This window comes from Lagopus muta, chromosome 5 (genome assembly GCF_023343835.1).
Source record: "Lagopus muta isolate bLagMut1 chromosome 5, bLagMut1 primary, whole genome shotgun sequence".
NCBI classification, from domain to species: domain Eukaryota; kingdom Metazoa; phylum Chordata; class Aves; order Galliformes; family Phasianidae; genus Lagopus; species Lagopus muta.
The window spans coordinates 15372696-15492319 of record NC_064437.1 but is presented as its reverse complement, the minus strand read 5'-3'; the positions used below and the strand labels follow the sequence as shown (position 1 = coordinate 15492319).

General features: G+C 38.6%; 2 protein-coding genes and 1 long non-coding RNA gene across 13 annotated transcripts; 2 read left to right on the top strand and 1 right to left on the bottom strand.

Annotated features, from left to right (window-relative positions):
- Positions 1–41994: 41994 nt before the first annotated feature.
- On the bottom strand, positions 41995–58937 carry CDC7 (cell division cycle 7). 3 transcript variants are annotated; one of them, XM_048946591.1, is made up of 12 exons: positions 58837–58937; positions 56616–56716; positions 54256–54342; positions 52418–52553; positions 51706–51799; positions 51481–51623; positions 50254–50509; positions 49610–49705; positions 48660–48826; positions 47055–47137; positions 44074–44223; positions 41995–43113 (listed from the first exon to the last, which is right to left on the bottom strand). In XM_048946591.1, the coding sequence occupies exons 2-12, from the start codon at positions 56707–56709 to the stop codon at positions 42740–42742; spliced, it is 1680 nt and encodes a 559-aa protein (XP_048802548.1). In that variant the 5' UTR covers positions 56710–56716; positions 58837–58937; the 3' UTR covers positions 41995–42739. The 3 variants fall into 3 exon arrangements, with proteins under 3 accessions (XP_048802548.1, XP_048802550.1, XP_048802549.1); XM_048946593.1 differs by having other exon boundaries at positions 54256–54339; XM_048946592.1 differs by having other exon boundaries at positions 58841–58898.
- LOC125693997 (uncharacterized) lies at positions 42987–51464 on the top strand. Its single transcript, XR_007377361.1, has 4 exons — positions 42987–43064; positions 45611–45730; positions 49671–50180; positions 50811–51464. It is a non-coding gene; the product is annotated as an uncharacterized LOC125693997 (long non-coding RNA).
- Positions 58938–59022: 85 nt separating the features above from the next.
- On the top strand, positions 59023–117562 carry HFM1 (helicase for meiosis 1). 9 transcript variants are annotated; one of them, XM_048945718.1, is made up of 39 exons: positions 59023–59310; positions 61122–61279; positions 65566–65811; positions 83875–83972; positions 84331–84452; positions 87862–87909; positions 90109–90179; positions 90899–91031; positions 91613–91764; positions 92340–92498; positions 92910–93110; positions 93195–93283; positions 94139–94182; positions 94274–94375; positions 96087–96232; positions 96721–96815; positions 97572–97705; positions 98650–98697; positions 99184–99264; positions 99874–99965; positions 100676–100782; positions 100874–100921; positions 101128–101225; positions 101314–101445; positions 103626–103711; positions 104657–104740; positions 106781–106938; positions 107580–107683; positions 109202–109354; positions 109785–109880; positions 110268–110386; positions 110952–111034; positions 111184–111293; positions 113130–113228; positions 113961–114021; positions 114301–114406; positions 114651–114808; positions 115034–115113; positions 115241–117562. In XM_048945718.1, the coding sequence occupies exons 4-38, from the start codon at positions 83902–83904 to the stop codon at positions 115098–115100; spliced, it is 3657 nt and encodes a 1218-aa protein (XP_048801675.1). In that variant the 5' UTR covers positions 59023–59310; positions 61122–61279; positions 65566–65811; positions 83875–83901; the 3' UTR covers positions 115101–115113; positions 115241–117562. The 9 variants fall into 9 exon arrangements, with proteins under 9 accessions (XP_048801675.1, XP_048801674.1, XP_048801683.1 ...); XM_048945717.1 differs by lacking the exon at positions 65566–65811 and having other exon boundaries at positions 91613–91836; XM_048945724.1 differs by lacking the exons at positions 59023–59310; positions 61122–61279; positions 65566–65811; positions 84331–84452; positions 87862–87909 and adding an exon at positions 90385–90458 and having other exon boundaries at positions 83917–83972; positions 88499–90179; positions 91613–91836.
- The last annotated feature ends 2062 nt before the right edge of the window (positions 117563–119624 follow it).

The following is a 119624-nucleotide window of genomic DNA, read 5'->3' as shown; positions in this document are numbered from 1 at the left end:
ATTAATTAGAAGCAATCATAAGTCATAGGCAACCTGTAAGCTTAACTCCCAAAGGTGCAGTAGATTTATTGCTTCTTAGCAGCCATATATCAGTTTCTGAATTAAGACTTTTTTTTTCTCTTTGGAACTGAGTTATCTGGAGCTGACAGCGTAAAGATACTGGAGTTGTTCTTCACCTTCATCTTTAAGATTTACATTTTGACTGAAATGTGGTGCAAATATATGATCAATCTCTTATGTGGGGATTTAATTTTAACATGTAATACCCAACAAATTATGATACGATATTGAGCTTCTATACATGAGCTTCTGTACATTAAGAATCAAGTCTTACCATATTATAAAGTATTGGTGTTGTTGGAATTTGTTTCTGACAGACCTTTGTGAGTGAAACAAACATCTGGGAATGTCAAAAAAATACCAAGTGCCAATTTCATGAAAAACACAGTCCAGATCCTTTCTATTTTAAACAGAATTAAATTTATCACAGCATTCCTTCCAACACAAAATAAAAGGAAAAGGAGCCAATATTTTTGATACCTTTTCATAGTTGTCACTTTGTAGTTGTAAAACAGATATTTATGGGGCTGAAAGTCTGTTTGCAGCTTAGATTTCATACTGCAATCCTGGTCCTTCAGCCCAAGAGCAGACCTCGTGAACCTATGTGCATTTACAGTTGGAATTCTTTGTATAAGAAAGATCAAATTACATCACTTCACCTACCCAAAGGAGGTAGCAGTTGAAATTACATTTCTGTAGATTCTCACTCACTGGGAGCCATAAGGGACTCACTGCTATGTGTACGGAAGGCACTGCATACTGGGGTGCCATCAGGCCCACCGTGCCCCAAGGCCTGCTTGTCTGGTGTTTGGTCCTGCACAGTGCTGAGTTCTACGTTGTTTGGGAACAGCACGAAGAGGAGATGGTTTGCAGAGCTGAAAAAGAAAAGCAGCACGAAACTGTTACTCTTGCACTTTTTTAAAATGACAGCTCTTTTTCCATCCAATTATTTTGGCATGGATATAAGAAAAATTGGTTAAAAAATGTTTGGGTGGAGTCTCCTTTTGCTCAGCTGTTACTTATTGCTGCTTGTAAACTGCCTAAGTCAGTTCTAGTAAGGAACATACTGTACTTGCAAAAACTGGTATTTTGAAGATCGTAACTGAGTGTTAAGCTGAGAAAGCTGATGGTATTTATAAGTACCTCAGCAAACTTGATCTACATTTTGTCAGTCTTGTGAGTTTTTAATGGTGTTCCAGTTAAAGTCAAAATGCAGTTTCTGTAAGGGACTGTTGCGTTCCCAGTTCACAGAGCATTTACCTTCCTGATTTTCTTTGTGAATGGAGTGAAAGGGTCAGCAAGTTTTTGTTCTGTCCTTCAGCACAAATAGGTACATACCTTTCAGTAACAAGAATTAGGGATGCTGGAAAATCTTTGTTCTGAACTGTATTATTAGTGATCTCTGATCCCCAAAGTGATTAGTAAATTACCTGTTAAGCATGGAAAACAAATAGGAAGATTGCAAGGATCATATGTGCAGAGTGTTTCCATCAGGTATATTTAAGATTTCACAGGATATTTGAGTGGCAAAGCACATAATGGAAAGTTTAAATCACTGGCAGGGAGCGATAAAATATCCTGAAGGAAGCAGTTGGAAAGCATCTGGAAACACAGCACTGAAGGCTGGTGCGGCGCAGCAGGCTGACGGGGGCTGCTGGCCCTTCCATGGTCACAGGCAGAGCATGGTGAGAGCCCTGGCCTGCAGGCCATGCTGCTATTGCCAGAAATTCACTTCTACAGATGACTGGGCATCAGCAATCCAAGTAGGGTTATTACTGATAGGCCTTGTGATGTTAACTTTGGGGTACATCTGGGCTTGCAATAAGCTCTTTATTAACAGATGCTTGCTTTTTCAGACATCCTTTTTTTTTTACGTAAGCCAAGCAGCTCTGAATGCCTGTCTTTGCTTCAGGAAACAGGACTGTAAGATATAAATAAAGCCCACTAGGAATCACTAACTCAAATGACAAACTGAGGTGCTGGCATGCTGGCTGGATGGTGAATGTTCGCATTGTGAGGAGGCGGACAGATGAAGCTCTACTCCTGCTTTCTGGGTAAGTTCTCAACTGCTGAAAACTGTGCTTGGGAATCCAAAATACCAACCTCTGTCATGCATGAAAGTGAACTTGTCCCTGTCTGTGTCACTCCTGCTGAAGGAAGATGGGCGGCCCTCAGGGCATGCAGTGAGCAGGGTTCCTCCGGCTGGACCATCAGAGTCTGTCAGGCAGTCCAAAATGGTGGCACAGGGCCCAGCACCGCCCCAGAGGACTTTGTGGTGGCGCCCGGACAAAGCAAGAGGGCAGATGGCTGCCAGCAGAGGCAGCTGGGGTATGCAGCATCGCTTGGAGATGGCTCCTCAGAGGAAGAAGGTCTTGGAAAGAGTCTTATAAGAGTGCAAACATGGCAAACTGGGAAAATGGAATGGGAGAGCATGAGGTGGAGCTGTTGTGAATGGTTTTTGACTAATTGTTGCTGCTGCTGAGTTGTGTGGGGATTGATCTGGGTCCCCACTCCTTCTCTCTGTACATCTCTGCGGTGCAAAAGGCACCAGCGTGGTCTGGGGCTCTGTTCAAAAACCAGACTTTCCCTCACTCTTCTGCTTCAAGTGGGAGAAAACCCAACAGTGGGTCCTGATTAAAGACTTCAGACCCACTCCCAGTCCCTCACAAGAGGTTATTGGTCAGCTCCAAAAGGAACAGGACCAGATACAGGACAACACAAACATATATCTGAAGAGAAAGGTGAAGATAAAGGCACCAGCTAAGCTGGTGATGCCTTAAGTGTGATGGTGTGAGAAGGGATGTCATTAATTGAGGACAGAAATAGGAGAAGATCTGCAATGAGGTTATTGTTTGAGAGGGAAAGTTGAATCAATGTGTTGATTATGAGATTAATGGAGAATGCTGGTTCTGTCTGGACAGCGTGTCATACTCTGTATGACACTCTTTATCCCATTACAAAGCTATTGTAAGTACACCCATGTTTTTGCTGGCACTACTCACTTAATTTTTCTGTATTTTCCCTGAAATGTGTGTCCCTGAAGTGAGACGTGTTTTCTAGATGTTAGACAACAAGGGTCTGTCATGAACTGAGAGGTTCTTGCTGGCCACTGGCCTCTCCCCTGTCCCTGGGGCTGCCTGCCGAGGAGGTCACAGGTAATCTCCAGCCTAGCTCTGGCATGGCATTGTGTGCAATTGATTTTGTCTAATGGTAGGAGAAAGGTTATGCCAAGCTAATGATTGCTCTGTTGCATTCTTTTGTAAACTTTCGCTTATGGCATTACTGTTCCATTCAAAGGAAAAGGCAAAAGAGCTTAAATTAAAAATTATATAATAGGCTGAGAATACCCGTGTTGGAAGTCAGATCTCATACTTCTAGTCAACAGCTGGTTAAACAGTTCTAAACCAATGACAAGTTTGTTATTTTCTCTTTTAGAAGTTGCAAGAAAGCTTAATTACTGTGTTGGTGGCGTTTCTTTTAGAGTAATGATAAATAACACGGTTCTGTGGGACCCAGCTTCAATTTTATAGTATTTCTATGCTTTTATTGACCAAGAACAAAACTGATATCAAAAAGCTATCCATTCATACAGCTCTGTTCTCAAATATTTGTGTCTGTGAGTATATAAGCCTGTATTATTCCATCTAGTAATGGGAGAACTCAAAATGGAAAATACCAACATGTATCATAGAGAGTAAATGCATGTGGATATGAATAGTCCTGAAAGCATCTGGAGTATGCAGGCCAGTGCTCCTGCTAACAAGTTTTCTACATCTGGAAGTTATGATTCCTTGCTTTTCAAATCTCAAAGCGATGGGCTGTCCTGGCTTAGAGCAAGAAGGTGGGGAGCCACCAGCCTGTACTTCCTCCTCTACTATGTGCTCTCCTGGAGCCCTGCACCTTCCCTGTCTCCCTGGTGGGCACAGGAGAGGTCCTACAGCAGTTCTGAGATCAGCTGGGATCACCGGATGACCTTGAAGTCCTATAGCTGAATGGAAATGAATTGGAACGATGGATTCTCAGAGGCTGCATGTGTCGGTGGAGCTGGTGTAAAAACAACAGTAATGTAAATTTCTTATGACTCAGCAAAGGTAATAGTTACATGGAAGAGGTTGGAGGAGGTCAGGGCACTGCCACACAGGTGTGCAGCCTCTGTCTGTAGCTGGGATAATGACATGTTGCATAGAGCTTTCAAAGTTGGATGAGGATTTTTGACAGCATTGAAAGAAAGCTGGAGGCACATGCCAGTACCCAGCATCAATGCCACCTCTGCAGAAAAACAGTTTGCTGTTACTCAGAGACAGTTTGTCATTTTTAGAGCAAACTAAAGGCCATGTTGTCAGCTGGTATAAACCAGCTCCCTCCTTTAACTTAAGTCAAATTGTGTCTGTTTACAACAGCAGAGAATCTCTCAAGTGCATAAGCTTCTCTGTAGCACCAAATAGCAGCAGTATGAGGTGGCAAACAGCCAGTTTGAACAGCTGCCAATGCAATTCAGATCCAAAAATGATTCCTTGAACCCCAGCATTCCCCTCCCCCCTCAGACTTCTATTGAAAGCAGGACTTACTCTCTGGTCTCTGTAGCCATACTTCCCCAAACCCCAGTTTATACCCCACCCACTTCTGCAGCCATCTGAGTTTTGTTCTGCAGCAGTAACACCTTTTTTCACAGCTCCAATCAGCAACGCAAGCTCTTATTTCAAAATGAAGTTGTGAGTATTAACGCATCAGAGCTATTCAGGCCTCAGTGAATTGTACAGGTTTTACTGAAAAGCCCCCCAGAGAAGATTGAAGCAGGTGTTCTGGGCAGTGTGCATTCAAGCAGATGAATAATATGTTAATTATTTCTGGAGGTATCCACAGCAAAGCCACAGGCTCTGTCTGACACTGCCGGTCTTTGGTCGCTCTGGGCCTAATTGCAACACAGAGACCAACACCCACAATCTCTTCTTTTGCTGTGGAACGCAGAGCTTTCCCATCCAAATGCACAGTGATGTACGTGACAAGTTGTTGTCCTGGGGCGAGCTGTGCAAGTCCCTGTCACGTGGAGAATTGCTTCCAGCAGCGCTGCTGCCTTTGTGTGTCCTCAAGGCAGCGTTGGGTCTTGGCCTCTAAGGGAAGTGCTGGTGTTAGTCACACGTGAGTCATCTGTGACTGTCCCACCCGCTGTGAACTCTATTCACAGAGCCTGTTTCCAGATGTTTGTAACTAGAAATTGCTTTAAAGCGTGTCCACACGCTATAGCTGCTTAACCACCCCTTGTACCCATGAAGCGTAAAAGCCGTTTCAGTGACCCATCTTTCCAGGAAGGTTCCTTTCTCTTTTTCCCTTCCAGCTTCTTGCCCCCCTCCTGCACCAAACATGGTCTGTCCACACCTCTGAGCATGCGTTTTGGACAAGCAAGCATATCCCTAGTTTGACACTATTGTCTGGAAGTAAAGTGAGTTTGAAAAGTGGATAATCTCATGGGAGAAGTAGCACGTGGTGAAGTCAACTAATACATGGCATTGAGCTCTTTGGTGTGAAAGAGATACTTCCAGAAAACGGTCTGCAGACAACGGATTGGCCACAGCTTGTGTTCAGGACTCACCAAATGCCTCAGAACAGCAACCACGGCAGTAAAACCACACACTGCTCTCAGGCAAGGGGGGAACGGGAGGAAGGGGAAGAAAGGCTGTACAGGCAGCATACATTGGTTAGTTGAACTCTTTGGGTAAGATTTTAAGTCTGTGGAGAGAAATTACTGCCCAGATCTGTAAATACAGACATATGAAGCTGTTCCACAGTGCCAAAAAACATTTCTAAAGGAAAGAAAATAATTCTTTTATCAGTCATAAAATTCAAGGGAATTGTACACCCTCCATATATCACAGGCTGCACTTTCAGGACACAGTGATTCACTGTCCATTACAGCAGGATGTTCCTCAGCAGCTGACACACATGCACTGGCACAGATGCTGGCAGAGGTCAGCACCATGTGGGCTCCCAATGGGGACCTGACAAAGTCTTTCAGCAGGAATCTCACATCTTCCCTGGATCTTGGCTTTATTTTCCTAAAGACCTCTAGAGCTAAAACAAAGCCCATTTTGATGATCTATTGAATTGCAACACACCCTGTTATGCCTCTCCTGTGGACTCAGACATGTACACAGCAATAAAAACTTTCAACTGGTGGTAATTAAGAAGAAAATTTCTCTATGGCAGTGTTTTTTCTCCAACGTTCCCCTCAGGTGAGAATGAGCAGGTAACGCATTCAAATAAACAAGAGAAATTAAGAAGGAAAAAGCTATGGCCAGAAGTTATCTTCTCTGTGTGGAACTTATCCAGGATGACTTCCTGGAAAGGAAGTGAGATGAGACAGTAGAGAAAGGGTGAGGGGCAACTAAACTGGGTTGGGGATTTCTCAGAGAATAGCATTAAGCACAGATTGCTTTTGAGAAATCCATTTTGTGCAATGTGGGCAGTGCGCTGTGCTGGGAGCAGTGTGGCTGTCTCACCTGATGCTGTGGGTGCCGCAGGGTGAAGGAGTGAGAGCAGCAGACAGCATGGCACAGCAGTGCTGGGCTTCCTGCAGCAAATTCTCTGAGGAATTCCCATTATAACTTTTTAGAGAAATCTTCTCATCCATTTCTCAGCCTGACGATGACTTCACTTGCAAAGGAAGACATTTTCCTATTTGTGCAGCCAGCTGGAAGTAAGGGTTACAAAAGAGACGAGTAAACACCAAAGGAAGGAGGCGTGGAGGGTAAAAGAACAGTGAATTAAAATCTGACTATCTAATACACTGCAATAAATGGATGGTTGAGGTTATGTAAATACTTTCCTACAGTGCAGTCATCTAGGCATTATCCTAACAGAAAGCCATTTAGTCAGTTTAATCAATAGGCCCAGCAGCATGTTTCACGGCTTTTTTCTGTCCTAGTTAGCCACTCTGACATTCATGTTTTTACTACAGAATTGGTTTACATAGAACATTACACTAAGAAGTCTTCAATTTTTGCCCATGACCATAAGAATTTATTGCCCACAAAAATCTGCTGGGTGCAGCGAGTGGGAGGAGACCACATTTCTTCACATGAACAGTGATTTTGGTGAAATAGGATTGCATGCAGTGGTTCCAATGCTTCCCCATCAGGTTGGTGTGCTGAATTGTTTTGAGCTTTTGGTGCCCAAAGCAGTGTTTAGTTTTAAATTACTCAACCTGGATTTTTCCTATGTGCCTGGTGCTACTCTTTCAGCTATTAGAACCCAGTGCAGTCTGTTTTTCAGCTGAACAGCATGGCCAGACTGATGGGCTGCACCTGTGATCTGACCACCAGCAATGCCCCACAGGTGTGCTGCAGGCAGATAGAGAGCCACTGGCCTTGGTGTGAGAGCTGGATTGGGGCTTGGTGCAAAGGTAAGGCAGTCTGAAATGTTAATGTTTTACTTTTCTCAAGTTTTACTTCTGAAACAAGGCTGTTGAATCTGAGGTTACTGAGGTACTGTGGATGATTTTGTATGTTAGAGGAAAGTTGTACTGCAATGGTTGGAGAAGAGCTCTGGAGCTGTGTTTATTCTTTTGTCAGCCTTAATGTATTAATGCTAATTTGAGAGACTGCAAGTGCGAGTGGTGCAGATGCTGAAATGGAGAGAATGCTTTAGCTAGCACATGGAAAGTATTTACAGTCTGTACACAATGGTGATATATAGGAGTAAACAGACCGTCAGATAAGCACTGAATTTCTTTATTTGCACTTAAAATATATGCCTCTTGGCTCATAGGAAGCGAGGATAGCTGGATGACTGCGGGCAGGCCGTCTAGGGAAAAACAAGCTTGCTAAGCAGAGAGGAACATCGATGTGAAAATAATAAATTCACAATTTGAGGTGATATCTAAAGTTTACAAAAGCTGTTCTGTATTGGAGTAAGAGCTTGGCCTATGGCTTAATTTTCTGCTTGCTTCTCTTTTACTTTCACTGAAAACGAACACCATGCCGACTTTCATCCTGTGTGCATCGCCTGCCCTGTGTGACCCGGGTGCAAGCATAGGGCTGCATGTCCCTGGGGCAGGCTGGGAGGGCAGGCAAGTCCCTGGAATGAGGTGATAGTCCTGCTGTCCCAGCACCAGAGCTGGCTTGGAGACTGAGTGTCTGCAAGCTGACCCCAGCTGCCTGTACTTAGGGCTGCTTCCATTTTCCTGAGCTTTTATACTTCAGCAGTACATTAATATGTAAATCTGTATCTTCCTGATTCTGAGCTCTGAGGAATTCCCCAGGACCGCTGCAGAGGAATAGCACTGTGCACTGATGCCTGAGCTGGGTCGGGGGGAAAAATGCTGATGTACGCCGCCAGGTGGGACAGGACACAGCGTAGCTGGTGCTGACTGCCCTCTGTGCTCCACCAAGTCAATTTCAGAGGCCTGCAGGCTGCCCAGAGTCCTGCTGTCAGCTTACCAGCACCCATCAGGAGCCTGTGCAAATGGTTTCTCATCCACTTCAAGTGGATGAACGTGAGATAACTTTATTTTAAAACGTAACGGAGTGCCAGCTTTCTAACAGAGATGATGGTGCTAACATACAGGAAATGAAATACATTGTGTTTTGCATTTTTTCCTCGTTGAGTTGGCAGCTTCAAAAAAGTGCGTTATTAATGCTGAAATCTAAGAAATGTTGGCTTGCTTAAAATACTGCTGGTTTGAAACAATGTTGTTTAAATGTTGCTGACCTAAGGATTTTCTTTGACGGTTACTCTTATTTCTTTTGGATATGCTTTGCTATTTATCTAAGCAACTCTGGTTGTTGAATGAGGTTTCAAGAGACAAGGTAAATAGAGGAAAGAAATCAATACAAGCAAGCACAAATAGGTTTTTCTATCACATCCATGCTTCCTTCACATTACAGCACTGAAACTATGAGAATGTATTGATTCAGTAAACTTTCCCATTTTTCTGAAATGCACAGGATCAAGAACACTGGTCCATACTAAAAGCCTTAGGAAGAGCATAAGATTTGTTGGCTTTGGCACAGGCACGCAGAGGCAGTCTGATATCATCAGGTTTGAAAAAGGAGGACAGCAACAGAGAGTGACTCAAGTACAATATAAACTCAGTTAATTTACAGCACGATCTTGGTTTTAATAAAAAGCAGGGGAATTGGTACACAGTGCTGGCAGAAAGCCTGACACAAAATCAGATTTAGCTCTAGCTATCAATAAGGAAGCACAGCCAGATATTGCCATTACTAAGTATATTTATTATTGCTTAATTTTTTAAAGATGACTATATCTGTATATTGGATATTTTTAATTTTATTTTTATTTAAGGCCAAACTGTAACTGTCTGAGGTGCTTTCTATATGGCTGTGGTGTCCTGTCAGCTCTGAGTAGAAGACTCACACGCACCAGATCACTTGCTGCTCAGTGCTTACTCACATCAGTGCTGGGTCCAAAAAGAACCAGCTGTGGATGCATCTGAGCTGTCTCTGATACAGCTCCAAGTCTGGAAAAGTGAATTCCTCCCTCTTTATGCAGACAGTGTTGTGCAATGGTCTGACCTCACTAGACACTTTCGCTGTACAATGGAAAGTAACCTGGGTACAACATCTGCTTTAATTAGCACTGGCTTGTTTAGCCAACGAACAATTTTTTTCTATGCCCTATCCCTTCCTGCTAGTTTTTAGTATTGATGGGATTACAAGAGACTGACTGGTACAACCGTGTTTTGTGGCAGATCTCCAGGAATTAGACTGGTTGTGTCACTGCCCTACATGGAAAATCAGTGTTATGCAACTTTCTCTGTTTACAAAATGATCTGAGGAAATGTTTTAGAAGACAGATTTCCTAAAAATGTTAAATGGCACCATCAACCAAGGTGATTAATTATTAAACCATATGGAAAATTGAATGATAAGGCAAGGAAAACCATCCAGGCACTTTGGTATGAGATACTGTTTCCTGAAAGTGGTGGGACTGGATAGCAAGATTTCTGTCCTCATCCCTTTCCTGTTCTACGCCCTGTATCCCTTGGCTGTGTGCTGCACTTGCAGGTGGTGTTTATTGCAAAGTGCATCTAACCCCTAAGGAACCTTGACTACTTCTTCCCAACACAGAATAGACTATTTGTGCCAACTGATCTCTCCTTCTGCTTTTAGAATTACAGCTTTGCGTTAGTTTTACTTCAAGAGGATTTTACCACCTGCCTTAATTATTTCAGTATTTACAGCTCTACAACTGCTTACAGCATCTTCAGCATTGTTTGTTCTCTGTCCTTGTGTAAGTAGTGTGATGTCATATGGAACTCCATCTCACCACTTCCCTTTCCTATTTTAGGACTCCAGCAAACACTGTAGCATTACAGAGCTATTTATTTCTTGAATCCCTACTCCATCATCAGTGACAAGAGTCCAGAATGAGAATTGACATAAGGAAATAATTAATGCATTCAGGTAGCATAGTGTTAATATTTGTGTTTTGACTTCATAAAATACTGTTGCTCAGACAAGAAAATGGCCACAGTGCTGTGCTTACAGCTTCCAATGCAGGTTGACTGCAAGCTGATCTATGTATGTGAGAAAACTGCTCTTATCTATCCTAGTTGGGAGTTGTGCCTTTACCTGTGAGGCCTCAATTATAGCCCAGAGGAATATTTCCACAACACTACTTCCCTTTGGCATCTCCTTGGAGCCCTAACTCCAAACTCTGACTGATTAGTATATAGTAATGCCCAGCTTATAGCCCAGGCATTTTCCAGGAGTGAAGTTTTTGTGCAGCTGAGCTATTCTCCTGTCCGCCTCTTTGCAATCTGGCTCTACTTGCAGCTCTGGGCTCTGTCTCTCTCCTAAACCTTAACCAAGCCCTGCTTCTGAGCAAGAGCTGAGCGTCATCCCACAACCTACAGAAATGATCAAGATAAACAAGTTTGTTAGTGGTTGCATCTTTCAAGAGTCCATCCCTCATTCTGGTAGCCCCTACGTAGCCCAACTCTGTCTGGAGCTCTTGGCTGTTTCTCTGTCCTAACTCTTTCTTTGATGGACTGTGCAGCCACAGTCTGCCTGGAGCTCTGTGTTTTGTCTCTCTTCTAACTCTTGGTATGGGCTGAGCCTTTAAGAAGGGCCACCAAGCAAGGTCTGGAGGCTGTGGCTGAAATCCTTGTGCAGCCCACTAGTTCCTTTAGCAGCATTATTTTAACCCCACAGCAACAGACTTTGCTTTCCTTCCTAGTTGTAAGCTTGAATTTGCTGCAAAATTATAGTAGAAGCAAAATCCCTTGAGCTCCAAATGAGGTTGTACTGTGAAAGGAAAGGCTTGGCCTTATCTTGACAAGTTTTTCCAGTGGGCAGACTGAGTCTTGGTCAGGGAGGGTTAGGGTTACTGCAAGGCATAGGCTTCACATGCAGTTTATAGTTAGGGTTAGTGGAGAGCCAACAATGAGCTACATTTCAGATGTAGCTAATTGAGGAAAACAGTACTGTTTGTAAAACTAAACATTCCTCCTTAAAACTGACATCAATCGCTTTCACTTTTCTGAGCAGTGTTCCTAATCTTTTGCATGCTCCCCACGTTGATGGCGGGTACTGTTTGTCCCTGTGCTTTAAGCAAGGATCTGCACTCTTTTGGCATGGCAGACTTTGCAAATTCCTCTCATTTGCTCTAATTTAAACTGAGTTCAGATGTACTGGAATATCTTGTGAAGTCCTATTCTGTCAAGGTAATGAGCAGATCAGTGGAGATTTTCCAACCTTGATTAAATAATGTATCTAAGAACAAGTACATTAGGAAAAAAAAAAAAAAGCAACAACAAAAACCCCTAAGATAAGAAGAAATGCCTCTTCTCTGGGCCCTTTCCACTTGGTAGCCAGCCAGCTTCTATGTTGGTCTGCACTTAGATTTGTAACTGATTTGCTTGACAGGGCCTCTGCCAAAGCTTCTCAGTCATGGCCACGGTTCTTGTCATTCTCAGACACAATTCAAATGGCCTCCCTGGTAGAACAGGGTAGTATCTCTTTTCTTCAGGCCCACGTTTTCAGAAGGTTGGATGCTTGTAATTCTTGAGCACTGTGATGTTGTCCTCAGTAACTCTGTTTTATATATACCCTTGCATAAATGATTGCTGACTTTAAGCTGTTCATCCAGGGACAGAATTACTGTCAAGCGCATGAAAATAGACTAATGAACGTAATGCTGACAAAATGTTCAGCACATCATAACACATTTTTTTTAGAACAACCACAAGGTAAAATACTCATTCTTTGGCAAGGAAGATCTCAATTAGGAGGTGCTGAAGGAATTCACAAGGCTTTGGAAAGCTCTATGTATTCTTTCCTCTGGGGAAAACAGGAAACACGAACGTTATTTCCTTGAATGTTTACAGCTGAAACTGAAAGCTGGAAATCCAGCAGAGATGCAAGAATTTCAATACAGTTTTGTTGCAACAGTTGGGAATGATGATTCCAAAGTCATTCCACTTATTCTCAGGAGTCTGTTTTATAATTAATTTTGAGGGCTTTGCATTTTGTAATCTAATAGGAATTTTCAGGATTCTTTTGCATGATGATTTATAAAAATCAAGGCTATATCCTGAGCTTTTTAGGTCTCTACCATACTAACATGGATAAGATAAGCATGTACTCTACAGTCTGGTCACTGCTAAGCCAAGGTCTAGCAGAACATACTACCTGACCTTGGACAAGGCAGCTCAGATCAGTTAAGATACAGAAGGTCATTAACAGGAACTCTCTGAGATAACTGCTAGAAACAAATGCTGTTGTGAAAGAGAACGTTTTGTTCAGCAATTTCCTTCTAGCTCCAGGCTTATCACAGTGTTAGCATTGCTTCTGTTTTTATCTCTTTGTCTGGTGGTGTGTTGGCTGTAAGGACAGGTGCGGTATGGAGTGGTGGTACCTAAAGCAGCTGTGTAAACTTCCAGCCATCCCTACTGGTGATGAAATTTGGAAAGTAAAGTAGATAGCCGCTCAAGGAGTATCAAGTGAGTTGTACAGCACTTTGCTCATCCTTTGCTGCAGGCATTTTTGTGTATTAGAAGCTGCCATAGTATACTTGCCAACCTGCTCCTCTCCCCTTCATGTTTGGATGGATGCAGAAAGAACATTTTTTAATCAGAAGAGAGATTCTGAAAGTTTGTGGAGGTTCAAAAGGTATTCTCTGCCTTGGCTCTAGGGAACAGTTGTCATACTCTGTGTTGGTGAATTAGTCAAAACCAGCACCAAGAACACTTTGTTTCTGAGTTGTGATGGAAATGACTTAGCTGAGATAACTGGGGAAGAAAAGTCCTTTTGCTTGAATTTGCTGTCAGACTTTTTCATATCATTATTAGGATGTTTGTTTGTCCCTAGCTGCTTCCCTAAGCTTTTCCTGCTCTTAATTAGGTTTATTTCCTCTCTTTCCAGATGTATGTTCTGTCCACTAGGCACTCCTCCTGCTTTCTTCTCTTAAGCCACGTTCAGTAAGCCATGTGGTTAGCAGTATGCATCAGGCTTTCCCATCATGCTGATGGAAATCTTGTCTTTGCATTGGAGATTGTGCTCTTAAGGTTGTGAAGTGCTGTGGTGCAGGGGTTTGAAAGTATATGTCTGCATAGTGGTATCTTTTCAGCACAGATGTGCTCAACAGGAAGCTGAGTGAATAAACTACTTCAGGCAGCTTCTGCAGTAGGTTTGAAGCTTGTCCCAAAGTGTATGCTATGAAAAGAGGTTATTCTTATCCATGCTAACTGGCTTAAAGATTAGATGGATTTCTCTCTTATTGGCAAAGCAGTTACTATAGAATTAACTAAAGTTTCTCTGCAATGACAACAAACCAATAAACTGAAGTGGTTTTTTTTGGTTTTTTTGTTTTGTTTTGTTTTGTTTTTAAATCTGAGGATTTTATGAAATATATCTCTAGGGCAAAGTCAAAGAGTGGTGAATCACTATCTTCCCGGCCTTTTACCTAGCAGAAAGTAAAGCCAGGTGCCATTTCTGCCCAGATGATTTTCAATCTTTCAGACTGGTTTCCAAAGAGATCTTCCCTTCTGCTCTGCCAAAACCGCTCCTGGATGCAGGAACAGCCCATGACATTTCATTTCCAAATCACACCTTCAGGACAGCACACAGCTAAAATCAGTGAACTTGTTTTCTGTTTATTTGCTTTTCTACTCATACTGAAATGAATAATGTCCTGCACACAAGCTGCCTGGCAGGCTGCTGTCTGTGTGCCCTCACAGGATGTTGAGCCTAGTGCGTGGTGGGATGCAGGACTGGTGTTCTGTCATGTTGTATGATGGTACAGGCCTGCTGGCATGGCTATGATCAGAGATCTGTAGGGCCAGCCGTGAAGAAAACCTTGCCTGTTTAAGGGCTAGCATAGAGAGAAGGAAGATAGCTGTCATGCCTCCAGAGACCATTTTTGTGCAAGAGAAACAGCCTGATGTTTTGCTAGTTAGGGTGGAAAGAGTTTTTGGTTTATGTCTCATATAAATAATAAAAACACAAATACCTCAGCACTAGCAAAGTGGTCAGGAACAAATTAAAGAGAAAACGAATAGCTGACCAGAGCACATTAAAAATTCAGACTGAAATCTGACTTCAGTCTGCAATAAAAAACTGCTTTCCCTCTGTGCTTGATGTGCTCAGCTGATTAAGCACACGTTCTGGCAAAGAGAGACCCGATGAGGATAACTGTGTTTGCAAACGGCTGGGGAGGAGATGGAGGTGCCAGGACTGCAGCGTGTTTGCTCTTTTTGGAGCCCAGGGGCCGCACAGTGCCTGCTGTCCAAGACGCTGGCAGGAGTGTGTGTTCCCTTGGCAGGAAAACAGCTTGCTCAATTCACCCCCCTATATCCCCCAGAAATGTACACAATGTCCTTCTTCCTCCTGTGCTGGAAATGAGCTGGAGGCAGCTTCCTTGCCCAGCCATCCAGGCCTCGCACTTTCTACTGGCACTGGGCAGCTGCAGCCCCTTCCCCACATGGGCTCTCATGGCCAAGGCCCTGGGCACCTGCTTGTGCTCTGCCTGCAGGCTGCTGGAACCAAATACATTCAAGCAGCCCAAACTTTGCAACGCACCGGCCTGTGTCTTGGGCAGTGGCTGCTGCTGTCTGTTCCTTCTCAGTGCATCGTCTCTTCATGTGTGCTGCCATGAAGGATTTCATTAGCAATGGGCAGCTCTGTGGGTGTTTGCAAACAGCAATTCATTTTTCTGCGGTGTGGATTTCTTGGTTGTTTTTTTGTTTAGTTTCTGTTTGTTTGTTTTTAAAATGTGCTCAGTCTTGAAATGTTTTTCCTGTCTGTGCATAGTTCACAAAGATCTGTCTTGTTCAGCACAGAGAAAAACACTGTGGTCACCTCCTGCCCCAGTCTGGCCCATTCCAACACCTCTGATCCACCACTGCCAGAGATGGGAACTTCTGCTTTGGAGGAGGGCTGATGCCTTTCATGGGTTGGGGTCTCTGTTGATATGAGTTACGTTTAGCAGAAGACTTTTGAAATCCACGAGCAGAAAATGGGAGTTCCTAAGTACCTAGGAAAGATTAGAATGTTTATTGTACATATTTTAGATATTACTACATTTCTGACCTTTACTTGATGATTACTTCATGCGAACAAAGTCACAGACAGTGCTGCACAATGTGGCAGTAGTGGTTGTTCTGGACGTTTCCTGGCTGACCCAAGGGGCAGGGGGGCAAAGAGGGGGACACTGGAGCTGTCTGTTTGCACCAAAATGAAATATTCCAATATTAGAATCCTGTCATTTATACATATTTGCTTCTGCAAAATAACTTATCGGGGTTATTTCAGGGAAGGAGAAAGTTATTGTGCACAAAAAGAAGCAAGCAGTTTTCACTGCCCTTGGACTGGTGCTTTGCATCAGCTGGATGATGCTGCAGGGTGCCCTGCTGGCTGCTGGTGCTCATGCAGTGAAAGCTGAGACCAAGCAGACTTGCAGGGTTTTGTCTGAAGATGTTTTTTCCAGATACCAGCGATTGAAATCTTTCCTGGCTTCCTTGGAACTCTGAGTGCTAAAATAAGTGTTGTAGATGGAAAAACTGGAGGAGAGCACACAGACAGACAGCAGACTGAGTGGAGCAAAGGCACTAATATTTGAATGTCACGATTGCTTCTGAGCTTATGGGATGAGCTTAATGAGGATATAGATGATGGTACATTAGGAAAAGGATTTAAAATTTGGTATATTTTATATTGAAGATGTACGTATCTTCATGAAAGAGGGCGTCACTTTCAAAGTTGGGGAAGCAACAGTCTGTGATTTGGAAGACTTCAGTTTTATAGCCTGTGACTATTTTAGAAACCTAGAACAGGTTTATTTAACCCTTCTGTGACTTTTCTGTGAAAAATAATGACCAACAACGTGTTAGGAATGCTATCAGGCAGTAGTCATGCTTCTTACATGGTCTGAGGTGTGCATGCACATAGGTTAATGTCACTGGCAGAGAACAAAATATTTTTTATATCAAGATTTAGCAAAGAAATGTCCTGCATAAGGACAAGGTGTAGTTTAGGAGTGAGGGAAGGAAGTCTTAATTAACTCTTTGAGATGAGAAGAGCCTGCTATTGCTAGTTGTAGTCTTGAGTGTCTTCCAATAAAGATGCGTCCTTCTACTGGAATCAAAATACCTTGAAAACTGAGAGAGGCAGAAACCAGATGTAAATATATGGACCCTGCTGAGATTAACAAATAAAACACAGCTGACAGGATGTTTTTTTCTAGCCAGGCTCCCAGAGACAGACATGTTGCTGCCACTTGCAGTGCCACAGGTGGGAAGCAGGCCTGTTGAGCAGGCACAGATCATGGAGCAGCACTGTCAACCTGCACAGGGACAGCAAATTATTGCCTCTTGGCTTCTGTTCCTACCACGTCAGCTGTCAGTGAGAGGAGGATGTTGCTATCCCTTAGTGCTGATGGGTAATTAAACTTTAGAGAACAGCTGAGATCTGGGGGAAGGAGAGGTCCTGGTGCTGCTGAATGGATCAGGTGGGCAGGAAGCAAGTAGAAGGGTCAGTGAGCTTGCTGAGACCTGCGTACGGGTTGTGCCATCTCTGTATTGCAAATATTACAGCTCGAGGCTGGACTTTCTGCATGCGAAAGCAATGTGCTAAGGCCTCCATGTGCTTGCTCTGCTCCCAGAAAAGAGGTGCTACTGACAGGAGCACCCCTCCTCTCTGCGAGCCTGCCTCCTGTGGCCCCGCTCAGGTGAGGCTGAAGCAGGCAGGGCTGCGGCTGTGGGCAGTCTGTGGCTGTGGGCAGTCTGTGCCTGTGGGCAGTCTGCTTGGGGACACGATCTCTCGCCACCTGCCCCTGGACCTCCTGTGCTCTTCACGCACAGCTGTCTTGTTATCCACTTGTAGCCTGCTTTGGGAGCATGCAGCCCCAAGGGTCTGCTGGCTGCGTGGCTCCCAGGAGCACTGTGGGTGCCATTTGTCCCATCAGTGTGGCCATGCAGAGGGCTGCACTCTTGCAGTAGTGCTGATTTTTGGGCTGTTGGTGCTCCAGGCCCTGCGCAGGCACCTCTGCTTCTATTCCAGAATTTTGAAAAATGAATAAAAACATAAAATAACTGATCAGTGGTACCTCAAAACTTGCAAATGTCTCACAAGAGTCTTTTTTAGAAAAAATGTTCTAGCTGAGGCTTGGGAATTCATGAACTATGGAGTCACCTTCCACCCTGACATTCTTTAGCTTGTCCCACAGCATGTTTCCCTCCTGTGTGCAGGCACTCTGTCAGCGTTTTGCTGTAATTAACTTCCTTGTGCTGGGAATGCCTCGTTATGAGGCGGCTCGGTGCTGCCCTCCTCTCAGGAGTACAACTGACAGCAAGGAATTGTGCTTAATGGATACAAAGATGTGGAATTTGCAGGAAAGAATGAATTCTGTGTAAATAACCAAGTGGGTCTGAGGCATGTGTTCTGGGTAATGATTCATGCTGGAAGTTTAATTTGACACGAACAGGAAAAGAGAGAATTATCGATGGCTTGAAACTGATAGTTGCTGAATGCCCTCAGTTCCCGGTGGAAGTTGCTTGGACCTTAAAAATGAGGTTCCTGTTGCATGTTGCTGTTCCTGTCATTACTCAGCATTGTCCTGTGAGGCTTTATTGTATCTTTGTTTATAGGCCTGTTTTTTGTCTGGGATTATAATTGAAACCATATTTATAAACAAGACATGCCTTGCATGCTGAGTACGAAGGCTGAGTGCTCTGTGTTGGCTGCAGTGACTCTTCAGTGCAACAGACGAGGCTGCTGCCACCACCTCTGGCTGTAGGGCACTGTGGGGCAGTGAATGCTATTTGCTTGTGCATGCAGGACAGCTTGCTTGGGGAATCTGATGTTTGTCACGTGATTTCTTGGGAATCAGAGAGTCAGATAACATGAAACCAGCAGGCTGTATCTAGAAAAATTAGAAAGTATAAGGGGTACTTTCCCCTTTGTTTAAAGAGAAACAGATTCAAGCTCTGAGCCCCAAGGGTCTGGGTATGCTCTTCTTCATTCAGCTCTACTGTGTTCTCTGGGACGCTAAGAGGTTCATAATTTCAAGTTGCTAATGAGAACTGACAGATTGCAGCATTTCTCTTCATTGAAAGCCTCTTTTACAGCCTTGTGCAAAGCTCTATGAGGCTGATGGAAATGTTCCCGTTGACCCCAGTGGGCACTGAATCAGGTAATACATCATATCGGTCCTATTTACCTGTGGGGTACATAAATAACAGCTGTAGAAGTTGCTAAAACCATGCACTGCAGTTCTTGACTTTTGTAGAATCTATAAAAATCTTCCTTCTAAGTATCAGAGTGTGAAAATGGGAGCCCTGAAACAGTCCAAAGGCATTTTGTGACACTGAAAGAAAACGTTTTCTGTTGTAAGAAAGTTTACTCAAGGACCCTGTTGATTGCCATATTGTGAAAGAACAGGTATGTTGGCAGTTGGATCCCAATCTTTTTATAAACTTCATCTCTTTAGTGTTCTGAAGCTGAAGTCATCTCTCTTGATATTAAAACATCCTCCTAGTACAGATAGCTAACTCTGTCAGTGCTGGAGAGTGAATCCTATTATGTGTTGGCAAAACATTTAACTATTCTTGACTAGCTCTCATGTTATGAGCGTTTTGCCAGGAAACTTAAAATTATTAAGAAGTTTTTGCTTCTCCAGCAGCGATGCAAAGCACCACAAAATGTATTAGCTTTACTTGAGTGTTTTAATGCATAGGTTTAATTATGTATATGCATACATTTCTGTATGCATATGCATTTATGTAAAAATATAATTCATTTAGAAATCTGGGACAAGTACCAGGAAAGCACTTTTGTGCAGATTGTTTATATGTAGCTGAAGATGAATGAAGAATCAGAAACTTTCTGAAATGCATGCTATTTTTATCACAGTGCAGTACAAAATAGGATGTACTTCTTATTTTGTGGCCAAGGAAGGTAAAAAGGGACTGCTCTGGTGCTTTATTTCATTTTTTAAAGCGTGGTGCTTCATTCTGCTTTTTTTTTTTTTTTTTTCTTTCTTTCCTATTTTCTAACTGTTTTTGAAATTATTTTGGACCTGTTTTGCAGAGTTCCATTTTCACAAGGTGCTTGTAATCAGCAGCTTATGAAATCCTTATTAGAATGATGTCACCAGCCATCATTAGAGATGTCTTTTGAACCTTGTGAGGTTACTTTAATGACTCTGGCAGATAAGAAGATGCAGAAAATAGAGGAAAAACAGCAACACTGTTCTTCCATCGGGTCCTGAACAACTTTTCTGTTTATTAGCTGTGAAATCCACAGCCTTTCACATGCTGTTGATCTTTTAAGATGTGTCTCACCAGTGCTAGATGCCCACTGACAACTTGCTCTCTTTAAAATAGTCTCTTTTCATGCTGTTTCTGTGCTGGAGTGGAAAGTTTCACTAAACTCATGATGAATTCATTTTCAGAAATAAGCATGTTTCTTTTCAAGTCTGTACTGGGGAATGTAGGAAGTTCCTATTTTCTTCAACACTTGAATTTTAGTCTTCTTACATTGATAGATTGATTTGTTTGTCAGAAATTTGCACATTTAGAGCTCTGAGAATATGCCCAAATATTTACAGATGGCAGTAATGTTGTGATAAATAGCCATCTTCACTGCAATTAGTGGGGTATTCCAGAAAGATCTGGACCTACAAAAGGATTTGCGCCTTGGTTCCTAAGGGCAGCTTTCTAGGGCTTCTCACTTTACTTCCATGGGAATGAAATTGTGTTGTATCCTAACAGGAGCCTGGCTGCTGCAATCTGAATGAGTCCTGAGAACACAGTACCTCTTCCTGAAAGCTGTAATGGGCAGCAGCAAAACAGCCTTCCCAAAATCACGTAGTTTAATTCATCAGGAGGATGAAAGTGATTGGGATGTGGGTCTGACTCGTTACTGAAATCGGCATACATTGCATAGCAAGTATTTTGTTGCGCATTAGATATAATTTCATAGACTTCCTAATGGGTCGTGAGTCACTCTGCTGCTTCTACCTCTTTCCATGTTCTCCTGTTCCTTTTCCTTTTCCTTTGAGAAAGTCCATTTCAAGTTAGCCTAATCCTTTTGACCTCCAATGTACACGTATCATAAGTTGAGATTGTCTCTTATCAGCACTTGGTTGTTCACTGAGAAGACTTCACTGTGCCCTACTCTCATCTATTTGTACACTAAACGTACCAGTAACTATGTAAACATGAAGTATTCATAAATGATTGCAGAGCAGCTACAATCCATCACAACAGGATCTTGAGAAGGCTGAGGCTTGTCTGCATGAACTGTGTTGTAGCTGAATTTCTTGACAATACTGCATTTATAGCAGGAATCACCCATTACTTCAGCATCATGAAATTATTTTGTAACATGGTGGCCAGTGTACACCCTGGGGAAAAAAGAAAGCAAAACATTTATCTTGCTAGCAGGAAACACATCTCATCTGGGTGGACTGGTTTAGGCTCGTGTTACAGTTCAGTGCTCTCTGACCAAGTTCTTTTGGGTGACCTGTATATGGAGAGCTTTATGCTTACTGCCATTCTGACTTACTTGATGCTATCATCATTACATGGAATTTTGGTATGGCAGTGTCTTACCACAATATATGTAATTTGTATTTGTGTTGTGACTTTCAAGAGCCAAACTGTAGTAGAAATGGGATTGCCACTGCCTGTCCTTGTACCATAGCTCACCATCACAAAGCAGGCACCACAAGTCACCAGGAAGGAATACATGGGCTGAAAATAGCTCACATGTATTGCTCTCTTCAAAAGCCACTATCTGGTTCAGGTACCCCATACTGAGCTAAGAATTTCATAGCTGCCCCTAGACCCCATAGATCTAGATGATGTAGGAAGATATTTGCACCCCAGACAAATTAAGGGACGATGCTCCATCCATTCACCTGATGTTAATCACTTGTCTAGAGCAAAGCCACACTCCAGTCCCTTTCACTAAGATAACTTCACCTTTCTTTGCAGCAGATGTGGTCAGCCATTCCAGATGCTGCTCCCAAAGCTTCAGGAGCACAGCCTGTGCCTGTCTCCTCAGAGGCATTACAGCTCTCATACAGTCATTGCCAAAAATGAGCTTATACTGTCCAAAAGCTTAGCTGGAAAAATCAGCCTCTCCCAAAAATCAATTCTAAAGCTAACCGTGTATCTCTCCTACATCCAGTATTTCCACTGAAACTAGTATCTTTGTGTGTGCAAGGAATGAGTAATTGAGTTTCCATTCTTATCAGAGAGAAGCACTTTATAGAAATCAATAAGAATTCCTTCAGAAAAGTCAAAGTCAAGAGCGTTACAGTAATGTGTAATATCAGAGAGCAAAGTGGTGCTGTGGGATAGAGGCCAGGACTGATCTGTAAGTATTGCACGTGGCTGCTGATACCTGAGGAGTACAGTGTACCCAGGTGCTGCTGGCTGGTAAATTCCAGAAGCCAACGCACTGTGACTGCAGCATGCATGATGGTGCTGTGCTGCCTCATACATTTGCAGGACAAGTGCCAAGCTCTCCTGTGACTTCGATAGGAACGGAAATTTGTGGCACTGTGTTAGGTAGTGTGCCATGAGGATGAGGAGCTTTGGAATGCCAATGCAGAGAATCACAACTTGCAGAATTCTTCCAGAGATCAAAAAAGGTGTCCAGAAGAGTCCTTAAAATCAGGTTTGATGTGGGAATAAAAATTGCATCTAGTCATGGAACAAAGGGTGATCGCACTCCTTTCCACATTCTACATGGTGTTGAATTGCTGGGAGTGATTTCAGATTTAAGATGTCTGTAGAAAAGTTTGTCAGAGATACTTGGCCATTTATCTCAGTAATTCTAGTCTTAACCAAGCAATCCAAAAGTATTCCTTACCCAAAAGGTATCAAAAATTATTTGCGTAGTTGAACTGAAATGATGGAAGATTAACTTATGACAAATAACTATGTTAAATGAGGGTCAGGTTGCTCTCTTAATCAAATAACTTTGCCAAATATTTACTAAAATAGGACAGACTCTTGTAAAAGTATAAATAGTTTGTTACTTATTTAAATAAAAGATCCTTACAAGCCTTATTTGGTATGATTCTTTGATAGTGTTTATGAAAGGGGTTTAATAGCAGGATTTCCATTGTGATTTTCACTAGCAAAAAAAACCTTAACTTTATTTTCTGGCTAAGCAGATTTTTTCCTATAAAATTTTGATAGAGAATATACTACTTAATAAATTACGAGATACATTATAAACACTCCATACGTGAACTTTACTACTAAATAAATATTTGATTAAGAAGGATGGGGCTGTTTCTAGGGTTTGACTAGATAATCCGATTCTGTGCAGCAACTTGCAATTGGCAAGTTCTGACTCCCTGATAAGGAAGTGCTTGAAAACCCAGGGAGGAGTGGGGGCCTTCTGGAAGAGAAGACTTGCAGCCTTTTATCCAGATGTGTTTTCTGTGTGTGTAGAACAGAATATATCCAGAACAGAAAATATGTCATCAAAAAAGGCAGTATTAGATAAAGCAATGTGAATATTGAGAGTAAATTGTCAAGGAAATGTGCTTATTTTCAACCTCTCTGGTCTGGCAGAAGTGGGAGTTCCTGTATTCATGGCTTGCTTTGTCACCTTGTGTACAATATCACACATATGTTGAATCTGTTAAGAATGTTTTACCAGAAACATGTTCTGTATCTCAAATCTTGAGTTCTGGCAGAATTTGGGAGTGGAATTGAAACAGCCAGCCTGGCCATAAGAAATATATCATTATTATTGCAGTCAAGAAAGGTGCTAAAGCATTGAGGACTTTTAAACAATGCTGAAGCAGTCCTGGACTTGTCTACCAGGTCAGTACTACCATTACTATTGTACCAGGAAAACTCATTCAAATGTTAAAATACTGATTTCTTAAAAGCAACATGACAGTGACTTTGCAAAACCAATTCCAGAGTGTCTTTTGTAAAGGCATGATTTCTCAACTCTCTTTAATAATATTAAAGTGGTAAAAGGAGTTAGAAAATAAAAGTATTTACTCTCTTTCTGCATAAGCCCTTCTACATAAACACTTGTAAATTGTAAAGTATAGTTACAGCTTAGACACTACTTAGTATGGGGGAGAAATGCAGAAATGTTAGATCTCAGTGCAGTGGTTGTAAATGCTATATATCTAGCTTAATTAGAAATGGGATAGGGAAGTGGTAGACATTACTAATAGTAGCAGGTAGTGTTCAGAAAGCATCCCTAATGAACGTGTTAGGCAGTAATTGTTCACAAGAAGGGTGATCTGAATCTTCTGCGTGGTAATCTGCCTATCATTTCTCAAAATCTAGGAACTGTAATGAAAGGTGAGATTTCCAATCAAAATTAACATTAAAAGTGTTGGTTTGTTACAGAGAGGTTAAAAATGTAGGCTCAGCAGTGTTTTCAGACAGTCTGTGTATGAAAAGCAGTTTGGCCTGAAAACTTGAAGGCTGAACTGTCTGGCTGAAGACTTGAAAATAGTATTGTGTGTGCGTAACTTTTGCTCCTAATTTTAGGATTCTGATTGTCTAATCTGCAATTATGATGGTGAGCATTTATACGGGTCACTTCTTCTGCTCTAGTAGGAATGCTTATGGGAATAAGAATATACCAACACTATTTACGTCTCCTGTCTAGTTTTATTTATATATATATAATTTTTTTTTAAACTTCAGTAGGAAGTAGGTGCATATTGTACTGAGACATTGATTGCAAATACACACCCATTCATTTCACTCTTGGTGAAAAAATGTCCTACTTTGAAAGGATTTGGGCACAGGACCCTATAGTGAGCACTGAAACTAGAAGTGATTCGGGCCAAGAAAGTATCTAGGTTTGTGTTCTCCAGGCAAGATTGGAAAACCAACCTGTCAGCTGCTAGCCACCAGAAGCTAGAGCTGTGAGCTAAGTTTTGTTTTATTATACTCTGTTCCTAATGTTCTGCCTGTCTGCACATGACAGGATATAGAACTGTGTTCAGCTGAAGTCCAGAAATATAATTAGTGCAACCAGAAGAGCATGCTGAGTTCCTCAAAATTCTTGCAGTCACCCATTAGGAAAATGAGCCTAGCTAAGAGTTACACTGCCACCTAACTAAGCGTAATTTCACATAATATTGTTCTAAAAGTCTGGAATAACTCCAGCTATGAGATCAGATTACCCGAGTCCAAACGGTACCTAAGTAAGTAATGCAATGAAGAGATTAACTACAGATGAAGCAACTTAAAACATGTCAAACAACTGAAATAAGACCTGTACAAATGGAAACAAACGTAAGGGGTACAAAAACATAGCAACAATCACTGTTGAGGGCTGCAGTAAGCTTGTATTAACTGGAAATCTAACTAAGTAATGTAAGCGGTTGGAGGAGAAAAAATAAAGGCACTTTCAGAATTTTCTGTTGTAAACCATGCCTTTTATGGAGGAGCACAGCAGAAAGTAGAGCAGTTCAAAAGAACAACAGACAAAGATGGAATAGATAACTCGGTGAATGAAACGCATTCCATGTTTAAAATGAGACTCTGCCTGGACTCTTCTTTGAGAGAAAATTCAAACCATTAGAAGTTTGTGCTTAACACAGAAAATAGTGCCAATGCAAGCAGTTTGCACAGCAGAGACCTTGCCTGAAGTTTGCAGAACAATGAATAATGGTTAAATGGCAGCCTCTAACCAGTGACGCTGTTTACGTGAAAGGCAACACCAGAGCTAAGGCAGCATGAAATACAATGGAAGAATGAATCTCTTTTTAGTAGGAGAAAGAGGAGACAAGCAATAGCAGCAAACTACAAGTATTTGAAAAATTAGGAGGAAAAAAAAAATGAAAACAGACAACAGGAAAGAAAGTGAACAGCCAAATTGTGCAACTCTGCTAATGTGCGTCAAGGGCTTGGGAGTATGCCAGCAGCATGGCTCTACTTTAGCAGATTTTAAGGCATGAACGTGCTTTATACCTGTCAGTATTTCAGAGTTTGTATTATGCATGTAGGAACCTAGCTGGACACAGGATGTCACACCAAAGCTTCTGGCTTTCTGCTCTGTTTTCATGCACTCTTGGGTGGATCCCTGCTGACTTGTACTACAGTTGCATACGTGTTCCAGGTGGTCCCTCATGGGATGCAAATTTAGATGTCTCTTAAGACTTCTAGCAGATATGGTAGAAATGGTCAAAAGTGATTTTGCGTGTGGGGATAAACTAGTGACAGATGTATGGACAGCCTAAACACCAGAGCCTCCTCCCTGTAGGAGACTAGAATAGAAAGCAAGGCCTCCTAACTAACACAGGGAGAAATGTATCATTGTTTAACTGAAGGGTGTGTTGAGTGAAAGAACATGTTGGATGGGGGAATGAGCGGCTGGGATTCATTTGATTGTAACACTCAAAATGCCAGACTGTAGTGTCAGGAATTCTGCAAAGCCGAGAAATTCTCAAGAGAATGTTCTTATCTGCTGACTTGAATGAAATAGTGAGAAGGATAGATCAACCAAATGACTTTAATCTGGTTTACTTTAACAAATGCTATTCAGTGAGGCAAATTCCGGAATATTCTCTATGAATAAACTATTTGGGTAATATAGATTCCTGTCTTCTATTAGTGCTCTGCATCCTGAGTTCCACAGGACAGAAATGCAAATATTTCATAGGCATGTATTTTGACAAAAAATTACTGAAACCCACCAAAGCAGCATAGGAAAACTCTGCATTGCCTATTTGTGATGGAAGCTATGCAAACTTCTTTTAAAAAGTTGATATAAATCAACAAGTGCCAAGATGGAAAAGACTGATACGAAAACAATTAGAGCAACTGCAGGTATGTCAGCATCCTACAGTGGCAGAGATGCTCCATATGTATTTACATATGGAAGAAGAATTCCTTACTCTGTAGTCTAATTAAAACTGCTTTGCTGTCTTTTTGAAGGCAAGGATGGCTGAGAAAGCGAGCTGCTGTCAAACTACCTCAACTATGTTGTTATGTTCTCCAAAAGCTGAACATTTTCTCCAAAGTCTCTGGTTTTATTTTCAGGATCAACACTGAGAGTTGTCATATCCAGTCTATATTTTAAAAATGATAAACAGGGCTCTAGATGTATGTTCTCTAGAACTTTGATTGTATCTGGATGTGCCCTTTTCAATGACTGTGCATTTCCCATTGTTTTGTATTAAATGAACAGCTTGCTACTTCTGGTTTTCTAGCAAATTGGAAAGAAAATCTGGCTCTCCCATACTCTGTGGGTGTCGAACTTTTTGGCTTTCTGGGGCCTCATTGAGCAAAGAGGAATTGTATTGGGCTGCATATGAAATATATAATATAGTAAGTGTATATAAGTTACAAAAAATGTTAATGCATTTTTTTATTAAAACATAAAAAAGAGCAATGTAAATATAAAACTAGTGAGCTATTTGCCCTTGTTTTTGTGAAACTAATGCATCAGCATCTAGTTTTATTGAAGTGGTTGCAATTCTAAATGAATTCTCACAGGGCTCATCAGAGATTTTCCATCTAATTTTACTCTTCTTGAGCTTCATCTTTGAACATAGTTACTGTCAAATGTATTGACATCCAAAAAGTGAAAGAGGCATGATTAATGCCATGAGTAAGACATGATATGCTTTGCAGTGAGGGATCTTTTTCTGTGATAAGAGAGGTTTTATAAAAGTCTAGTGAACAGGCATGATCAAATTTTTCATCTGAATGTGTGATTGCAAATCTGTGCATTCCATTTGATAATTGTCAGGTAATATATTTATGCCAACTGAAAATGAAGTTGCGAATATAGAAAAAAATCGATGGTTTTTCTCAGACATCTTGAAACCTATTCTCAAACTCCTTTATCAAAATGGAAATATAAGCCTTGCATTTTTCACTGCTCACCGTGGAATTTTACTTAGCCAACATATCAAAATGCATAAAATTATTTACCATAACTTTACCTTGCCACAAGTTTCATTCCAAATGTCGTGTTCATAGTTGCTAAAAACGTACAATCTTTGGGTCTACGTTACTAGCTATCTAGGGCTGCATGCAGCCTGCAGGCCATGGATTGAACACCTCTGGTGCAGTCCTTTCAGTCCATTTCTGCTCTCCTTGTAGTTCTCCATCACTTTGGCATGGTCTTCCAATTGTTGGTGCAGCTGGATGCTGATCTGCCTCACTGTAGACGTAGACCAGAGTTTCTCAAACAGTGTGGCATTAAGGAGGATGCTTTGTTCCAGTGGTTCGCTTTGTAGCTGGGCATTGCATCTCACACGTTTGAAGTCTGTAGATGGTAAACATACTGAAATTATAGTTGTTCATACTATATATTATTTTTTTGAAGTGACTGTACAGCTGATTTGAGGAAACTCACTAAAAGCCGTGTGCTGTACTCCGGCCATAAAAGTCTAAGACATTTCTCCCAAGGACAAAGAGATTATCCTTCATTTCCTACTTTATTTAACATTTAACTTGAAACTGAACTGCAGTCAGGGGAACACAAATAGCTCACTCAACTCTCTTCTGTGAGGAGTCTTAGGGCAAAGAAATTAGCAGATTAGTCACGCCAGCTTGCCAGGAGGCTGTTGGCTTGGATATAATGTACCAGTTCCAAAGGGGAACTTCTGAGTTATGAAACTGTATGTGGTTATAGGGATATATTAATAGCAGCAACAGCAGAAAGCACAAATGGGTCAGTTTTGGAGTTGTGCTGCCCCACAAAGCCAGGAACTGATAGCTGAAAGACCGCATTGTTGTTTGTACTTCTGATTGAAAATGTCCTGTCAGGCAATGCTTCATGATGGCTGGATGGCTAAGTGTGCTGAGATGTACAAATCCTGAACATCTTATTCAAAGAGAGATCTCTATTTGGAAAATCTTTGCTGTTTATTGAATCACAGAGTTACCAAGGTTGGAAAAGACCTCCAAGTCCATCCAATACAACAACCCCCTGCCACCAATATTTCCCTATTGAACCATGTCCCTTAGTGTAAAATCTATGACTCTTCTTTATTGTCTAAGAGGATAAAGAAATGGCTTGCAAACGCAGGACTGTATATAGTTTGAACTTGGCATGTACTGAAGGTTCGGTGAGCTAAGTAAGCTTGGAGATGAGTGCACTGTGGGGTTTGGACAGCAGTCCTGGCTGTGTATGCTTCCGAGGTCTCTCTACTTGCATGTGGTACCACTGGAGAGATGGGGCTGCTGTGAGAAAGGTGCATTTATTATGCACAGAGGTGGTGTGAAGTAGCATTGTCACTGCAGGGAATGGAGAAATTGAGACCTGTTTGCATGATGGCTGCTAGATTATAGAAGTGGGCAAAATGGGTTCTCTGTTGCATGCTGCCTTCTTAGTTGGTGTAGATCAAAACTGTTTTACTTCAAGAGAGTGTAGGAAGTGGTTAATCTGTGGATCTTCTGCTTTAGTAAGAATGTTTTTACATGTTTCTTCTTGGATTATTATTTTTCTTAAGCATAGTCAAATACACTAACTTTTACAAAACTAACTGTAAATGGTTAATAAATTTAAACTAGGAAGAAGAGTTGACTGTGGTTGCCTTGATTCCCAGTGAAGTAAATATACTCAAAATCTTGCAAGCTCAGATCCTAGTCTTTAATATCTAAATTATTATTATTTATTTTAGATTAATAAACAACAGAGTATTGAAATAAGTTTTTTTTCTTTTTTTCCTTTTCTTTACACATAACACCCATAATTCACTCTGTGGTTCAGACAATCAGGCCAATAATCATCAGGATCAAAAAAAAGTACTTCCCTCTGTATCCACCCAGTCTGCAAGTCACTAGATGCTTCTGATTCAGTCTGTAGATGGAGGAGAGGGAGGGTGTTTTATTTTTCCTTTTTTATTTGGTATGGTAAAGAACCAAGCCCAGAAAATGTATTTGACTCCAACTCTGGAATGAATATATCTATAAAGGTTAAAATCTACTTTGATTTTCTATGTAAGGCAGTAGTTATAAATTCCTTTAGAATTTCAATGTTTTGAATGCTGATGATTAGAAAAAATAACAAAATAAAAGTATGTACCGGGACCTTTTAAATTCATTAAGTAAAATTTCAGAGTGCATATGACTTTGGACTCAAGGGATACTTTCTAACGTTGAAATGTCAAAACTGAGCGTGTCTGAGTTGGTACTGTCTTGGGAAAGAACCTGTTTGTGGTTGTTGCTTTTTGACCAGGAAATTTTTCAAAAACAGATCTTCCCTATGAGAAAGTTTGTACTTTTTTTGTACTTTTGACAAAAACGTCAGGCTTTTTTGAAAATGAAGATTTCTGCAGAAACATTTTCAAAACATTACTTTTCACAGGTTTTAGACTAAAGACCTGAGTGATCCCTAATATTATCAAATACTTGTGTGACAGAATGCATACTCAAATAAATGCTATCAAATGAAATTAATGTAACTGAAGTAGCCCCCCAAAAGTAAAAATAACACCCCTTGATTAAGCAGTGTATAATCAATGCCGAGGAAGAGGCTTTTGAGTTCTTCAGGCAGCTATTTGCTGAGAGTACTAGTATGGTACAAGCAGATTTGGGTTTAAAGCCAGACACAGAACAGCTGTGTTGCTGGAAATTTGGGAGATCTCATTCTAAATATTTTAAGCCAGAAGAAATGTTTAAAACAATCTGCTATGCTTCAAAATGGTCTCCTATGAGTAATCCCATTATCTTCAGGAGAATGAGGACTATTTAACTGTTGCTAGATCTTGTCCGTAACTAGTGTGTATTTAGATTCCTAATTGAGTAAAAAATAAAGAAAATCCATGTGGTGGCTTCTATCCTGGGAGCAGGCAGCAGCAGAGGGGCAGATGTGAGCTGCAGGGGAGCATGACACCTTTTGCTTCTAGGAAATGGGCAGCTCCTTTAAGAATTGAAGGAATGTAAAGCTGCTAACTGCTAATCATCTGCTCAGTGTCAGCGCTGAGCAGAGCTGCTGTGTGCCAGCAACCTGCTGGGTTCCAAGGAGAGACAAAACCCTGGGACCAGGAGGAGGTGATGGCACCTCAATCCTGCTGCTCAGTTTTCCATCATGGAGATCTATTTGGGCTCCAGCTCAAAGGGAAAGCAACCAGAGGTGAAAAATTCTGGCTTGGTTCTCTTTGAGAGAAAAACCGTCACAAAGTCAGAATGATAAAAATTATTCAATGCAAAAAAGACTCATTTAAAAAAAAATGATGTATCAAAAGAAGTTAGCAAATAATGTAATGAAAGGAGTGAGGCAATTCTACTACGGTCAGGTTATGCTTAGATAAAGCCAAGACCATTCAGAAAACTGTAAAAGCTCGTATCTTGAATGAAATATATCGCTGCAGTGACTGTGCAAGTTAGGGCTGCTCCTGCTCTTTAGCTCTCCTGTTGCTGATGAAAATGGTGCCTTTATTTAAGGAAATGTCCAAAAGGGACACAAGTGATGTGACAGGCGTGTAGCTCTGCTTCACTCTGATCCATGCCAGATTTTGGTCCCTTCTGGGCCATGTTGTGTCAGTCATACTTTGGCTGTTCTGCTGCAGCCAAGGGACTCACAAATGAACTGACCACAATGACCACTTGCTTGTATTCATGGCATGGCATGCTGACCTACTTTAAAATACTTGATCCCAGCAGTGTCGCTCTGCAGACCCAGCAGTAGGCTTGCTTCGATGCCTGCTTTATTTTCCTTTCCCAACTAAACTCTTTAATGGGGTATTTGCTGTACAAACTCCAAAGCTCAGTGAGCTGCTCCGCATTCCAGTTTCACAGGAAGCACAATCTGAGCTTGCCAAGTACACCGCTCGGCATCCCAAATTCCTGTGCTGGGCAGCAGGAGGTTATGTAACGGGAGCACACCGGGCCCGTGGCTGTCAGAGGGAAAAACAGACATGAGTGAGTGTGATGTGGCAGGAAGCGGCTTGTGGGGCACAGGCAAGTGGAATCTGAAAGGTGGCAGCAATGTGTGTTCAATACAAAGTTAAAACAACAAAATACTCGCTTGGACAGCAAAGCTGAGGTCCCTCAGGCTGCTTTTAGAAGGTATAAATGGAGCAAACCTCAAAAATTTCACGGTGAATTTATTTGACAGCTTAAATTAACCTAGCAGCTGGATAAGGAACTGTTCTGAGAGTGACAGAAGTTTTGTGGCAGCTGTCTTTCTTTTTGAAGGCACAGTGATAAAAGCAATGGGGTTACAGTAGTTTTAAAGTCTACTGAGGACATGGGGCACCGGGGGATGAAAGTGTTGCATCCAGACCCAAGCGCCACCCAGGTCCCTGCCACAGCCCAGGCCTGCGGTTTGGCTCAGGCTCCGTTCCTGCAAGGAGCAGGGCAGCTGGCAGGCAGTGGTGTTGTGCACTGCAGCTAGCCGCTGAAGCTGATGGCAGTCACCTCATCTGAGTGGACAACACTGCTTGTGCTCCTAGGGGCAACAGTGCTTGTTGAGGTCTGGCTGTGCTTGCGCTCAAGCTAAGCTGCTTACCAGCATGTTTCCTAACCTGTCTGTCAGGGTGTCCTTTTTGCCATGTGCAGGGGCACTGATTGCTTCATGGGATGAGATCAGGCTTTGAAATAAACAGATTTCCTGCTGCAAGGACCAGAACAGGAGCAATATTCAATTCCTTCTGTGTTACGTTACTAGGCTTTGGGCCTCCTGCTGCAAGTGTGAACCTTGGTGCTGGCTGCTGAGAAGTCATGGTCTGTAGTGATAGCTGGAGCTCCTGTGGGCTCAGTAGCTGTATATATATATGCAGATATGGCCCAAACTCCCAAATCCCATGCTCACCTGCCAGGGCTGTGCTGCTGCACCACACAGGCTGCCCATACCTGTGCAAGGCTTCCTCTGGTGAGGAAGAGACCCATTTCCATCTAGGTTTGAAAGGAATAGTAGTAAAACATGGCTCCCACAGATATGAAGTATTGCAGCATGGCCCTTCCTAAGGATTAGTTGGAAACAGAAGCAAGAAGGAGCAGCCAGCCTGTTTTGTAACATACAAAAAGATGGGGGAAAGTGGACTGTAATTAATTTACCAGGATTCTACAGCTCTCATTTCACTAAGTAATAGCTGAACGGAAATCCAGATTGTCTGAGCAGATGAAGAAATAAGCAGATCCTGTGCATTTCATAGAATAATGAATTTTATGTTTCTGTGGTTCTGTTGTTCCTTGATTTACTTAGAGACTGTCATTATCAGAATACTACGTTCCTTAAAGGTGAATTAAACCTGTTTGTGTTTTGAGATAGCATACTTGTATCATCATCAATACCGTAAGCAAGCTGCTTCGTAAACTTTTTGTGTCACAGTTTTATAACAACAAGAAGGCTAAAGTTCATGTACATGGAATCACAAAGGTCTTGAGGCACAGCCCACAGATGTCAGGTGAGCTCTCTGCTCCTGAGGCTGCTAACCAGATTGGGAGAGAGCTGGTACCTCCATTGCTGCCTATCTGAGAGATCACTTATGCAGCGTGGCTCTCCAGGGAGGAGAAGTATCTAACTTCTAGCACTGTTTGTTACTGTGAGACCTAATGGAAAAGTCAGTTTGGAAAAGACATTATACAGACTGTGTGCTATTAGAGCTGCCTCCAGCATTTTCATAGGGAATCTGAATCCTTCTGCTAGAGATCTCCTTTTCATTCCTTTGCATTTGCTGCAAGTTCTCATTATACAAAAGCTGTAGAATTTTTGTAAGCTTTCAAGCTGCACATTGGTCCTTCACTCTGGCAAGAGCAAGGTGGGCCTCGGCTGTGAGTGGCACCTCATGGGGTCAGACCAGCAGGCCTGGGCACAGTCCTGCCCCCTGGCATCATGGCCCCCTCACCCAGCTTGTCCTACTGCCTGACCTGCAGGGCTGGGAGGGTTAGTCCCTGGCCAAACCTTTTGTTTAGCTTTGTAATTTTATGAGAAATGTTTGCTTTTATTTTGCTGTTTGTTTGTTTTGTTCTCTGTAATCACTGTTGCATGGAGTTCCACAGGATACTTTTTTGGTGTTAGGAAGGGAAAGGCAAGAGAATATTTCCTAAAGGAGATAGAATTAAAGTTCATGCTCTGTGAACTACACAGATTGCTTATACTTATGAGTGTGCATGCATCTGTGATGGATGATCTCAGTTTTTGGGGACCAGTGTGTTTCAGCAAACTCAGCCAGTTTGGGAAGGAAACTTCCAGGAAAGGAAGGCACTGCAGCTTTGACGCACAAAAGGAGCAAACTCATGTAACCTTTTAAGAGAAATGCTTAGGCTTTCTTTCCTAGGTTCTATGCTTGAGATAATAGGAAGGAATAAAAAATACTTATATGCGGCTAGGCTTGTACATGTTATGAACCTCTTACTTCTTCCTCCCAAAGGATTTGTGTATCTGCAACTTCTCAAAAAAGAAAACTGTAAGAAAGAGGTCTTTACAGCGTAACTTGAATAGCAAGTTGGTTACTGTGCATGTGAGGCACCAGCTAAGGGTCTCATACGTTTTATCTACACAACCACTTTTTGCATGGATATGCTCATTTCTTCACTGCATGTTTGTGTACCTATGACATAGACATTTTTTATTTGCATGAAAACAAAGCAAAATCAGCAGATCTTTCCACCTCTTTCACAGCCACCCTTGTCTCCTATATGTGTTCTTGCCAACTGTAAAAAATGGACAGTTTTTTACAGACAATGCATGACACATACTCTATATATGTCCTAATTCTGGCAAAGTTGCCTACCCAGGCCTCAGTCTGAACTGTATTTCTGTATGAAATGTGTGTGTGCTGAGCAGGCTGCTGAGACAACTGTTGGAAACTTATCTTTAAAACTTTATTGCAAGCCAGAATATTCTAAAACTTGGCATGCTGCTTTCAGAGAGGGTGCAGTTCATTTAGTTAAATCTGGGTCTGTCTCCTGCTCTCATTCAGGTTCCCTAGGGTAGACAGAAGTACCTAATTGCAAGGCTGTTTGCCAAGTACTTGGCAATGGGAGCTTCCCCCGTGATGCAGTTTGTCTCTAAAGCAGATAAAGTCCGTTTGGAATAGTCTGCTGCTTTAGGGTAGCAAAGGGCAAAGAGTTTTCAAGAACAGTTTAGAATTTAAATTCAAGCATTTATAACACATGTATTCATTTCTAAACACTATCAATAAGGTGCCTTCTTAGCATGTCAGTAGTTGAGAAGTATTTTGTAACTATCTTCATTCTACTTTCACCTCCCCTTGCGTTTTCTTTCTTGCTCACAGTTGGTTTAATGCAAAGTTTTGGTTTTATTGAGTCAATAATCATGTTATGAAAACATTTTGCGCTTAGGCAGCACACAAATACATGTAGATATTTCATACCAAGAAATGCAAATGCCTTATTCAAGCCTAATATGCTGCTGGAGATTGAAAAGTACTTCTATGGCTTTCTGTATGTTAAGAAATCTGTCATGTGAGGCAGAGGGTGCGTACCAAGGAGCGTGTATCAGCAGGGCAGAGGTACCAGCAGCGTTAGGGGACAGCGCTGCTGCTGGCTGCTCTTGCAAATCTGCAGTACTGCAGAGTCAGCACAGGCCCTACTCGGTCAAAAACCTAAACATCTGTTTAACTTAAGGCATGTGCTTACACTTCCTTGGCATGGGCTTCTAACGGAGGGGGATGTTTTTGTTTTTCTGAGTGTTTTACTTCACGAGGTTATGCTTAGGAAGCACTTTTCAACCAAGATAGAGATTCTTTTCCCTAGCCTGCCTTCCCATAAAGGGGTAAGATGTAGACATGCAGTCCCGAAACTCGTGCTCTGTTTCTGTCCTTCCATACACTTTTTCAGAGGAGGGAACCTTGGGTGTCCCAGCCTCAAAGAGACCTTCAGCTTGTTCATGTGGGTCCCTGGTCTGGGCAGCCAGGGCTGGGGCCTCAGGACTGTTAGGTGCACGTCAGCCCCTCGTAGGCAAATAGCAGACAGCATCACTGCTGTTAGTTCACTTTCAAGTGATTTAGTGCATTCAGTAATGCATGGGTGCATAAGCTGATCAGTATTTCTTCAATTACCTGGGGGATTCTGCCTATGAAAACCTGCAGTGGACTTGTTCCTTCCTCGTACTCTAAGCTATGGAAGCAAATAACTCTTCCTCTTGTACTGAAATCAATTTCATTTAGTTGCTGCTTTCATCTACTTTCTGCTTGTTGCCTACTTAGATTCTTCCCGTACTCATACTGATTGTTAGCTGGAATAGTTCATGTATGCATATTTTATATATTATTCTGTAACAAATATCTGACTTAAAAACTCACTTGACCTAGCTCTGGTGATACTGGGGGCAAAGTGAAACTTTCAGTTCTCTTTGAGAATGAGACGCACCTGAAAATTTGTGGAGGAAATTGCATTCTTGCCCTGACACTCATAGGAAATCTGAGAGCTACTGGCAAACCACCACTGGTCTGTTAGAGTCTTTCTATTGAGCTCTGTTATCTCCAGCAATGAGAATTGTTGCAATGCTTCAGACAAGAAAAGTGAAGAATCAAGGAGCTTTGCCTGGAGACCTACACTAATTCTCTGATAACCACAGCAAGTTTGGGAAGAGTTGCTGAAGATCTTGAGTTGTTAAAGATTTTACTTAAAGATCCTGTGTTTCGGTTTGGGGTATTTAATTGCATATTAAATTCGATAAATGCATTTTCAGGGAGGAGCATGTAGAAGTCAAAGGAGAGGGGAAGGAAAAAGCAACCATTCTTATTGCTGTTATAAAGACTTCCACATGAAGAACTAGAAATAAGTCCTGGATCACACTGTCTTCTTTGTCATTTATCAGCAGGATTTACCTTCTGTTGGCTACGTGGTGTGGTTCAAGGCAGCAGTCACCCTAGTGTGGGAGCACAGGGCAGCAGGAAGATCTCACTCCCTCAGAGCTGGGGATGTTACTGGCTGCTGAGGTTTATTTGATGGGAATTTGAATTTATTGCAGTATCTGGTAGCATCCATCTTTCACTTCTTCGGCTGTTTTGATAAGGAAAAAATCCTGTGCTGTTGCAGCCAGCTCTGCTGCTCCTGATAAATAAGCTGCATATCTTTAAGAGCTATTTATTACTCTCTGTTTGTCAGTTTTGTAAACTGGAAATGATTAGTGGGATGAGAAGGGGGGGCTGCTGCTCCACACAGGCTACTCCCTGGGCCAGGGGGATGGAGCGGGATGTAGCGGAGGTCCCAGCATTTCCCTGCACTCCCCCCCAGCAGCCCTGCATGGCCACAGGCAGAGCCAGACTGGAAGCACCCCTCTGTGATTCATATGTGGTATAACTACTTCTTTAGAATAATTAATACATTATAGAATCAAGCATTACCATTTCACAAACCACATTTATGGACAGTCAATATTTGAAGAGTACTTGTTTTGGTAGAGTGTTTGTTGTTTTTTTTTTTTTACCCTATGTTTTATAGGCAGGCCACAGGCAGAGTGCAGCATGTCAAGAGCCAGAACAGAATCCTAGAGGCAATATGATCACAGAAGGTATGTGGTTCAGGAGCAGTTAGCTTAAGAGGGAAGTGATGTCCTTCCTACCAAATTCATTAGGATCTACATTGCCTAGAAGCAGTAAGTGTTATGTGCTCTATGAAATGAATCTTCATAGGAATGTTTTATTTTATATGCCCTGAAGGAAGGCCAGAGAATGCAGTTCTGGAGCCGTGTTAGTCCAGTATAATTTCATCCATCCCCAAAATAATTTTCAAAGCATTTTGCAGCTCTCATTCTTCTGGCTGTTCGGAGATTAACCAGATCAAAGTTACAATGCATCAGATTAATCAAATCATTGATTTTAACAAAGGAAGTCATAGCAATCAGCAGGTATCTTGATCCTCTCCTCTCTCAGAATGGGCTGTTAGTGAATATTCAGTACATGGTGATTTTTTTTATTTTTTTATTTTTTACAAGGACAACTGGGGGAAATACCTATAAATTTGAACTACGTGTTACTTTATTCATAGTAAATGTGGCTCAAGTTACAGAGCCAATTGCAAGCAGACCAGCAGTGGAAAACATAAGCCAAAAGGCACACACGAGGAATCCCAGCAGGTGAAAACTGCTTGGTTGTAAGCTGCATGCAGGACTAATCTGTGCTGCATGAACTATCCATGATCAATTATCTCACCAAAATCCATCACAGCAAAAAGTGGTAGAGGAACAAGGCCACCTCCCGTCCGAGTCCTGCAGTGAGATATATTTTTGGAAAGTGAAGAGAGCCCTGTGAGGAGCGAAGGCAGCCCATGGGAATGGGCTGGATATCACAGGGCAGAATAGATTTTTGGAGAGTTTAGAAAGCAAGTTTGAGATAACTTTCATAGCTAGATATGGATGTGTTGGAGGAAAATGAAGTGGTTGATTTGTTACAAATTCAGCATTACTGTCTCATTTTATCACTTTCTTTCAGAGTAAGGCAAACAAGTGTGTAGGTATCTGGTAGAAGCTTCAACAGAAGATAGATTTTCTCCCATGTTTAAAACTGATATTCAAGATCAGATGTAATAAGAATACAGAGTAGAAAAATGCAATAGTAGTGAGAATTCTAGAATATCTTACCTGTACAAGTCAAGTGTTTTGATGAGGAAGACTGAAATCTCCAAAACAAGCCGAAGGGTAGTAGAACAGAGGCAGGATTTGAAAGAAGGCCCACAGGATGACTGGAAATGGAAGTGATTGTGTGCTTGCATTTAATGCACAGCAACATACAAAATCATGAAAGAATCACAGAAGACCAACACTTCTCAGCAACACAGTGCAGGGAATCCAATCTTCTAGTAGGATTTTTTTGAGAGAGCTGGTGAAAAGAAAGACAAGAGATCTTATCAATAAGCTGCCTCCTTCTGGGCATTAATTAGATCAACTTATACAAACTCTAATCACAGAAAAAGGTAATATTTTTCAAGTATTACAATTGCTAGGCTTCATCCTTAGCTCTTCACATTAAGAAGTAAAACCACCTATGCACTAACTGTTATAAATTGTATGATTATGCCATATAAAGGGAAATGCTCATGAAAGTACTTCTTAAGCACTAGTATTTTTGTGACAAACACATAATGAAGGCTTAGATTAGAATCTGACTTCTCTGAAAACCATGGCAGTTTATGCAAGAAAGCAAATGACATGTAACAAAAGCACCATCTTCCCTGCCTTAGTCCCACAGGAGAACTTCAGTCTTTCCAGAAATGGAATGAACTGGGGGTAGCAGGAATGCTCTCAGTGGTTAGTTTTGAACATGATACAATGGTGTATTGTATAGAGGCAACATTCTTGCAGAGTCAGAAGAGCATGAAAGTAGAACTGGCTGAGTCATGGCGAGGCAGAACTAAGTACCTGACCAAAGGTTTTTGAATGTTCAGTCATGCTGTGCCCTGTTTCAAAACATCCATTCACCAGGAATGCTCAGAGTAACAAAGCTGTATGCACCCGCCTTCACGAGCATCTGATCAAAGGGCCCATCCAGTTTCCACCCACTGTGTGCAGGCAGCCAACTTCAATATTTACCACCCTTTGAACTGGTCAACCAGGAATGCAGCAGTAGAAAGGAGTGTGAACCTCCTTTATGCTGCCACTGATCTGGAACATGTACTGTGTTCTGGAAAAGGGACAAGATGAAGTGAACACGCAGTGGCTGCGTGAGTAGTAAAATTAATTTTAGGCCATATAGTTTGAATAGAAAATAAATAATTTAAAAAGGGACCCATTGCAACTATTTACATAAAAATTGAGTAATGTCTTGGGAAACGGTCTTTGCTATGAGCCTACCGACTGAGAATGATATTGTTTGGTTATAGAATAAGAATCTACAAAGCCATAGAAAATATTAATTTCGTTTTAAACGCTGTTGTTCTCTTAAGTGCTTTGGGTGCTTAGTGATTTTTTTTCCCTTCAGGAAAAGCGTCTTTGAAGTAAGATGATAAAGAAAAAGGAGAAAGCTGACATGGCTGAATCCCACTGTGCTATATGGTCTGTTCCGAGCACACAAGAAAATTTCAGGTGTGCTGTATTAAATACAAACACATTTTTGAAAACATGCCATCTAGTTGAGAAGAAAGTGCCTCTTCATCACTGATGGAAGATTTGAGATTTTTCCTTTGTATTTTGCTAACCAGCAGGACTAGTAAGAAATCTGCTAAGAAAATAAATCATCTTGGTAAAGGAAATGCTTTTTGTTTGGCAGTTGTAATTAAAGCAGGAAGTTGCACAGTAGCCTGACCAGATTACAAAGCCTACATTGACTTTGATGTGAATTTTTTTAAATTCTTGCACAATCACAATGCCTTGATTACCAGATTGGCCATGTCAGGGGCTCACTGGAATGAAAATTTCTTTATGTTCTATCTTGAAGTGCAGTTTAGCTCTTCAGCTTAGGAACTTGGCTAGATATTGGACAGTTATGGAAACATTTTCATCAGACCCAGTGGCCTCCAAAGGCCACTCAAGATCATCAAAATTCTTTTGCACCTGCACATGAAGCTTTGGCTGCATATTGGTCCTAAATTGCTTTTACTATTTGAATAGCAAATACTGTGTAAACTCTAGGTATGGCAAATGCATAAAATAAGGAGGATACTGAATATTCTGATAGAATATTGATGCATGATTTATTTATTTATCCACATAACAATTTGCTTTATGTAAGCCTTTTAACACTTAAGTCCTATCTCAAAAGCCATTGAGTCTGATCTCAAAAAGGAGAGCACTACAATCTCAGTAGGATTTGGAAATTCATTTCTACTTTGTTGTCAGTATTATCCAGAAAAACTTGTTGCTGGTTTGCAGGTGCTTCTTCAACCGCGTCTAGTAAGGTGACTTCCCCTTCCCTAATTGTCGTTTACAACAAGGAAATGTACTGTAAGCTTAAAATGTGCCACCATTTCCTCACTTAGACTTACGTAGGACCAGGAATAAGCTTGTCTTCCCTACACTAGATACACAAATGTATTTAGATTTGCTCCCAACGTTTTGTTCTCAGGATTATTCCTATCAATTTTTCTTTATCCAACGAAGACTATGCTTATTTTTGCTGCCTTATTTGGTTTCTTTCTAATGTATTAACATCCTTGTTATAGCACAATGTCCAGAACTTAACAGTGCTCCAGCTGTTTCTTGCAACTGCTTGAATATGTGTTGTATCACTCTTGTTTCTGCATGCAGTTCATCCTAATTGCAGTTATCATGACACAAAATTCACATCCACTTTATAAACATGTCAAGTAATTTAACTTAAAGGAATCTTTTATCTTGGCTCTTACCTGTAGGACCATTGGAGAGATAAGGAGAATTCAGTGGCAACTAGTTGTTCACCTCTAGTGTTTCCTTGCTGTTTTCCAACAGTCTTTGTTTTATCCCACTCCCAGGTAATGTCTGACGTTTTTAATAAATAGCTATCTGGAGGAAGAATAACAATGCTTTGTTCTAGCTTGTTATCAAATTATCTAAGCTTAGAATTGTTACTTGCAGAATTTTATTTACCGTTAACAATAGTAAAAACACCATCAGCAGGAATATTCCTGCTCTGATTATTAAACTTACATGGTGGTTAATGGTTGCAGTGCCTGCTGCAAGCATCTGATCAATGCAGTGGTGAGCAGGAGGGCTGAAAAAGCAGAAGTGATTTAGAAAGTTCACAATAGATAGTTGGCATTTTTTTTTCCATCAACTAGTGCTCTCGTGAGACTACAGACAGCATGAGTGAACGTAGGAGGAAACAATACATCTGCAGACACTGGCAGACAGTATCGCTTGCCAAATTTGGCCACAGTTCCTCTAGATAAATAATTTCTCAGTGACGTGCTGGGTTGAAATTATATAAACAGCAATAGTTACTAAGACCTGGGCCCCAGAGTACTGTGGGTTTCAAGATTTTCTGAAACCCACCATTGGTAGTCTGACATCTACAGATATTTTTCTTTAACAGCTGACAGCAGGGACAGGGCAATATTACCATCACTTTGTACTGGAGATTTTGAATGTACTGAAATAATCACTCTTCAGGCACAGCACTGGTCATGACGTAACTACCAGCTTCTTTGTGAAGGCTTATATAAAAGTTATCAAAGCAGCAATCTTTTCCTGGAGTGGCTGTAACCTTTTATAGCAACAACTACATGAGCATTTCAAGAAATGTAATTGGAAAAACACTATGTTAAATTTCAGTCTCCAAAAGCATGATGGGTTTCCAAAGAGGTACTGCTGAGAATGACTTACTTCACACAATGAATTCATGAAGCTAGAGGGTACTAGGGATGGGAGGGGGGGATTCCTACTTGTGACCAGACATTTAGCCAGCTTTTAATGTAAGGCAGTAAGATTTCCTTGATAATTAAGATACTTCCGCTATGACAGCTCTATACACTGGTCTATCTGAAAAGTATTGTACATCACTGAGGAATTTATGCAGAAAAGAAAGCTGCATAATTCTTCCTGAACAGAAGTATCCCACAGGGAAACCTTACCTAACTATTTGTATAGAATCATCTCTAGACACACTTCTGAAGTTATAAAAACAAATCCTTTATTTAAAAGATGTTCTGTGAAAATCAGTTTCCATAACAGAAATCAAACGTACATGTCACACAAGACATTCTGAAGGCAACAGTTGTTGTGTATTGACAGCTACCAATGGCACAGAAGAAATACAGGCTATGCAAAATGAGTAACTGCAGTTATCACTATTGCCTACGTAGAAAGGAACAGACAGGGAAAAGAAGTACTTTTAAAACAGTGATGCTTTTGTTTTGATGATAAAACTTCACTATCTAGCCCCTGTTCCAGCAACACTCCCGAAGTAAAGCTGTTCTCTGAAAACCATCTCCACAAAATTAGTGCACTTTAGTCTCCCAGGTACTAATTGGAAGCAAAGCAGGGGTATGCAATTATGGAAAAAAATCCCTCGAGCACTTTTTCATTTCAGTCGTACCTCAATGCAAATTTCTATGTTTTGAGAGAGTATCTTGAGCATTAATCTTATTGTGAGAAACTCTTTGGTTGTAAATCAAAGTTAATTTTCTTAGAGAACAGGTATGCACAGTAATAACACCTCAAAAGCATCTCAGGATTTGACCATTTCAGTAACGTTTATGTAATATTTACATCTGCAAGCATTTTTTAAGAAGTTGCATTTGCAGTCCAATTGTGAGAGAATTTCAGTAGTGCTGTGCACAGTGTAATAGCACTTCAATGAGTGTAAGGGCAACGGATTAAAACTCCTTAATTATCTCATTTTCACATAAAATGTACAAAAGCATGAACAGAGCATGTTCTCATAGTCTCATGTCTTTAAAAAAGGGATGCAGCAAGGCATCTTTTGCAGTTATTCTTGTTGCAGGGTTTAAGTCTAGTAGCTTATCAAGTAGGTCGTATGCTTCATCAGGAACCTGATCCCATCCCTTCATGTCTGTTGCCTTATTTTCTGAAGCATCATCTTCCTGACAGCTCTTTAAGTGCTGAATTTCTTTTCTGATTGTCTCAGGAGCACATTGTTTGTCTACTTCAACTGGCAAAGCTGAGTTGTCTCCAGATTTGCTGGGCACGTCACCGTGGGATCTGTTAGAGCTGCTATTCGTTCCTCTCAGCTTCTCACAGAGGGTTCGTAAGTTTTGTGCTGGAACAACGTGGGTACACAGAACTGATTTACCTGAGAGAAAAATAGTTTTTACAGTCAGCGACATTTTATTTTACGTGCTCTATGACTCAACTTTTAAGTTTGTTTCAGAGAAATTTCAAGTATTGAAGCTGAACTGACATTAGTTCAAAGCGAATTAAAAAAACCCAAATCAGCCATGTTTGACAGTAAGGGCCCCAGAAAGCCAGAAGTAGCTCTGCTTAGAACAGAACTGTGTTTCTACATGAAGTTATAAATTGACAAGTCATCACTCAGTCCACACAGCACCATTTGCCATTTCACCCTCATCTTAACAGAACTGAAAACTTAAAACCCAGTTCAGTTCATTGCTTATATTACTGATTTAAACACCTGCTTGGAGAATTAAAATTGATGCTGTCAGTTACACTTCCAGGTACCAAGTGCTTTAATGTTTGGCTTGCAGTCAAGGAAAATGGCTATTTCTATTTTTGTGCTTTTTCTTCTCCCTCCAAACAGGCCCTCTTGCATTTTCTACTGTTTTTTTTTGGTTGGTTGGTTGGTTTTTTCTGGTCCTTCTTGAAGTTGGATAAAAATGCAAGATTTACATCCTCTAAATATTAAGTCAATACAACTTAAGGCTCCATAGCAAATTTTGCAGGAATAAATATTACTTCAAGAATTCTAAGAAGTAGGAAACATTTAGCTGGCATATTTCACCTCAAGTGGCCCTGAGTTACTGAAAGGCAGCAAAGTTAGGAAATTCACGGAATGAATTACTCCTCATAAAAAATTATAAAGGATAGACAAATAAAAGCTTTCCTAAAACTCTGTATGTATGTATAAATAAGTGTTATTTTGCATGCAAGAAGTGTGACTTACCTCCAAAGTGACTCCCAAAGTTAAAAGTTTGTTTAAAATAAAAACAAGTCACAACTAGATCATAAATCATTGTATTAAACAGCAGACCAGGCATACATTTTCCCCTCCTCCCCATAATTAAGGTTTGCATACCAAAAGTTTTAGCAGCCTGAATGGTTTCTCGAGATCCACGAACTGTCATGATTTGTGCCAAAGCAGTTAAATCATCGCTCGCTTTGTAAAATGGATACCGTCCACTGAGCAGAGAAAGGAATACAATTCCTGCAGACCACATGTCAATTGCTGTAATGGAAAGCAAGCTTAGTAACAAATAAGCAAGCAAAACAAGTAAAGTTTCATCAAAAGCAAAATCCCAAATTCTTGAAAAAGAAATTATGACCGGAAGTGTTGTCATCAGAGAAAGCAATGTTCTGAATTACCTACAGACTGTGGTCACAATGATAACACTTCAGCAAGCAGTGCAAATTGGTATACTTGTAAATAAAATCAGATGCCTTCTTTTATAGAGAATGTTTGTCTATAGAATTTCTCACATGAGTAATTTCATTAAGTTGCTTTAAGAAATGTACTGAAATAACATTTGGAGTTATTCTGATCAGGGAGCTGAGAGAGGAAAAAATGGCTAGTTTTGATACTTCAATAAGTTTGGTTAGATTGGAGAAAACTTTGTACAAAAGTTCATGAATACAAAACAATTCAGAATTGAATGTAAATCTTACTTTTCTGGGACTGAGGTTGCCAGTTAGATGTACTAAAAGGTTTGTCTTACTACAAACTTGCTTGCTCTCTAATATGAAACCACTTGACAAGATTGTTTAAGCACTGTAAGAGTTATTCATCACTTTCATTGTGTTATGAAGAGTACAGGGAGTTCTCTGATGGAAAAAGCCAAAGCATGATGGAAACTTTAATACTGAAAGTTATAAGAATACCTGTCTGCTGTAATTTTTTGGCTAAGTTGCACATTTTGAGAGATGGCAAGGAAAGTGAAGGAGAGAGTCTGAAGAACTCTCAAATTCTAAAGAGAAAAATTAAGTTGGGAAATAAACCTCTAGTCATCCTGCATATCTTCCAAAAATAGGCAGTAAAATATGCAGTAATTAAGTCTGACATTTTAGCTAGAAACGGCAAAGAGCTCTGAAACTTCTAAGTTGGTCTAAAACACAGGTTTCAAGTCTTTTACAAAAATCAAAATCCAAGTTATTTATGGGTACAATAATTCAGTGTGCAAGAATTCTGCATCTTATCTTCAATGAAAAAGTTTTAGCAGTACTGTGTTGATGTTGGTCACACTAGCTGCTTACAGTGTTATGCATCACCCTTAGTATGTGGTTGGGAAGGACAGTCATTAAGGTGAAGACTTTTAAAGATAATTATTTAGCTCTTCCTGATATTGTCAGACAATTATATAGTGAAATTACTACTAAATCCTACAGTTCTGATAGGGTTGGCATCTTCAGCAGACTGTGGGATCTTGTGCAATGACATCAAAATCATGATTCCTCTCTGTGCATTTGCCTAGTGGTTAGTATCTAACTAGTAAGGGATACCATCTCAAAGGGAAACAAAGGAACAAATAAAGTTAAAAAATGTAACTGGATCTGCTTAGGGCCGAGATGTAGGTTTGGGTTGTATTCTCTGTGTTTTAAACCTGGCTCACTTAATTAAGGTAGCTCTGGACAGTCAGCTGGATCCAGCTGATAACTTGGTCTCGGCACAAAGACCAAAACTAGTAGCAAGATTGGCAGGAGTACAAGGAGGTGACCACAGCAGTCCCAGATGTTATTGGGTAAGGAGATTTGTTAGCTCAAGTATAGCATTATCTCATAAATATTAGCATTGTTCTACCCAGTTCTAATTAAGCACTTTGTTGACCTATTACAGAAGCTTTGCAGCACTGACTCAATACCTTTAGGGCCACACCCGAGGGTTTCCAGATTTACCCATATTTTCTGTAATCCTGCCCTCCGTTACCCTAGAGAACAGAAAACTGTCTGAAAGCACACTGAAGACAACCCTGTGTCCAAAATTTCTTAAGTATGTCTTCTTTCTGCATAAATTCTGTCTAGACAGACTTAGGGATTGTCTAAACTTGTCCTGGATTTCTGGATGTCTCTTAGCTGACAAAGCTGGCTGTTACTGCACAGGCACAGTGACTCCAAGTAGGCTGCCATTCCTCTTGAAATCCCAGCCATGCCCACAGCACAGATCCTGTCTCAAACAGCATTAAGCTATCAAGGGATATGATGATCAAATGTATTGTAAGGCTAGTCTGAGTGTGTATAAGCACTTTCAAATGCTGCAAATTGACTATTTTCTTACAAAGTGCTCAGCAAAAAAGATGGCTATCAACATTTTAAATACAGATTTTGAGAATGTTGGTTTCTATCCTTCATTTTCATAATCAAAACCTCTGGTCACACATGACATGTTTAACTTTGTATCAGTCCTCCAATTCTCCATGTACGCAGAGTTTCTCCCAGCCTACTTGTGTCAGCTAATGCATTAACCACCCCTTTGTTCTGCCCCAATATTTACCCGATTACTGAAACGTATAGGTTTTAGCCCTGAAAAATTAAAAATCTTAGTAAGAAAAAATCATGAAATGTACAGATTATCTATTTAAAGCATTAGTAAAGAAGAAAAAAAAATCCAGTGAAAAGTACTGATTAACTAACACTTCATAAAAAACATAAAAATTGCACTCATACAATTAATTATGCCTGTGACAGCAAAATACATGTGGCAAACAGTCTAGAAAAGTCTAAAGCATATCTCTCTAAGATTTATTTAAGATTTTTCTTGAATAAATAAGCCAACGAGCCAAGAAACTTGATAAAACTTACAACTTTGTTTTCTTTTAAAACATGTGCTATTGAACTCCTGCATATGGCAGTACCCCTCAAAGGGATAAAGACATTCAAGTTTCAAACACGGGAAAATATTCCTAGTTCCTTCTTATTCTGAGTAATGAACTTTAAATTAAAATTGGGAAATGGTTGATAAATGTTAAAGGGATAATAAAACGAATTTCATGTGTAAACAGCCTCCTATACAAAAGATGATGTCAGTTCATAAATGATAGGTTTGAAAAAAAGAAAGACATGTAGTACCTGTTGTCTGAGTGGGGCACTTTGTCAGTACTTCTGGTGCTCTGAATCCAGGTGTTCCTGCTCTGGGAGCAACTTGTTGACACCTTGTTGTAAGAGACAAATACGTTTAGAATATATGCATTCAGAAATAAATAAGTTCTAATTATAATGATGTTTAATATTTTTAGAATATACTTTTGTCAGATGTGCAAATCTGCATTATTCAGTTTTTGCAGTTATTCTTGTTGCAGGGTTTAAGTCTAGTAGTAGGTCGTATGCTTCATCAGGAACCTGATCCCATCCTTTCATGTCTGTTGCCTTATTTTCTGAAGCATCATCTTCCTGACAGCTCTTTAAGTGCTGAATTTCTTTTCTGAGTGTCTCAGGAGCACATTGTTTGTCTACTTCAACTGGCAAAGCTGTCATCTCCAGACTTGCTGGGCACGTCATCTTGGGATCTGTTACAGCTTCTATTAGTTCTAATTATAATGATGTTTAATATTTTCAGAATATACTTTTGTGAGATGTGTAAATGTCTCATTCAGTTTTTATGTCTGAAGCATCTTATAATCATCCAGCGTATAATTATTAGCTCATATGAAATAACCTTATTATAATTACCAGCTATATTATTGGTCTTGTTATAATACATAGAAAGAATACTTACTGCATACTTCAGTCACAATATTTTCAGTTTCATTCAATGACAACATGTGTTTTCAAAGGAACTTTCAAGTTAAGACTAATTAACCAATGGCACAAAATGCATTGGTTTCTTGGGTGTGGATGTTATGGCTTTGTATTTATCCAGAGCAAACTAAGGCTCACTATTTCTGAGTGTTGACAAGAATTTACTTCTTGTTAGATTAACTAAAAGTTGTGAGATCGTTATTAAAAGTCTTTCTTGAAAAGAAGGTCCAAAGAGCCTTCCTTCTACAGGCCAGCTTTTTTGTGAGTCTAGCAAATTCCTCATGTTTAATTTCAGAACTGACTTTGATAACATTGTATTTTGACAGTCAGGGGAGAGGTACCACACAGTTTCATGACTACCAAGCAGATTTCTCTGCATAAATTTCTGTCCCCTAAATGAACTACAGAGGAATTGATCTGAACTGTGTTATTTAGATTCTCTGGCCTGTTCACTATTAAAATATTTCAAATTAAGTAATACAGCACTGTCATCTTTCCTTTTTATTCTATGTTTCATGATTTCCAGAATGCAAACAGCCTGATGAATGTATTTAACCTTAAGTTCTCAGAAAGCAAGAGTCCAATCACTGAATTTCAATGCAGTTGGCGTAATTTAGGCCTGTTAGATAACTGTTCAATGACAGACTGTTGTCTAAGTGTTGTAACTCAGGTTATTTTCTACAACACATGTAGGCAGATAATTAAATACAACAGCAACAGAAAATCATTAACAGGGAATCTCTTACTGCAGACAGCAGTGAACTAATTACTCCACAAATTCCACGAACTGTTCTTTTTGAAGAGCACACCTAGTGTCATAAGGGCTGCACAAATGCTGTCTTTCATCTACTAAAACAGCTCTCCAGTAAATTCAAGCTTTTTGACCTTGTTTGACAGCATAGTAAGTAATTTTACAGCATTGTTGAAGCAAATTACCTTGAAAGGCAAACACTGCAAACTCTGTCTGTTGCATAACAGTCACAGGTCAGGTTTGATGGACAACCACTGGCAGCTTTCCTGCTCACTGCTTTGGTAGAAATAATCTTCTTCTTTGTTACTAACTTTCTAGATGAAACATCTATCATCTTAGATTGTTTAATGAGCTGCAAAACAGATATTTTTTTTAGAAGGTGAACTATTGAAGAAGCTTCCCTTTATACATAGATACCTATCTCAAAACTACTGAAAAGACTCTCATCAGCAAGGAGCTCCAATTCTGAAACAGGAGATAGCAAATCTTTCTACCAAATCATAATATCTATAAATGTACTTCATTTTTCAGTGGTTCCAAAAATTAATATCCAGTAGATATTTTGAAACTTCAAAGCTTTTTTTTTTTCAAGTTAGCATAATTTTTCAAGCATTCTTTTGACGCAACATTTGTAAAAAAAACGTGTACAAAATAGTTAATGCCACAACCAAAGTAGTACTAGTTTTAATTCTACAATAAGATGATCATTGCTAGACAAGCCTTCTAATTTACTTGGGGTTTTTCTCCATATCAAATTAATTCTTAACAACAAAATGAAAACATTTATTACATACTTGTTTTCTCTACAACTTCAGTTGCAAAATAACAAGCTAAAGCTTCACAAACTAAAGATATCTTGGGGGAAAGGTACATGTGTAGGAAAGATACCAACTAGCATACAGAGAAGATGAGTTGGGGAGACATACAAATAACACCTCTTCAGGAGTTTCAAAAGGGACTCAAACAAGTGAAAAACTCTTCAAGCCTTTCAGTGAAGTCACACTTAATAATCTGTATTCTTAATTGTCAGCTGAGAACTTTAGTTTCACAGGGTTCTGCCCAATCTTACAGAACTAGTTCTATAATTTCTCTAAGACGTGACAAATTGCTCTTACTGATGAGTCATGTTTCTTACTTTTGTATTTGAGTTCTCCTGGTATGTGGAACAATAGATGTTGAAATTCCTCTCTCCAAAGACAGAGCGTTGGGCAGAATGGTGCACAGAATCCTCCTACAACATCAACAAAGAATACAGTAAGGATCTTATCCAGTGCTCAGCTGGATACTGGGAGTTCAAGAACTGTGTTCAGTGACATAAAACTGAAACACCTACGCGGTAAGTCATTTTCAGGCATCAGTTCACTGTGAAGAAAACATCATCTAGACAGAACAACAAACGTGCTCACAGAGTTAATCACAACTCATGTGCCCCAAGCTGATTTGAAATGCCATCTGTTTTGCATTTGTTATATATATGCAAGTAAGCATACACAAATAATTACTGGTTTGGGGAGGAGTTTAACAGCATGTGGGCTTAAAAAAAAAGATTTAGGGTTGTCTAGAGTAACTCATTGCTAGAGTTTCAATGCTGAATTATATCTAACAGATACTGGATGACGCCAACAGTGTTACATAAAACTAGCTGCTCCAATGTGAAAATTGGTTCAGTGCATCAAATCTGCAAGATCAGCACAGCTTTTGTTCAGGTATTACATCTCCCCCTGTTGGATAAAAAAATACATTAAACATGCAAAAATATTAATGAAAGCAACTGATAACCTTTCCTCCTCTTCCTTGTTTAATCTGTGTTTTTGAGTGTGAGCTGGAGAGTGAGCTTTTGTCAGATGCTCTTGACGCTAACTGTTGAGCAATCTGTTTAGGTGCTGTGACAGCGAGAGAATCCCCATTTCCCAAAGCTATGCTGGGATTGTTTTGTGAGTAACTTCCCTGCTGGCCTTCAGAACGGGCAGTTTTGAGAAGTTCAATTTTTGTATCAGGAGTTCCTTGTGCCAAGCCAAAATCTACCAAGGCATACCTAAAAGAAACAAAGTTAGAATCAAGAGTCAAAAAGTATCAACCAGTTTTATCAACTACTTATTACTTGTTTATTCACATTTTACTACTCATGTTGCTTATGTGCTGCCGCCAGCAACTCTGTTCTTTTTTTCCTTGTGCTCTGTTTGTCTCATCTGTCTGGCTCTGTTTGTCCCTTCACTTTTACACCACACCTATTTCTCTTACTTTGCTGTTTCTTGTAAGCTTTTCAAGTGTACTTTCACCGCTGACATTTTGAAAATTATACCCAGTAATCTCTTTCTTGGGTTCTCATTCTGCAGTTCCCAATTACCTCAAAAAGCAGCCAAGTGAATTGACCTGTCATGGACAGAGGCACAATGCAGCAGTGAAGACAGCTGGAATAATAATAATGCTAAGAGTTTGCCAAACCTCAAGCAATGCCACTGTAAATCACTTATCTTTAATCAGATTGTTTCTCCACCAGACCTTCACTAATTGCACCCTTCTCACTAGTCACCACAGGACCGCTAGCAATGAAACATTACTCAATCCATTCCAAAAAAAAAGCAGTACGTGACTTCTTAGTCTTCAGATACCAAATACATTAGTTATAAAAATTCATGAGTAGAAAGTTACAAATACCAGCCTATGCTTAACAAGTACCTATTAGCTTTTTTCCAGACCGTTACTGATTTTATTCTCATTTTTATTAAAAAATGTTGTATCTATACTCAACAGTAAATTTTCACTTTTTCAGGTACTTGACACTCTGTAAGGCAGACATTAAATTAAATGCTAAAAAAAATCTTTCCATTCTCAAATCCCTAAACACAGAAATAAAAGTTTTACAAATAAAAAGCCTTTTTTAGCTTTATTAGTTAAGCACATGTTAGGCAGCTGGAAGGAAGAAAACCAAAAGCCTCATTTAATCTGTTCTGCCAAGACACATCCCCAGACGAGATCACACTATGGACATCTGGACAGACTTACTGCTTCAGCCTCCTGTTGTAGAGGAAGTTACTGGGTTTGACGTCACGATGAACAATACCAAAGTGATGAATGCGCCTCAGTGCTTTGAACAGATTAAACATGTATTCTTTCGCTTCTTCAAAGGAAAGAGAATTCAGAATGTCCTGAAAGATTATTTGGATACTGTTATTATGCAACTACGTTCAATTAAGAAGTTCTATTACACATAAGAAGTCTGGGACTCACCAAGAAGGATTCATGTTCCAGATATGGCATAACAATAACCACGTGATCATTCTTCCTAAAGCAATATTTAACTCCCATAACATTGTCTTGTCCCCTAAAAAAGAGAAGTAACGCCATTGAACAAAGACCAGAAGATGAATTTTGATTTTCCTTTATTTCCTGTAAACTTCAGTCTGGCTTTCTTGTAATATCTGATTTATACTTTGGCAACAGTCTTATTAGCAGTAATTATGTTGTACTTGTGTTCCATTTGAATTCTGCAGTTTGAGATGAGGGCTCTACAGATCAGGGGGCCACAGTTTGTAGTTACCACTGCATGTAGATGTAGGAGTTCACAATGCTGGCTACTCTAAAAACACTGGCTACTCTAAAAATGTGCAATTGAGCACATTGGTGACTAGAATTCATTTCCAAAACTTTAATTTCTTAAGAGATTATTTTTTCCAAGCAGCTGTTCCCACATACATACAAATTATGGAACTTCTCAGATGGAAAATGTAGTATGGTCTGCAAACTGAGACCAGCAAAAAAGGGACATTCCTTACAGATAAGAATCCATTTCTTATTTGCTCCTGCTATAAATCTCAAACATTTCTGAGATTAAAAAAAATAAAAATGCAAGTGAAGCGCCTAAACTTTACATACATAAATGCAGAGCAGCAAGACAATATTCAGCATTTTAATCATGACAATCATAATTTTTTTTAAGTACCCTGCTACTGTGAGGCACTGAAGTTCAGCAGCAATTCGCAGAGGGTGACTGGTTGGAATCAAGTGCTTCAGAGCCATTTTTTCTTCACATCCTGTTTGTAGTTGCGCTGTGGCCAAGTAAACAGAACTAAAAGTACCTGTAAAAAAGGGAGAAAAGCAACTTTAATTAAGTCAATTCAGATTTTTACAGAAATGATCTAAATGTTCACAGTCTTACAGCACATCTGACACTACATCAAAAACAGATTTTAGAAGAGAGAATAGGCAGTTTCTTTTTTCTATTACTGAACTCAGTGATCTTGTATACAATTTTTTTAATGTCAGTAAAAATGCAAATGTTACACTGTCTAACTTGCCAGGGACATAGAGCTCTTTGAATGTAAATTTTCCTGTCTTTGATTTGCTTTCTTGTTTAGGTAGCTCTCTTTCATCTGACATCCAACTCTTCTTTCTCTGCAATGTAAGTCAGCTATCTAATGCTAATCTGGCTAGCACTGCTTTTGCTACTCAAGGAACTTCTGACATCATTACATTTTCCTTAATTCTGTTATCTTATTTATAAAGTAAGGCTTCTTTCCTACCTTATAAAGGTATAGCTTTACTATTTGTTGGCCTCTAGCATTAACACATAGACAGAACATTATAGACTCCTTAGAGAAAGAGAGCATTCACACTGTACAATAATATTACAGCTTTAAGTTTTATTATTACAGTTTTATCTGTTACAGTTTTAAGGATATCCTAAAATATCTCTGGGAAGGTTAATTTATCCTAATGATCTGAGACACCTGAACATACAAGTCAGAGCATTCTTCCTATGAACAAGCAGTTCAAATTTACTTTTGATTATATTTTAACTACCGTGTTTGTGTCACATTAAATTTAACAGTCTGTAATCATATACATACATCAAAATGCCAGGAAAACTTCTAAATACTTCTTGCAGTCGTAAAAAAACCTAGTGTCCCATAAATCAAATAGAATTGCTCATAGCAACAAGGGTTACTAAGTTGACCTAAGACCTTCTTTTTGGTGGTGAGAACTGCTAAAACAAAACAGACTCCTGAATGGAATCCTAAGTTGAAGCTTGTCTTGTCTTTATGCCACAGAACTGCTAGTGGTATTTTTGGCTTTCAAGAGCATTGTTTGCTCCCAGGAGAGAAATTGGAGTACTATTCATAACTGGAGATTTAGCTTGACTACCTTATTTATGACAAAGAGAACTGCATGTTTTCTAGAAATTTTGGATCACTGTGCAGAATGGCGCTTTTTACTTTCTTTGACAGACAAACTTTAAGCCCCCTGGTTTGCCATCGCTGTTATTCCATTGCAAAACAGCTACAAAGCTGCCCTGCTTCTCATACACATCTTTGCTGGAGTGTCATTCCTGAGTAAAGTTTCAAAAAGTGCTGAAGTCCCAGACTCAGAAGGCACTAGGAATCTACTTGCAGTCGTACCTACCTTCTAATAGACTATCTACAATAGTATCCACTGAAGGTCAGGAGTACCTAAGTGTTCCAAAATTTGATCCTGTATATCCTAAAAACAAAACCCAGCAACAACAACAAAGAAACTAGAGCAGCTATAATATTCTAGCCTCCTCCTCCACTTCTGCCCTCAGTTTCAGCAGAAACAAACATAGTAATTAAATATGTCAAAACACAAATGCACATAAATAGATTTTCCATGTAAAAAAAGAACGGAGTACTGTATACACCTAAAAGTAAATCAAAAGGCATCTGGCTTAAATAGCTTGTATTGGCATCTTAGATTTATATCTGCTAAGTTATACATTCCAAGAGAGAAGTAAGTTTAAGTACGCTACAATAAAACATTTACCTTCTCCAATTTTTTCCTTAATTTTGAACACATTTACAAGCTGTGGCACTGCTTCATAAAGTTTTTCGATATCTTTTTTTATTCCTGCTGTGGAAAGAATGGGGAAAATCAGTTGAGAATTTTATTGCTCGATTCAGTATCTGGTCTGTAGTTCAGATCATAAATCATACATCAATTTCTAGTACTGCAACTTGACAAACTGAAGGAAAAACAGACGAGGGGTACCTATCCTTGCTGGCATTACTGTCTGCCTAATTGATCATCTTCTTCACATTCCCTTCCATGCTGCAGCATTTCAAAAAATTTTACCTACCTGCCACCTAGAAGTTCCTGAGAGAGGAAAAGCTGTTTTTGTAAAACTTCACATGATTAATGCTCACTGATTAATGTTCCCTAAGACATGCAATGTCAACGCCACAAAAGACAAAACTATAATAGTTGTTTATGTAAGCAAAGGAGCACATCCATGAGATGCAAAACAAGAATCAAAAATGTAGGAAAATTATTATCATTTAAGATCACCAATATAATCTCTTAAACTGTTATAATAGTAAATGCCAAAAAGCATATTTGCTTTGCATTTAAATTATTGTACTTTGTGCTGCAATCACTAGATGGCAGGACAAGGATGTTGTACTGCATTCCTCCCAAAACTTAGCTTTCCATTCAGTTCCTGAATGCTTCTATTTTAATTGTTCTCTATTTCTCTTGAAGCTGCGTATGAAGCAGGGTTAAAGAACATTTGATTATGCAGAAGTATGAAAAAAATGCTATTTGGAAACTACATCAAATGGAAAAAAACCCGAAAGTTTATCATTTTCATCCTAAAAATGAATAATAAATTCAATTTAATAAAAATATAAATTCTTTCGCATTGGTAAAACATGGGTCTTACTGCTCAAGATAGGAACATTATTAGTTCTGTAATATCCTAGACAGACCTTCATGCTTAGAGGCTGTGTGCCATAGGACAGGCATAGCAAATGGTTCGAAATGCTGATATGCATCTTAACAGCTCTGTCAGAATTACCTTGTTTAGAACCAGATTGCTATGCAACCTGCTCTAAATAAAGCAACCTACAGTTTTGTTCCAGCACTCATATCTGAGTTTGGCTTCTGAAAAGAGGAGCTTAAGCTTCAGTTCTTACTGATTACACTGAATTTGCACTGGAAATACTCCAGTAAAATTGTTTGGTTGAAAAAAAGGACTTAACCTTGACAAAATGCAAATGACTCCAATAAAGACTTGAAGCCCACATCTTTTAAGTCTTCAGAAACTAGCAGATCAGACTTAAAGCTGACTTTAACTTGTCACCAGATCAATGGCCCTATGGTAGATAGTAGTAGTAATGAAAAGCTCTTGCAACTGCTGCAGTACAATCTGCCAGCTACTTGGTTTTGTGCAACCGAGTTGAAGGAGTTGAATGTTATCAGAGCTCTAATGGCTGAGTGATCCTACACCAGAGGAGTACGTATCTTAGGCACTGAGAAAATTTAGCAACTCAACATAGCTTCGCATGTGAAAGACCCCCAAAGCAAACAAACATTGACTGTCCTTGTTGATAGCTGCATAAACATCATCCATTCTCTTCCAGGAGTCTGAATCCCCAGCTGGGCATAGTGCTTGCTCCATTGTTGGCACAACACAATTTAAAAACGCAGCCATTCTTTGCAATGTTTTCTGTTAGATTTATTTACTTCCCAGAATTAAAAGCATTTGCAAAGTGAGACATCAAATGCTATTCAGCATTGCTCTAATTATGGACACGGATGTGCAGCAAAATGACAGAGGACTATTTCTAGGAAAATCAGTAGCCATTATATATAAACTGTCTGACCACCAGCAATTACTGAGCAAGGATGGTGCCTGTGTACAGAACACCCAGATTTAAGTCATAAACAAACAAAATAAAAACAGCAACAAAACCACTATCAGTGCACGTGTCTGTAGTTTAGCTTCTCTTGCATGAGCAAGAACAGTGTGTTTGTGCACACCAACACATCTACAGATATTTAAGGCCAAGGCTGGTGATTTTATTTTAAAAGACAAATATTACTGTTGAGACACTGTCTGGTAAGGGAATTTTATTCTCAAGAAGTCCCTTTTGGAATTATATTATCCCTTAAAATAATATATTCTGTAATAAATAAATGGGATAAAGGAATTGTGACAAACTACTGCTGATGAACTGTAGCCACGTGGAAAGCAGGAATATGCTTGATGTCAACAGCAATTTCAAATGTTCTCATTTCATTAATTCTTTATACAATCTGACAGTTGATGTTAAAACTTGCTGAAGTGATGAAGAAGCACATCAACACCAAAACGTATTGTTAGCAGTCCTTGTTTAAGCACGTACCTGAAAGCTTACTGTTCGGCGCAAGCTTTCTGCTTGTGTCTTCAGCCTGATGAGGGTGCTGCTCATCACAGTGAGACTTGGACTCTGTCTCCATCACAAAACTAAAGAAAAAAAATCCAAGACCCTGAAAACCACTTCTGGACACTTGAGGGAGCAAACTTATGTGATAATACACTCAGTGCCCTGCACTCAGAGTGTGAGGAATTCCTCTGCACTGCCTAAAATTGCAAGGCACCTACCATCCCAGAGAAAATCAAACCAGTAAACCCACTTGATCTCCAGTAAAAGGTAAGAAAGGGGAAGAGAAGGAAGAAAGCAGGATAAGCTTAGAGACAAATGATTTTCTTCTATGTGGCGTGTTTGCTCATTCATGTTAAAGCTATGCATTTTTTCTGAAATTTGCTTTGAAAAGTGGGGAACTGGTCCACAAGAAATTAGCTGCAAGACAGAAAACCTGAAAACCTGAAATCTCAATATGTGAGATATCCCCCTCTTCTAGAGAACATAACCCAAAAGCATGATTATTTGTTCTAATCTCTCATATAAATAATAGAGCATATTTATTTTGAAATGATTCTTCCCAAATCTTGCAAGAAAAGGTGTAAATTATTGTACTAATGTACAATTGAAAAAAAAAAGATAATCCTATTTCATGAAGAGATGCAGAGCACCAGCGAAGGACAAACAGCGACAAAGGAGCTCAACACCATTGCCTCTCACAGTGGCGCCATTTTTTCTTGAGGATCTTCCTTGCTTGTACCTTTGCTGAGCCCACAAAGTTCTGCCTGAACTATTCTACAAGAGGGGAACGTATTCTGAAAAACATCAGATGAAAGATTCATCTATTTCAGCAAGCTAGAAATACATTTTGTCCCCTGAGAATCCTGGCTACCTTTATTCTGTCATTCTCAGGCAGCAGAATGGGGACAGGCGACAGCCCCTTTCTGTGAGGGAACTCTGCTGGAGAATGCAACTTGGAGACTCATGGAGTGAGGCAGCACTCTGCAGCCTTTCACAGGTAGGCACTGCCCTGCTAGTGCTGAGCAGGCAGACGAGCCTATTCCAAACCTGCAATGGCATGGCCTCATTAGCCGAGCAAGGAGTGCCCTGAACACGGCCTCGTTAGCAGAGCAAGGACAGCCCATCAGCGCATGGCAGAGCTTGCTGTTACCAGCATGCTGAAATGGAGCCCCAGCTCCAGCTTCTGCCAGCCCAAGGCTGACACGTTCAGGAAGCTGGAAGCAAAACTGCTCAGCCTGCAGGACCTCGGGAACACGGGCAAGGCAGAGGGGGCTCAGTAACACAGGGTGCCCCTTCCATTGCTTTGTGTTAAACAGGTGCTGATGGCTGCAGAACAGAATGCCGGGAATACCTGAATATATTTTAAAACAGTTTACAAACTTGGAAGTGGGCCTCGCAGTTGTAAAATGGAACCTGATGGAGTTTCAAGTCAGGCATCCAGTTTTTACGTTACAAAACATTCAAAAGGGATCATCTGAGAGAGAAAAAGAGGAAGATGGAGATGATGCAAAGTTTCAGCTCAATTCACCCTCACGTGTTCCAGCTTCCATCACAGAAAAAAAGTTCTGCACGGCCTGGAAATGAGCGAGGTGCAGGCGGTGGAGGCCATAGGGCTCACACAGCTCCAGGGCCTCTCGGGTCAGGTCCCGAGCGCTTAGCGGCCATCCTCGGCTGCAGCATCGCCAACTGCCACAGAGCCACCGGGAGCACCGCGACTCGAGCAGCACCAACAGCGCACGAAGGACTCGAGCTAGAGAAGGCCGGTACTCGCAGACAAAGGGCGAACACGCGGAACGTGTCACGGCGGGTTAGCATTATGCGCAGCCCTCGCAGCGAGGCTCCCGGTCAGACACGCCATGCCGCGGGCACCAATAGCGGCGGGCCGGAGCTTCGAGGCACGCGCCGTGCGGGAAACGGGGCCGGACCCCGCGGGCTGCTCCCCCGTCGAGCACGGAGAAGCGGGGCCGCCGGCCCACGTCCCGCAGCCCTCCCGCCCCGCCCTGCCGGGATCACACGCGGGTATCGGCCCGGCGCGGCGGGGCCTCCCCAGGACGGGCTGCAGGAGAAGCGCCGAGGGACCGCAGCGGAGGCGGGGGACGAGCGAGCCGCGTCGATGCCTAACAGAAGGCCGCGCGGGACCGGCCGCAGTGCAGCGAGGAGCGGGGGCGCGAGGGGGCCCGGGGACGCGCGCGGGACTCACTCACGCGGCCGCCGCGATGCGCCGAAGTTTTGCCCGCTGCCGCCTTTTGCCGACCGCCCCTCCGCGACCAATCCCGGCCCTCGGCGGAAGCCGCGGCCGCGGCCAATGGGACGGCGGGTCGCGGGGAGACGCGCTGCTATTGGTAGGCAGCGCGGGAGGCCCGCCCCGAGAGGCGGCCGGCCGGCAGCAGGGGTGGTGAGTTGTGCGCTTGCCGCTCCGCTCTGATCCGTGCCGTCCTGCGGCCGCGGGGCTGCCCTGGGATCTGCTGGAGCGGGGGGAGAGCTGTGTGGCGGCGGGGCCCTGCTAGGCCTCCCGTGTGGGCCGCAGTGTCTGCTGGATAACGGCCCGCGTAAATCTTGTTCTCTGTGTGTGGGGTTATTGCGAAATAATTGCCAGCCGGGGGTAAGATCTGGTTCTCTTCAGATCTGCCTTCAATTCAGCTCAATTCTTCGGGAGTCCGTGAAGCTACTCCATGTACGTTGTTGTTTGTGTGGAGTTTGGTTTGGGGTTTTTTGTTGTTTTTTTTTTTTTTTCTTTTATCCAGACTTTTTGTCGTTATTTTGAGGTGAAAAATAAGCGTCGTTCTTATTAAAGACTGTCTCTTCTGCATTTGTGCACAAGTAACTTCATCCCTTGGTGAAGAACAAGAACCCCTGATGCTGCCGAGGTTCCCAGGGCAGCGCTGCCATTCGGCTGCCGCCTCACAGCACTCAGAGAACTTCAAAGCAGAAACAGGTTCCGCTGCCTTTACCGAGCTGCGTGGTCTCCTGTTACACGGTTTCGAAAGAGGGTGCCCAGATATGTTGCTCAGCTGCTTTTGTGTTTTCTGTGGGACGGGTTATCTTTTTCCCCAACAGTTCTAATTGGCACCTTTTGTTCAGACATCTTAACAAAGCAGTGCAGCAGCTTTTGCTCAGAGGTTTTGCTCAGTTAAATTACAGTAAGGCTTAACAATTTAGGTTAAGGGTGAGGGTATTTAAGAGCAGATTATAGCAAACATGAATTAAATGAGGGATAATGACAAAATAATGACAAATTCTGCTTTCTTTTATCCATGTAATCTTCTAGAAGTTGGAAGCGTTATGTAAGTGTTCATTCGAGCAGGACTGTCCTGCTGCTAGCATCAGGCACTGCCATTTTCAGTTAGCCTGGTGGGACGGTGTTACCTGCTGAGCATTCCATTGCACTGTATAGCCATAACTTTCAAATTCATATTTGCAAAAGATCTGGTGATTATGTGTGTTCAGCCCTGCTGCCTCATGGCCAGAATCACAGCCTGCCTCTTGCCCTGTCTGCTTTTGTGCTGTGGGAATCTACGTACTGAACCATCACCCCTTCTATGAAGCTTCTGTTCTTGGCATTTCTGTTAGCAATACCGATACTACTTTTCTCACTATTGCTTCGCTTGCGTTCATGGGCAGTGACAAATCCCTTTCATTTTATCTTCTAAAATAGGTTCTACAGAGCTGTGGTTTCTTTCTCTGTTATACCTCTAGTTTCTTCCTTCCAGCACCTAAAAGCTTTTTCATTTAGACCCTCATGATTTATCTGCCTTGATCACTTGTTCCTCTCCATTTTCTTATTTCCTATTGGTGTAAATGCATTGTATTCCCTTGTGCTGTCTTTCCATTTTCTTCTTCTCCGCTATGTCCAATTTACTAATATTTGTTTCATAAGCATAACTGCACTTGCAATATAATGTAATATTGCCTCTTATTTTATTGTCCTCCTTAGTCTGCCAGAAATGCCAACCTTAATGCTCACCTTCATTTATCTCTAAAAGTGCTTTTTACGTTCTAGCTTCTCATCTGCTTAAGAGAGAAGTTCAGTCAAGCTGGCTGTGACTTTCATAAAAATATCTTCCCAAAATTCACCCCTTCAACAGTGTCTTTCTTCATGTACATCCTAACAAAAAAATAATAGATCATGTATACCTTTTTCACTCAATTTCCTTAATCCTTGCTTAAGTATCTCTAGCTAATTTTATTCAGAATGACTGTAAAATATGTAAAACAGCTTCTGTGCCTTTGCTAAAGCATGAGAAATGCTCCTTTTATGCTGGCTTGGGAAAGCAGAAATCCCTTTCCTTCTTTGCTGTTGGGACAGAGAAGTCTCCCTCTTCTCATTCAACATTGAATTTCCACTTCTAACAATGTACTAAGGCAGAGCTTCTCAGAACAAAAGAGAAGAAATTGCATCAGCCAAATATGACAAACAAAGCAGCATGTCTAATGCTCTACAAGTCAAAGTGCTGAACTGTCCCCTCTTTGTGGCTTTATCTCTAGGTTGGATCTGTAGGATGAGAAGCCAAATGACAAGCCAGGCCCAAGAAGAACGTTGCTTAAGGCTGACAAGCAATTGCCAAAGCCAACCTCTGGGAGCTCTCCAAGAAAGGATCAAAACTTTACTGTGAGATTGCATCTACTGCTGCCAGAATCTGCAGGTGAATCAGTTTTTTATTTTTTGTTGTTGTTGTTGACAGATCTAAAATAGTCTGTGTCGATGCCAGAACACAGCTATTAACTTCTTCTTAGGTCAGTTAAGCTAGCATGAGTCTCCTTGTACTTCTACTGTGCTTCAGTCTCAAAGGAAAGATCTCAAAAAGATAACTGAGGAATGTTTTCAGCACAGACAGAGGTAGGAGATCCTTCCATCCCACTAGTCCCAAAAATATTTACTCATAAATTAGAAACTTAAGAGTGAGAAATTAGAAACTATTTAGTATACTAATAGTATATTACAAGTTTTTATTGCCCTGACAATACATACGTATACCAGTGTGTACACTTTAATGTTAATATAGGCTGTTGAATATGTTATTCAGTCTTCATTAGCCTAAATGTCATGTTTCCTAACTTAATTCCTCTTATTGTCAAGCAACATGATTCTATGGCAGAATTTTCTCTCTTTAGCACCAGGTTGAGACAAATCTCTTCATGCTATTGTGCCCTTTAGGAATACTGTCAAATTCAATCATTCAGGACTCATGAGTCTTGCACTAACACGAAGAGATTGATTTGAAAACCATGGGACTAGGCTTTTTCTTTCTGTTTTTCATTTTCCATTTCCATACCTTAACCATTTTACATGAAAGCTGAGATTGCCAGCTTTGCTCTCACATGCAAATGAGTTTATTTTGTGATGCTAGGGAGCCCAAGAATAATGTGCTTGGATGTGGCAATGACTGTCTATGCCAGTATTTTCTGATCAGTTAGACCTATCTGAAATGTCAAAAAATATTGTGTCAGAAAATATACTATAATATAGCAGCTTCTACAGCCTATTTAGAGAGAGTTAAAAATAGACATAAAAATTACCCCAAAGATGCAGAGGAATTCTTGACCTTTCATAATCTAGGTCCCATTCAAATAAATTATGTTTTAATAAGGTCAGTAAAAGACATATACCTAAGAGTAATCTTATGTGGTTATCCTACACAATGGAAAAGTTTGAAGAGGGCCAGTAAGTAAACTGGCAAATAACTGAACACAAGTTCCAAGTGTGATGTTGTAGCAAAAAGGGTCCGTGCAAACCTTGTTGCATAGGCGGAGTGCAGATGTTAATGGTGGCAATTTTTACATATGTGTAGAAATCATGAAGGTGATTCAAGCATAATGTGCTCTGCAAGATAGATATCAGAAGAATGAAATGAGTACAGAAAAGACCTGTCAAAGAAAATGCTATGTAATTGAAGAATTAAAATTTTAACTACTGAACCAAATGGATTGAAAGTTGAGTTCACAGCAGTGTATACGTAAATGTACAGAAAAAAATATTTGAATGTTAGGGCTCTTTAAATCTACCAAAAAGTGGTGTAGGAGGGAATAATTCCTGGTAGGTGGACCCAAGCAAGTTCAGATAGTGTTGTCTATCAGTACTCAACTCAGTACTGCTAACAACAATTAACTCTTGGAAAAAAAAAAAGCAGATGAGGGCTGTGGTGGATTTCTTGGCTCTTGATGTCTTCATCTTTGCTATATTTTGTAAATAAATTTCTATATTTACAAGCTCTTCGCAAACTCAATAAATAATTTTTTCTTACTACCGCCCCACATCTGACTTTCCTTTCTTTGTATGCCTTTTCCATCTTTGATTGCCCTGTCCCTCTTCCTCAGCACTGCGCTGTGGGATGGGAAAGAAAAATTGTAGGTAAAGGGGAGATGACTGCACCCACTTTTTGTCTCAGATTACTCAATATCTCTCAGAGCACTTCAAGGAGAGTCTCCAGCCCTTGCCTTTATTTGCCACATAGAAGAATGCACTTTGTGCACCTGAGCTCTTTCTACCCAAATCTTGTCCTTCCATACTCTGCTACTGCAGTCTGTTACAGGATCAGCTCAACAGCCGTGCCTCGACAAAAGACTGAGACATACAGCCAGAAGCAAAGCAGTATAGCTGGTCTGGAGTGATGCTTCAGAGACTTTTTCAACTTTTAGACAAAATTAAAGCTTTCCTTGGCAGCAACTATCCATTTAAAGTAATTTGAATATTCTTGTATGTGCTGCAATTTCTGTGATTGCTTATAGCTTAACAGGAATACAGGGCCTGGCCAAAATGGTTCCTACGTGGCTAAGGGGAAAACTGGCATCTTATGAATATTAAACTGAGTGCTTTTCTTTTGCCTGTATTATATATTATTGGTATGTGAAACATCTGTTTGAATGTAGAGCTACAGTTGTCATTGTTTTCTACATTTCACCAGCATATAAGGTGTGCTTTTTTAATAGTTAAATGATTCTGTTCTCCTAATAGATACGTCGATAACACTGTGCTTTTGCTCCTTTATCTGACATAAAGCTGAGTCTGGTAACCTCACTTACTGCATAATTATGTTGTCATTGGGAATACTCACACATGTAAAATGAGAAGAACTTGGCCCTTTGGTCATATTTTTGTAATAAAAGATAAAATGAGATTTTAGGAAACTGCAACTTATGACCATGATATTTATGAGGCTGTCAGGATTGCACTGTAAGAATTCGTATTATTTAATTCTTCACTCTGACACTAAAGCATCATTTCATCTATATGCAAATAAGAGCATACTCTACTGCTGTTTCTTCACTGAAGAAGCCGTTTGAATTATTCACATTTTATTAATAAAACTTCATAAATAAGTATTTTTTTCTACTCAATTGGTAGTGGCCAGGGAGAGAATCTATTTATCAGATTTTGTTATTATGAGCTTCATAACAAAATATGAAGATTTATGGAGTACATAATTAGATATTATATGATTGTAATTGTAGCATTGGGTTATACAGATGAAATACACTTTTCTTTGTATGTTTCTTCTTGGTAGAGGCACTTTCTGGGAAATGGACTAAACCCAGTCCCCATCACTGTGTTCCAAGCACTGCGTATGAAAGGAACAAAGCAATTTAATACCTGTGTGTTATCATACATGCTGAAATAATTTTGAGTAATGGGAATATGGCTAAGAAAGACTAATGTGGTGAAAACGTTCTCTTCTGTGCAGAGGTGCTGGTGTGCAGACCTAGTATAGCTGCGTGTATGATGTTATAATGCAGAGCCTGAAGCTCTCTGGTCTTTAAACCATCAGCATTTAATTTTCCCTTCAGCTACAGATCGTGGTTAAAATACTCCAGAGGTGAACTCAAATCCACCAGAGCTGTGAATGAGGCTTGGCTGCCTGTGGGACTGAGCCCTGGCACTGAAACCTGGCCTCCTGATATGTTTATGTAGAGCAGAGATGCCCTAATGCTCTACTTAGTCAAAATATCAGCCTCTTCAAGTGTACATTAGGGGGACTTTAGGAACTCAGGTGTTTTCTTCAGCAATATCAGGCTAAAGAGACCAAGTGAAATTTGTGTAAATTGCTTTGTTAGAGTTGGGTATCTATACTGCACTTTAAATAGGCACTTTCTGAAATACTGGCACTGAATTCTCCTTGAAGTTTTGCAGTATGAGACACAGAGAACAATGCAGACATGAGGTGTTCAATTCTATTACACAACAGTACCTAAATGCCTGTATATGACCTAAACCAATGGTAATTTAAGGGAAAAACACCAGAAGGGAAATACCTGCTGAGTATTACAGTTCAGCCCTTAGAGTTTTGTTTCATTTTATCACTATATGCTGTAATCCAAGCAGCATTTTAGTCTCCTGTACATTTGAAATCTGCCATAGCAAAACTAATGCAAATTAGAAGTAGTCCAGTAAATCTAAGCTGCTTAAGTTTGTGTCAAGAGGTGAAGATATTTTGTGGGAAAAATTGTATTCTGACATTGTCAATTAGATATACATTGAATTTTGTGTTTCTGTAGAAACAAGACCATGGAGCACATCTTGTAGAAGCCTCTCAACATCTCAGAGTTATCAGGACTATTAACCTGTAAACATATACATTACTGTTCTTAAAATAATTTATTTTGCATTTGAAATAAGGATTTGTGAGCTGCACTGAACATAATCCAACCAAGCAATTCAGTGGGCAGTTAACTTTAAGCATATGTAACCATCCTGAAGGCACTGAATTGGGTTGTGTGTGCTGGGTAGGCATGTGTGTTTAGAAGAGCAGCAATGAATGTTCCTTAGTAATTATTTTCCTCCGAAGGATACAGTATTGGCTGACAGAGTCAGTGAGATAACAGGTGTTCTGAAAATGTTTACCTGCATGTAGCTGTTATGGACATACCTAATGCTAGTCAGGGCAAAATGTAATCATACATCAATTCTGATCCATTCTGCACATGATCTTCTTAGGAAGTTCAAGAAACATCTTTTATGCTAGCTCGTTGTAGCAGAAGTGCAAGTCACAGCCTGAAACAGTGATTGAGTACCTGTGGGAGAAGCAGGGCCAATCCAGGTGAGCTCAGGTGCATTCAATGCCTCTGAGTGACCAGAGGGATTGAAGCCAGGATCCAGCCCTTCCCAGAGCTCATTTAAGGCTTGGCAGTGGAGACAAGGGTGTATCACTGGAGATCTCTGCATACCTGAAGCCTTCTGCAGGTAAGCAGCTTCCTTCCTTTGTTTCTGTGACTACAGCTGTTGCATTTGAGCAAGTCCTCACTTGCTAAAACCTAGGACCTTGCTGCTCTGCTCTCACTGCACTTCCCATTGCATTACATGTGTACGACCACAGGCTTTATTGCTATCTGTTTTGATAATATTGAATAAGCTCTGAAAGCAGTAAATCTAAAGTACTCACTGTGTTATTTTTTGAAGAACGAATAATTGTAGTATGATAGCTTTCATTTCTGGAGTTTGTTTTTATTTTGAAGACAATACAGTTAATTTTTTTTTCCCAGGAGATTCTTTAATTCTCTTCATATTGAATACTAGCTAAAGTATTAAGACAGAAGGAATGCCATTATTCCTCCAACAATATGTGTTTGCTGCCTGTTCATGATATTATTTACAATAAGCAGAATCAAACCACGGTGTAGTGTAAGTATAAACATTTGTTTTGCTGAGTTGTCTATGACAGCTTTGGAGCCAAGGATAGCAACTTCTGAGGTTTACAAACATTTGATAAGCCAAAAAAATTCTCTTTTAAAACAGACACAAATTCTACTTCTTCAGAAGCTTTATTTGCAAAAAAGGAAAGGAAAAAAAAATCTTGAGGTGCAAAAATCTTGTGCACCCATCTTTGGGTTTGATCATTGGAAAAAAAATATCTTGTAAATCATCTAGAAAGTAGAATTGTAGACTATTGTGGTGTTCTAATAAGGTTGGCAGCAAAAGTACGGGCAAACTCAGAAAATGTGCCTATGGTATTCAGTTACATTTCATCTACTGAAAGTGTAAGTGCAGAATGTTACAGCATGAGTGTTCTGCACATTAAATCATCTTGTAGGCTGGAGTGTAAGGGGTAAGCTACTGATCCAAACATTTAGAGATAGTTCCTTTTTTTCCTCTCCTGATAGGGGATAGATGCTAATTTGCATTACTGAGATTGATGGGAATTTTACTCCTACCTCTCCAAAGGGAGGAAAGTCAGGGACATTGTTAGGGTGATTTTATTATTGTCATTGTGAAGCTGTTTTTGAAGTGGTAAAGATATTCAGACTTGCTAGGGTCCAGAAGGCACTGCTGGGCCCTGTTTAGTCCTAGCTTGGTACCCAGGAGTCTGCTTAGGCTACTGCTCTGAACTAGACAGGACTTGGGTCCTGACATCCTGGCCCAACCTTGGGCTGTCACAACCCAGGGAGGTGCCAGGTGAGGGCTGGGGCTGTCTTGGCTCCCCAGGATTCTCCCTGCCCTGCTCCCAGCTGTGGTGGTGGGATGTGTCCTGCCCAACCCCAGCATCCCTCCTTACTGCCACCAGTGGAGCTGCTGGCTTTCTGTGTGTGCCCTGACACAGATGTAATAATGGCTGAATTTTATTGAGGAAGAAGTACAGTGACTGCCATTTCGCTTCTCCAGTACCTCTCTTTTACAGGTAACGTATACAAGAGGCTCTCTGTGAAAGCATTCTTTATTGGTAGCTCTTGGTGTCTGTTTTTCTAGCCTGGCATCTGTGTGTAGCTGTATGTATTCATGGTTCACATTCCCAGGTCCTTTTGCCAAAAGACAAATATAGAAATTTACATTGGGTACCTCAAGCCCTAGTCTAGGCAACTAAATAACATGATTGTAAGATCTCCCAGTGCAGCAGTAAATCAGAACAACTATCAGTGCTGATTGTCATATACTTAATTCTTCTGTCATTACTTTGTTTTCTCCTTGGGGTAACAATGCTAAAATCTAAGAAAAGCAGTTAATTTCTTGCAATGTGTTCATACTTGATGTAGTTGTACCTTTAAGTCTCCAGTACTGCTGCAATGCACGGCTGCAGAGGTGATAGTTACTGAACTTAGATACATAGATATGTAGCTTACTGTGGGTTTTTTTTTTTTTTCTTCTTTGTGGTTTTTTTTTTTTCTTTTTTTTTTTTTGCTTTCATTAAAAGGAGAGGATAACGTGTCTTGGAAAAGCATTATTTAAAGTGTGCACTGGTACACTGCTGAGCTTATACTATATTAAATTTCAAGGATGAGTTCTCTCGTGAGAATTCAGCAACTTGACTGATCCATTTATTTTTCAAGAAAATTGTCTGATATTGTTCTTTTTTTTTTTTTTCTTTTACTCTCAGCTACAAGTAATCACAGCAATGAAATTGTTTTTCTTTTTATGTGGAAAGCTGTAACAACCAACTTAGCTAATTACATGAAAAGGTGATAACTTCTCCAGGCTGGCACAGGAAAACATTGAAGTTTATTGTGGCTTCTGTCCTGTGAAATGTTTGTGTTAAAATGCTGAAGTCCTTTTTTCAGGCTCCAGCACATGGCCAGCAATGCGATGATGTGAGAATCCTGTTTGGTTTCTTCTGCCACCTCCTTGTTCCCATCCCAAACATACGGAAGTGTCAAAATAGGCAGCCTGTGATTAGAAAATAAGTCCAAATCCTCAGAAACTTTCAGCTCTGTTGTTATTTCAGTGGAGAAACTTGCAAGATGAGGGACAGCTTGGGATTTCTGACAGGCAGCTGAACATTTCCACTATCTGCTCAGGGTGTCAGGCTTCCTCATGATGACCAGCAATCAGGTGCACACCTCAGTTCAGTACCACACAGAGCTGTCCTTTGCCACTCTTCTAAGAGCACACGTGCTACAAGTACACAGTGCACGTGCACTTGTGAGCTGGAGCATGGGAAACAGCTCTTTCTGTTTCTCCGTGTGGTAAGTCCCTATGTGATAAAGTGGCAGACAAGTGGTCTCCAGACACATCAGGGACAGTACAAGCAGAAAAGATGGCTGTATCTGGAATAGGTGGGACAGCCATTTAAAAACAAACTTTTTGAACCCTCAAATGCTGTAAGTCTCTAATGCTCCACTAAGCAGCAGAAGCTTATCTGGAAAACATTATTGTTGTCATGTTGCCTGTAACTGGTTGCTTGCTTTGTTTATGTTTTTGAGGGGTAGGATGTAGTACGTTAGTTTTTGTTGTTGTTTTTTTTCCAAAAGTACTCCTACATTTCCTCAAGTCAAAACCCAGTTTTCAGACTCTGTGGCTTTCCTTCATGTCCTCTGTGAGGAAATATTTTAATACTGCAATTTGGTGTAGCTGTGTTCCAGATAGAATGTGTGCAAGCCAAACACTTTGCTTTCTGGGCAGAATTTGGATGACTGCATTTCAATTATTCTTCAGTCTGCAGTATGCAAACCACAGGACCATATGGCATAGCTACAGAAATGTGTGAGCTCGTTATGCAACTGCTTCCTATTATAGCTACAAAACATGGAGGTGATGAGTTAAATGGATCAAAAATAATGTTGCTTTTTGAGAAGGCAGCAAAGCCCAAGCACTTACCTCTGGGAAATGAAATACTGCTATCCAACAGACGTTCCCAAAACATGTAATGTTAAGATAACTGAAATAAATTCATGAGCATTCTGGTTTCAGCAGAGATAGAGTCAATTTTCTTCCTAGTAGCTGGCACGGTGCTGTGTTTTGGCTTTGAGATGACAATAATGTTGGTAATACCACAGTGTTAGTTATTGCTGAGCACTGCTCGTACCCAGTCAAGGACTTCTCTGCTTCTGACACTGCCCTGCCAGTAAGCTCACTGCCGTGGCAGAAACTGATCAGGTGGCCTCAGCCTACTGAAGGAGTGCCCGTCCATATGGCATCGGCAGTGGCAGGGGTGGCTGCTGCTGCTGCTTGGGGCCTGTTTGGACGTGGCTTGGCTGGAGGTCAGCAGTTGCCCTGTGCATCAATTACTAATGCATCACTTACTCATTTGTTTTTGTGTTGTTTTTTCCCCTTTTGTGTGCTGTGGTTTGGTGGTTTTTTCAATGGTTGTGTTGTTTTTATATTTATTGTTGAAGTGCCCTTACCTCAGCTGATAAGTTCTCCTCCTTTTCCCCTTTTCCATTCTCTCGGCCATCCCATGGCATTGTGGTGTGTAACTACCAGCCAGGTTAAACCACAAAAATGAGTACTTCAGTTCTTTTGTCTACCAAAAAATGGAGTTCCTGAAAGGAAGCATATCATGATGATCATATGTTGTACATCAGAATTGTCAGCTATGTGGCTACCCACACATGCTCCATACAAGTAAGGTGTTGAGATGTCACTGGTTTTGTACAAATTTGGTAATAAACTGTCACTTGTGTGCGTTCCTCAAGTGTTGCTCGCTGTCATACTGATCATTGGTTTTTACTGTCCCTCTGCTAAATGGAATTTTTAGCAAAATAAAAGGAGTCATTTAGAAATGGGTATTATCCTACAGGTTTCATAAGAAATTGGAAATGAGTAGGATTAGATGGAAGGATCAAAAATAAATTTTTTTGGATGGAAGGATTTAAAATTTTTTTAGACATCAAAAACAGCTTGCTGCAGTTTCTTAAAGAATGTCAGTAAAATTAACAAAGGACAGAATGGAAAATAGTGCTAATCAGGGAAAAATTGCTAGAAGATTATGGTGTTAATTTGGTAGTTGCTGAGGAAAACTGCGAAGGCTTCATGTTTGTCCTAGTTACAAGAATCTTGAGGCTGTTGCGGAAACCCACGACTTAGCAAGCTGTCTTATGAGTAAAGCAAAGAAATAAGGCAACTGCAATGCTCCACTTCCCTATGAACACTGTCTTTCATGCCAGAAGAAAGGCTGAGAGGTTATTCCATCACAATCCCTACTACATTCAATCTTCTTGTAGCCACAGGCTTTGTGTCCTAAACAGTTCCTCTTGGCTTTGAAAACCCAATTTCCTTTTGCTTTTACCAAAAATATACCCCTCAGTCACAGTTAAGGATACTCTGTGTTGTGAGTGGTTTGTTTATCCCAGGGCACTTTTGCATGGTACTGGCCAGTGGGAACTTATTCCCTGCTAACCTTATTTGTATACATGCAATGCAAAGCAGTACATACTGTGTGTGTGACACAGCCTTACTTGATAGTGTTTGGTGCCCACAGAACTCTGTTGAAAATTTCTTCCTAAGGAAAGGTGGAATGGAAAGTTAGACTTTCCATTTCCAGTTAGATAAAAGGGGAGTCTGGAGAAAATCCATGGAGGAAAGGAAAGAAACTTTGAATAGATCCTGAAATCAGTGAAGAGCCTGTGGGGATAGCTGAGGATTTAAAAACAAACAAACAAGTCTATTTTTACCTTAAAATTTGTCTTCAATTGATTTATTTCAAAGTGTCTACTGTGTGCTTATAATGGGAAACAATGAAGTCAAAATACAAACATCTCACATTAGGAATGCAAATAGATCTCATGATAGCTTCAATAGATTTCTTAATGGAAGATTACAATGAGGATGAAACTGGTAGAAAAACAGATGGACAAAGCAATGAAAGTAGTAATACACAGGAAAAGGAAGCTATCTGGGATCAAGGATGAAGTCCGCATTGCAGACAAGGGGGGGGGGGGGGGGGGGGCAACTATTAGGTCAGAATAAAACAGAACAGAAGAAGAGAACAAGCAGCGCATGTATAATATATGTGATAGAACCCAATTCTGCCCTACCTTACACTGGTGCAACTTCTTTGGCTGAATCCTTTTAGCACAATGTCACTTTCAATATGATCTAACAGCATGCATGCAAGCTTGCTTCCCCTTGTTTTTTTTTCTTTAATCAGTGCACAGAGCTAAGTTTTCATTGTCGTAAACTGTTTCTAGGCAATTGTAATTTCACTTTTCCACTGTTGTTACTTTTGTGATCCTTTAGATACTGCAGATTTCTTCTGTGCACCTTCCATGAGCGAACATTTCTCTGTTTCAAGTCTGTGTTCTGCTTCAGCGAAATTAAATTGTTTAAGTTAAAGGTCATTTGGGGAAAACAAGACTCTTGCTTGACAAGTGTACTATTTTATGCATTTTTAAAATCTATGAATTCTAGGTACATTCCACCTATTGATCCTCATTTTAAAATATTTAGGTGTTGGGTTTTATTTTGTTTTGCTTTTTTTACATTGTCAGTATTCCTGTTTTCCATATTTTGGCATCAGTGGTGCGAAAAGGACCAAAGAGGAAAATCTGTTCCCAGAACGAATAAGCAGAAAAACAGACTTGGCTTGAAACCTTTCCTTATTGCATCTTTTATACTTCCAGCACTTACATCATTTTTAAAGTTCTAACCCCCAGGGAACTTTGCCTCTAACCTCTGGAATTTTAAAAATAAAAACCAACCTTTAAAACCTGTCAACTCCTCTTCTTTCCCCAAAACTCCAGGCTTCTGCTCCTCTTGTTACACGTTTATTTCATATTACTTTAGTGTTATAGGCAATGTTGTATTTACTGCTCGTATGCTCACCATAACAGAAGTAGCGTTAAACCCTCTGTTCACTGATTAATGAAAAGTACCAACAGTATACTTGTTGTTTTCCATTTGTCTACTGCGCTTCCAGTTCTGAAGAGCTACCCATGCAAGAACAAAGAGTTGCAGCTCCTAAGAAAACTGTTTCATAGCCCTACGCAGAGGAACAAAGAAATACATACAAAGAAAGCTGTGCCGTACGCCACTCCAGCAGGCCTGGCTGAGGTGTGCTGAATCCCAGCAGGCTGAGAAGCGCTTGTGGAGCCCCCAGCAGACAGCAGCACTGGGGCCCCGAGACCAAAGCATCCCATCAAAGATAGGGATTTCATACTGAAAGGAAAGTAATACATATATCACTTAAGGCATCTAGCTTAAAATATTAAAAAGGAGGACAGAACTATGGAAAGAGGAGTTCTTTTAGAAGATTGCCTGTGGACTGTATTTTAATGTTCTGAAGCTGCTCCCTGCAGCTATTTTATACAATACCCAGTTTTCTCGAGTTTCAGAAGTACTAATGATTCAATGGATGCAGAATCACAGAAAGCTCCTGAACTCAGCTTATGCTTCCCTCTACTGCCTTGAAGTCCTATTTCCAGCCAGTGTTTTAGAACTAGACAGCTTAGCAAGAGGGTAAAAATCCCTTAGCAATATTAACTGTTAACTTCTTTGAAAGGAGTTCATTTTAAGCCAGAGAAATTGGCTGTGTGTGATGGAAATATTGTTTTTTTTTCTAAGAACTGCTAGATTATTAACCTAAAAGCTTGCTTTAATGCAACGATCATAGTAATGAAATGCAGTACCTCCTTTGGTGTTTAGTATCAGTTTTTTTTCCTCTATTCTCCAATATTTCTATAGATATTTCATGTGGGTTTTGATGTTTAAAACAGCACTCATTTGAAATGTCATGAATACACAACAGAAATTTGGTATGTAGCAAGCCCCACTCCCCAGTTTAATAGGGGGATGATGCTTTTTTAATCCTTTTCAAACACATGGCCAACAGTTTTTTCTATAATATCGAAATATGATATAAAAATACCATTTCATGCAAATTTCAACTACCTGTGGCTTCAGGAATAGATGCTACATACTCTCTAGCTGTGGAAATCATTGTGGTAAAAAGATGGCTTGTTTTTAAGACTGGAATGTATAAATATGTAATATATAACTGCCAGGATTTCCACTATGAGACTGAAACTAAGAAAATTGTAGATGTTGCAAAAATACAACTGAAATCAAGAAAAGAATGCTGCACCTTCAAAGTCTCATTTGAATACTTTTTTTTTTTTTCTACAAGGTTCTCATGAGTGAATTAGAAACCACTGAAATGCTTTTGAAGCAAAGCCATGATCTGTTGAAATTTCACCATAATCAGAAAGTTCAGCTTCTTTGCCCAAGGTTTTGATGTCATGAAAGTCATGAAACAACTGACGTATTTTAAAAGCAAAACAGTCTGAGGTATCTGAGTTTTACCAGGAGGAGAACTCTCTTTTCTGACCAACTCTAAGTGGAAACATGCTTCTTATTGCTCCCTTCCTCTGTTTTAATGCGAGTCATGGTTTTGCTGACCTTAGTATTTCACTAGCTCTTACTTACCTGTCCTCTTTGTCTGGATGCCTGCTCCAGGAGTCTCTCAGCCACTCTCAGAGCCCTTCCCTCTGGTCTTCCTTTTTTCCCTTTCTTCTACTGAGTAAATCTCTTTCACTGATCTGATGTCCACTGTTTTATTGCACAGTTGTTACTGTTACGTTATTACTGATAGATCTTGCCTCCATCACAATAATTGCCTTGTCTCTCTTTACCTTCCTATGGCATTCCTGAAAGCAGTAGCTAGACGAGAGCAGCAGAGCTGTCAGATGCAGTTTGCTGATAGGCAACACCATAAATAAGTGCTTTAAAATTTTATCAGCACCAGCCTTATGCCTTAACACTTTAGTGCAATTCTTTCTCACACTCAATTTTTTTTAATGACTGTTATTTCTAATGGCTAATGTAGGTTTATGTAAGTTCAGTCTTAAGTTCCTGAAGGTCTATATTGTATGCCTTACGTGCTGGTGATTAAGATTCTTCCCTGTGGTATGTAGTAGCTGGGAGGAATAGCTTAACACTGTGTTGTATTTATTTTTATTTTATTTTTTTAGAGGAGATTTATCCTAATGCTTTGTTCTCCCTGGTACTCCTGCTGTTGCCACTTCTACTGCCTGAGGAAATATTTCTGTCTCAAATCCCCCCACTTCCAAAGTCAATGTACAGACCATGAATACAGTCCAAAGGTCATGCTTTGGAGAAAACAAGAAAGAGTGGAGAGAAAAGGAAAAGTTGTTCTTAAAAGGTGGTGACTTGATGAAATTTTCTGAGTTTTTACACACAGGGGCTCTTGTTGGAGATTAACATGGCCTCCTTGGTCTTACAACTCTGGCTCTGCAAAAGCCGAGAGAAAAACAAGATAAAACAAGGTGACACTGACAGATGATAGATTTTCTTTTTATATATATGTTGGCAGTGCTACAACAGCAGTTCACTTGATCTTACTAATTTTTGTAAGTTAGTATGAGTTCCAAAAGCATTTTGTTAAGGTAGTTCTTAATTTTCCATTTCTTTCATCATACTTTAAACAGTTTTTAAAGTTACATAGAATCTGCTCCTGAAATTTAGAGTTATTAGAATGTGATCAAATTTTCCACTCTTAAATATTGATTTGACCCTTTGTTTCTCCTTGCGAATGTGAACCAAATGTCACTAGACCTACTTTGCTTAATTACAGTGGGTATCTGGTTGGGCTCTTTTGCATGAATTAAATATTTGGACAAGTGAGCACAAGACTGTATTCTCTCATAGCCTAGGGGAATGCTGTGGTTTGGCTGGAGGAGCCTCCCAATCCTCAGGTCACTTTCCTCATGCTTCCACATACACACTCTTCCTACATAAGGTTTAATTATTCCATACCATTTTGGGCAGTTTTACCACAGAGAGATGAAGCAAACCTGGACCACAAAACCGAGTAACTGAGTGCCTAAGAATTCTCACTTGAAGTGGGAGATGTGTGCTTAAGTTGCTTTACACAAAAGGAAGAATTCTTCAGTGAGTGCTGTGGTAACAATGTTGTCTGGAAAAAATGGGAATGGAGAAGACGACTATGCTTTGTAGGAACTTGTTTGTTTCTTTAAGTTCCCAAATCTTCCCCAGAATCGAAAGCTAAGGCTTTCAATTTTCAATAGACTATTCCAATAGAAAACATATATAAAACACCTTCAGAAGAAGGCTGACAAAGCTGTCAGTGTGGAGTGTTATGACATCCTCTGTTCTTCCATAATTACAGTCTTCAATCCACTGACCATTTCATCTTTATTTAAACATGTCCCCTTCTTTGTATCTTAAAAAAAAAAAAATAACAATAGTAAATTTATATAGCTTGAATTAAGAAGTGTCAGGACTGATTAGTAACTATCTGGACTAAATATGCAAATTGCAAAGTTTTCTTCATGGTTTTATATAAGAAGATGTTTTAAAAACTTTATCAATGTCAATGTGTCAGCCTGCATTTCTCTGTGAAATCTTGAAACTGCTCTTTCATCTATGTTGTAAACACATCAACAAGTATGTAGAATGTCTTGACTTTGAAATGCTGTCACCTACTTTCTGTATCGTTGTCAGTAGTCAGCTTGTTATAAAAGTGTTTCATTTCTAGCTCTGTTTCTTTTGGTAGTGTGTCGGCATACTGCATTTTTCAACAGTGTTCTTTGCTGCCTCTTCCATTTTTATCAGTAAATGTAGTTTGACAGAAGTTCTCCTCCTTTGCAACATGTTGCTATCTCTGACTCTCCACTGTCACCAAAGCTGTTGTGTTACTTTGAGGCTAAGCTGAGTGCATGTAAACCATCTTCAACATTTTGTGCCAAAGTACAGAGGGAATTTGAACTCAAAGGTTTCTGTGATGGTGAGAAATCCCTAAGCTTCAGTCACTGCCTTTACTTCTCAGTTGGAACTTTCCCAGAACATGTTCAGTTTGATGCAATACCTGTTTCTGACGTCCTGCAATATGGAGTCTGCACTTTGCTTGGAATAAACACATCTGGTGATGGACAGTTTCTTAAATGTGAGTGTATTCAGGCTTTTAATTCTGCTGCTTCTCATATAACCTTATTTTTTTCAGAAGATAATGTGTCAAAACGGGTGAAATTGCCTCAAGTGCCATAGCTTAAAGCTGAATTACCTGAACAGCTCACTGCATATGAATGTAAGACACTATTTTCAAATTTTGAACTACACTTATTTCAAGAAGATTTTCAAACCAAGTATACATCACTGAAATTTAAATAGATACACATTCGGTTAAACTGGGAAAAATATCCTGTTCAAATGATTTGTAGAAGAAAGTCAGTGAGACCAATAGCTATGATATAATAGATGCTTTAATATTAGATACTTACACCATTCTTGTGTGCACTAGAATGTCAACCTCTTTTTGCATTTACAGCAGTATGGCTTCCTCGCACCTTTCAAAGGCCCACATCGTGACAGTTCATGCATGAACTCTTTCTCACTCTATCAGTATAGATTACATTCTTGATAACTAACATATCATAAAGAACTATCTTCTAGTTACAGTTTGTTTCAAAACCAGGCTGACATGGAACAGAGATCAAACAAAATCTGTATACACGGACCTAGTTTGAAAAAGCTAAGGATCTGTAGTGCGTTCTGATGACATACTCTGCAGAAACTTAATTGGCACATTGTTGCTGTCTAACTTAAAATGCACTGCACAGCTACAGCACAGAAGATTATTAGAAATAACTGAGTAAGCAGACTGTCACCTCAGGAAAGATGGTAAGAACTATCAGAATTATCTTGAATACATATGTGTCTTTGACCTGACTACATCAAGCTGTTAATCATACAGGCTGAATGCATTTCACCTTACACACGCATCACATTGATTCTTTAAACACAGTCTGTGTGTTTCAGGAACTTAATCAAATTGAGCTTACTAAGGGAATGGGATCAAGGAAGGAAGGGAGAGAGCAGAAACAGCTTCTCTAGAAATCTTTGTATTTGTGTTTATTTTCAGAAGGCAATGGAGTGTGGATGAATATCTTGAAGAGGTCAGTACCTACTTGCTGTCTTTTTGGTGTTTTTTTTTTTTCCCTAGAGAAAATGGAATGGACACAGAATCACAAACATAAATTTTTTTCAAGAGAAGGAATCAGACATATAGATGACTAAGTGGCCAGAATGTCACACCAAGGATGGAGGTCTCCTTACTTCTGGTCTATTCCAGATACCATTATATGTCAGATTTAAAAAAAAAAAAATCTCATTAAACAGAAACTCATGTGATAAATAAAAATGCCATGTGAAAAACAAAATATGTATTCATTTTTTATTAGACTCATATTTTCAAAACTGTTCCTTTAACATTGACAAATGTCTCAGTGATGTTAAAATGTTTGTATGAGCAACTTTTCCAAGGTAAGATCTTATTTCCCTTATTTTCCTGCATATCCTGACTGACTTTGTGGGCGACTTCTTTCCATAGTTCTTGGGCTGGGTTTTTTTGCCAGTTTAATTAGCAGCTGCAAGTTAGCAAGCTTTTGGTTATAATCTGAACTCACAGTTAACTGTTCTGCAGGTGGTGTTTGGGAATAGGTGTAGAACTAAAGACTTGGAAGACTGGATGTAATTTTCAAAATTCTCCTTTACCTGGTGATTTGGATTGATCTTTGAAGATTGCTCTGTTTGTTTTCATAATTGAAGCTGAAAATCCATAAACAGTTCACACTACTTCAAAACATGAGCAAAACAGGCTATTTCGCAGGGAACCAGTTTGATAAAATTATGAATAGGTTCACACTGCAAAAATCAAACATGACTTAAGTTTTGTGCAGGAACAGGGATCTTACTGTAGAACTTAAGAGTATTCATGATGTTATTTTTGTTAAAAGTGCTTCTGTTTTTTACAAATGATAAAATTATTCCAGAAGGAGAATCTGTACATTTTATAATACGTTAGAGAAAAAGAAGAAACATACGGATGTATTACTGTTCAGGATCTTCTGAATCATTCTTCCCAATGGAATACCATAGTCTCCAGTGCAAAACAAGAAATGCTGACAGGATTTTGTGACAGTGAACAAACCATCGGAGAATTCAGCATCCAGATGTTACATAGATCAATATATCATTGATCCACAACAATTTAGAGCAAAAAGCTAATAAATTGAGGGTTTTTTGTACTTTTTGCTTCTATTAAGCTCTGACTACAACAAATTTTTGTAGTCTCCGTCCTCACATTTAAAAAAAAAAAAAAACAAACAGCAGATTGTTGGAAATGACAAGATGAAAATAGCAGTTGTTTTCCAAAACAGTTGCAGATACAACTTTCAGCTTTATTTGCTATTTATTAAAAATCTGAATCCACCTGGACTTTATCAATGGGAGATTCCACATATGTTAAGGGAAGCAGCAATGACTTGCCTCCTAGCGAGTGCACACTGATGAAACACGCTCCCACAGCACTGATCTCATTTTATTTCCTCTGTCTGTACCTCATGTTATCAACTGAGCCAACAGATTAAACATACAAAAACTACAGAGTATCAGCTCTGTGAACCATCAGATCTATTCTCAATATTATCTCTTCTATGTGCAAAATTGCTACTCTCTAAACACTGAGTGATATAAAATGACATTTGTACATGATGAGATTTGTTCAGGGTGGAGTTCTAAATATGGAATGTAGTTCTTTTGTTAATTAGAAGATACAAATACTATACATAATAAAAATGGTCCTTGGTGGCCAGTCTGCTTGACAGCTTTTGTAGGAGAAGCTCGTGTCTGAAAAAATGTATGGATGAGAAAGTAAAAACAGGGAACGAAGGTAAAGAAGTACAGGAATAAAAAATATTTCACCCAACTCATTGTGAAAAACCATATGCTAAATATATTTAGCCGCATAAAAATCAAAGTTCAAGACCTACACTTCCTGGGAAAGCATATGTTAGGGGCAAGGCACTAACAGCCTGCTCAGTGGGACCCAGGGGAGCAGCGCCGTGTATCAGTCTGGGAGATCCCCTCTGGCTGACATGCAGGGCAGCACTGCCAGCTTCCAGGGGAAGCTGCGTTTAGCTCTCTTAAGACCCAATCTTGCAAACGCTTATGCACATGAGTAACTTTAGTTTCCATAAGTCAAGTTACTTACATGTTTAAGTTTCTGCAGGGGTGCGACAACAGGGCCAAGTAAGTGCTAGTCAGCAGGACAAAACAGAAGAAATTCACCCCTGCTTTTCCTCAATTAGGCAACCTAGTTTGTGCTATATTTTTATTGCCTGGTTTTGACTGAGAAGAATGTTACAACTGCAGATATTTTTTAAATTCTAAATAAGTTTTACTATGATTTCTTTAATAAATGAGTCATTGCCACAATCTCAAGCACATGGTACAAAATCATAATGTTTGTATGTGATTTGAAGACCTCCTGATATTTCACAGTGATTTGTTATGAGGGGAGGCACTTTTTAGAGACCAGTGTTTATGCTGTCACGTCTTTGAAATTGTGGATAAAGCTGGGCAAAGGAAACTAAGATAGGATACTGGCAACTGTCATTCTTAGGTCTCGTTGTTTTTCTGCTTTTAATTTGTTCTTAATTGATCTGCTCACTTTGTAAGTTCTGGAGAAAACTGATGCTTCTAACAAATCTGTGTTTAGTGTGAGGATTACTCTGTTATCATATGGATCACTGACCAATGTCTGGTGTTCGTGATTTTTTTCTAGTTGCATTCTCCAGAATATGGAGGTTTATGGCTTAGTATGTATCTCTATGAGCTGGAAAGACTCAAAGCATATGGCAGATCAGATGTTAGGCTTGAGGGAAATCAAAAATTAAACTGTCTCAGAGCTGCTGAGAGACTGCTTTGCTATATATTTTATGTGATTTGTGTATGTGTGTTGAGGGAGATGTCACCTAGGGAAGGGAATCGAAGAAAAAATAGCTTTAAAAATGAACTGTTTGTATTATCGCTTTAAACTTTTAAAGTCTGGTCAGCTAAAAGCAGATGTTGTGAACTAAGATGGAAAATTGCCCGAGGCCAGAATTGAAGCAGGCATTCTCTAATAGTAAGAAGTAAAAATGTTTTCTGGTTTCAGAATTTATTGCAAGAATACAATGAGTAGTCCTCAAAAACGTTCCCATTGTTATATAAACTAGTGAATAATTCTGGTGGCTTCAGAATTTAATTTCAGACAATGTGTTCATCAGCAATCTTGTTTGCATTCTAAGCTGTTTATCATAAAATCTTTTGTTTCTCTGTGCTGGCCAAAATCCTGTCATGTTGGAAGTAGGAACAAAGTGTTTCTTGCCCTTGGCTCTTTGCCCAGTCATTAGATGAGAGGTGGATGAAAGCATCTACACGTGGTGCCAGCTTTGGAATACTGTAATATTAAAGAGTTTTGATGTGAGTCAAATAATCGGCAATCAGAAGCAATAATAAAGGGGGGGGGGGGAAAAATTCCTATACAAAGAATTGCAAAAAGGAATATAGCCTTTCCTGCACACTTTCAATTGACCAGGCACTTCCACAGCACTAGAGAATATACATATGTAAACGATGTCTACAAAGCTGAAATCGAAAGTTAAAAATTAATATTTTCAAGAAAGTGAAACAAAAAAGTTGCTTAAATAAAAATTATTTATGTTAAAATCAATCAATATTTGAGAAAATCTTATGTCTCCTTTTCATCTATTTATGTATGAGGAAATACATATTTACAGTTGCTGCCTCTATAGTATTTGTTGAGTGGCACGAAGCTTTGAACCAGCTCAAAATTGAGTCTTTCTGAGACAGTTCTGCAATTTATTTTAAATTGACTTGTTTGGAAGCTGTGCTCTAACGGCAAGTCCTGAACTGCAAGCTCCAGCATTTCTGGGGGAGAATAATAGCAACTCACTTCTGCATTTCACAAATCCTTCACGTGGTGCTGGTTCAGTGCATGTAATTTGTCTGAGGCACCTTTGCTGCTCTAATGCAGCAGCAAGAATATATCTACACAATTTTTCGGAAATCCACTAGAAAATATTTTAAGGAGCAGTATTTCCAGTGTATTCATTTCTCCCTCCTGTAGGAACCCTTTTCATAATGCAGTCACACGATATCAGCCTCCTATGCTGATTTGTGTCAGGGTAAAAACTAGCAAGGGCTTCCCGACAACAGAGTAATTTCAGGTAAGTCCGTGTTTGGCCAAGCCCTAAATCTGGCACCCGCAGCGCGGAGCGCGTGCATGGAGCTCTGACCGCAGCGGGCTGAGGGGAAGCGAGCGCGCTCCATCACCGCTTCTCCCTCACCGCCGCCGCCATTTTGTGCGGGGGTGACGGGAGGCGCGCTGACAGCTTCGCCCTCCTCGGTCGAGGGAGGAGAGCAGAGGGAGGCCTCGGCCTTGTGGTAGCGGGGAGTGAGCCTGGCAGGTGCTGATGACCCCTGCCTCCAGCCCAAGGGCACCTCTCCACGGCTGGGAGGGAGCACGAACGTTTGTTTAGGTCGGCGTCCCTGCAGGTGGGGACCTTCCGTTGGCGCCCCCTGGAGAATTCGCTGAGGTGAAGGCGGCCGGCTGAGGCAGGCAATGGGGCTTAGGGGGAAATAAAGAGCAACGCAGCTTCAAAACAGAAGAAAATCCCATGTGTCTGTAGAAAGCTATTTCTTTAAGCAGATACACAAAAAGGTCTTTGCTTACAGGAGTTGGCACGTGTCCCTTTGTAAGTGAATCAATATTTGGTGGTGCTTCTGCAGGCACCTGCACATCTTTGTTTTGCCATCTTGAGTATTTTTTCCCTGTGCTAACCGACAGCATTAAGTGTTGAGGCCTCCTTGGTTTTGTTTGGTTTTGGTTTTTTGGTTTATTGCACATAAGAATCTGAGAAACTTTTCACAATTTCTTGGCTCAGGATTCTTGTGGAGATATCCTGACGGGCAGGCAGTGAGCAGATGTGTGAATACAGCAACACATAAAGGAGCGGTGAGCCAGGGTTTTCCCCTCAATGTGTATCATTTTGAGTCACTGAGCAATTGGAGTTAACAGAGCCAGTCAAAGAATGAAGGCTGTGTAGAGAGGGAGCCTGGAGCACCTTGGAGTTTAACTAATGTGAATAACAAAGACTACTCAAAGGTGGGAAGCATACAGAAAAAATGTTCAGATGGTGTTGCACAACCTTGGCTTGCACATTCTGTACTTTATGCATGAAAACCATTTAATACTGCGCAGCCGTGTTTGCAGCTCATTGGAGCTGATGGAGAGGTGCTTATTTCTTCAGTGGCCCTTCACTGATTGAATGCAGCTTGGTGGCACTATTGGATGCTTTCTGCTGCCCTTATACCCAAAGAGACAACTCCTGCTTTTGATTACTGGCATTGCATATGCCATAGAATGGTGGCAAAATTGGCCTGTCTTGTTACATTACTATGATTTCTAATGCCGCTGCTGCTGGAAGAAATGGCAAAGCCCGGTGTTGGGGAATGGCAGAGGTTTACAGAAATGTTGCAGATTTGCACTGAAAAGGAATGCGGTGGGGGCATTGACAGGTTTCTTGTTTGAAATTCTGGAATCTAAATCACTGTAGTCACAGTTATGATTATACACTTAATATTCTGCTCATATTGTGAAATGTTTTCTGTTTTAAATTTGAAAGATTCTTATGGAGTATTTGAAGTTTTGCAGCTTCTGTGGAAGGAAAATATATCTTTTTAATTTACATTCACAAGTGACAGTACACAGTAATTAAGTGAACCTGAATTCTATTTGCAAAGCATTGTAAGATTTTTTTTATTTTTTTTTATGTTACTATAATGAGATGCTGGAGCAAAAAAGAACCAACAAAGATCATCATCTTTAGTTTGTCTTTATAGGCAAAGAAGGTATGTTTGCTTTGTTATTATCAGAGTTGTCTTAAATTGGCATTTCTAAATTGTTAAAGTTGATTTGCTATTTTACTAAGTATAAGTGAACCTAAAGTTTTGACTCATAAGATCATTTCTGTGCTATTCTTCTAGTGAGATCTTTGCTTTTTCAGTCCATCCTTAAGCAAAATAAAGAGCAATGGAACTTTTCAACACAACATGTAAACATAGCATAGTGCCTAGAGGTGGTACTAACAGAATGATACTTTTATTAATGTATGTTTTAAAAACAATTTGTGAATTGTGATCCTGCTGTTTTCTAACAAATCTCATTAAGGAATTGGGCCCACAGTCCAGTTAACCAGGTGAGTATCTTGCTTATATGTGAAAAAGAAGTCTGATTCACTTGTGAAATAATATATATGTACTTAAAATAATAGAGCCATTCATTTATTTTGTGAAATTGACGGTCTGTTCCAGTGGTAAATGTTGTATTTTTTTTTTCCATCAAAATGGAAACAGTCCGAGAAAAGAATGAGTCTGCAAATGTCTAAACAAATTTCAGCATTAGTTTTAAAAATGAGATAGAGAAAGCTCTACCTGGATCGTCAGTATTAACCAGTTATTTACTACTGACACATGGTAAGGTGAAGGTTGTTTGAAGTACTGTCCTAAAGGATATTTTGGTCATAGTTGATAGGATCTATATTATGTCATGAGGGAGATTCTCTTTATGAAGCCTCATTAAGGGTTCAGACAAGATCTCTAAAAGCAAAAGTAAATTTAGAGATGAAATATTGGCACGTATCTCTGGTGAAATGCATGTTCCTTGTACAGGTCCAGTTCTAGAAACCTAATTTCAGTTACTTGTACTGCCTTTTACAGGTCTAGAGATTAACATTCAATCTAAAAATGTTCAGCTCTGTGGACGAGGTTTTTTCATTGGATAATTTATTTTATGAAAGACCAGATACAAACAAAAGGTAAATATTTACAGTTAAATACATATAATTGTTTCCCAAGTATTTCCAGACTGTGAATTGCTTAGCAGCAGATTTTTTAAATGTAACTTCCATTTCCACTTCTTAATAGAAATCTGAGGCTAGAAATTTCATGGTTCCAGGAACTCATGCTTTCAAATATTTTTCTCAGGTTAGCTAACAAGATTTGGATAATGCAGGTGTATCTTCCGAGTGTAAGAAGAATTTAGCTGAATTTTTGCCTCTTAAATTTACTGTGATTAAAAATCACATGAGTTTAAAAGTTTTTGAGCAGGAGAAATGGTTGTTTTCATCTAGGTGTTGCTTTAAGAATGGTTTTTCCTTGCATTTTTTATGATAGAGATCTAGAAAATAACAAGTCAAACATTTGGTGGATTGCACCTGCTCCAGCAATTGATGAAATTCCACCTGCAGAGGAGTTACAGAGGGAGCTTGAAAAAAACACAGCCAGCAGTTGCACGGGTAAAATATTTGGCATTCCTTTTAAATGACTTGACAGATAATTAACTTGACATACAATTCCTCCTCTTTCTTTTAATGCAGTGAATTATTGAGTATTGTATGTATGCAAATGCAAACATATTTTAGTTCAGAGGAATGGTCCTGGTTATAGGAAGGGTTTGGCCTAGTTCCCTTTGTGCACATACAGCCTGCAAGTTCACTGTGCAGAAGTGGGCGATGGAAGGAGTAAGCTATTTTGTTTTGTGTTACGGTGCTTCATGGAAAGGTGGGAAGCAACTACAAGAATAATGCAGCACGTGAACCTGTTGACCTTCTCCCACCCAAGACACAGAGTTTGTATGAACCTAACTTTTCTCCCCCCTTGTATTTTCCTCTTCCCTTTTTTTTCTTCTCTTGCTGTCCTCTCACTCTCCCTCCTCTTTTACTTTCCCACATTCATGCTCAGAAGTCTAAACAAATAAATAAATAAATTAGAACCTGGTTGTTGTTAAAGGATTAGCAGGTCAAAATGCAGGCTGTGTAATACAGCTATCCTTTAATCTTTTTGCATTCAATTGTTCATTTCTGCTATTGCCTCTTTTGCTGAGTATAGAGAATGAGAATGCTTGTAAAGTCACTCAGATCAGGACATTGCTTCCACCAAGAGCTACGTGTACAAATTATAAATAACTAAGATGACTTGACTTCATTAGGAATTTTGGCTGTTGAGATCTCAGGTCTTATCTCACAGCTGTTCTTAGCAGGCACTTCGAGTCATTGAATCGTTTTTTAAAACAGATTGTCTACGTGTTGAGGCACAGTAACAGTTTTCCATTTCACAAATTTCTGGGATTAAAGTGAAATATGCGTCTGGAAGTAATTTTCATCTACTTTGTAGTGCTCAGGAGTGGCTTTATTCCATTATTTTAAATAACAAACAAGGAAAGTGGCCCTAATTTTTAACTGTCAGGAGATGTATTTGTCAGAATGAGTCATAAAATGTAGAGAGTTCTTACAATAAAATAGGAGGGTAAGTTCATGTAATAAATGTGAAGTTGACTGATTTTTATCTGGAAGATGTTTAAGGAAATGAGTATAAATAGGAATATGAATGAATATTCTTGTCTATTCTAGGAGGGGTAAAGAACCAAAAGTTCATACAACAATGTAAGAGTAACACTGAGGAAGTAAATGACAAATCATCAGCACCTACTCATTTTGGCATAGCCTCTGAAAAAGAAATGTTCCAGTTATGTGTAGGAGAAAGAACAAAAAAGCATGGAAGTCGGGAAATGGCTTCAATGTCTCTCTCTCCCAGTCAAGCTAAATATAAAATAGGAACAGAGATTTTTCAGCAGCCCGATTCAAATTTCTCACAGACTAAAATATTAACCAATTTTCCAGAAATTGGTGATGATGAGAGTGTTCACTCAGCATTTCGAAAAAGGTACGTTTGCAGTCAGTTCTGATAACTCAGCGATTGTAGGATTGTTTTAGGTCTGTTTCTCAAATGCAGAGTTTTTGATCCTCTGCGTACTTCAACAGGGCTCCAGACATTAAATCCTTTCAGTGTAAAGAAAAAAAAGTTTCCTTTTGGCAGTATTTTAGTACTGTAATTAAATGTGTCCTGAGTTCAGGCTCTTCTATGAGGAAGATAAGCATGTTGTTGTTTTTTTAATGTTAATAATTTATTAGATAGGACAGGTTATTGAAAATACCATTTCAACTTCATTATCTATTGTGAAGAGCAAGACAACAGATCAGAGAGGAATATCTTTAACAGTTCACAGCACGATTTCAGTGCTGCCTAGGAGATGAGGTTTTACAGATAAGCACCTCTCCTATGCCCAGTTCTTCTCAGACCTTGAACCTCGTATGTCTCTCTCTCTCTCTCTCTTTTTTTTTTCTTTTTTTCTTTTTTTCTAATTATGCAGAGATTGGCAGTAAATGTACTATTGGGATTCAGAATGCATCTGGACAAGGAGTTCACTTTTTTTTCAGATTCTTTCTGAAATGAAATTAAAGTTAAAATGTACCCTGAAAGGAGTCTTCTTCATGTAGAGGAATGTCAGATCCAATAAAACTAGATACAAACTTTTCTTATTATTGTAACATTTTAGTTGTGTTTCTAATATAAATATGCTTATTTTTCAAATATTGGAGAAACTATTTAACATACAACAGAGTAATAAAAATCCTGCATCTTTTGCAGCTTATTTAAAATGCCTGATTGTATTTATAAAAATACAGAATTTAAAGATAGTTCAATGGATGTGAAAGAATTTGTTACTCACTTTAATACAAGTGAAAACGTGACAGAAGTGAAAAAAAATACGTGGAGAGAAAATCATCAGCCTCCAGTAACTACAGACTCAGGTTTTACCCTACATAGGGTAAATGATGGGGACATGGCATCTAAAATTGGAATGAAAATAAAATCATTGTGCAGTGCTTCAAAGATTCTGGATATGACAGGTAATTATTATTGTGCTATTGAAAGTAGGAAGAGAGATTTGGAGGCTAGCCAGGAATGGCTTCCTGTCTGATTGCTTGCTGTGCTGAGTTACTAGACACTAGTCAACTATGAGAGGATAAGATGAGAGCACCACATGTCACTGAGTTCAGCAAGGGTTTTTGTGGGATCTTAGAGTTGAGGAACACTGTTTTCTGCAATGGTTTTGCATCTAGATCTGGATATTAAGGTCTGAATGAGTTACAAATCCATTACAAGTTTGTTACAAAATGGTTGGCTGAGAGAGGCAGGTTAGTGGGTTGTGCTCTACTCGTATGCCTGCCTCCAGTGCAGAAGCAGGGATTTGTCCTGGCACTTGGGCTGCACAGCATCCCTCTCAGTGACCTGGGGAAGTGGTGCAGTGAGCTTGAGGAATTATTAATGTCATTAAATGGGGGTGGACACCAGTGAGCGCACCTGAGAGCCAGGCTGCTCTTCAGAGAGACCCATCCGTGGAGGAGGGACCAGCAGGGACCTGGTGAAATTCAGTAGGGTAAAAAGCCAAGTCCTGCCCTGAGGAAGGAGGAATCCCTGTGGAATGGGCTGACTAGGATATAAATAAATAAATAAATAAATGTCAGGAAATAAATATGGATGAAGTGGATTTTCCCCTTCTTCTCAGCACTTTTGCATGACTTTTAACTCGCTTCTCAGATGTGTAGGTACTGCATTCAGATTTAGCTCTCTGATACAAGCTAGACACCCTGGAACCAGAGTTCAGCAAAGGGCTACAAAGTGATTCTTTCAGATGATAGGCTTCTGTCCTCTGTTTCCTGCCAGCTCCTTCTGTATCACCTGTTCCTTGTTCCATACAGCCTTGCAGCACCTCACAAAATGCATAGCTTAGAGTCAGGATTTCATGGCTATTGGTTGAAAATAATGAAATCTGGTTTTATAAATGTATCTACTTTTATTTAGGAACTACCGGAAGAAGCTTGGAAATTTTGAGGGCTGTTACAGAAATACGTATCTTTTATCTGTTGTATCTGGTCTACTGATCTACAATGCTTCTATGTCTACAAAATTACAGGTTTAATTTGCAGCCATAGGAACTCATTCATTACTCTGCAATAGTTTTGAATTGCAATGTAGTACCAGGGGGAACCAAATGATGAATGGGTGTTTATGCCTGGGATTTCCTAAGCTAGAGTGAAAATAGGACAATTTATAATAAACATATTCATTGCTAAGCAAATTGGCTCTTATTTCAAATGTTCACATTTTATCCTCAGAGCAACTTATTTTTAAAATGAAAAATGTGAAAATTTTAGTTTGCAGAATATATTTTTAAGGCTACATTATATATGCTGACACACATAAACACACATTATCTCTAATACTTTAAATAAATAAAAAAGTAAATCAGTATTTAGAGTTATTAGGAAAAATGAATCCTACTTCTTGCCCCAAATTCTCAAGAGAAAACAGGCTTTACATGTGAGGGCTGCTCTGAAAGCAAAGCCTGCTATTTTATGATGGTGGCCCATGATATCAGAGGTGGATGTCGGTGGTGTCGCAGCAGAGGTTGATCCTTCCCACCAATATTCTGTTTCAGTTTGTTGCTGTACGACAGATGGCAGCAGAGGGGCAATCTGACAGAACAACCTTCCATGTGGAAGTGTGTATGAAGCAAAGGAGTTTGTTGAATGTTTCTGTGTGGAAAAAAATCGAACCTTTGAAATTCATTGATGCCAGCTGAACGTGTATGGAGACCACACAGCAGATGTGACCACAGTGAGGTGGTGGGTGCTGCATTTCAGCAGTGCAACAACAATGCCTCTACTCGTGCATTTTTACAAGCATGGCATGTGGGCTCTTCTTTTTGGCTGGCAAAAATGCACAGCTGATGGTTGTGTCTACATTGAAAAACAGTATTTTGTAGCTTTTGCTCAATCAGGTGGCATTATCACACTCTTTTATCTGTGGAAATAAATAGAAGGCATTACTTTCAGAGTGACCGGCATACTTCTTACAGATCATTGGTCTTGTGCAGATATTTGGTCTTGTATGCATATGGTATATTTCCATTCATTAATTTTAAGCAGATTTTATGCAAATTATTATTATTCCTGCTTTGAATCCTTAACATAAGTAACTATCCATTGGTATAACAAACTGCTTTTTTGCATTTTTCACTCTTAAATATTTTGTTGCTAGTAAGATATCAAATGATAGGCTAAATATCATGAAGAGTAAATGCCTACATTAGCCACTGAATTCAGGTGAACAGTTAGAGAACTGACATAGTATTCCAAACAAGCAACTATTCAGTAGTTCTGATGCTTCCTGTTGCAGATGGTTGATGTTTATCCTTTTGAAAATGGGTCATTTATTTAGGGGAGTAATTTTAGAGAAGCCTTTAAAAGAAATCTTTTTTTTTTTTTTCTTAATTTAATTAATTTCTTATTTTAATTCTTCCTTTTTCTTTATATTTTTATTGAGTCTTTTTAAATGGATGTAACATTCATCTAAGTCCTCAGCTGTTCATTGTTGGTGTTGCTGTTGGTGTTACATCCAGCTGTGTTTGCATCCACCTGCAGCCTGATCAGATGGTTGTGGTTAGACTGCTTATGTGGCTTCATGCAAGTCCAGGCGAGGATCAACTTGCTCATTTGGATCTATAATGAAACAATGCTCTCCTTCCTCTTGCTTGTATTATGGATAGGAACATATTTGTCTGAAAAATACATAATATTAGCCATTGAAAATACTTTTAAAACCACCATTAGCATTAAGATATCATAGGTGGATTTCTTTACAACTGGGCATACAATACTGTGCTTGTTAATTACATTTGTTATGTAGCAGAAATGTGGCAGTTGACACTGCAAATACTTTTAACAGCGGTGCTCTGCTTGCTCTTATAAATGCTTTCACATGACATAATTGCATGCACTTCCATGATGCTTCTATGGAGGAGGTTCTTGATTTGTGGTATAATCCTGAGATCTTTTAGATAGGTGCTGGGTTTATTTTCTTTGTAAAGTGAAATACTTGGTATCTAAATCTAAACAAAGCTACTGAATCATTTAATGAGTTCCTTTTTTATAACTGTGATGTATTTTAGACTTGAATTTAAATTGCAAGAAAAGCCTCCGTTTCACAATTTTAAAAGAAATGTTAAAATTTTCACTCTGTTGTTTTCAATTCCTTAATGCTCTCAAGCAACCCAATTTAGGTGTATTTTTAAGGAGTTTCCATACTTTAACTATGCACAGTCTAAAGCTTTGGATGATGTAAGTATGAAACATTAGCTGCAGCTGTAAGTAGTACTTTGCAGATAAACATATTGCATAAATGTAAATGAAATTTTAATATTCAAAACTGAAAAGGAAATTGAAAGCTACAAGATATCTCGAATCTCTTCCTAAAGTAGTTAAGCAGGATTCTGCTCAGTGTGTACTTACACAGATTGCTAATGGTTTTAAATGGTTTTCAAAGGAGTATAAAGGAGAACTTTAGTGAAGGATGTCCGTTTGGGAAAGTGCCTTTTACCCATCCTTTATTCTTATCAGGTATGCTTTTTTAAAAGCAAATAACTTGAGATTGTGACATATTGCGGAGAGGGGAAATCAGTCTTAGCAGTCTCTAAAAGCATTTAAAAATTTTACCCAACTCTATGGGAAATACCAGCATCATTCATCACAGCTTCTAAGTGCGATTTTTTAAGCTACTGGCATTTTTGTGCTTGTCACAGAATGGTAGATTTGCATTAATAACCTTAGAGAAGCAACATTTTTCTTGTTTGTGTGGCAGGTGTATAGCAAACACATTTATTTTGCTCTAATTTAAGTTTTGCACCTCATACAAAATTCACTATGGAACTATGTATATCAATGTAATATTTGTGTGTGTGTGTGTGTGTGTGTGTCCTTTTCACCTAGACAATTCTTTTGGAGTGTGTGAACAGGTACAATAGCTATGTTATATTTACTGCTATGCCGTTCTTTCCCAGCTTCTTTATACAGATAGAAATTTTGTGATTTGTGCTCCAACTGGCTCTGGAAAAACTGTAATGTTTGAACTAGCTATTACCAGATTACTTATGGAAGTCCCAATGCCTTGGTTAAATACTAAAGTTGTTTATAGTAAGTATTATGCAGCTTTGAGCATTTTGATGACAGCAGTAAAATTGTCATTCTATGAGTGTGGAGGTATAGATTGAGTGCTTTAATAATACTGAAGTTATGTAAGTAACAGTAGTGTATAAATATAGTAACCACCATAGCTTAATACAGATAAAAATAAAAATCCTGTAAAGAATTTGTTCTCTTATGAGGCAAAATGTACATGAAAAGGAGAGAATTAAGCAAATGAAACTAAATCAAATGCATGTGGGCAGAGCCAGAATTTAAGCAGTATCTTTTGTGTGCCTGTCTGCTGCTTTAAGAGAATACATTTTCTGTATTTGCTTATCTGGAAAGGTTTCATACTGTTGCTTTCTGTCTATTCTTTCTATTGTTCAAAGGCAACAGAGCCATGGTTCTTGGCCTAAAGCTCAAAACTGATCTACACACAAGGAGTATGATAACCTGTTGTTAACGTTATGGATTTGAGAACAAAACTGAAAATTGGAGAATTCGTGAATGCATCTGCACTTAGAATTTGTATCAGTACTGATGAAGGTCTGGTGTTCGTGATGTAACTGATCATTTCATGTTATTTTTAGTGGCGCCAATAAAAGCTCTATGCAGTCAACGTTTTGATGATTGGAAAGAAAAATTTGGACCCATAGGACTCAGCTGCAAGGAACTGACAGGAGATACAGTGGTGGACGATTTATTTGAAATACATCATGCTCATATTATTATCACAACACCTGTAGGTTTCAGTTCAAGTTCTTACAGAAAGAGAATAAGCAGATTTAGTGGTCAACCAATCATATGCTGCCAGGTCTGCTTTTCATTTTTTTCAACAAAAAGTGGCAATTTTCAGAACATTGTTATGATCTTTATAGTTGTCTGTAAACTGCTGTTGCATGCTTTTGCTTCATATATCAGCAAATAATAAAACAGCATGTCAGATGAAACCTACATGATAGGTTAGCTTGAAGTTAGCTTGGCTTTATTTAACAGATTTTATTTCAAGATATGTTAAAAGTTAAGCATGCCTACATGTACTTTATTTCAGGCATATGTTTGTCTTTCAAACATCGTTTTCCTCTTGACATTTTGTATCCTAGGAAAAATGGGATAGCATGACTAGGAGGTGGAAAGACAACTCTATAGTTCAGCTTGTGCGACTGTTTCTCATAGATGAGGCAAGAAAATTAATGATCCTATATGCTCTTTTTCTTCTTGAAGAAGAAAGGAAAACTCTTGGAAAGTAAAACATTTAACAAGCGTCTGGAGTATAACGAGAAATATTTTGCAAATGTTTTTTGGAATTCCTGATAGGTGCATGTCATAAAGCATGAAAGCCGTGGCGCAACGTTGGAAGTTGTGGTCAGTCGGATGAAGACGGTTCAGTCTTCTCTTTGGCGTCTTTCAGAGAATCGCCATGTTCCTCCTTTGAGATTTGTAGCTGTTTCAGCAACAATTCCAAACGCCGAAGATGTAAGAGTTGCATTTTAACTGCATTTGAATTAATATAAAATAGAGTTCTAAGTAAAGATTGAATAACAGGGTTGTCATTTTGAAGCTGTCAGCTGATGGCAGCTACATGGTTGATGTTATCATAAGAAATGGTTTTCAGCCATAGAGAAGTATCAGCCAAAAGTGGCTATGCTTTTGTTTTAGATATCTGGGATGTTTTATCTTTAATACTTTAATATCTAAACATACTTGAGATTACAGTCCCAATTATACTGGTCTAGTAGAACTTCACCTATGATCTTAATGGTGAGAGCACTGTGCAATGCAGTAGTAGTTTGTGTGATAAAAAGAAAATTAATTATTTTGTAATGCAGGTGGAGTAAAGCATGATTGAAAACAGAAAATGATTATTTAAATTCTTCTTTTTCAAAGATTGCAGAATGGCTTTCAGATGGGAAGATCCCTGCTGTATGTCACAAAGTAGATGAGGATCAACGACCAGTGAAGCTACGCAAAATTGTTCTTGGTTTTCCTTGCAGTGACAGTCAGACAGAATTCAAATTTGACTTAACACTGAACTACAAAATTGCTAGTGTTATACAAGCATACTCTAATCAAAAACCAGTGCTGGTGGTATGAGTTGTTTTTTAGTTACATTTGAAATTGTTTCTTACTCACAAGTGTTGATTTAAAAAATAAAATTTTTCTTACTTACAGTTCTGTGCCACAAGAAAAGGAGTGCAGCAAGCTGCTTCTGTTCTTTCAAAAGATGCCAAATTTCTACTGAGTGTAGAGCAGAAACAAAGGTATTTTTATGTTTAAGTTTTTGATCTATGTTTCTGTGTTCTAGTAAGCTTACGACATTTGCAAAGATGCTGACCTAATACATCTTCTAGCAGAGGAGTATCTGCAACAAAATCATCACAGCTGACATTTCTGTTGCTAAACTGGCACTTTTTTGGGGATACTTTGTTTGTTGTTTCTAAAAACTTATTTTTGCAACATAAAATGTTAATCTCCATGGACCTGTAAGATCTTGTATTATGCAGACTAAGTGTACAAGATCTTACTAGTGCAGTAAGTTAAGCTCATGAGAAGTCTACGCATTATCAGATACCTTTAATAAATGTATATTAATCATCAGCTTCACAACCACAGAAGCTACTTCCCAATTTTTGGAATCCAACTTTTGCCCTCTCCATGTTACACAAGCAATATATCTCTGTTGCTTTCCTTGTTTCCCACATTTCTGCCAACCCTATCTGTATTTGATTTCTGTGTCTGAGTCAGAGAGCTGTATTGTGTGTCGTGTCTTGGAAAGATAATTGGGCTGGAAAGGGTGCAGCAGCTGTTCCAAACAATCAGTTTGTTTGCTTTGGGAAAAGTGGAGATTGAAAGTATGCTAAAAATGTGTGGTTAAGAAGTTATTTTATGACAATATCCTTTTGATAGTCTAAAATGTAGTCGTAAGCTAAGAACATATTTTAAAAATGCAAATACAGTAGTACTATGAGAAAGTATGTAGAAAAATGTACTTGCCAAGGAGTGCTGCTTATAATCTTTAAAGGTGCGATTGTGCATCTAGTTTTATGTGAAGCTCTGTCTTTGCATGCTGACATTAATGAATCTGTTTTGTAATTTATTTATTCTTTTTTGTGCAGGTTACAGAAGTCTGCCAATTCGTTGAAAGATTCCAAGCTCAGAGGTAAGTGTAACCTATTACTTCTCTACCTTGTGAATGAATATTTGCATGAGTGAACTTAATCAGGTAACGGATGTAATTACTACATTATCAGATCTTTTGATGTATGGTGTGGCTTATCATCATGCGGGTATGGAGCTTTCTGACAGAAAAATAATTGAAGGAGCCTTTACTGCAGGAGATGTACCCGTACTTTGTAAGTAAATTTAAATTTGAAAGTCAAAATGTTCTGAATATATTCTGAAAAGATGGGAGTTTGGAATTGGTAACATTTTATGATTCTAGTGTTTCTGTTTAACCTTAGGAATTCTTTAGTAGAATGCAGGTCAAGATGCTTTTGTATTTCATACATACTTTGGCTCTTTGAGTATACATATTACTAAAATATACATATATTACTAAAATCCAGAGAACTTCTTTTCTGCATACATAGAGGTCATCCTCCTTGATATGTTGGCTCAGGGCTGGCTCATAGTACTTACCTTCTTGTTCAGATGAGCAATCCTGTTGACATGGAATTCTCTGCTAATGTTTCCTTTCTCAGCTTTCATGTGATGTTTCCTTGGCTTGTGTTTTGCAGCCATGGGTTCCCTGAACAGGGAGGTTGCTATGAAATATTTAATCTATTGTTATGTAAAATGAAAAGATATCTGTTTGAGACATGATAGTCTTGTTAAGGCCTCCTCTTTTCATATCCAGGAATTCAGACCCTGTGAAAATTGACTGTGTTGCTTATGTACTACGGTGAAATCTTGGTGGATTTTTCAATCTGTGCAATAGTCTCGATTCACTATTAAATGTTAAGGTAGATCCTTTGCTATGGTCTAGCAAAACTTATAGTAGTGCTATTCCTGAAACCCCAGGAGACAGTAGTTCAAAAATTGCTCTTTGCAATGAAAACTAGAGAACCCTGTGCCACAGTTTGAACACAGTGTGAATGCACAAATGGACTACCAATAAAAGAGTGCAAAGTTGCTTAATACGTCTGAGAGCATGAGTGGGAATAGGGTTTGGGCACTCTTCTATAACTACTGCGAAGGGGAAGAAGTCTTTGGTCTTCAAATAGAGGAGTATAGATTTATTCACACTGTAGGTGTACGAATACATGGACTGCAAATGCAATTGCATTGGTTACTTTCTCTGCCATGTTTTACTTGGTTCATTATGCTTCAGCAAACTTTCAGTATGCGTATGTATGTAGTATGTACGTAGTATGAAAGCCAGTATTATTGTCATGCCATTGGTTCATTTAAAAAATAATACTTTGGTTTCCTAGTGGTGGAGTAACTGTGTCAGTTGGCCTGCATAGCTGACATTCCATGTTGAATTTCTGCAATCTCATCATATATTAGAGAGAACAAATTTACGAAGGAGATAATCTGCACGTAAACGAGTCTTCCATGAAAGTGTGTATTGGTAGAGAATTATGATAGTATTGGTGATTATACATTTTTTTTTTTGCTACCATGAATACAAATAATACTGATGGTGGATGACTTGAAACAAAACTCTTAAAGATACTGATTGTGAAGAACTACAGATGATATTTCCTCAACGTTTGTGTTTTACTGAAGACAGATTGTGTTCTGGATTATTTGAAAAAATTCCTTAACATTTGCAGATAATCCAAAGTATATATTCTGTTAATTAATATTTGAACATTTACTTTTAAACAGATGTATTCTGGTAAAGAATTCTCGATAATACTTGACAATCAGGTACAGAATTCTTATGCAAATATGTGTCAGTATCCTAGATTTAATTCTTTCTAGTGCGTAATGTCCCCATTTTCACTGGCTACGCTAGAAAATATGAGTTCTTCATGATGAAAATTAGGTGCTTATTTGTTTAATATATGTGTAACAGTGGTATTCATCCTGATGTCAATATACTTTGATCTGGTCTAGTTACTACTAGCACCTTAGCTATGGGAGTCAATCTGCCTGCACATCTAGTGGTTATAAAATCCACAATGCACTATGTTGGAGGAATGTTTGAAGAGTACAGTGAAACTGATATTCTGCAAATGATTGGGAGAGCAGGAAGGCCTCAAGTAAGTTACTGCTGTGTTACAGCAATTCTTTCTAAAGGCAGATAAGTAGAAACTAACTTTGCCAAAGAAACAATTCCAAAACTTTCATTGCAGCATTTGTTGTTTTTTTTTTCAAGTTTTGTTGTTCATAGTTAATGAGAGAGAAATATTTGCTTTTCTGTTATCTGTTAAAAAAAGACATTGTTTCACCTTGCTGTAGTAAAAGATCCAAAGATTACACTTGAATTGTGTGTGGAGTAAGGACTGGAGAACAATTAGGAAGCTGGCACACAATTTACAGATTGGATGATAAAAATATCTGAAACATTTAACAGCATACTTTGCAATGTACTTCTCATGACTTCAGAATGAGAAAACATTAAGTTAGAAGAAGAGAGGAGCAGTTTGGAAACACTGCCTTCACAATATCCCAATTCATTTTGCTCCCACAAGAGGAGGGCAGGGTTGTTGTTGGATTTGTTTGTTGATTTATGTATTTATTTTTGCAGTTTGACACAACGGCTACAGCAGTAATTATGACTCGTTTGAGTACAAGGGAGAAGTATATACAAATGCTAAATGGTGCAGATATAATAGAGAGCAGGTAATTACTTTTTCATAAAATGAAATAGGTGGCAGAAACATTTCATATTTTCTACAGAATGTATTTTCTCTGAATTTTTTCCTCTGTTTAGAAGAAATTTAAGGACCCGAAAGAAAGAAAGAAAACTAGAAAGCTAATCAGAGATAACAGCCTCTGCTTTAATAGATAAAAACATATTTTAGGTCATCTTAAAGTTAGCTCTAGATTCCTGCTGGAAAACTTAAGAAACCTAAATTATTTATATTACAAAGACGAACAGCAAGAGCTGAAGCCAGATCATGTATCTGAATTTTTAGACAATAGAGCTTAGAAAATAGCAGGCTACAGAGTCCACTTGAGATGAATGAAATATCAGGAGAGACACGTATACCAAAGTTAAGGTGCTAACCTTAACTCTGAAACACAAAATTTTAGTCACAGATGTTTGGGTTTTTTATGGTTCAATTTTTCAAATATGTTCAAAATATCAATACTGCACTGTAACTTTGAAATGCATGTAGCTTTTTTTCTAAATACTTATGAAAGTTCATAGTTCCCAAGATGATTATTTTTGTTCTCTGGATGCTAAGCCGCATTGTGAATTACATTATTGATTGTTTACTTTTTAAAACTATTTCCTGTTAATTTCACTGATTAAAATGAATAGTTTACAGTAAGCAAAAAAAAAGGAAAAAAAGTTTCTTTTTTTTTTTGTATTACTAATTGATAAATATACTTACAGAGGTTTTTTTTTGTTTGTTTCTTTGGTTTTGACAGCTTGCACAAACATCTTGTGGAGCATTTAAATGCAGAAATAGCATTACATACTATCACAGATGTCACTGTAGCTTTGGAATGGATACGATCAACATTCTTGTACATTAGAGCTTTAAAAAATCCAGCTCATTATGGTTTGTTTGTTTGCAGTTGTTCTACATTTTGACATTGGCCTGTGTTAAATCAGTATTATTTGTTTTTTTTGTTTTCTTACGGGCCATTGTTTTTTGAGGGGTTGAAGACAAGTTGTGTAATGTGGTCCATAACGCTTCATGGAAAAGTGATCTTATTTGCATTAATACAAATAGTAGGAATTTCAGTGATATAATGTTAAAAACTATGAAGAAGCCATTTACAGCTTCGTAGTGATCTATTTTTTTCATTCTAATACACTCAGCCATGTATGCGTACAGTATCTAGTCACAATGTGCTTTTCAGCACTGAATAGGTAGCCTGTAGCTATGAAGACTTTGTCTAGCATTTCACAGTTTTGCTAAGACAAAATTTTAATGTGCTCCTTTCTTCAATTTGTCTTGTCCAGAGCAGCAACTTAATTGCCAGCCATGACCGTATCCTTGTTATTATTGACACCTGTACTACATCCAATTATGAAGTGGTTATTCACTTGCTAAAAACAACTCCAAAAAAAAAAAAAAACAACAACAACAACAAAAAAATGTAATGGAATAGACCATAGTATATGTACTACTTGAACAAGTGTTACATTTTAGGAAGCTTCCTGTATTCTACAGTAGGAAGATTCCATATACGAATTTGGCACTCTGCTAATGTTTATGGATGTTTCTACAATTGTTAGGACTCTGATATGTGTCTCAGAGGAGCCTGTAGAGCATTAATCCTTTGTGGATCCTATCTGTTCTAACAAACACTTGTTGAAACTTGGATATTGTTTGAGGCTCTTTATTTGTTCCTGGAATAATAGAAACATTTAGCAGTTCTTCATTTTGGCCATCTAGCTCCTAAAAAATTAGGAAATTGGTTTTGATTTGTTATGATATTAAGGTGAAAGTATATAATTGTATTAAATTTTTAAAAAGAAATTGTTGTTTTCTTGAAGGTTTTTCATCTGGATTGGATAAAATTGGAATTGAAGCAAAATTACAAGGTAAGTAGCTTGTCAGCTGTCTCAACAAAATGTTATGTTTTAGGCCAGGTTCTTCCTTGTTTATGCATGTTATATAATTTATTATTTCAATACATCCAGTCAGAGAACAAGTACATTTGCTGTGCTGTGCTGTTTTATTATTTAATTATTAACACTTTGGAATATGATCAGTATGTCTTGATTGGTAGAAAAGTACTTTCAAAAAGCCCTTTCAACAAATTATCTTCCCCTATTCCAGCGTCTGTAGCTTCTTCTCCCTGCATACATGAAATATGCTGTAATAATTTTCATAGTTACTGATGTTCTCATACATTGCACGTGCAAAGTGAAATATTTCTGGTTGCATAAGCAAGAACTTTATTTGAATTCAGTGGAATTACTTTGATGTATATCTATTGTAATTGGATGATGTTGTTCTTGACTTGAACGTAAGGTAAATTTTTTTAATATCTGCTAAAAATACGTATATTTTCAAATTGTGGACAGAACTCTGTTTGAAGAACTTGAATGATTTGTCATCTTTCAATTTGATCAGGATGGATAAAGAAAATAATTTCAAGCCAACAGGTAACACTTTTCAAAAAAAAAATTAAATTTCAGAAGGGATGTTGAGATAATGAACTACAAAAGTTCACAGCTATTCCTGTGAACCTTTAATACAAGTACACAAATGTTACAAAGAGTAGAATCTGAAAAATTCTCTGCCTAGAAATATGTGATTTGTTTTTCCAGCAAATCATGGAAGTTCATTCTCTTAATGCCTGAATACATCTTCTCTTTTAATGTCATAGAAAATTTTGTTGCAGATAGGGGAAAATTATAGAACATTATCACAGGATAATGGGCTATAACAAAATCCAATGAAGGAGAGGCTTTCTGGCTACCTGGTCTTCTCTACAATCCTCTAGTAGCAGTGGGTGGCTTCTCAGCAACTGCAGTTCACAGTCTGATATTAGTGTGAATTAATCTTCACTGGAGAAAACTAAATGGTGCATATTTTTCTGTCTCTGTGATGCGGTCAGTAATATCCATCACACAGCATATTGAGTCAGTGGTGTTAAATGTCATGCAGCTTTCTAATAAGAAAATTAATTCATTTTGTGACTTAAAAAATGCATACACTGAAAAAAAAATACTTGGCATATGAATTTTTGAAGGTATGTTCTTCTTTTACAGAGACCGGAAGATTAATGGCATGGTATTATATTGCATTTGATACAGTAAAGCAGTTTTTCAGAATTAAAGGAACCGAAACTTTGAAGGAATTGGTAATTTTAATCAAAATTCACAGATGTTCAATTGATTTTAAACAGAAACAAAAAATAATGTTCAGAATTTTTTTTATGTCTGCCAAAAAGTTTGGGCTTTGTTAACAAGATGTATAAAATTTTAGAGAATACATCTAAATAAATTCTACATGGAGTACTCATGAGTCTTTTTAGCTGGGAGATCTTTTGACTTCCACTTCTTTCTTTCTTTCCATCACTATCCTTTCTTAGGAAAATATGAAGTTGCCAAGGCTGTTCTGCTTATGTAAAAAGTACTTTATGGAGTTATTTAGTTATCTATATTTTACTATGAATACCAGCTGTATGAAGAGCAGCTTTTATTTTTAAAGAAATGTTATTGTCTTTCTAAGTCATTTTTTACTATCATTTAGCAAGTTATTATTGCAACAGTTATGTTACAAAAGGCATTTTGTTTTCAAACAGATCTTGTGGTAGACTGGCCATGAATAAATGGAATGCCTGTTCCCCTGGCTGTTTTTGTTACTAAGGGATAAAAAAAGTAAAGTGAAATAAATAAGAAATAGCAAAAACTATTTATATTTACCTTGCATTCAATAAAGTCTTGGCAATGTGTTTGGTCTTGGATAAGCTCAAGTGGAATAATCATCTGAAAACTGAAAAATCTTCCCCATCTGTCACAGAATAACCTTTATAGAAAAAAAGATAAGAAAAAAGTTAAACTGTTACAGGTTACAATGATCTCCAACTGCGCAGAATTTCTAGATGTCAAATTAAGAACAAATGAGAAGAAAATACTGAATGCTTTGAATAAAGACAAGGACAAAATAACTATCAGGTATAAAAAATTATGTACATAGGAAAAGTGAAGTTTGCTTTCAGCAACAAAAGCTATGAATAGTGAACAATAAGTATATTTTCACGTGTAGGTTTCCAATGGAGGGGAGGATTAAAACAAGAGAAATGAAAGTAAACTGGTAAGTATTGCACTGTGATTACATTTTAGTGAAAGGTTCTCATTTTGTCTGTTGAAATCCCTGCTACAGTGTGCCCTTTCATAGTGGACCAGATCTTTTATTTTACGCTTCCAAATTTTCTTGTTTTTTCCAGAAGAAACTTCTATGTTGTTATGTGTAGCTTAGAGTGGAGTTTATGTACCAAGACATAAATATTTCTTTTCCAGTCTTATTCAGGCTCACCTAGGATGCATTCCTGTTCAAGACTTTACTTTGACACAAGATACTGGCAAAATATTTAGAAATGGCATAAGAGTTACTAGATGTACGGTAAAATTTGATCCTTTTCTACAACCATAATAACTAATAATATATATTCGTTGATTGATATGTAGTAAATTTTATTTTTTCAGGGTTATCTGACTTTTTGGCGTCAAGTAAAGACAACTTTTCTGCATTATTAAACTCTTTGATTTTAGCTAAGTGTTTCAAGTGCAGACTTTGGGAAAATTCACTTCACGTGTCCAAGCAATTGGAAAAAATTGGTATGTACTTGTCAGTAATGAGATATAAGGTGTAGAGTGAAACAGCTCATAATTTCTGTAGTGACTGTTTGCGTAATTAAATGTCTCCCAGTTGCCTGTTAGTCTACAGGTAAGTACCAAAGTTATTACAAATTTGTCGTTACCTTCTTGGATAGAAATAGTCCATGTATTGATATTATTCATGCTTTCAGAATGTTGTTTCTTAATGTTAATCTCCATATTTTGAACAAATTTCACATTTGTATAATTGCATACCTCTCAGTGGACTTTAACTTTCTCTCTAAAAAGCTGTCTGTGTCTGTCCTACTACTCATATGCATGGAAACTACTTAATTGGCATTGAGATGGATAGGAATCATAAAATAGAAATAATTTTATAGTGCAAGGTTCTTATGCGTTCTCAAGCTTCTGATGGTGTTCTTCCTTATCAGCATGCTGTATTACTAGATAAATTTCTGTTTGGGAATTCTGATTTGTTTTAATTACTTGAAAGGGAATTCAGAAATGTTGAAGCTCTTGAACAAAAATGTATGTATGCTTAATATAATAGTGTATCTTCCCGCCATTGTCTGATGTTATCATGCTTTCATGCTTACAGAATTCACTGCAGTTCTCTGTGTTTGTTATTTAAAGACACATCTACTCTATATGAAACAGTATAGTACAGAGGTCTGCAAATTAAGCCAGGAAATCTGTATGGTACAGTGCATGACAAATTGATCAGCTCATGTGCAGAAGCAGTATTGCTTCGTTCATGCGGATTTAAGCTAAGAGATTAAGGCGTTAGCTTCTGTGGTGGTAACTCGTTTCCACTATGCTAAGCATCAATCCAGGATTTTATTACCTTCAGTACTTATTCGGTTCTATTTCTGTCTCCTTTTTTTTTTCTTTCTTGATTGGACATAAACTGGGGGGAAAAAACCTTTTGTCATTTCTCCCCTCATTTGCAGAAGCTCTGCAAACTCTGAAAACTAAGGATGTCACTTATTAGTTCTGCAGCTAATTCACCTATAGTGCATCGTTTCTTTTAAGTAAAGCTGAAGGCTAGTTCTTTTGTCATAGTTCCTGAAATGGTAGAAAGATTTCCATTAGTGAGAAGACATAAGAGACAAGTGATATAAGACACTTTCTCCTCATCTGTATTTATGTCCACCCAAGAGGTGTTGAAATATACATAAAAGGAAGAAGAGATTAACAATTTAACAATCCCTTATGTTTTTTGCAAATTGTGAAGATCTTGAGTTGAAATGAGTCATTTCTTGAAAGATTGCTTTATCAATCCTTGCTTTATCAAGTTCTCCAAAAAGCAACCTAAGAGTCTCTTGAGAAGTTTCCCACCTAATTTTCCGGCTTCTCTTACTGTTCCTATAGAATTATGCATGATGAATACATCTACTCATTCTAAGTATGTGATATTACCTTTTATCTAAAACTATTTTGGTCATTGTGGTAGGCTGTAGTTCTAGCTGAGAAAATGCCTTTTCATACATAGTGCATTGACTAAATCTGACTAACATTTAAAAGAATGGAGAATTGTGAAGAGGAATAAGGTTGCATGTAGAATTCTCTGCCAGTCTGCTTATCATGTAACAAGAAAATATTTTGCTAAACTTGCATCAATTCCTAGCAGATTATCATAAATATTTTTTCCTGGAGTTATTTTTATTATTAGTCTGCTTGAATGCGTTGAGATCCTTTTGACTTTAACATATAATTAAGTAATTCCTTGGATAGAATTGTTTGTTTCAGAAATTTTATTCCATGTGAATGACATTCTGTTTTTTAATCATACATACACAGAATGCTTGTTTGTTGACTCCTGTAGAACCTGATCTAAAATCTGTCTTACACTAGAAAATGTGTATAAAGTGGTGTTTACTCCTGTAGAAAGTGATCTAACATGATTTTTATACTAGAGAATTTATATAAAACTTGTCATTATTGTAATATTAAATGGTTTCATATTTGCTTTCCATGCATTTCTTTTTGCCTTTACTGATGATGAGTGAATTTAATACTTAAATATTTAGTTGAGAAAAAGATGTTTGCTGTTTGCTAGGCAAAAAGATTAGAAAAAGCATACCTTAAAATGTTTTCTGCTTTGTTTTTACTTGCTGTAATACAGTTAGAATAATTTGAGATTAGTAATTGTCATTTAACAACATAAAACTTTTTCACAGGTGTGTCGTTGTCAAATGCTATGGTAAATGCTGGGCTCACATCATTTAAAAAAATAGAAGACATAAATGCAAGGGAACTTGAATTGGTAAGTCTTTTTGTATGCAGATAAACATTAAGAAAATAATGTATCTGCTGTATGAATGCCAGCAAAATTGAGCATTCAAAGTGATTTCTTCTTTTATGCTGGAGAAGTTTAAAAGTGCAGTTACTGTTTTGTTTTGTTTTGCTTTTTCTTGAAAATGTGTATAATGCTTTAGTTTAGGAAATTTAATATGACTGACTTGGTGGGTTTGGCTAGTTTTGGAAAGTGGCTGCTTAAATACATAGAATTTCATTGTTAACACGATTTGAAACAGAAGGCGACGCGCTTTCCCCTTCTAATAACATTTGTAAATATCTCTTCGCTTCTGTTTTTAATGTTATTCTTAATTAATGTTAATGATGAAAATCCTGAATTTCCATTCTTGATATTTTAATTAAAGATAGTCATAGAATAAAATGCTGCTTGAATCATCTATAAAACATTCCTAATTCTAGGCAAATTAGATTTTACAGTAGAACAAGTTCTTAGGCTCTTGACTTCTTTTCTGAGGAAACTGCTTTTCCTGTGTTCTGGAACAGATTTCTAAATGAAATTTATCTTATTCAGTTATTTCTGTTCTGGCTTTAAGAATTTAATTTTTCTTTTCTACCCTTTTTTCAAGTTTTCCTTTCTTTTCTGTTTTGTTTTCACTAAAGGTAGGGTAGCATAGAAGTGTCAGCACACAAAGCCTGCCTAATTCTTCAACATGTAAGCTAGTTCATTGGCTGATACCAAACAGAAGAGAGAGCACTGTGGAAAAAATGTTGGAATTTTCTTTTCTTTTGGCTATTTTTCTATACTGGATATCACTGACAGTAGAGAACTAGGAGTGAGTAGGGCTTTTGTTAATGGTATAATTACTCTGGTGACTTTGATCCCTTGAATTTACTTCTGTACTAGCATCACTGATCAGTTGAATTTATCAGAAATGAAACTAAATTTTTGCAGATTTTGAACAGACATCCTCCATTTGGAAACCAGATAAAAGAATCTGTTTTGCACCTTCCGAAATATGAACTTAACATTGAACAGGTATGGCTTTTCTATTTGTTTTATAGTTGGTTTTTTTTTTCTGATATTAAATGAAAGCACATATGTTGCTGTTAAGAGATTCCAGCCCTCTCTGAGAGTACACTGTATACAATATCATGACCTTTCACCTTAGCATGAAACTCAAACTCTGAAGGACAGATTTTGAATAAACATTCCCTCTAGTACATTAACTTTGTTCCTTCTCCCTTCCACTGTAAATAGCATTTTATGTTAGAGTTGCAAACCAATATATTCACATTCTAGCTTTATATGTAAATATCTTAAATATAATGCAAATATTTAAATATTTTTTCAAAAGACTCCATCCGAGAGACAAAAAAACAACCTTATAATATAATTTACAAGCATTAGGTAACATTAACTTTCTGTCTCACTTAGCAACATATAGAAAGAATAAGGGATTATATTAACCTAACTGGTACCGTTTTAGTGGTAGGGTGTAATCTAATGCTCTAATTCTGTGTTCTCCGAGGTTATGATAAGCATTATATCAAATAACCACTTTGCCTCAGTTTTCTGAAATAAAAAAATTATAGCATTTTGTGAGGTCAGTACAAATGAAGATGCCTTTGAGGTTAAAGGCTGTATTCTTGTGTAAAATGTTGTTTTTATAGCAAGTTCTATTTTAGTTTTTCATTTGACTTGCTGATAAGCATCCCTAAAGTTATTCACAGAAGGAAGATTCAGCAATGGCATACATAGAGGTATGTTGGAATGTCAAACATTTGAATCTGAAAACTTTGTCAAAATACTCTTAGTTTTATTCTTTGCATTGAACAGAGGAGGTTTTTTTTTTTTTTAGGGGACTTGATATATTCTGTTTTCTTTTCTCAGTACTTAAATACAGAGTGTTCAGCTATGGCTAAGATAGTGCCATATTATCAAATTGTGTGAGTTGGAAGGGACCTTAAAGATCATCTAATTCCACTCAACTTGCCATGGGCAGGGGTTGCCACTCACTAGCTCAGGCTGCCCAGGGCCCCATCCAACCTGGCTTTGAGCACCTCCAGGGATGGGGCATCTGCAGCTTCTTTGGGTGACTTGTTCCTGTGCCTCAACACCCTCAGAACAAAAAAATTTCTTCCTGACATCTAACCTAAATCTCCTCTCTTTTAGTTTAAAGCCATTCCCCCCGTCCTGTCACTATCAGACCATGTAAAAAGTCACTTCCCTTCCTGCTTATAAGCTCCTTTCAAGTACTGAAAGGCTTGTGAGATCTCCCCAGAACCTCTCTTCTTCAAGCTAAACAAGCTCACCTTCCTCAGCCTTTATTCATAAGAAAGATGCTCCAGCCCTTAGATCATCTTTATGGCCTCCCTCTCAAACTGCACCAGCAGTTCCACATTTTTCTTGTGCTGGTGGGGACTCCAGGCCTGGACATGGTATTGCAGGTAGGGCCTCATAAGTACAGAGTAGATGGAAGCAATCACTCCCTTTGCCCTGCTGGACACCCCCCTTTTGATGCAATCCAGGGTACAATTAGCCTTCTGGGGTGCAAGTGCATGCTACTGTCCAGCTTTTTGTTCACCAGGACTCTCAGTTCCTTCTCCACATGGCTGCTTTCTGTGAGTTCTTCTCCCAGTCTTTACCCATTTCTGGGATTGCCCCGACTCAAGTATGAGAGTCTTGACCTTGCACTTGACCTTGTTGAGTCGCATTAGGTTCACACAAGCCCACTTTTCAAGCCAGTGCAGGTCCCTCCTTCTCCTGTGTCAATTGCACCACTCAGTTTGGTGTCATCAGTGAACTTGCTGAGGGTGCACTCAATCCCACTGTCTGTTGGTAAAGATGTTGAAGAGCGCTGGTCCTGAGGAGGGTTTCTGAGGGACACCACTCGTGGCTGGCCTCCACCTGGACATATAGGAGTGTCTAGGAGTCTAAACTACATAGAAACTGTATTGCAAATTGCTCAAATTGAGCTTTTGTGGTTGTATCAACATTAAAAAATTTATGGAAGGATGTATGTTTTACTTCACATATTTTAGCTGTTATGTCATCTTGTATATAATCTTTTCCTAGCTTCCAAAATACAGTGATACAATGGCTGAAATTTTAGTAACCACCATATTGACAAACTTTGAGCAGCTACAGACAAGGAGAACAGCATCAGACTTTCACTATGTTACGTTGGTTGTAGGAGATGCTGACAATCAAGTAATTTTTATTCAGAAAATAATGTATGTATAAGCAGTTTTTTTCATCTTTTGAGTTTGTTGCCATTTATTCCTTTTTTGTCTTGCAGTTTTTGCAATACTTTCTATTTATGCACATATTAGTCTTTATCCTGTAGTTACTCAGTTGTCTCCTAAAATACTGCACAACTCAATACAAAGAAAAAGAAAAAGAAAAACATGCTTACACGCATGTCAGCACAGAGGGTGTGTGTAAATATCTGGACAGCAGTGATGCCATGTTGTAGAAATCTTTGACAGTCAAAATATGTAAAATATCTTAAAATACATATATATCTTCTCAACTTGTTACTTATGAGTATTAGCAATCTTTCTTTAGTAATATGATTGTCACAACTGTTTCTGTGTCAGAGATGAAATTAAACTTTCTAGTTAGATAACTTATGTTTGGAGCAAATGGAAAAAGAGACAAAGTCATTTGTAACTGCATGATCTACACAAGAGTCCTGGCCACTGTCTGACAGAATTTTGGCAGAACTGAAACTGATCTGCAGGATCGTGGCTTAAGACCATAGATGATATAGAATTGAAAGGTTCAATAACCTTTACATAATTACTGATACAGTCTTGTATGCAGTCTTGTTTTCACTGACCATATCTCATGAAGCTTTACTGATGTATTGCAGGGATTCTGTGCTGCTGAAAACTGGAAATTGGATGAAGAAAATTGAAGTGAAAAGAGCTCTTAAATCAGATGACATTAGTATAAATTTAATTAGTTCTGACTATGGTGAGTTAATTAACATACTTATAATAGAAAAACATCTGCATAAGATATAAAATATGTTATTAAAACACTTTACATCAGATCAAAATATAATCAACTGGAAAACAAATTCTGTTCTTTCTATAGTGTTGAGTATTACCTATCTGCCCTAATTACAAATCCATTTACTTAGTAGGATATTAACGTTCTCAAACAAAACTGTTCTTGAGAGAGAATTTTGCTCAGTTAAGGCAATTTAAAATTTTCTTTTTCACATTACCTTTAAGTTGGATGAATCTATCAGCTTTATAGGTTACTTGCACAGGGAAGAACTGTATTTGCAAATGGTGAGGTTTTCTGTTCTTTGAATTTTGCATATAAAATGTATTGATGCAGATCCATCTCCTCTTTAGTAGCATGAAACTTCTACAATGAAAAGTGTTGTTTCTTAAGGTGTGAAGATTTCAACATTTGTTCCCTCAGTGCCAGTTTCCATGAAGCTGAAGCTACAGGAGTAGATGAGGAACAGTAATGATATTTCAAACACACAATTTAACTATGTTAAAAATTGAACTGGCTGCAGTAAATTCTTCATCCTGCTCCAGTATTAAAAATATTTCTCCATGCCAGATTAACTGAAATATATTTGTTTCCTCCAGGAAACCATTAAATATTAAGACAATCACAATAATTCAGCCTAGAATAATACTTACTCCTGCGTTCAAACCTGTGTCTCAGGCAGGAAGAAGTGTTTTCCAAATAAATGAGATGGAGAAAGAGTTGTAATTTTATTAATATTTTGCTATCTACAAGTTGTACTGAGTGCAATAAATCTTGAAGAGGAAAAAATGTTAATATTTCTGAAATTGTCCCATTGGCAACACTGAAGTTACATTAAAAGCAAGTTTTCTTAGTGCCTTCTTACTTCAGTCTGCATCTGTTTCATACATTAAGAAAATCTCACATTTTTTGAAAAGTCTGCCTTGTTTTTCAGTAATATTTGCCTAATTGAAGTCCAAAATACTCTCTTTTTTTGTAACTGTTATCTCTCATAGTCTGTTACCAAGCTTGGTTTTGTTAAAACTGAAAACAATTAGCTTTCAAATAAAAAAATTCTACTAACATTGTCATTTCACTTCTTTGTCAGTGCAAAGCTGCAGTCACGTAAGTTAGATTATAGTGTTAGAATATAGAGTATAGTGCAGTTTTACAGGAAATTATACCTGCACTGCAAGTAAACCTGGTTCTACGACAATACAGGAAAGTTTTTATTAATGGCAATAATGTATTCTGTACAGTACAGCTGTATTACTCACATAGTAGTGATGGCATTAATTTCTGAAGATGTGCGATTTTTTTTTAAACATTGTCTACAATAAATCCATTCAAATAATAAGCTTGCTTTTAATGTTCCATATTCCTAACAAATTTCCATGGTCTTTGTTAAAGATTCCTTCCTTGAACTCTTCAGAAAAGTGGAAATAATCAGTAGTTCAAGAAATAGTTCATAGCAGTTTGAAATACTTTTTCTTTTTTTCAAAGTTGGCCTTGATATACAGCAAACATATACAGCCTTCTACTTAACACCAAGAGCAGTGGGAAGTAAAGTAGTTACAAATAAATGGAAAGCTGAGTCTTCTGTTGATACATCTTCTGGCACAGCACAAAGCCTACCAGCAGCAAAAGTGGAGACAGGTAAGCAATGATATCACAGCATCTGGCTAATTCCAAAGTCAACAGAAAGCTGAATTTTCTGTTCAGTAGAAACTTAGATCTCTTTTATCCATATTGTTTAGTTCTCAACTATAACAAATATGTAATGCTACTGCTTTACTGTTTCTGCTTATCAAGTACTACTATGCAATTCTTTGAATTTGAAAGTTAGAAAAATATTGTGAGCTTGCTATCTAATATTGCTGTTTGATTTTGGAAATAGAGCCTCTGTTTCTTCATAGTGTTTGTTAATTTGTTTCCAGTTATAGTGCTAGGGCAGCTCAATATTCTGTTGAAGGCAACAAAATTCTAGGGATCCAGACTATTTTAGCCCATCCTACACTGCACGAGGAACTCTCTCAGCAATGCATACAAAATAAAAAATGAGCACTTTGGTATTCCATTCATCTAGGAAGCAGATGTAAAGAAGAAAATACCTATAAGAAATACAGTAACAGAGAATGTAACCACCGCTGTAAAAATAAAGATGTGTGTGGACATGAGTGCTGTGAGTTTCATTAAATACGTTATTTCTGTTACTTTTTGATGATATAATTTACAGTAGTTCTGTTTATACCAATGTCTACATTAACAGCAATGACACAAGCAACTCAGGCATACGTTTTTGCTAAAAAGGCAAACAAAAAAAAATCCACATTTTGTTAATATAACTTTTATAGAGATTACAATGGCTATTAATGTTTTCAGATCATCTAGCATATGATTTAAGAGAACTGTCAAGCTTGACCTCTCGTGTAAATATTAGTGTCTTAAATCTTTAGTATCTCTTAATAGAAGACATCCAAACTTAGTGGCAGAATATCCATTGATTAGGAAATTATTGTGATTTATCCCTTTTAAACTAATTGAAGATTGTTATAATACCCTTTCTCAGGTAAAACTGGAGTACTCCCAAAGTCTGAGATGAGTGGAGATTCAAAGTTTAGTTTGTACCTGGCTGATTTAAGGAGCAGGAACTCTACTTCGTCTGTACCCCCAGTAAAGCGGTTAAAGGTTTGTTTGAATACAGTCAACATCTGCATTATTTTTTTTAATCTGTTTTGTGTTTGTATGTATTTCCTCTCATAAGGAAATACAAACTTGCAAGATTGTCTGCATGGAATGCAAAAAGTGAAGAAGTAGAAAGGTTATAAAGGTACGGGAATCTTTGAGACGTTCCACTGATGTTTGGAGTACTTCCCGGGATGCAGTTCTCTCCATGTTTTTAATGTTTGCTTGTTTGTAATAGAGAAGAATGATTAGCCTGCAGCTCATATAGACAAAGTTATTGATACCTAGTCTGGCTTTTTGGATAACTGTAATAGAAGCATGTAATTCAGTATGGTATTACTATAGCTGTGTAATCTTGAGAAGTATCGTACAGCATCAAGGGAAAATATTGCTGACTAAAAAAACCTTTTTCTAAGAGATCCCAAGAGGTAACTAAATGCCAGAAAGATATAATGTGCAATTTTTAAAAAATATGCCAGCTTGATAGAATATTAATGATGTAATTCAGATTGTTAAAAAACATTTTTCAGTCTTTGTCTCATTGATTACAATAACCTGCTTTCTTTAGATGCAGATGTTAAATCAGGCTCAAAGTGTGGATCTCAAACAATTTGTTTTTACACCCAAATCTTTGATGCCAGCATCATCAAGGTACTAATGAATATAAATAACAATAATTAATATATTTAAGTAGTAGTTCTATTTTAACTAGTGCCTGTTTTCTGAATAAAATTCTTCTTTGTTGCAGCTTTCTTCATGAGTTCCACTGACATGTCAGTGTTTTGTTTTGTTTTAAATAGGTCTGGAAATGAAGAGTCATTTTCATCACATTCAGTGGACCAGGTAGATAGTTTTAATAACTTAGGAAGATCTCAAAAACAATTCCAGTCCTGGGACTATGGAAAGAGTGGTAAGTTATGACTCATGTTTGAAATCATAACATTTGTTGTTTTGTGTTGAGCGTACCTTGTGTGTAAACTGAAACTTGCTGAAATCTCTACAGCACCCAGTACAGGGAAATAGTGTGGCCTTAATTGGCTTTCTTTCTAAAATCAGTAAGAAACGCAACTGTAGATCTAAGTCATATATCTCTAAATAAAACAATGATGATGAATTTCAAATACGAGAATGAATTTCAAATATGAGAGTACAAAACTAAATACTTTATGCAAGGTATTTCCACTGAAGACACTTGCAGTATGAAAGGCATTTTACCTGTGTCTCTACATCTCTTCTTCTTTCCTTCTCTACTGGAAGAAGTTGATGAAATAGGAGCTTTTGTCCATAACCAGTAAAACATCACTATCTAGAAAAAAGAAAAAATTCTTTCTACTTATCTTTCATTGGAAAGGGCATTAAAGTTTTTTTATGTGAGGTTAAATGATCAGTCTTTGTTATTAGTATATAACCATGGTGCTCTCCTTAATGCACGCCCTTTACCATTCTACTTGGTGACTGCAGAGTTACATGAGTCAGGTTTTGATTGTCTGTTGGTTAAGTAGCAGATCCAACATTTAGATCACACTCATGCATATAAGAAACACTGTTGAGGTAGACTGATATATGTATTTTTGGCTCACGCTGCCTTAAGTGATAGCAACTGTACTATATCATATCATTTTTACCAAATATCTTGAGGATGGAATATTCCTTTAAATTAATACTAAAGATTTGCCCGTGTACTCACCACCTGCTAAATAAATATATTTTTTACCTTAGTCTTCAGATGGAAACTGTTGCTATATCATCAGTAGCTGTGTGAGCCGGTTAGTATGTGATATGATTGTGTTGTAAGGATAAACTCACAGAAAGACAGGTGAATATTCTGGTATCATTATAGCTGTGTAATCTTGAAGCAAATCATACAGCATCAAGGGAAAATATTGCCAACTGAAAACCATCTTGATTGAGTAGTACCAGAAAACATAACCTTAGCCATATAAATTGGGCCAGCTACACTTTAAAAATGCACCAGAAATAATTTTAGTGAGATAAGGCCCCAAATTCTATGATTTATGTGGGATCAACTATGTCTCTAATATGGTATGTTTCCATTCTGTATAAATAAATGCAGGAAATTGAGAATATGCTGTGAAATTGTAGTAACCTATAGTTAGGTATTTTAAACTGTGTGTATGTCTGCAGTCGTGCACCACGCTGACTTTGCATTCTCAGAATTACAATAGAAGTGCCTTCCGGGTGCTTTCTGGTGTCTCTTGAACAGTATTTTTTATTTCAGCCTGTCCTGCTTCCCCTGTGTTGCAAGGAATATCTAGATCAGAGTTCTTTTACTATACTGGGACTGTGGCAACAAAGCAAAACACTTTCTGGTGCTAGAGGGGAGGTTGAGGAGGGAGGTGGGTAAAAAGCAGAGAATTGGATTGGTGATGAAGAAAGAGAACAAAACAAAGGGAGAGAAAGTGAAGGAAGTTGACTGTGCACCAGAAAACAGTGTATTTTCAAACATCAAGTATCTCACTTTAATTAAAAATCTTAATAATGCTTGGAAATGCTTGAAAACTTATCTCAAAGTAATGCTGATGAAAAAGCGCATATGTGACAGTCCTTTCAATAGATTGAAGAACTGGTCTTAAAACAGAGCAGTTTCTATTGCACTTGTCCATGGATTACAGCTTTCTCTTTGAATCATTCAGTGTGTGTGAGAAAAGCTGAGAGACAATGGTGTAAAAAAGAGTCTTTCATGCGTCACTTGACTGATACAGCTAAAAGCTGATCTTTTTTTCAGATGCTTTGGGTGTGAATGCTGAACTGAGAGATGACGTTTGGGATGATCTTGATGATGAAGTATTAGTAGTTGCTAGCAACCTTTTCAGTAGAGAATTAGGTAAGATTATGTACAAATTCTGTGTACAAATTATTTTACAGGATTATGGTAATTAAATACATCAGATAGCTCAGCTCCTCCATACTTTCACTCCGCTTCCTCAACAGAAAAGGGAGAGAAAATATGATGAAAAGGACCTCATGGGCTGGAATAAGGAAGGGGAGATCATTCTCCAATTATGTCATGGTCAGAATAGACTCAGCAAAAGATTTTTATTTTTATATATATATTTATTGATAACAATCTAGAGCAGTAAGAAGAAAAAGCAAACTAAACACCTTCCCCTCATCCATCCTCTTCTACTTCTCTTCCTGAGTGGTGCAGAGGAGCGGGAGTCAGTCCCAATGCTTTGTCTCTGCCGCTCCACAACGATCACTCTTTCCTTCTTCACCATGTGGGGCCCCTCCCATAGGATGCCTTCCTTCCCAAATCGATCTGTGGGCTTCCCATAAGTTGCAGTTCACCAAGCACTGCTCCAACATGGCTGCATATCATGAGGCCCATCCTTCAAGGAGCATGGTGCTCCAGCATGCATCCCCATGGGTGGCAGCTCCACCACAGGCTCTTTTCCACAGGCTGCAGCTCTGGCCTGAGGACTATTCCTGCTGGGGCACGTAGATATTTATTATTTATGATATGTAAAACATTTGCAGTGTTTTTTTGTTGTTTGGTGGCTGGTTTAAAAGTTTGATTCTTAAATGGAACGTGAAAATACCTGCTTTCACATTTCAGATGAGCATGAATTGCTTCACAAGTACTCAACAAGTGAAGCCACAAGTGACATTTCAGAAGAGTAAGCATTATATAATTTATTGCAATTTTATTCATTTTTAAAATTATCTATATTTTACATTACTTATGTTCACAGTTCAGTGTTCACATGCATAACTGGATATGTAGAAGATTGTTTACTGAGAGCATGGAGTGAAATTTCAATTTTAAAACAATAGGAATTGCTGACTAATTTGAAATGACTTTTTATTTAGGTGTGGAGGGAAAATGCTGAACTGAAAAGTAAGCCATTTTGCACTTATGTAAAAATAACTTCGTTTTCTACACTTGGCATTTTCAGCTCTTGCCTATTACAAAGTGATACCAGTATTCAGAACTCAGTTCTCTCTGTGTTTAATAGCTCATCAAAAGTGGAATTATCTGTACAGAGTGGACATGTAAATACGGTAAGTGAAAATGTTTCTATAACAGGATTTCCAGTAATTAAATTAGTCTTCCATATGAAAATGTATTTATCATATCTGACATGTGAATTGAATTGAACATACAGAATTTCTGAACCTATCTGTGTTGTCCAAACTCTGAACAAGCATGCCTTCTGTGTTCAGCGTGATGTTGGCGTCACAAAGAACCAAGACTACAAGAACCCATCCTGCAGTTCTTTTTAACATTTTAACATTTACCTTGCAGTTCCCTTCTCAAGAAAACAAACATTCAAATCTTTCACAAGAGCTGGAAAAAATAGAATATTCTTCAATTTCAAACATAATCCCAGACTCTTCCAAATTCACTAGGAAAGAGAATTTTTTTATTTTCATGAAGGAGCAGAAAGAAGAAATGGAACCTAGGTAATAAGAAGTTGTATGTATTATTGTATTGTCTAAGTGTGAAGTGCTTAGTTCTCCATGGCAATTTGTTGATTCACTACAAATTCATTTTCAAAAGATGAATTTGCATGGTAGTACTACCAGTTAACTATTCTTAGGAAGAAAATATTTTGAATAGTGTTTTTTATTTCATAAGTTTTTAGGTACTGTACCTAATTTTATTTTATTTTGCTCAATATTCATTAGATGTCTTCCTGATGATGAGACCAGTGATGTCAAGCCTTTACTTGGACTACTTGATGACATATTTTAAAACAGAATATATTGTAAGTGTTTAAAAAAAAAAAAAGAAAAGAAAGAAAGAAAAAAAAAAAAAAGAAAGAAAGAAAAAAAAAACACTTATTTTTCCAAACTTTCAGATACTACTAAAAGAATTTCTTCTCTGTTTTGCAGCTATTTACCAGTAATGGGATTACTGCCATACAGTAGATCATTACATATTAAAAAAAAGAAAAAGTTGTTGTTTATTTAATGGAATTTGGGTACGTTATCTCATTTTGAAAATTCCTTACATTTCCATTTGTTGACCTCATTGCTTTCAGGATGGAAAGAAACAACATAGGAATGTGTCAGAGGAGCTCTCATGCTGACGCTGTAAGCTATTAATTACATGGCCTGCTCCTAAGTACTGTTTAAATGAATGAAAAACTGTTTCCTTGGAAATTTCGTAAAGCTTTTTTATTTTGTTTGTCAGTTTTTTAACGCTGAGTTTTTCTGATTCTGTTAAACAGTTGGATTTAAAATAAAGAGTGATGGAATAGTAAGTTACTCTAGGCTGTTACTCCTTCTGATAGTACTACCAGCTTGTTTAAAAAAAACAGCTGCAACTTCCATCATGTTAGCATCTGTCCTAGATCTCAACAGAACAGTTATTTAATGTCTATAAAAAGTATTCTAAAGCTGTATTTAACTGTTCACTTTGGTACTTGATCTCATAAAAAAGACCTGTATGCATCTCTACACATCTCAATACTTAGGCAACCAGGTACTGGATTTGGCTATCTTCTTACAGCTCTCGTGTTTGAACAATAAACATCGCATGTTCATTGGATAGAAAAATATGATATTCTCTTCATCTGGATTTTAACTTCTAATTTCATCCATAGTCAGAACACACTATAGTAAATGCACTTCAATACTTTCAAGGCTTTTTGAAGTACATTGCATATGGTTTCTAAGATCAATTCCTGACTATTTTTCATAGGAAGCCATCCGCCTACATATCTTACTTGGAAAATTACAAAAATGTGCTATTGTTACTGGCAACACTTCAGAAAATATATTCAATACTGCAGTGCCTTTATAATAATGTTGAACACTAATGAAAAAACATTATTTCAAAGATAAGTAGTTTATTTGTTGTTGTTTTAATTTATTATTCGCATTAGCTTGATGTCTCTTTACAGTATAAGTCACTTTCAGAGAACCAGTTTGGTGGTACAAGTGTTCACTGTCTCGAGAAGGAATGATTTTTTCATATGGTAACATCTTTTTTCTTATTGTTCCATTTTTCAAATCATAATAGTTGGAAGATCAAAACTGATAACCATAGTGTATTTCCCTGGCAATAACTGTATTCTGATACACAGTGACTATGCTTCACAACTTATGTGGACAACTGACTGCAGAATTAGAAATATCTATTCAAGGTTGGATTGTTTGTATGGGCTTTCTTGTTGCTTTTTTGGGTTTTTTTCCCCCTTGTTATTTTTTTGTTTATTTTTTAAATTAAAACATTCAAATAGAGGTAACTCACAGTTACTCTACTAGTGCTGTGTTTAGACCAGCAGTCCCAGGTAAGCAAATCTTAGTCACGTGTTATGACACGTAAAAAGCAGAGTTTACCTCCTCCAAACCATCTCTGATTTCCATAGCAGGAACTCTGGTGTTTCTCTGCAGATGCTAGATATGAACGACTCGGGGACCAAAATCCTACTCTTGCCCCAAAAGGAGTGCATAGACAAAGCTATTAAGAGCTCTCTAATTTCAGTCATATAACTGAATAATCTAAAGGTTGTAAACCTTGTTTACCAGTTTGCCCTAAAAGAGGCAGGCAGTGTTAGAAGAGGATTCAGATTGTAAGTGGGCTGAATTACTCTCTAGTGGAACCATCAAATTATGTGATGATGAAAGTGACTATGTGCAGTTAGTGCGGAAAAGCTGCTGTGCTCTAAATAGTAAATTAAATAAATATTGCTTCTCTTGCATAAACGAGGTGCTTGGGCTCTTTTACCCCCATAAGGATGTTATTTTTCTATGTTGAATGGTCCTATTTCTGGACAGCAAAAGATGGCTGTGCCCCACTGATTTTGCTGCATGCAGCTTCCTTTGAGGTGCCTCGTTGATGATAAAATATACTAATTAAATTCACTGTAAGATTGTTTCATTCAGCTGCTTCCCATTGATAAAATACTGACTTAAATAAAAATGTTGTGGAGGGGGATGAGGGGATCTTGTTATTTTTTTAATTTTGCATAGTGTTGTAACATTAAATAAGTGACTTGAGTTTGAATCATTTGAATTGTATAAGTAGTTCTTTCAGAATGTCACTGATTTTATTCTGTGGATGATTCTATAAAAGGTATGTTATAAAAATACTGTTTCCCACAGTGGAGCCATGAAAGAAAGTTCAGTGTGACAAGAAGTCAGATTTTACTGTCTTACTTGTCTGATACTCTGTAATAAAATACATGCTCATACCTGCTTTTAATTTAACTTCGTCTTCCTTATATGCTTCCTTTTCCTATCAAATGTATTGGTTTCAAAATATAAAGTAAGGTCAGCTGTGTCTGTGCTTTAAGAAAATGCAATATGCACTCAAAAGACATGATCAAAAATTACTAGCAGAAAAGTATATATAGTGTTTAAACATGTTGCCAGACACGTTTCTGTATAAGGTAAGTTTATAGCATGTGGATTACTGCAAATGTACAGTGACAAGAGTATGCATCTTGTCTCGTGTTCATTTAAATTACATGGAATTCTTTCATATATTTGAGCACTTCAATGAGTTAAACTGTACAGTAATTGTTAAAATAATAATGAAAGTTGTGGCAAGTAGGAATCTTACTTTTTTGGACTTGTTCTTACTTAAGTGAGATATAAAAGCTGGTGCTCGTAAAGGCGATTAACAATAATGAAGATTGAACAGAAACCGCTGAATTGAACCAATATGCATCTGAAAATAATTAAAGTCATTCATTTTGTGGAGCACAAATGACAACCCTAAGACACCATCATGCTGGAATTAGTGGTCTCTCATCTAAATGAAAGGGTGCCATGCTTTACCTCTTGACCCCTTCTGCTTTATATGTAGAAGCGAGAGCAGTAGGTCAGTTGTTCTACTGGTGCAATCTTTAAAAGGTATCCATGAAATGAGACTCACGGATGTCCTTTTTTCCCCCACTCTTTTGTTTAACAAAAAATAGAGAAGGAAGAACTACTCAGTAAGAGCAAAATTCAATTTCTGTAGAGCACTAAAATCTCATTGAAGGTTTACGTAAGAATATAATGAGGTGTATACTTTGTGCTAAGTTTGCAGTGATGAAATTCAGTTTGGGCTGGAAGAGTTGTTGGCTTTATTGGCTGCCACTGCAGAGCTGATGGTAAGGTCTCCTGTTTAACCATGTTGCCATTCTTTGTTCCTCAAACCTCTAATGAGAGAAAATTGTATCCCTCTAAGCCGCCTCCTCTCTACCAGAGACAATTCCTGGTCTCTGTATGCTCTTGGCAGGTTTTTTCAGATGAAGTAGGCTTGAGCTGCACCTCATGAGTAATAGGAGGAGGCAGGAACTATTTGTCTCCTGCTCTACGAGTTCTTTGATCACTGTTCTGCTTTGCTGTGGTTGTGAAGTGGCTGGGAAAGCTGTGCTAGCATTAACCTGCAGTCCTGCACTGCATGTCCTGTTCTGAATGCAAAGTCCAGACACAGGTTTTTTATATCAGCTGTTGAGCTGCTTTCCAATTCACTCTAGTATGCAAACTGCTACAGTGAGAGCCATTCATTTGGTTTCATTTGGTCATGTGAGATGTGCTCTGGTTGTTCCTGGGTCTGTCCTCCCGCAGTTTTTACATTGACTGTTTCCATGTGCCAGGTCTTGGCAGGCATCTGAGCAGTGGTGTGCGATAATGTTGCACGTTTTGCAGAAATCAGTACGTGAGGTGGATGTATTTTGTATAAAGCTGGTGTATATTTTTTCAAATAGAAGTAGTGCCCAGATATACTAGCAAGGTGTTTGTTGGGTTTGTTGGGTTTTTGTTTATTTGTTTGATTTTTGTCTGTATAAAAAATAGAGGACATGGAGCTAGTATGTAACAATTACACAGACTTTCCTTTTAGTTCATGCTACATAACAGTTTTTATATTTTAGATGGCTGACCATAGGGGAAAATGTAAAACACTTTGTTTTGCAGGCTGGTAGGGTATTTTGTTTGTATAAATGTAACAGTGTTTCTTTCATAACTGTGAAACTTCCCATTAAGGGATGGATATAACTTTCAAAATAAAAAGATGCTTGTAACTGTAAATGGCTATGATATATTTGCTGCTCCCCCACCCCCCACCCCCCCCATTTGGAGGCAAAACCTATTTATGAGGCTTTATTAAGTGCAAATAATTCCCATGGCTTCAGCAGAGAAGAAACAGCTGTAGAATATAGCCTGATTTGCATATAAATGACATGATTTCAGCACAGAAAAGATATTGAAATATATATATATTTCTGCAGTGAAAGCCCGATAGTCACACATATTAAGGTCAGCTTGTGTAACTTTTTTA

Excerpts from the sequence above, each read along its gene's own strand:
- HFM1 (XM_048945717.1), top strand. The coding sequence starts at position 83,902 with ATGTTCAGCTCTGTGGACGAGGTTTTTTCATTGGATAATTTATTTTAT. Across the intron at positions 94,183-94,273 it reads GAAAGATTCCAAGCTCAGAG|ATCTTTTGATGTATGGTGTG; the intron begins GTAAGTGTAACC and ends CTACATTATCAG. Across the intron at positions 94,376-96,086 it reads AGGAGATGTACCCGTACTTT|TTACTACTAGCACCTTAGCT; the intron begins GTAAGTAAATTT and ends GATCTGGTCTAG.
- CDC7 (XM_048946591.1), bottom strand. The coding sequence starts at position 56,709 with ATGGAGACAGAGTCCAAGTCTCACTGTGATGAGCAGCACCCTCATCAG. Across the intron at positions 51,800-52,417 it reads CAGTGCCTCACAGTAGCAGG|GGGACAAGACAATGTTATGG; the intron begins GTACTTAAAAAA and ends TCTCTTTTTTAG. Across the intron at positions 51,624-51,705 it reads TGGAACATGAATCCTTCTTG|GACATTCTGAATTCTCTTTC; the intron begins GTGAGTCCCAGA and ends ATAATCTTTCAG.